Genomic DNA, 143464 nt, shown 5'->3' on the forward strand with positions numbered 1-143464 from the left:
GGGTGGAGTCGGAGTTGGTAGAAATGTACCAACTCCGACTCCGGCTTCAAAATAAATTTTGATTGACAAATTTTTAAAAATATAAATTCAAAATGTCAAAGAAGCTTCCCATGAAGTCAGCTGTAGTTGCGCATTTCACCATAACTCAAGATGGACAACATTTTGTGTGTCAGTGTATGACACAGGACCCAGATGAAGACCAATGCTGTGATGCCAAGATCAGCGCATATTCAGGCAGCAATAAAAATGCTCCTATGAGAGCTTCCAATTTTAAAAGACATTTACAGCCCTTTCCAGGGCTGTGGAGTTGGAAGCAATTTTGGGTGCAGTCAGAGTCGGACAGTAGAAAAATAGAAGAGTCGGAGTCGAAGGTTTGGCGTACCGACTCTACAGCCCTGGCACTGCCCCACCAACCTCAGCCAGCCCTCAGCCAGCCCCCACCTGTCTGCCTTATTTGCAACGAGTCCAGGGGATGGCCTTGACTGTCACATTCCTTAGTCTCAGTGTTGCCCTGTGTAGAACTCAGCAGGGAGGAGGGATGGGGAACAAAACTAGAATGAGCTGACTGACAGTCATTGGCTCTGGCTCTATCTACTGTCAGGCTCCCTGCCTTCCGCCTACAAGTCCCAATGAGTACCAGCCACCACTAGATGTAACACGTTCCCAAGGCTGTGCATCCACTCACCACTTTGAATGCACTGCAGCTTCCAAAGGCTCTTCAGAAGTAGGCTCCTTTAATTTTATTCTATTTTTAATAAGATTTCTTACCTGCCCTATACCATGATATCCCAGGACAGGTTACACCAATATAATCATACAAAAGTAAAAAGATGTTTAAAAAGATTTCGCAGTGATATAAACAATTCCAAAGACAAGCAGCATAGTATAGATTAAACAAAACCGAACAGGTGGGTGCCACAAAAACGCCTCGTTTATTTCTTTTGATTCCGTTGAGAAACCACTTTGCATAAAATGTCTTGAATGTCAGAAATGTCTGTTTCACAGTAACAACATCAACAATACAAAGGGCCCAATATGTAAAAACAATTAAAAACAACTCCACGCAGAAAAACAATTCAATATAGAAAAAGAACAACCATTTCAGATGTATAAACCATTTCCTAAACTCTCAGATGCCAGGGTGAAGAGTTGCATCTTCAGCATACAACAGAAGCTGTATAATAAAGATGTCAGATGTACTGTGGGGGTGGGGAGCTCCACAGTTTAGGGGTGCATGTAAAGTATATTGCAGAAATCCAACCTTGATGTGACTAAGGGTGCATAATCCCCAAACCTTTTGCGCCAGGCCAGGGTCCTGGTGTTATATTGGACAGAGATGGCCATCTGTCCAGCCCCATTGGCCTCCACCTGTGGAGTTATACCAGCGTCACTGTGCCAGTGCTGAGCCCCTCCTTCTTCGTACCATACCGGTGTGTGTGTGTATGTGTGAGGAAGTGGGGGGAAGTGTCACACGCAAGATCCCCAGCAGCCAATGGAAAGCCCTGAAACAGGGCATTCCAGGGAAGGACTGAGCCAGCTTGAGGTCTGTTGTATCCCTTGATGGCATCAGGCCCAATCCAGACCTGATCTGCAGGGCTGCATTGGTGGCCTCCACCAGGCAGCAGCCAGGGTCTGGATTGCACCTTAAGGCCTGTGTTACCATAGGCAGGTCCAAGCCAACCAAAGTAGACCCACCATTGGCCTTGACACCACTAAAGTGTTATTTCTGAAGTGTCTGGTTGCCTCACTGAGGTGGTGAAGTTATGTCTAGAGTGTACCCCCTTCAGGCAGCAGGTGGGAAACTTGCATAACTGAATGCTCTTCCATACAAACAATAAATCCCCAGCCTTAGAAATCTAGCATGTCAGGCGAAGATTAGACGGAAAGAGAGCCATTTGGTGTACTAGTTAAGAGTCTTTGGCTAGGACTTGGGAGACCAGTGTTCAAATCCCCATTCAGCCATGAAGCCTTGGGCCAGTCACAGTCTCTCAGCCTAACCTACCTCACAGGGCTGTTGTGAGGAGAAAATGAAAAGGAAGAACCCTGTATGCCACCTTGAGCTCCTTGAAGGAAAGGTGGGATATAAACATAATAATACGATGTTTTCCCCTAAAAGTTGATTCTGGTGGACATGGTTGAGCAAATAATTATGGACAAAGGTGGAGAGGGAAATATTGTTCTCTCTCCAGCACAGAAGTAGCACTTGGGATGACGCAAGACTGTATACACACCAACCATTTAAAGAGCTTCATTCCCCCCACCCAAAGAATCTGGGGAACTATAGTTTACCCCTCACAGAGCTACAATTCCAGCATCCTTCAACTGCAGTTCTCAGCATTCGGGGTGGGCGGGAAGGAATGTGCAATAAATGTATGGTGTGTAGACAGCCGCGAGGAAACTGATGAAAGGCTGCTTCAGAGCAGACAAAAGCCCATCATACTGTACTGTTTAGGCCATCAGAATTTTCTCCTATGCAAATTGCCCTGAGCACATTTTGAATAGGGAAATTTCCCAATTCAAATTTTTCAAAACCTCATCACTGCCAGAAAAGAAGAGAGCTCATAGTCGTTACACACACGCACCCCCCCAACAACACATAATACAAATCTATCTTTATTTATGTGTTTATTTTAAAAGCACCCCTTTTCACTTTCACAACTTTGTGCATCGCAGCAGTTTACCAGTTAGGGAACGGGGAGACTTTTTCGTTGTTCCCATTTCTAGGACAGTCAGAAATCCATACCGATCGACTGCAAATTTGGGGGAAGGGCTTAGCTCAGCGGCAGAGCATCTGGGTCCCAGGTTCAATCCCCAGCGGCATCTCCAGGTTAAGACTGGAAGAGTCTCCCTGCCTGAAACCCCGGGGAGCTGCTGCCAGTCAGTGTAGACAACACTGAACATGATCTGACTGGGTATGGAGCAGCTTCCTATGTTCCCCGGAAACCTGCCAAATGTCCCTTCTGCCCGACACCCCCCCCTTCCACAATCTTTGCGTGTGCGCGTTGGTAAACCAGAGCAGAGGGTTACATAACCACCGAGGCGGGGGTGCTAGAAGGGAAGAGTCGCCCCGCGTCATCGAGGGCTCCTTCCTGTCCCGCCCACCTGGGAAATGGCAAGGGGGGCCATGTGAGCCTCTTTGTGTTTGCAAGAGATTTGTGTTTGCAGAGATGCCGGACGAGGAAGCGGCTCGCGCCAAGGGAGCCCCATGTTAAAGGTGCGCCGTCGGGGGTGGTGGGGAGGAGGGGGAAGATCGGTAGGGGGAGAAGGATTGGAAGAAAGTGCAACATCCCCCCCTTTCCAGTTTCCCCAATGGGTCCCAGCTAGGGTGACCCCATTGCAAGTAAAGCGCCTCTCTCCACCCCTTCCCTTCCTCTATTCAACAGGAGCAAAGCAGAACTTATGTTCAGGCGTTTGCAAATCCGTAGCCAAACCGTCATCCAAACAACACCCTGCTTCTCTCTCTTTCTCTCCCCCCCCTTCTGTTTGGGATCTAGTTTTTTAACTTCTCTCCAAAGAGCCATTTTGAGGGGAGATTTCTGAGGCTGGGAGGGATTCTGGCTGGAGGTTAATGGGGGAGGAGGGGTGGTTTCCAGCTTTCCAGATTTTAATCCTTTCATCCCCGTGAGTCGCTGTTGTCAAAGATATTCTTGGTGTCCCCCCCCTTTCCTCTTCCCCTCCTCCTTCAGTTTCCATCTCCTGCAGTAGAAAAAGCTTGCCACCTTTGATTTTTTTCTTCTTCTTTTAAATCTGCCTGCCTGCCTGCGGTTTTTAGCAGCTGCCTGACATGCGGAAGTTTTGCAGGTGAAGCAAAATGGAGAATTGGGCTGTGTGTACACAGCCTGCATTTAAAGCGGGTTATGTTCCCCAGAGAATCATGGGACCTGTAGATTGTGAAGGGTGCTGGGAGCTGTAGCTCTGTGAGGGGTGAACTATAGTTCCCAGGATTCTTTTTTTTAAGGAGAGGGAGAGGAAATGTGCTTTAAATGTTTGGCATGTTCACAGCTGTCATGTGGAAAAAGCTTCTGCCAGCTTCCTTTCTACAGGTCTTTCCAGAACGCTTGTTACTATTGTCATTATTGCACATTTGTGGTGATGACGTGCTCCTGAGGGTTTCAGGGTGGTTATACACAAATCCGTTTTTAATACATTTTGTGTCTGCCAAAGTTTTGGGGCAGACATACTGTTTCGTTTCCAACTCGTGCACATCCTGTAGCTTCTTCCAGAAATCCTGTAACTTTTCATACTGCAAATGTTCCAGGTTGTGTGCAGGGCTGTGGAGTCGGAGTCGGAAGCAATTTTGGGTGGAGTTGGAGTCGGTAGAAATGTACCGACTCTGACTCCGGCTTCAAAATAAATTTAGATTGACAAATTTTTTAAAATATAAATTCAAAATGTCAAAGAAGCTTCCCATGAAGTCAGCTGTAGTTGAGCATTTCACCATAACTCAAGATGGAAAACATTTTGTGTGTCATTGTATGACACAGGACCCAGATGAAGACCAATGCTGTGATGCCAAGATCAGCGCATATTCAGGCAACGATAAAAATGCTCCTATGAGAGCTTCCAATTTAAAAAGACATTTACAGCCCTTTCCAGGGCTGTGGAGTTGGAAGCAGTTTTGGGTGGAGTCGGAGTCGGACAGTAGAAAAATAGAGGAGTCGGAGTCGAAGGTTTGGTGTACCGACTCTACAGCCCTGGTTATGTGTGTGGGTTTTGTCCTGCTTTTGTTGCGCAAGGGGGCTCCTCCAGATGGCAGTCATGCAACAACACTGTGGAAACATTGCAAAACCACTAATAAAGCAGAAGGATGTGTAGACGGTCCTGGATAAATCCACCACTATTGCACTGTTCTTGCGTCAGTGACCTGTTGCAGAACACGCCTGCAAAAAACCACCAGTTTGAAGGGGCCCCACAACTGTGGTGGAGGTTAAAAGCACAAGAGGAGGCTGGCCAGGAGAACATTGGCAAGCTTAATCCCTTCACATGTTCTGTAGGAGCACTGAATGGGACTTGAGGCTAAGACAAGGGAGCCAGTCAGGAGGCTAGCTTGCCTTAAGCAGGGTCTCTGAACTTCTCAGGGAGCTGGCCTGGAACTTCTCTCTAGGGCTTCTCTTCAGTTTTACTTGAATTCATAATTGTGGTTAAAGAACATAAAACCCTGCTGGATCAAGCCACAGGTGCATCAAGCTCAGCACCTTGTTCTCACAGTGGCCAACCACTTTTCCCTGAGGGAAGCCCGACAATGGGGCCTGAGCGCAAGAGCTCTTTCCTCACTTGTGACTCCCAGCGACTGAGCCTGTGGACACACCATACATTTAAACCACATAACTTTCCCCCCACAAGAATCCTGGGAACTGTAGTTTGTTAAGAGTGCTGGGAGATGTAGCTCTGTGAAGGGTAAACGACACTTCCCAGAATTCTTTGGGTGAAGCGATGTACTTTAAATATGTTTTAAATGTACGGCGTGTACACAGCCTAGTATTCAGAGGCATACTGTTGCCAACAGTGGATAGAAAATAAAATTACCATATTGTTTAAGTATACTGCTTGGCTCCTCTACTTACTTATCTATTATTTATCTTTTGTGTTATTTATAACTTAGGACCTCAGGAACTGCTTTATACCGTGTCAGATCATTGGTCCATCTACCTCAGTCTACACAGACTAGCAGCATCACTCCAGGGTTCTTAGGGAGATTTCTCTCCCAGCCCTGCCTGGGGATGCCGGGGATTGAACTTGGGACCTTCTGCATGCAAGGCAGATGTTCTCCCACTGAGCTACGGCCCTTCAGGGAAGATAACGATGATTAGATTTCTTAACCTGTCCCTTCACCATGAAGTGAAGGTCCCAATGTGAGTTACAGCAGTTTAAAACACAACCTTAAAAGCAACATACAATCACACAAGAGGTTGTTGTTATGTGCCTTCAAGTCGATTACGACTTATGGCGACCCTATGAATCAGCAACCTCCAATAGCATCTGTCATGAACCATCCTGTTCAGATCTTGTAAGTTCAGGTCTGTGGCTTCATTTATGGAATCAGTTCATCTCTTGTTTCGCCTTCCTTTTTTCTACTCCCTTCTGTTTTTCCCAGCATTATTGTCTTTTCTAGTGAATCCTGTCTTCTCATGATGTGTCCAAAGTATGATAACCTCAGTTTCATCATTTTAGCTTCCAGTGACAGTTCTGGTTTAATTTGTTCTAACACCCAATTATTTGTCTTTTTCGCGGTCCATGGTATGCACAAAGCTCTCCTCCAGCACCATATTTCAAATGAGTTGATTTTTCTCTTATCCGCCTTTTTCACTGTCCAACTTTCACATCCATACACGGAGATCGGGAATACCATGGTCTGAATGATCCTGACTTTGGTGTTGAGCAATATATCTTTGCATTTGAGGATCTTTTCTAGTTCTCTCACAGCTGCCCTCCCCAGTCCTAGCCGCCTTCTGATTTCTTGTTGTCTCCATTTTGGTTAATAATCGTGGCAAGATATTGATAATCCTTGACAAGTTCAGTGTCCTCATTGTCAACTGTAAAGTTACATAAATCTTCTGTTGTCATTACTTTAGTCTTTTTGACGGACACAATAGGGTGGATCCTAAAAAATATTTCAGGTGTGAAAGGCCAAGGTAAAGAGATGTGTCCTCAGCTTAAGATGAAAACTGCATGATGGAGGTGCTGTCTGCTGTGACAGTGATATGGCAGTGTACAACAGTGTAAACAAAATATTAATATTTCCATATCCACCCTCCCACAAGATAAAATTATATTTTTGGCAGGGTTAATATACAAAATGACATAACCTACTGGGATTAGTTATCTAGGGTTGCCAACTTTTACTCTTTACCGGTGCTGCTCTTGTGCTGTTGACAGCAGCTTGAAAGGCAGAATGTGGAGCTGAATCTTTTTCTGACACAAAGATTGAAAGTGATGGTGACTTATTTTTAATGCCTGTATAATGGTTCTTTATACTTTGTAATAAGCATTCTGATGATGATGATGTTATTATTATTATGTTATTATTTTATTCGATTCAATTTATATCCTGCTCTTCCTCCCAAAAAAGTCCAGGGTGGCATTCAACACTATATAAATAATTTATTATAATATATGAAGGCCTGATTGCACATCACATGAAGCCAAACCGTGGCTTAGCGCGGACGCATGACTGTGCAAGCTTCTGGAGAGATCACAGCTTCTTGGCTCTCCTCAGTAGTCCTGCTGTTGCGTTGCACTAAGCCATGGTTTGGCTTGGTATGTTGTTTGAACTCAAGCTCCTGATTTAGCTTTCTCGGACAAGCCATGAACCGTAAACCATGGAACAGACCTTCATTGCATCTCGTGGTTTGTCTTTAGAGAGGAAGAATCCATAGTGCTAGAAAATGCAGTCGTCCCTCACCCATCGCATAGCTGAACTGTGGAATTTGCTCCCACAAAATGTACCAACAACCATTTTCCTAATTCAAGCTTTCGTTCTCAATGCTTCTGGAGCAATTTGTGGTTTTTTTCAAAAAAAACTCTTCACCATTTTAGTGTGAATTGCTAATAAACACATTTTTGAATGCAGTTTTGACTAATGTACACTTTTTTTAAAAAGCAATTTCTTCTAAGGTAATGCATTTTTGTAATGTAGACCAATCGGTTGGTTGGAGAATTGCATTTCAAACTTTGAATTAAGTGCAAATTTTGGAGGATGGCCGTGTTTCAGTTCTCATATCATTTCGGGAAGTGTGAATTGGATAGACTCAGCTTTAAATGTGAACTGAATTGAATTGCTCCCCACCCCTAGATGGCCACCAGCTTGGATGGCTTTTGAAAAGGATTAGACAAATTCATGGACGAGGATAAGGCTATGAGTGGCTACTAGCCGTGATGGCGAAGTTCTGTCTTGGCCACATTCACACCATACATTTATTCCACTTTAAAACCGTCTTGGCTTTCCCCAAAGCATCCTGGGAAGGGGTTGTGAAGGGTGCTAAGAGTTGTGAGGAGACATGTATTGCCCTCACATAGCTGCAATTCCCTGAGTGGTTTAACTGTCAGTTCCTCTTCCCAGAGACCTCTGGCAGAGCATCTGCTTTGCATGCAGAAGATCCCTGGTTTAATCCCTGGCATCTCCAGGTAGGGCTGGGAATGTCTGAAATCCTGGAAAGACACTGCCTGTCAGTGTAGGCAGTGTAGTAGATCAATGGTCTGACTCAGTATAAGGCACCTTCCTTTCTTCCACTTTCCTTTCTTCCAATATTCACCACTGTCTTTCTTGGTCTTCTCTTCTCACGGGGCCTGAAATGTGTGGGCCTCTTCTTGCATGCCCTAATTTAATCTCTGTTTATTTTGGATTCTCACTAGTAGGTATAAGCATTTTAATTCATGTTTATTTTTGGACCAAATGTAGAACTTTTTCCTCCTGCTGGGAGGAAGGGTGGGATATAAATTTAATTTATAATAATAACAACAACTAATCTGATTATTTTCTAATGTGCATGGTATGAATGATCCTTTGTAAAACATAAAATAACTCTGTCCATAGAAAATTAGCATGTCAGGGACTACCTTGTGTTAGTTTTCTGTGCATGGGTAATGCGCTTTGTATTGAGGAGCATTCAATTACGTGCAGTCTAGAATCATAGAACAGTAGTGTTGGAAGGGGCCTATAAGGCCATCAAGTCCAACCTCCTGATCAATACAGGAATCCAAATCAAATCATTTGATGGTCTATGGCACCAGCCAGGCACAGGCTGGCCACATTGGTGAAAGCTAGGCCTAAATATATATGAAAGATGCAAAACACTGGACCGTCTTTTCACCCCTATAACAGGCAGTGGAATGGCATGTTCTAGTCCAGGTGTGGGGAACCTTTGGCCTTCCAGATGTTGCTGAAGTACATCTCCCATCAGCCCCAGTAATCATGGTCAGTGGCCAGGAATGATGGGAGTTGTAGCTCAGCACAATCTGGAGGGCCAGAGATTCCCCAAATCCAGTTCTAGACTCTCTCCCTTTTGCATTGATGTGGGAACAGCCAACATGCAGCCACCTCAGGTAGGGGGAAAGATAATCATGAAGACATAAGTTGGGGTTGTTAATTCCCCTTGTACTTCTGGAACTCCCTGTAAGGCCATAGCTCAGTGGTTGAACATCCCTATGCACAAGGTCCCAGGTTGAATCTCTCCAAGTAGGGCCAGGAATATCTTCTGCCTGAAACCCTGGAGAGCTGCTGCCAGTCGGTGTATACAATACTGAGTTAGATGGACCAACAGTCTGACTCTATATTTAATTTTATTTATTCTACCCTTCCTCCCAAAGGACCCCAGGGGGGGCAAACGCACAATAAAACGATTAAATCATCTAAAAACAATTCCAATACAGAAGCAGGCTGGGGAAGGTCTCCACTTTAAAAGGCTTGTTGGAGAGGAAGCTCCTCAGTAGGTGCCGTCAAAGTGACCGGCAGCGCCTGTCCAATATGTAATAGAAGGCAACTTTATAAGGCAGGTTCTTGTGTAAGGTTGTGGAGTCCTCTGCGTTTATCCCCATGTAGTTTTAAACTCTGCAGGAAAATTGCTGAGTTACTACACCTCCCTTCACTTTCTAAGTGGAAGGGAGGTCATTTTCACATCCTGCCTGTCGATTACTTATGCGGAAGGAAATTGTTTTCTTCTTCCAGGGGCTGGTGACCTTTGAGGAGGTGGCCGTGTATTTCACTGAGGAGGAGTGGGCCTTGCTGAATCTGGACCAGAGAGCTCTGTACAAGGAGGTCATGCTGGAGATTCACGAGATGGTGACCTCTCTCGGTAAGGGATATCTTCATCAACAGATGTGAAGGATACGAACATAAGAAGAGCCTGGCTGATGGACCGGGCCAGTGGGCCGTCTAGTCCAGCATCCTGTTCTCACAGTGGCCTATTAAATGCCCCAATGGGAAGCCCCAAGATAGGACCTGAGTGCAAGAGCGCTCTCCTTGTGATCCTCAGGAACAGGTATCAGGGGCACATACCATCTCCGACAGTGGAGGTAGATCATAGGTATTGTGGCCTGTCGCCATTGGTAGGGGTTATTAATTTATCTAAACCCTTTTGAAAGCCATCCATAGTTTAACCATGTGCAGTGTGAAAACGTCCTCTCTGTTGTATGTCCTGAATCTTCTAAATGGGTTCTCCTGTGGCTCATTCTTTCAAATATCAGAGTGATGCTTCCTGAGGTGGGATGAAGACATGCTGGCTTGGAATCCCTGAATGTTCTTCCAGTCAAAACCCCGTCAGAAATGAGCAGTTTGTAGCAGCAGTTGAGCTCATCTTTTGACGCCAGAAGGACCCAGGCTCAATCCTCTGCATGTCCTCTTAAACCAGGGGTGGGGAACACTTTTCCAGCCTGGGGGGGCACATTCCCTTCTGAGCCACCTTTGGGGGGGGCACATTCCAGTGGTGGGCAGGGCCCTGGGCAAAAAATGGGCAGAGCAAGAAATGTAATTTTTTCCTTTGTACGGTGGGCTAGTTTCTACGCACACTCACACACCCTTCTCTGTTCTCCATCCAGGGAAGCAAGAGGCATTATCAGAGTTGGAGGCCACATTCCAGCCAGGCAGAAATACTTGGAGTGCGAAGCCTGCCCAGTGAGGGGTGCAGCCTGGGATGTGTTCCGAGGGCCAGATAGAGAGACCTCGAGGGCCGCACTAGGCCCCCAGGCCTGAGGTACCCCACCCCCCAAGAGTTAAATGGATCTTGTTCATCATGGCTGGGAAAGGGATCCCTGAGTGAGACTCTGCGAAGCTGCTGCCTGTCAGAGTAGACAGTGCTAGGTTGGATGGACCAACGTTCTGAGTCGGGATAAGATAGCTTCCTATGTTTTTGTTTCAAGAAGGACATCTGAATTCCAGACCTGATCTCATCTCCTGGCTAGAAGAAGACAGAAAAGACCTCTTTGCCCAGGGCTCCATGGAAGAGGAAGGATCCGCAGGTAGGTGTTCCTCTGTGACCACATCTGCATGTTGTTAGGAGATCCCTGTTCCCCTCACAGAGCTACAGTTCCCAGAGTAGTTCAGCAATTGATCCATCTTCGCAAGGAACTCTGGTAATTATAGCTCTGTGAAGGGAATAGGGGTAGGTCTCCTAACAACTCTCAGCACCATTAATAAACTATCGTTCCCTGGATGCTTTGGGGAAGCAGTGATTAGTTAAAGTGATATGAGTGTTTTAAATATAAGGTGCAGATGTGGCCTCTGTCTTGGAATGGAGGCCGAGTTTCAGAACCGGAGATGCCCCCCACTGTTTTTTGTTTCTGTCATCCAGAAAAGACAGATCTTGCTGGGTTTTTTGGGTTCTTCTGGACCTTTTTATCTCTTCCAGCTCCATGTCATCCTGGATACCTTCTGTAGTTGAAACACCTCAAATATTTACTTATTTATTTGATTAATTTATATACTGCTTCATATTTCAACCTGAAATCTCGTAAGTTATTTAAAAATCCCAGCGAAAAGGAATCAATATAAGAAGTATAATACAAACTGCACATTCAAAACCAAATACAGCCACTAATACTAATAACATTAATTTCATATTTTAAGTAAATAAATATGCTGCCCTGGGCTCCTTCTGGGAGGAAGGGCGGGATATAAATTTAATAAAGGAAATAAATAATAAATAATAAAATAATCTCTAACAATAATAGTCATAATTCCCAATTTTGCAATTCATAGACAAATATCGCCAGCAGAAGTCATAATTCTGCATTTTATGCTACATAATTAAATCAATTCTCTAGCAATAATTGTCAATTCCGTGTTATGCCACATAATTAAATATCTCTAAACAGTGTACGTTGAAGTAAAACAACTAAAAACTACAAAAACAAATGGTACACCAAACGCGAAAATATGTCAAGGTGCATCAAAATGTCATGCATTTACACTATATTGTAAAAAAATTGTAAATATTAAAATTAAATGTAATAATTTAAAAGATGTATATAAATATCAAAAATCATTTGTATTTGGGGTAAATATTTTATATAAATATAAGAATGCTCTTTTCCCTGTAAGAGCTTGTGATGGAAGCGGAAGGCCAGAAGGTGTCTTCCTGTCTGCCGGCTGGGACTTGTGGGTACTTGGTCTTGATGCACCTTCCGTCAGTCCATCGAGTAGTTCCCTTTTTTAAAGTTGTCTCCTGTTTGTAGTGTTTCTATCTTTTCATGAAACAGAGCTGAGGTTTTAGGATTCTTTCCTTCTCTTTCTGTCTCTCTGGGTCCCATAGGTGGCAGATCTCTGAAAAAGATCAAGGTGGAGAGCTTTCCGGATGAAGGGCCGGTGGTCAAGGAAGAGTATGAGACTCTACCGGGAAGATGCCAAGAGAACGTTTCTTTCCCAAGCGAAGCCAGTGAGGAGGGTGAGTACCAATTAACGGGGGACGTTAGGAGCATTCAAGGGAGTACATTCTTCATCATAAGGATGAAATTGATGCTCTTGGAGGTCACTGATTCATAGGGTCGCCATAAGTCATAATCGACTTGAAGGCACATAACAAGAACAACAAAGGATGAAAGTAGGATGGTGGTCAGAAATTATGGTGAACTCCTTCAGGAGTAAGGGCAGGGTTCGAATTTAATAAACAATAAATGAAGGGAGCAGAAACTCAGGCCCAGGGGCCAAAAGTGGCCCTCCAGGCCTCTCTTGTCTGCCCCTTGGGACTTTCCCTAGGCCACAGCATTCACTGGCCCTGCTTTGAATCCCAAATGTTTTTGCCTGGCTAGAATGTGCCCTTGAACTCTGATAATTCCTTTTGCTTTTCTGGATGGAGGGTGGAGAGTGGTGCGTTTAGGAACTAGCCTGCTGTACAGAACTAACATTTGCATTCATTTCTCAGCCCACTTTTCCCTCTGGCCCCACCCACCACTGGCATGTGCCCCCCCCCCCGGGATGGTTACCCAGAAGGGAAAGTTGGTCTTTGAGCTGAAAAAGGTTCCACTAGGGCATGTGGCTGGGAAGAGGGTGTGGCCTGGCCCGTGTCTCAACGGCCAGGGAGAGAGGTCTAGAGATTCCCCACCCATGTCCTAAAATATTACTATATCCATTTCATTTTAGCTGTTAGAAGGCATCAAATACACCACTTTTCAACTCTTGTTTCATACATGTTGTAAAGGGGGGAAACGGGGATTTTTCAAACAGTTTCTTTTTCTGTCTCCCTAATCTGATGTACCATTTTCTATTAGGCCATTCTTGTATTGTAGGAATTAAGGGTGTCTGCCATTTTGAGGTTATTAACATTCATGCAGCTATTAATAAATCCCCTACTAAAATATGCTGTTCAGATTGTACAGCATCTGTCTCTCACAGTGGCCAACCAGATGTCCTGAGCCCAACAGCACTAATCTCCTCATTCATGATTCCCAGCAACTGGAATTCTTAGGCATATACTGCCTCCTACAGTGGTGGTAGAATGGTGGCTAGTAGCCACTTGTAGCCTTATCCTCCATGAGTTTTAAAACCACTCACGTCGGTGGCCATCACTGCATCTTGTGGGAGCAAATTCTGTAGTTCAAGTTTTGTCTGTCTTGAATCTCCCAACTTCCAGCTTCATAGCATTATCAGAGAGAGGAAAAAACCTCTCTGTCCACTTTCTCCACAGCATGCATACTCTTGTGCATCTCTATTGTGACTCCCCTTACTCATCTTTTTTCTGAACTAAAAAGCCACAAATTTTGTCACCTTTCCTCATAGGGGAGTTGCTCCATCCCCTTGATCATTTTGGTTGTCCTTTTCTGAGCCACTTTCATCTCTGCAGTATCCTTTTTGAGGTGAGGTGACCAGAACTGCACACAGTATTCGAAGCGCGGTTGCACCATAGACTTGTATAATGGCATTATGATAATTGGCAGTTTTATTTTTGGTACCTTTCCTAAGGATCCCTAGCATGGAATTTGCCTTTTTCACAGCTGGCGCACGCTGGGTCAACATCTTCATTAAGCTATCCATTGCGACCCCAAAGGTCTTGTACCTGGTCAGATTTGTATAACAGCATTTTCCTTTCTTTCAATAAAAGTGCACCTGCTTAGCCGCACAGCTGACCACGGTTTTGCCGAAGGGATGTCTCTCACAAGCAGCGGCAGGAAAGGGCGAGGCGTCTCCTGGAGGCACCAGGAGATTTTGGACCTTTTGGACATTTGGGGGGAGCCAAAGATTCAGGAGCAGCTGCGTGCCAGTCACCGCAACATCGAGGCCTTCGAGATCATTGCCCGCAAAATGAGCTGCCGCGGCCACGGGCGCAATGCGGTGGAGTGCCGCTCTAAAACGAAGTGCATGAGGCTGGAGTACCAGCGCGTGGTGAACCACAACTCCAGGACCGGGAGACACACGGCGACCTGCCCCTACTATGCAAAGCTACACAGCATACTCCACAACGGGGATGCGACCGTCAGGCCGAAGCGCATTCCTAGGAACATCAAGAAAAAAATAAGGGACCCGACGCCACTTGCCAAGGATGCTGTTCCAAAGCACATGGAGGAACTTTATACCCCAGATGTGCAAACCGTAAATGTGGAGGACTACATGGTGAAACAAGTCATTGTTGCTGGTGGGCATACTAGGGACAATAAGACATGGGAAGCTGCTTTATACTGAATCGGATCCGTTGGTCCATCTAGCTCAGTATTGTCTGCACTGATTGGCAGCATCTCTTTCAGGGTTTCTGGCCGGGCACATTCCCAACCCTACCTGGAGATGCCCTTGGGGGTTGAACCTGGGACCTTCTACCTCTGAGCTATGGCCCTTCCTTTAACATAAAGGGAGCTGCCTTATACGGATTCAGACGCTTGAGGGAGGGGGAGGGCTGTAGCTCAGGGGCAGAGCATCTGCCTTGCGTGCAGAAGGTCCCAGGTTCAGTCCCTGGCAGCATCTGCAGGTATGGCTGGGAGAGACCCTCTGCCTGAAACCCTGGAGAACTGCTGCCAGTCAGTGGAGATAATACTGAGCTAGATGGACCGATGGCAACTTCCTATGTTCCCGTATCCGTCTACCCTGACTGTCAGTGGGTCTTCAAAGAGGACATTCCTAGCCCTAACTGGAGATGCCGAGGATTGAACCGGGGACCTTCTGAATGCAGTAGATGCTCAGGCACTATGCTGCAGCCTTCTTTTTGGGAGATAGCACGCGGGTTCCTTTTGTAGAGATACAGGAACTTTTATGTCAGGTTGATGGAACCTTCAACCCCCCCAAAATTGCATCATCCTTGTATGATGGGAAAATCCAGCCACTCCCAAAGAAGCAGCGCCGCTTCTGGGGCTGATGGGAGCTAGAGCCCACCAGTATGCAGGCCTCAACCTTGTATTTTAATGGCTTGCCTCGTAGGCATGGGGTAACTTTTTTTTTTGGAACCGTTAACTTTTTAAAATTGAGTTTTTTGCTACACAGTGCGTAGTTGCAGACCCAGCTGCAAGCTTCTTTACAGGACCGCAATAATAAAACAATTAAAAAAGCCAAACCACCACCACCACCTTACTGTGCTGCACATCCAAAGAGAGGTCGGCTTGATGCGGAAAGAGGGTGTACGTGCGCTGCTGCAACGGTGTGCATTCAATTTGGAATTGGGTTAAGACCACAAGTAGTTTGAAAGGAAGTGCTGTAAGCAAATTTTTATTGATGGGAATGGCTCTACAAGAATCTCATGGCATGTGGTGGTGTTATTAACTGGGTTTATTACCTGCCCTTCAGCCTTAAGGTACCAGGACAGGTCCCAACAATTTAAAATGCAACATTAAAAGCAGTTTAAAACAAATTACAATCACAAAAATAGGCCGGGTCCTGAAAATAGACACCTCAAGTGTCAAAGGCCAGGGTTAAGAGGTGTGTCTTCAGTATTTGATGGAAACTGTATAGAGAAGGTGGCAGACGCAGCTCTGTTCAGTGTTGAGATCCCATGCTTTCTATGCAAAAGGTCCTAGGTTTGATCTGTGGCATCTCCAGTTGAAAAGATTGGGTCAAACAGTGATAGGCAGCCTGCAGCCCTCCAGATGCTGCTGGACTACAACTCCCATCGTTCCTGACCATTGGCCATGCTGGTTGGGGCTTATGGGAGTTGGAGTCCAACAGCATCAGGAAAGCCACATGCTTTAAGTGTATCGCTGACTTAAAGCAGTCATTCTTAAACTGGATGCAGCATAAGAAATACTCAGGTATTATATATTACTATATAATCCAGCTCCCCTGAGCCAAAGGCACCCATCCACAGATGAGGCTGCCTCCTCTGTCTCTGAATGCATTACTCTTCTGATCACCCTTTGTTCCAATCAGCCTCTGCTTGGAAGTGGGTAGTTCTTCTATCTTTCTGGATTGGGTGTGATTGGATCATTCAGTTACTCCCAAAGAAGGGGCACAGCAAAATTCCCTTTCTTCTGAGGGAGGCTGCTCATTTCTCTTTCAACAAGCCTTTTAAGTAGAGACCTTATTCCAGTTTGTGTCTGTGCTGGAATTGTTTTTAAAGATTTTTTTTTTAAGATGTTTTTAAGACGTTTTGTTTTTAAGGTACTTTGTTTTTGAGATGTTTTAAGATGTTTTCAGTGGTTTATCTCTTGTTTGCTGCCCTGGGCTCCTTCTGGGAGACAGGGTGGGAGAGAAATTTAATAGTAATAGAGCATCCACCTAAGTCACTGCTCTCTGATTGCATGCTCATGGATTGTCTGCTTGGAACGGTAACTCTTGCAGAGGAACACGGGCATGTGCCTCTGACAGCTGTTCATTTGTCTGCACATTCTAAGAAAAAACCTTTTGTGGATGCTCAGAGTGAATGCCTCCAATTTTGAGAACAGCATTCCTTAAGACAGGTGGCGAACCTTTGACCCTCCAGAGATTGGACTACAACTCCCATCCACCCCTACCAGCATAACTAGTGTTTGGAGATTATGGGAATTGTAGTCCAGCAATAACTGGAGATCTATAAACTTAATTTTACCTGATTTTTAGTAAAAACAACAACAAAACCCCATTATTTTCCCACAGGGGATGGCCACAGCAAAGAAAACGAGGTAGACGATAGCATTGAGATGTGCATTGTTGGAGATCGGTCAGGTGAGTGTCCGTAGTGTAAATAAACATCAGATGAGTAGCTGCTTGTACTTCGATCACAATCCGCATCTCAAAACGGATTGCTTTCCCTGTTTTTAGATGCAGCCTCCAGCGGCATTGGGGTGGAAATTGAAGCCGACCAAGCAGACACAGAGGTGGAGAGGGAACAAGGTATGGATTTTTGGATCATTACCTCAAGACTCGTATTATTTTTGCAGTGCGCTCTTTGTGGAGCTACCCTTGGGCCTGGTCTGAAAGTTCCAGCTGGTGCAAAATGCAACAACTAGACTGCTGATGGGGGCAGACTACCACCAGCGCATAACTTCAGAACTTTAAACGCTTACGCTGGCTGCCCATATGCTCGCAAATTCAAATTTCTTTTATTAATTTACAAAGCCCTTAACAACTTGGGTCCAGAATACAGCAAGGGTCACAGAGATCTTCTGATAGGATACTGTTGGTGGTCCCCAATGCCTTTGAGATTCCAGCTGGCGTTGACTAGGGATTGAGCCTTTAGTGTGGCAGGCTGTGCCTTGTGGAACTCCTTGCCAATAGAAATTTATCAAAAATCGTCCCTGCTTTCTTTTAGACATTTTTTAGAAACTATACTGGCCAGGCAGGCCTTCGGAATGTGAATTTTTTTACTATCCAGTTTTTATAATACTGTGTTTTCATTGTACATTGCCTTGATACTGGGCGGTTTATACATTTTTAAATATATAAATGAGATACTTTATTAGCTGCCTGATGCTTATTTCTCTGCCCGATCGCTGAGGTCCTTAAGGGAGTGGTTCAGACGCACAGCTCATATCTGCTAGGAGTTGTGGATTCAGTATTATTGTGGGTCCAATTCTGCAGAACTCTCCCCTAGCTGAGATCAGACAGGCCCTTCCTTGTTGAACTTCCGGCGCCTTGCAAGACTTTTTGTATAAAATTTTGTCCACCAGAACTAGTGCCTTGAATTCCTCTGGCGGCTAATCGACTCCAGTTACAGTTAACCCCAGCCTGCACAGTGTATGATCAGGAATGGAGATGTATCTCTTTAAGGAACAGAATAGTTTTCTTAAGGGTTTTGGGGTAAGGGTACAACAGGAGATCTCTGCTATCCTAAAAGAACCCATTGTATTCATGCCCCAGTTATGTTTGCTGTCCTTGTTTGAAGATTCCAATTGAAATATTAATTTCAAAGAACTACTTACGTCTCTCATAACTGCAGCACGCCTTGTCTATAGCCCAGAAATGGAAATCTTTAGAAGAACTAAATATAGGTGCATGGTATTAAAACGTTTGGAGGATAGCAATTGCAGGGGGGAAAATACTCATCAAATGAAACTGGCGAGGGGCATGTAGGCAAATAGTGATTTTTGTGCAATGTGGCAACATTTTATTTAATATAAAAATCCAACTAGTATACGAATATCCTCCATCGCCATTAAAAGTATAGAAATGTTCATAATGAATGTTTAGTAACAATGGCTGTGACTTATTTCTGTTTCAGTATTACTTGTAAGAGGCCTGCCAATTTTGTTTCCTTTTTGGCTGCCTCCACATGAAAATAAATATTGATTTTCAGATTGTTATTGTAAACAAGAATAATGAGATTACTAGACTCATATTTTATTCTAACATACCCATTAGACTTTACCTTTTATTTTAATCTTCTTTTGCCATTTGGAGCCTTTGTTTGATGATGTACATTTTTTTTCATATAAATAAAAACCTTTTGATAATAAAAATAAATAGGATTTTTGCCATTCGCTGCCCTATAAATAGGGATGGTGAAGAAATTCATTTAGTTTGCATTTAAAGGTGCACCTGTTTAATTTGCACTTCCTAGAATGATACAGTTTAGGTCAGGGCTAGGAAACATGTGGCAGCCATCCTTTGAAATGCACGCCTTTCCAAATTGTACAATGCAGTCCTCCAACTAAGTCATGTGTACAAAAAAAGCACATACTAGGGTAAAGTGTGCCTAAAAATAATATATTTGTGAAAATAACATACAAAATGCATTATATTACAGAAAATGGCTTTGCAAGAATGTTTATATTAGGGAAAATGTGTTTAATAGGAGAAATTAACACTAAAATGCTGATGAATTTTCATGAGGATTTTTTTAAAAAATCACAAATTGCTGTAGTAATGTATTTATTTATTACATTTATACATTCGTGATAGAAACCCAAGGCGGCTTACATATGGTTCCCAGGCAGTCTCCCATCCAGGCACTGACCACACCTGACCCTGCTTCAGCAGGGAGCTGGCCTCATGTGCCTTCAGACCATAGCCTGGTACTAATGTAGAGAATTGGTTAGAAAAATCAGGAACTGAGAGAACCAAAATTGACAGATCCTTCCATCCCTACCTGGAAGGCCTTATGATGGAATGATAAAACATTAAACGGGTCTGGTTTCCTCTGTTGCCATTCTAGATACGGCACTTCCTAACCGCCCGGCTCCTCCTCTGTCTCCTGATACGAGTCTGGCAACGCTGAGGACTAAGAAGAAAAGAAGAGGCGAAAGCGACATGATCGAACGCCTTATGAAGCATTCCTCGATGGAGAACGCGAGGCTCTTGGCCGCGATGGAGAAGGATAGCAGAGTTTTTTCAGAGTACGTGCAACTCATGAAGGAGGAAGATGCACAGATTAGAGAGGAGAGGAAGGCCTTTCTGTGTTCTATTGACAATCTGGGCACCATTCTGCAGAGTCTGGTCGCTGGCCTAAATAAAATTGGGGAGGCGCTGGTCAAGCAAGAACAGAGCACGGTTGGTGGGCTTGCAGATGGCGGTCCTAACCTCAACTCGCCCTCGGGTCAGGTGTCGCCAGTGCTTTGCAACAGAGAAAACGCCCCATCGCAGAGCAGCCATTTGCCAGGCTCGCTAGAGCGGGGGTCTCCGGAAACATCAACCCCCGCAAAAGATTCGGTGTACATTCCAGACTGCCAAGGGTAGTAGTGCGTGCAAACCCAGGGGTGGGTAACCCTTTTCAGCCTGTGAAGGTGGCATGCCTCCCGGGGCCTGCTTGCCAGTGGTGGGTGGGGCTAATGCCAAAGTGGGTGGAGCCCATGCAGGAAAGTGGGCTGGTGTCACCTCCTCCTCACTCACGCACCTATTCATACGCATCCATTCAGAACCTCACATGTGCATTAGAGCTTTTTAAAAGCTGGTTTAGGAGGTGCGGGGAGATCGCCCCACACAGAGGAGGAAGGGTGATCCTCTTCTCCAGCTGCAATCTTCACGATGAACCCCCACATCCCCATAGCAATGAGGCTTGAACCCATTGGAGCAAAGTAGGTGGGTTTTTTTCAAGCCCAATTGCTGCATGGGGGAGCTGTTTTTGCCAGGGTGGGGGTTGCAGTGTACTGGTGAAACATTAGCACAGCCCCAGTTGCAGGCCCCGGGACGATGGCTTCACTATGCATGGAGCCAATGGGAGGCTTTTTCAAAGTCTAGCTGCCACTCAGGGTGGGGAGACCAGGCAGGTGGCTCCTACATCTTGCCTAGACCAGTAAGCAACTCCCTACCTTGAGTTTGCGCTTTACCCAAGGCATAGACTTGCATTACTATAAACATGTTGTGGGGGGGAGGGGGGCGAGCCTTGTTGAATGTTCTCAGTGTCTAGCACAGGCGTGGCTAACTCTCAGTTCAGGGGCCTGATACGGCCTTCACACACCCCGAGCAATTGTTTCTAGATCCCACTCATTTTGGCAGTGGCACACAATTTTTTTTAAAAAAATACTGTATTGGTCTGAATATAGGCCACCCCCTAAAATAAGGGGTGGTATTCAGCACTAGTCCTACTCAGAGTTGACCCATTGAGGTCAATGGGCATGGCTAACTTGCATTTGTAAATTTCAGTGGCTTGTATTCAACGTAGCACTAAGGAGATCATTTTGAGAATGCAGGTGTTTCTGCTTGCCTGACAGAAGGATCTCCCCTTCTCCTCCCCACATGAGCTGTTCTGGGGCAGATTTGGGGAGGGTGTGGGGGGCGAGTGGAGGAGGAGAGCCCTGTTGCGCTAGTGGGAGTCCTTGTGCTGGTTTCTGCCCATGCAACAGATTAGTTGAATACCCCCCCAGTGGGTCTATTCAGAATAGGAGTTAATTGACTACATCCTAATATCTCTTTGAAAGGAATATTTTCACTGGGCCACCAGCATCACCTGTTGAGAAGATCGGGTGACCCTTTTACAAAAACTACTGAAGTTCAGGGCAGTTCCCAAGGTCTCTTCTTAAATTACGGCTTCTCTACCGGTAAGAGTGCAATTAGAGGCTGCACTCAGGTTTTATAGAAGCCAGATTTTTTTGGGGGGGGGGAATGCAGCCTCTATTCAGACCAGTACGGTAGACACAGTGCTGGGAGATCACCTTCCTTCTCAGTGGATCTGCTGAGGGGTGAGTAGGCTGTGTATATGTATGCATGCATGTAAGGAAGGCTGCAGTGGCCACATCCATTTTTGCCATGTGTGCTGTTGGTATGTGGCCCCCCAGAAGGTTCCCCAGGGCTGAATGTGGCCCTTGAGACAAAAGCAGTTAGCCTTCCCTGATCCTAGTGCATGTTCTTGACTGGTTTTTTTTAAAAAAAATAACCTAATTAGCTCAACTGCATTAAAATATCTCCGACTGAAATAATCCGGAGCAAAAGGATTTCTTTTTGAGAAATAGATATATAAATATATATATATATATATATTATGCCTTTTTTAACAACTCTAACTTTAGTGCACACCTGAACCCATTTATATTCTGTGTTTTGTGAAACAAAAGCATAGGTTACTTGATTTATAAATAAAACGCACCTTTTTCCCCTCTGTGGTTTTCAAAAAAATAAAGTTTTTCTAAAAAAACCCCCCACAAAAACTCTTTTTGTCTCAGCTATCCTGCCTTGCACATTCATTGGTAGGTATTTAATTAATTACAATTATACCTTGCCTTTTTTTCATCAAGGAACCCAAGACTGTATACATGTGGTTCCGAGGTGGTCTCCCATCCAGGCACTGCCCAGACCTAGACCTGCTTAGCTTCAGCAAGGTGTTGGCCTCATGTGCCTTCAGACTACACTCTAGGATCTTTGGTATGCTTCACCCCCCCATCACAAAATCCCTCCCCAGCTGTCACACTTGTGCCTCCTGTCCCATTATTATTAACAGTGATAATAATTTAATTTGTTACACATGCTGAGGTGGGTTACAACCATATAAAATATAACATTAAAAATAGGTGAAAACAAATTACAATCACAAAAAGCAGGTAGGTCCTAAAAATATACATCTCAAGTGTCAAAGGCCAGGGCAAAGACTGAAAAAACACTGATAAAAGAGGGGAATCGTTATTTATCTATAAGATTTCCTATCTGCCTTTCACCATAAGGTCTCAAGGTGGGTTGCAACAATATGATGTTACAAAAAACAAAGTAGTTCTGTTGGTGCAGGTGTGGGGAACCTTTGGCATCCTGGATGTTGCTGAACTTTCTCTTTCAACAAGCCTTTTAAGTAGAGACCTTATCCTAGCCTGGAATTACTTTTTAAAGCAGCTTTTTAAAATATGTTTTGTTTTATTATGTTTTAAAGTCTTTTGTTTTTAAGATGTTTTAGAGTGCTTTTAGTGTTTTTGTTTGCCGCCCTGGGTTCCTTCAGGGAGGAAGGGTGGGATATAAATTTAATAAATAAATTACAACTCCCATCATCCCTGGCCATTGGCCATGTGTGCTGGGGCTCATGGGAGTTCCAATTCAGCAACATTTGGAGGGTCAAACGTTTCCCACTCCTTTCGTGGAAGAACATCTTGCTGAGCAATGGAGCTTTTTCTCCCTCCCACAAATCTGCTCTGAAGGTTGGGGGGGGGGGGCTCATAAGAGATTTAGGGGATGCCTGAGGAGAGGGAGGGAAAGTTCTGTTCAGCAGCCAGGAGCCCTTGAGCTACTTTTGTTGGATATGTCCAAATAAAAGTTAACAATTACTATTTTTAAAAAGTAAACCTGTTTCAACCAGAACAGAACAATATAAATTTAGCCAAAGGGGTGGGTCCCACAGAACAGAATTCATTAACTGTCAAAAGGGCAAATTACATCTTCAGCATACAGCAGCAGCTGTTCAACACACAAAGACTAGCATATCGCGGGGGAAACTAGGCTAGTATCCTTGGCATGCTAGTTTTCTACATAAAGGATTTTTTTTTAATGCACAGAGAAGCATTTGTTCATGTCACATGCATATACTGTCTGCAGTCTGAACTCCTTGCAGTCCAGAAACAGGCTTACTACCTTATCTTTTTGTCTGAAAGCAGTGGAGGCCGGTTCATTAGGGCAAATGGGGCTCTGCCCCACCAATCTCAATCTGCCCTTAGCCAGCCCCCCCACCTGCCTTCTTACTTACAACCAGTCTTCCTCCAGTCACCCTCCTCCTCAGCTTCAGTGTTGCCCCTTGTTGAAGTTGGCAGAGACGATGGGGAGCAAATTCTGTATTGTTTGGCTCTGCCTGCCATTGGCTGTAGTTCCACCTACTGTGGGGCTATATGACTTCCGCTCCACCAGTCCCAATGGGCAGCAGCCATCGCTGTCTAAAAGTGACCAAAATGCACAGAGAAATGTTAACATTAATATGTTGTTTAGACAAAGGTGTTGGGATGCGTGCATGGTTCTTTGCACAGTACAAGCGGGACTGGTCCCTGCTCCCACAGGATTGTACAGTCTAAAATCCGACATGGGAAACTGAGGAAGGGAAGGCAGGAGTATGGTGTCAGACACAAAAGTGGACTGGGCCTCCTGAATCTTTGATAATTGGGCAGAAGAGGAAATTTCAGCAAATGTAGCTTATTATCTGGCTATTTATTGTTGTTTGTGCCTTCAAGTCGATTACGACTTATGGCGACCATATGAATCAGTGACCTCCAAGAGCATCTGTCATGAACCACCCTGTTCAGATCTTGTAAGTTCAGGTCTGTGGCTTCCTTTATGGAATTAATCCATCTCATGTTTGGCCTTCCTCTTTTTCTACTCCCTTCTGTTTTTCCCAGCATTATTATCTTTTCTAGTGAATCATGTCTTCTCATCATGTGTCCAAAGTATGATGACCTCAGTTGCATCTTTTTAGTTTAATTTGTTCTAACACCCAGTTATTTGTCTTTTTTGCAGACCATGATATGCGCAAAGCTCTCCAACACCACATTTCAAATGAGTTGATTTTTCTCTTGTCTGCTTTTTTCATGGTCCAACTTTCACATCCATACATAGAGATCGGGAATACCATGGTATGAATGATGCTGACTTTAGTGTTCAGTGATACATCTTTGCATTCGAGGACCTTTCCTAGTTCTCTCATAGCTGCCCTCCCCAGTCCTAGCTGCCTTCTAATTTCTTGTCTCCATAAGAAAACCCTTTTGGATCAGGGCAGTGGCCCATCTCGTCCAGCATCCTAGTCTCACAGTGATCAACCAGATGCCCCCAAAGGACACTCACAAGCAGGAGAGGAGCGCAACAACGCTCCCCAATTGCAACTCCCAGCAACTAGTATACAGACGCATACTGCCTCTTGACAATGGAGGCAGAACATAGCCTTTGTGGCTAGTAATAGCTCTACCTTCCATGAATTTGTCTAACCCCCTTTTAAAGCCATCTGAGTTGGTGACCAACATGACATTGTATGGGAGTGAGTTCTGTAGATTAATCATGCGCTCTGCAAAGTACTTCCATTTGTCTGTCCTGAATCTTCCAACATTCAGCACTCACTGGATGGTCTTGGCTTTAGTATTATGAGGGAGCAAGGAAAACCTCTACCCACATTTGCCACATCATGCATAATTTTATACACCCCTATCATGCCCCTCCCTTACTGGCTTTTCCCCTAAACTAAAAAAACCCAAATGTTGTAACCCAGGGGCCCTCATATGCTCAACTCCTCTCTGTCTGGGCCCTCTTGAGACAGCTGAAAATTATGAGACCCACCACTCACAAAGCAGTGCGAAGCAGTCACAAAATGGTGGCAGACGAAGGCAAAATTTGACATAAACAGCTGGCAATTACAGGTACCTATAGAGATTTTATCTAGCTTTGGAAATTTGCACATGCTTTCCCACATCATTTTCCTTGTGGCAGAGAGTTCCATAGCTTAGCTGTTCCCAAGCTAAGTATAGCCCCGTGCTCTGGAATTATTGTGATGCGGCCTTTTCACCAGTGGGCCTCACTCCGCCTAACGGTAGCACCTTGGAGGAAGGCAGAGCTGGCTAACAGCATGGCTGTCATAAAGCATTCAGCACAGTTGTTAACTGATGTGCATTGGTCTCAGTGGGTCCACTGTAGGGGTGGGGAGCCTTGTTCTGACTGAGGACCACATTCCCTTTCGGGCAACTTTCCAGGAACCATATGCCAGTGGTGGGCAGAGCGGGATGGAAAAGTGGCCAGAGCTTTGAATATAAACTGTATCATTGTACAGTAGTTTCCACAAATACACTTGCACACCTCTCTCTATCAGAGTTAACAGAGTTCAAGGACACATGCCGACCAGGCAAAAACACTCAGGGAATGAAGCATAAGGTGTCTCCTAACTACTCTCAGCACCCGTCACAAACAATACTTCCCAGGATGCTTTGGGGCAGTGGTTCCCAAATGCCCCCCCCCGGAGACCACTTTAAAAACACTGAGGGTCTTGGCAGACTATTTAATGATTTTTTTCTGCCTGTTGTAGAAATTGTAATGCACTGTGCTTGATGCGGTGTTTTTTAATTGTATTTTTATTGCTTCTGTTATATCTTAAATGGTATTTTATTGTGTTGCAATGTGAATTCCATAGAATTCACATTGTAAGTGCTCTTCACAGACACCCTGTGGGCCATCTGAATGACACTCAGGGACCACAGTTAGGAAACGCCTGCTTTGGGGGAAGCCATGACTGTTTAAAGTGGCACAACAGTGGAATAAACGTATGGTGTGAATGTGGCCTAGGTCTTAGTTGGATATCACACTTTAAGTCAGGGCTAGGAAACCTGTGGCCCTTCAGAAAAGGTTGAACTCCAACTCCCATCAGCCCAACCAGCATGACCAATGCCCAGGGATGATGGGAGCTGGAGTCCAACACTATCTGAAGGGCCACAGGATCCCTATCCTTGTTTTAGTGAAACGAAAAAGGAACTGAAATTATTGTCTCCTACCTTGATGGCCTTAATACGATGGACAATCCAACAACTGATCACATCAGTAGGGCCAGAGGCCATCCATCACGTGACCACCCACCTGATGTCTAAAGTACCACAGCTCAAGACATATATTTTCCCTACCCCAGGTATTTATATATATTGGATAATATTCAGAATTTCTCAGCAGTGTATGTAAAATGTTTTGTAAAAAACCCCAAAGAATGATTTGAATTCATCCTAGAAACAGTAAACTATCTTAAAATGCCTGCTAAAATGGGAAAGTCTGTCATAGTGTCACAGAATCATAGAGTAGGAAGGGGCCTCTAAGACCATCGAGTCCATCCCCCTGCTCAGTGCAGGAATCCAACTACAAGCCTCTCAGAGAGGTGGCTGTCCAGCTGCCTCTTGACAGCCTCCAGTGTTTGAGAGCCTGAACTTCAGCAGGGAAGCGGCCTGCCTAATCTTAATCGTATAATTGGGAGGGAGTTCCACTGAATCGGGCCCACAACAACACTGAACATACAGTCTCTGGTGGTTACGAACCATGCATCGGAAACATGGGGAACCACCAAGAGAGACTCCCCCAAAGATCTCAGTGATCAGGCAGAGATATAAGGATCAGGCGGTCCTTAAGGTATCCTGGTCCCAAGTTGTTAAGGGCCTTGTAAATTAACACAAGAACCTTGAACTTGGCCCTATAATGTATGGGCAACCGGTGCAAGCGTTTTAAGCATCGGAGTTATGTGCTGGCAGAAGTCTGTCCCCATCACTGAAACTGTTGCCGGCACCCTTGACATGGTTAGCTGTGAGGATATGCAACTATATTTAAAATGTTTTTAGCTGTTCTTAATTCTTTCCAATGTTTATTTACGTTAGGTTTAATTTTATTGTTTTGCTGTCTTCTTGTTTGCCAGCCTGGAATTCCTTTAGGAGAAAGGGCAGGACACAAATGAAAATGTAAAACTTTGTACGGTTATCATTGGACAAGATAATATTTCACACGTTTGCACAGTGTAATGCTTAGATATCAGGAAAGTAGCTCAAACCAGTTAATGCATTTAAAATGTTGACATTCTTAAATTCATTAAAACTAATCCAAATTGAGGGGGGAAAGTTAAAAGCATTGCTAAACATTAAAAATAGCACTTAAAACTATTTTAAAAAACAGCAGAGATCAGGAACATTTTTCTTAAAAAAAGGTAATAAAGGAAAAACATGTTTATTTGTTCGCCCCTTGAAGGCTCTACAAATGTCATCAGATAAAGTGGTTGCACCACTACAGATAAGTCCCTGCTCCTCACATTCAGGCTGTGATGGTACTTGTATCTGTATCCGGACTTCATTTGATGTGCAAGGGCGACAAGCTACACCTCTAAAAGGCAGCAGTTCCACAGGGCCATAGCTCAGAGGAAGCGCACATGCTTTCCATGCAGAAGGTCTCAGGTTCAATCCCCAGCATCTCCAAGTAGAGCTGGGAGAGAGTTCCTGCCTCAAACCCTGGAGAGCCACTGCCAGTCAGTGTCGACAGTACTGAGCTAGATGGGCCAATGTTGGATTCAGTGTAACACAACTTCTTATCTTCCTCTTACATAAAACATTTGTATCATTGGGCTCCCACCCTCTGGAGTCTTCCACCAGTAAAGAGGGGCAATCTCCCGCAAAGCTTTCCCAACAGTTCAAACATTTTCTAAAGACTCTCCACTGGCTATCTATAGAGGTGTATTCAGAATTGAGCTGCAAAAGGAAACATTTCTAGCCAGCGTGAGCACATCTATTGCTCCTCTCTTGAATGGATAATCTGATGTCTATAAAGATGATCGCTCTGGTTGAAGCTCTTTCCGCACACCAGACATTTAGACAGTTTTCCCCGTGTGAACTGATTGATGGAATGGAAGATTTGAGCTCACACAGAAACTCTTTTCACATTGATACTCTTCCTCCCCTGTATAAATTATTTGATGGTTAACAAGGTACGTTTTGTGAGACAAGCTCTTGTCACAGTCTGAGCAACTGTACAGTTCCTCTCCTGCGTGTATTCCTTGATGCAAAGTTAGGGCATCGCTTTGACTGAATCTCTTTCCACACATTGAACATTTATATAGCTTTTCCAATGAGTGGATTCTTTGATAGGAAGTAAGATTTGTGCTCTGGCAGAATTTTTCTTCGAAGGCTGAGCATGTATAGAGTTTCTCTCCACTGTGAATTCTTTGGTGCACAGTAAAGAGCCTACTCCACCTAAAGCTCTTTCCACACTCTAAGCATTTATATGGTTTCTCCCCTGTGTGAATTCTTTGATGTGCAATAAGGGACTTATCCCAGCTGAAGCTCTTTCCACATTCTGGGCATTGATACGGCTTCTCGCCTGTGTGGTTTCTTTGATGACATGCAAGACTTGCACTCTGGCGGAAACTCCTTCCACATACTGTGCATTTATATGGTTTCTCCTCTGCATGAATTCTTTGATGAGAAGTAAGGGAGTCACACCGACTAAAGCTCTTTCCACACTCTAAGCATTTATATGGTTTCTCCCCTGTGTGAATTCTTTGATGGGAAGTAAGACTTGCACTGTGGCTGAATCTTTTCCCACAGACGGAGCATGTATATGGTTTCTCTCCAGTGTGAATTCTTTGATGTGAAGCAAGGTTGTCATGCCGATTGAAGCTCTTTCCACACTGGGTACACTTATATGGTTTCTCTCCCGTGTGAGTTCTCTGATGTAGATTAAATGCTGACTGGCAACTAAAGGCTTTCCCACACTCGGTACAATTTATCCTTTTCTTTCCTTTGTGAGCTGCATGTTGGATTAGGATATCCCTATATGGACCAGCCATGCATTTCTCCTCCTGTGTCTGTGTTTGCTTCTCCTCTTGCTTCTTTACTCCATCTTGAGTTCCCAAGTTCTCTCCACCACCCTGATCCTTGGTGCTTTCCAATACCATTTCCGACGGTTCCTGCTCATTCTCACTCTCCCACACATAACCTGCTGGAATAAAAAGACAAACACAATAAACCTCTGATCAGGAAATAAACCAAACTGATTGCTACAGAAAGCATAAAAACACAACAATCACCATTTGTTATCCTTCTATGCACCTTCCGAAGAGTGATTGGGGAGGAAACTGAGGGGGGTACCTGGTTTACCTCTGTTTGAACAATGTTCTGCTCACCTCTTCTCCCAATCATCCTCTGCTGAGGACGGGCAATTCTGACACCCTTCTAGCATTGGATAAGATTGCATGATTCAATCACTCCTAAAGTACGGGAGACAATAAAACTACCCTGCCATCAGAGGAACCTGCCTGGTTAGTCTCTGTGTAAGTCAATGTTCTGGGCTCATTTCCTTTGAGCATCAATTCACACAGAACAGCAACTCACACACAGCAAAGGCTCCTCGGGCTGATCATTTTGGGGTAGCCTCCTGGTGTTCAGAGTAAATTGTGAAGTAAATATATACAGTCATAAGTACCAATAAATAAAAGGCCTCAGTTGGGAAAACTTGGAGATCTGCTGTTAAGAATAAGAACACTGACCTAGAGGGACCAATCTGATTCCTAATTGCCAGCACCCCCACCAAAGAGGATATCAGAAAACAAGGCCGTTCGAAGTAGCCAGTGCTGGGTTTGAAGGAACACACAGTCTCACTCGGTGTAAGGCAGTTCCTTATAAACCAAGGATGAGGAACATCTGTGGTCCTCCAGATGGACTCCAGCTCTCATCAGCCCCAGCCAGCACGTCCAATGGGTCTGGGATGATGGATGTTGTAGTTCCTCAACTTCTGGAGGGCAACAGGTTTCTCATCCTTTTAGCAAACCAATGGTGTTACTCTCTGTTGTGCCTCAGCATACAGAAAGAAGCCGCAATCTGAGAGAGCTTCCAGTGAAGCTGAATGGAAGAAGATTCAGGACCAAAAAGAGGAAAGGCTTCCTCTATATAGTTTGTTACCATAAAATGCAGCGACAGCCGGCAACTTGGATGGCTTTAAAAGGCATTGGGACAAATTCATGGAGGACAAGGCTGTCACTGGTTACTAGTCATGATGAATGCATACTTCTTCAAGTGTCAGAGGCAGCTTGTCTCTGGTACCAGGATATGATCTCAAGGCATATATATAATTTATTTATATATATATATAAATAAATTAGATTTATATCCCACCCTTTCTCCCAGTAGGAGCCCAGGGCAGCACCACCTTGCTGAAGCTAAGGAGATCTGGGTCCAGTCAGTGCCTGGATGCGAGACCATCTGGGAACTACATGTATACTGCCTTGGCTTTCTTGATGAAGAAAAGGCAGGATATAAATGTACGAACATCAGCAAACAAACATCAGTTGCTGGGGATCGCAAGCAGGAGTGGGCTGTTGTACTCATGTCCTGCTGGTGGGCTTCCACAGGCATCTGGTTAGCCATTGTGAGAACAGAATGCTGGATTAAACAGGCCTTTAGTCTAATCCAGCAGGGCTCTTCTGTATGTTTTTATGACAAAAATGCCCATGAGACCATCCTACCCCATCCTTAAGATCAGGCTGCATACCTGAGGACTGGAAAGTGGCCAATGTAACACCATTTTTTTAAAAAAGGGACCTGGGGGGATATCCAGAAAATTATGAGGTGGTATCTCCACGTCCATTCATGGTTAAAGACAGAATTACAGGGGATATCAAAGAACAAGTCTCGCTGAAGCAGATCCAGCATGGCTTCAGCGAGGGTAAGTCCTGTCTCTTAGAGGAGGATGTTATTTGCCCCGGCAAATTACACTACCAACAGGAGTTCATACTTTCAGCATCTCCATATTAAAGAAAAAGGGATACTTACCCAGAGTGGTCACCATCCCAAGAATCTCAAGCATCACCTCTCTGTACAGAGCCCTCTGGCCTGGCTTCATCAGAGCCCATTCCTCTTCGGTGAAATACACGGCCACCTCCTCAAAGGTCACCGGTCCCTGGAAGAGTTATTTATTTATTTATTAGGTTTCTATCCCACCCTTCCAGTAGGAGCCCAGGGCGGCAAAGATGAAAATAAATTTCCTTCCCTCACAAATAATTCACAGGCAGAGTGTAAAAAATGATTTCTCTTCCACTGACAATTGGAAGGGAAGCGTGGACCACTGGGTTCAGGATTCAAAGCTTGATGGGCAAACTCTAGAGGACAATGCAGCCCTTCTCAGAGGAAACTCCAGAGATAAAGAGGAAAGAGACAAAGTCCTCCAGCAGGCGTGGGGAAATGGATCCAGCTGGTGGGCCGAATCCTGACCTTCCCACAACCCCAGCAGGCCATTTTCAAAGTGCTGCATTTGACCTTTACAGCCCTATATGGCTCAGGACCCCAACATCTCAAGGACCGCCTCTTCCTATATGAACCAGCCCAGACTTTGTGGTCCTCATCACAGGCCCTTTTCTGGGTGCCATACCTGACGGAGATAGAGAGGATGGCCTTTTCAGTGGTGGCTCCCCATATGTGCAATGCTCTCTCCAGGGAGATGCACCTGGCACCATCCTTGTCAGTCACCCAGACCTTTGGTAATTAAGTGGCCTCCTACAGTGGTGTTCACCTTTTAATGGGGTAGGTAGAACTAGTTGTCATTAATATTCTACTGGATGAGCATTTTATGTATTTTGCATTTTTCATTGTTTTCCATTTTTCTGGTTTTAAATGGCTTTTATTTGCTTATTTTATGTTGTCAAGTCGCTTTGAGACTTTTTCTTTTGTATAAAGTGACTGATAAATGTAAACTACAACAATATTTTACGGGTGTTGGATCACCTGACATCATCAAGATATCAGTAGTGTTTTCCTTTGCCTGCGTGGTTTGAAATCAAACCATGTGGGGGAAAGGTACAAGGTACAGGGCTTTACAGGCACTGTCAGTCAGCAGTACCTGTAAACCCCACTTTTGGTAGGGAGCCACATCTTTACCTGCCACTTACCTGATGTCATATATGACATCAGGTGAAGGGCAGGTGACTGTGACTTGGGGAAAACAGCCTCGTGGGCCTAATTTGGCCTGGGGCAGGAAGTTCCCCACAGTTGTCCTCTAGGCTCTGTAACGACGAAGGAGCGACCTGGTTGATTGGCCAAGCACAACAAGGGAAGGCGTTCCTACACCTTTAATACTTGTGCTGAAGAGAGGGTTTCAGCAGGTGAATTAAAGGTGCAGTAGCCCCTTTCCTGTTTTGCACCTGGTCCTTCTATCCCCAGCATATCTCCCTGCTGGATCTCCCATCAGGCTATAGCAGAGGAAGAAAAGGGAAGCAGGGCCACTCCATCCGTGCCAAACAGAAGAAGCTGCCTTATACCAAGCCAGACCGTTGGTCCATCTGGCTCTACACTAGGGTTGCCAGGTCCATGGCCTGAGACTGATCCTGTATCTTTAGGAGAAGAGAAAGTCAGCCAAGTGCAGGTGTTCTTGCAACCCTGTAATGGGAAAAACCACAAGGTGGAATTCTCCCTTCCCCCTGCACAACTTTTAAAGATACTGAAGACCTCTTGGTTGCCAGGCCCAGCCTCCAAGAGGTCTTCTGTATCTTTAAAAGTTGTAGAGAGGGGAGGGAGAATTCCACCTTGAGGTTTTTCCCGTTACAGAGTTGCAAGAACACCTGCACTTGGCTCACTTTCTCTTCTCCTAAAGATACAGGATCAGTCTCAGGCCAAGAACCTGGCAACCCTACTCTACACTGTCTGGCAGCAGCTCTCCAAAGTTTCAAGTGGAAGACATTCCCAGCCATGCCTGAGTATGCCAGGGATTGAACCTGGGACCTACTACATGCCATATAGGTGCTCTACCACTGAGCCATGGCCTTTCAGATGAGAGACTGGCACATTTTGGCTCCTTCTCTTTTAACTGTTTCCATCCCAGCCAGTTTATTAAAAAGCTTGTAACAAAGATCTGGTCCCTGAGTTTATTTCCTCCTCCCTCCCAATCCAGCTTCCTTTCATGCCCATTGTCCTTTTGCGGGTTGCCGCTCAGATTTATTTGGCAACTTGTGCTTTCAAATCTGCTGGAGAGGCCCTGACAATAATTTTATCAATGGTTGTGACTCTCTGCGGTGACTCACAGCAGGGCCTTCTCAGCAGTGGAACTCCCTCCTACCAGGAGATACATCTGTCACCCTCACTGATGTCATTTCAACATCTGCTGAAGACACCATTTGGCCTTTTGGAGACTGATGAGCTGGTTTGTCTGTTCAACGTGAATTGTACGCTGCTGATTTTCTGTGGAAGATTGATGAGTTTGGATAATTGTATGGTTTTAATATTGATGTTGTATTTTATGCACTTCTTGGATGAACACCCTAGGAATTTAGTTGAAAGGCAGTTGAAAACTGTAGAGTTGTACCCAACAAAGCCATCTCATTAGCGCAAGGACTTGACTTCCACCTGCACAGTGGGACCCTTCCTCTCCTTGCGCTCACATCCCAATCTGTTCTGGGGGTCCCCCAACCATCCAGAGCATATTTGGGAGGCATACACAAGGGAGAGGAACTCCCATTGAGCAGGCAGGATTCCTTGTGCTAAGTGGACAACTTCACTTGCTACAGCCCATAATATATATATTTTGAAGTTTGAAGGCAGAGGCTGCCTTGTTTTCACTGATCTGTAAACCTCTCTAGAATCCTTTTTTAGCTGAGGTACAAATAAATCAAATGAATAAATAGTCTCTCTTTTATACCTGAGCTGGCTCCACTGCAACTGGCTCCATCTCAATGCAAAGGGGAGAGGTCTTGGAGAATGTCACAGATCTCATTCCACTTCCTGCGAGGGATGAAAAGGCAGCCCAACAAGTTGCAACTTTTTCACCTCACCTTAAAAAGGATATTATAGAGCTGGAAAAAGTTCAGAAAATGGCTATCAAACTTCTTCTGCCCCTTTTTAAGCTCTTACTGGGAAAGAGAAAGGTGTTTCCTCCCGGAAGGTATCCAGGTTGGTTTATACACTTGGAACACTGTATACAGTTCTGGTCGCCTCACCCTAAAAAAGTTATAGTAGAGCTGGAAAGTGTTCAGAAAAAGGGCAACCCAAATGATGAAGGGGATGGAACAACTCCCCTATGAGGAGAGGTGGCAGCATTTGGGGCTTTTAAGTTTATGGGGCAGGGGGAAGCATATGAGGAGAAATGGTAGGGTGTATAAAATTATGCATGGTGTGGAGAAAACGGACAGTTTTTTTTCTCCCTCTCTCATAATACTAGAACTTGGGGCCATCCAATGAAGCTGAATGTCACAAGATTCAGGACAGACAAAAGAAAGTCCTTCTTCACACAGCATGTAGGTAAACTGTGGAATTCGCTCCCACAAGACGCAGTGAATGGCCACCAACTAGGATGGCTTTAAAAGATAAATTCATGACCATATTAGATAGATTCATGACCATAAGGCTATCAATGGCTATGCTACACCTCCACTGTCGGAGACTGTGTGCCTCTGGGCACCAGTTTCTGGGAATCACAGGTGGGGGGAGCGTTGTTGTGCTCCGATCCTGCTTGCATCTGGCTGGCCACTACAAAAACAGTGGCAACTCAAACCCAGTGCTGCATTCCTGAACTCAAAATTAACAGCACATGTTCAGTCCTGGACAAAGGTCGCAAAGGAAATGAAGGTGACCGCAGGTGAGAAACTTTACCAAGCTGATGTTTGCCACCCCAAGGAAAGATGTATAAGGAAAAGTGGAGGTAAATAAGATACACAGACACACTTTAAAAGAGAGGTGCCAGTAGCCAATAGCACAGATGTTATATCTCCGCCCTCTCCCCATACCTCGGAGACTTGAGTCTTGTTCACACACAGCTATAAGCTGTCTCCACACATGTGTGGAATGTGTGAAAAAGAGTGTACGCTTGTTGATTTGCACAGCTCAGTGACTGTGTACACAGGCACACCAAGACAGTACATTTGTTGAACATTACATGCGAATAACATTAGGGCGTACAACTCAGCTATGTGGTATTCTTACATACCACATATTCTATGAGGTGTGCTCACATGTTACATTCAACAAGAGTACACTCTGTGTACACAAATAGATGAGCCGTACAAATCATAGCAAGCGCACACTCTTCCTCACAAATGCTTGAACGTGTGCAGGGACAGCTTGAACCTGTCTCCAGGGGGAATCTCATAAGTAAGGGTCGCTACCTTTTTATGCAACTGTGCCCCTCTGCCTTTACAATTCAGCTAGGGCAAAGAAGCGCTTTGGAAGCTTTTCCTCACTGTTTCATCTCCATACCAGAAAAACCTTTGCCTGCTAAAATGCCAGGAAACTGTTAAAGGCACAGCAGCCAACTCAGTTTTTTTCTCTTTTAAAAAATGGCTGCAACCCTAATTATGTGAGGGATGGAAACTGTGGAGAGAGGGGCCATGAATGTATTTAAATAATAACTATTATTAGTATAATTATTACCACAGTAAGGCTCAACCATGAATAATATAAATAAAAGATGGAAACCCAGAAGTTCCATCCAGACTTCCTCACCCCACCCCACCCCTCAGAGCATGGAGATGTTATGGGAACCTGCCTCCAAATTAGCTCCCTCCTCTCAGTCCTGTAAATGGACTAGGCTTGCCAACTTTTTTTCTGGCCTTGTTCCTGTGCCTTTCATTTTCATCACAAAGGTGCCATGGGAGACTTTTCTCCATTTCCATTTCTGAAAAAGCTTTGCCTGCAATATTTCTGCCTTTCAGGAATCTTTTGAAAGCACAGCAGCAAGAAAACAAAAAGGAGGGGGAGAGAGAAGTAGCAGCACAGGAGCAGAAAAAAACGTAGCAACCCTTAATTATGGAGTAGAAGGAAATAATTAGATTGCTCGCGTCTTAGCCTTGCGGGAATTGAGATGCAATCTAAAGAGGGTTCCTCACCCCTGCCCCTCAGCACCCCCCGTTAAAAATAGCTTCTGGGATATACAGATTAAATCGCTACACAAAAGGAGAGAAAGAGAAACAAGCGGAGAGCTTTAAAAGGATTTTTGAGCATGCTCTTTCCATCGCCTGATCCCGGCGATCGCCAAAGGAATAAACTCATCACGAACCAAACACTGAAGCCAAAAAGCAACGGGAGATGGGAGAACTGATGGCCCATAACCTGCAGGGGGATAGACCTACCAGGATCCCTCCGTGCACGGAAATTTTAGAGGGGAGAGAAATTACCGGAGCTCCTTCTACTGCTTCCATCCCGCCCACCCCACCCCCCACGGAGCGCCTTTCTCTTGCCTTCCCCTGAATGCATCCGACACCAGCATCTCTGCAAGCGCAAAAAAGAAAACTCACATGGATCACTTTGCATTTGCCTTTCAAGCAAGCGGAAAAGGAAAAGGCATTCCTTCTTTTTTTTTTCTTTCGCAACCTTTCCTTCTGCTCTAGGAATGTCGGCTCAGTCGCTGTTGTTGCCGTTAACCATTAAAGAGCACCTTCCTACAGAGAGCAGGGGAGCTGGCCTGTTTCTGGAGTGTAAAAACTTCAGCTTGTAGGGAGGCACAATAGCGGAAGGGTCCACCATGAAAAGAAAGAAGGAAAGAAGCAAATCCTTGCATATGGAAAACTAGTCTGTCAGGGAGAAGACTAGGACAGAACCTTTCTCCATGAACTTTAGTTCATATTTATACACACACACACATATAACGGCAGCTGTGGAAAAGCTGGATTCTGTGTGAAGGCTCATTAGGAAAGGGACTAAAAATAAAGCTGCCAATATCATAATGCCGTTGTAGAAATCTAGGATGTGGCTGCATTTGGAACACTGTGCGCAGTTCTGGTCACCTCATCTCAACAAGGATAATGTAGAGCGAGAAAAGGGTCAGAAAAGAGCAGCCACAACTATTGAGGGGATGGAGCGACCTTGCCATTTGGAAAGGTTGCAGCGTTGGATTTTTTTAGTTTAGAGAAAAGGGGGAGGGGCATGATAGAGGTGTATAAAATTATGCCTGGTGTGGGAAAAGTGGGGAGAGAGGATTTTCCTCCCTCATAATCCTAGAACCCAAAGGGGTTATCCAATGAAGGTGAAGGTTGGAAGATTCAGGACAGACAAAAAGAAAAACTTCTCACAGCACATAGTTAAACTCTGGCATTCGCTCCCACAAGGTTCAGTGATAGCCGCCAACGTATATAGCTTTAGAAGAGGATCAGACAAGTTAATAGATGATAAGGCCATCAATGGCTCCTAGCCACGATGACATGTGTTCTGTCGCCTGCTGAGCCAGGCCAGTAATCCATTGGCCTGGTATTTTCTCTGCAGCTACCCCTTGCTGCAGGCAAGGCCCATGCTCCCCCCATCCCAAAACCACAGTGGCTTGCCTTCAATCCACTTTCCATGCCTCCTTACCAGAAAGCATAGATTCAGATGACCTATTGTCTGCAGCAAGCAGCGAGACAAGCTGTTGCATCTGGTCCACTCAGGGCTCCTGCAGACATCCCCTTGACTGGGCATTCGTGATGATTTGTACTCATGATAGTATCGGGGCTTACTGAGCATGTGCAGCTTTCTGAGCATGTGAAGCTTTGCATTTTAAACTCAGTGAAAATCATAGCGCCATCATAGCTATAGGCAAGGGGCAGGTATACGCAATCCCGCCTTCCAACACTGCTTGCACCTGCAAATGTTTCAGGGCGGACACACTGCTTCGTATCAGTGCATGTTCCTGCTGAAATCTTGTAACTTTTTATAATCGCAAATGTTTCGGTTTACAGTATTTTTTTTGTCCCACGTTTGTTGCGCTACAGTGCAACAAGGGTCCTTCCAGGCAGGAATAATGCAGAAATATTGAGGAAGTGTTGCAAAACAACTAATAAAGTGGAACGATGTACGGATGTTCCAGGATAAACCCACCATTAATGCATTATCATTGTGTCAATGACATATTGCAGAATATGCACACACACACAAGCAGTCTGGAGGTGCCCTCACCGTTGGCAGATTGCTGTGGGACCAGCTCTGGAATCCAAGGAAGAAGTTGGGCCAGGCGAGATGGAGGGAAGAAGAGCCAGAGGATTTAAATGTGCTGTCTTTTCCCTGACATAGCAGAGAGGCCGGAAGATGGCAATCAAGCAGGCTGAGAGTGAATGTCTGAGCCTGGAAACAGCGGGAGCAGGAGCAAGAGGGAACATGAAATCAATTTTTTGAGTGCTTCTCCTGCTCCCTGGACCCTTACTCTGAGGCCCTTGTCTAGGTCCCCCTTCTGAGGGAGGCTCAGAGGCTGATGACAGGGGAGAGGGCCTTTTTAGTTGTGGCCCCATCTGTGGAATGCTCTCCCCAGAAGTTGCCGTTGCTGACATCTTTTCAGCATCAGGCCTTATCTTTTTTCCTCAGGCTAATAGACTAACAGTGCCATCCAATACAGATCTACTCAGAACTAAGCTCAACTAGTTTCAATGGGAATTGCTCACAGGTAAGTGTGTATTGGATTGTGGCCTAAAATGATATTGTTTGTTTTTAGTGTGTTGCCCAAGTTTTCTGTTGTTTTTTTGTTCTGTTTTATGGAAATATATATTTATTTGTGTTTTTTAAACAGTGTCGTAAGTTGCTTGAAGACCTTTGAGTAACAGGTAGCTAACAAATCTGCCAACTACAATGCCTGGATCAATTGCCACCCTCTGACATGTTGTGGCCAGAAGCTACCTGGGAGGTCACCGCAGGCTAGAGATGGGGGAGTAACTCAATTCAGTTCAAATTTAAAACGGAATTGATCAAATTTTCCCTTTCCGAAACAACATGAGAACTGAAACACAGCCATCCTTTGAAATTCACACTTATCTGGATTTCACGATGAATCCAACTGAGCAATGTTTGCAAATTTGCATACATTAGGGGAAAGTGTGCATAAAAATGAATATATTAGTGAAAATCACATGCCAAAATGCAGTCTTATCACAAGAAATTGCATGCAAAAATGTGTACATTAGTCAAAACTGAAATTCTCACTAAAATGCCGGAGAATTTTCATGAGGATTTTTGCAAATTGCTGCAGAAATGTGGAGAACCAAATTCAAGATTGGAAAAAACTAGAAACTGAGAAAACTGCAATTGATAGATCTTTCCACTCCTACTGCAGGCATCTTTGCTCCTCCCTTTGCCACAAACCCACTAATTCAACAAACACCTCTTCTGTGTTCATGTTGCTGATGTGTCTCCTCTTCCCTTCCTCAGTGGAAGTGCCATTTTTATCTCTTTTGCTGGGGCTGATCTGCTTGCCTTCCCCTGTTTGCATTCTCCAAGGCGCCCTGGGCTTACTGTAGCTCAGTAACACACACTTTGAAACAGCTCTTCAGTTAGAACCATGAGGACTGGAATCTTACTTTATCTTTAAGGGAAGAGACCACAGTTCAGGGACAAAGCATGTGCTTTGCATGCAGACGGTCTCAGGTTCGATCCGAAACATCTCTAAGTAGGGCTAGAAAAAGTCTCCTGCTCTGAAACGCTCAGCCAGTCAGCATAGACAATACTGGCCAATAGGCTGACTTCCTGATAAGGCAGCCTTTCCCAACCTTTGAGTCCTTAGATGTTGCTGGACTACATTTCCCATAATTCCTGACCACTGCCCATGCTGGCTGGGGCTGATGGGAGTTGTAGTTCAGCAACATCTGGGGACCCAAAGGTTGGGAAAGGCTGTAAGGCATCTTCCTGTGTTGCTATGTAATTTGTTTCAAACTGTTTTTAATGATGCGTTTTACATTGTTGTGACCTGCCCTGGACCTTCTGGGGTAATAATAAGAAGAAATGGTTATATGCTAGTCCTACTCAGAGTAGACCTGTTGAAGCTAATGGACATGACTAGTTAAGGTTCAATAATTTCAGTGGGTCTACTATGAGTATGACTTTTTAAAATATGTTTTTAAATCTTTTAAAAAAATGTTTTTAAAGTTGTTTTGTTTTAATGTATTTCAAGGTCTGTTTTTATGATGCTTTAAAGTGTTTTTAGCCCTTTTGTTTGCCGCCCTGGGCTCTTGCTGGGAGGAAGGGCAGGATATAAATCAAATAATAAATAAATAAATAAAACTCACACATATGAAGAAAAAGCAGGATTTTTTTTAAAAAAATTGGTTTTTCTTGGTCTTTTATATCCACTGTCATATTAGTCACCAAGGATGGCAAATTGAGGACGCTCTTGAGGACTAAGAACCTAGGAAGCGCCCCCTGCTGGATCAGACCAAATGCCCATTGAGTCCAGCATCCTGTACTCATAGTGGAACCCCCCCCCCCAACATTCCACTGCCGGTCAGGGTAGAAAAAACTGAGCCAGATGGCCCGATGCAGGATAAGGTAGTTTCCTGTGTTCCTACAGGTACTTCCCACTGCCAGAGACACTACCTGCCATGGGCTGTACACTGGGTACACACCAAACTTTGAAAGCAATCCCTGCCCCTCCCCAATGGGAACTGTAGCCTACCCCACACAGACCTACAATTCCTAGCATCCTTAACAAATTAGTTTGCAGGATTCTTTTGGGGAAGTCGTGCGCTTTATTGTCTGTATGAAGCCTCAGTTACAAGGTAGAGATTGCAAACTGAATGAGTGTCTGCAAGGGTCTATCGATCATAGAATAGTAGAGTTGGAAGGGGCCTAACAAGGCCATCAAGTCGAACCCCGACAGACATCATATATCATGTGCTTTAAAGATATGGTGGGTACACAGTCACAGTATTGGGTACAATCACAGTACTCACACAGGGGAGTTCTGCTCCAGTGGGCTCGGCTCGGCATGCTCCTACAAATAAATGCCTCCTTTGACTGGCTGTCCAAGGTTGCAGGCTGAGAGAAGTCTTTCCCAGCCCTTCAACCAGCGGCCCTTTTTTTCTGGAAGCCAGGGATGAGGAACATCGGTGGCCCTTCAGATGTTCTCCGGCTCCAACTCCCATCAGCCTCAGTCAGCAGGGCCAATGGTCAGGGATGATGGGAGTTGTAGTCCATCAACATCTGGAAGGCTGCAGATTCCCTAGCCTTGTTGCCCCACATCAGGTGGATGCTCTTGAATGAAAGACGCATCACTGTGCATAAAAAACTAGCATCTCAGGAAGAAGGCAAGAGCAGAAACATTCTCCCTAATATCTAATAGCTATATATAGGGAAGGGCCATAGCTCAGTGGCTGAGCATCCGCTTTGCATGCAGAACTTCCCAGGTTCAATTCCCAATGGCATCTGCAGGTGGGACTGGGAGAGCTTCCTGCCTGAAACTCTGAGTGCCTGTCAGTGTAGAGGATGTCAGAGTAGAGGATACTGAGCTAGATAGACCAATGGTCTGACTCAGGATAAGTCCGCTTCCTATGTTTCTCTATACAGGGAATGGAAAATTCATCGATGAACCCCCCCCCCCCCCCATGGCAGTCTGCAGTGATACAGCCCTGGAAGTAACTGGTCAGATGTTTATGTAGGTGTTGTTTCTGTGTTAGATTCTTGATGGCTCAGAAGCATGACTCTTTGACTGGGTCCTCAACAGTTTGTTTAAAAATGTATACAGCTTCAAGTTCATAATCATGTTTATTGAACAAATTTTTAGACTGTGACATTTACGATGCCAAAAAAAGACTCAAAGCGGTTCATGAATGTAAATGCGAAGAGACCCAAATCTATGAAAGCAAATCCAAACCAAGCAAAAAAGACCGAGCTTTGTGAAAAATTACAACAGCTACTAAACGGAAAGATGTCCCCATACTTGTAGTGCAAGTTGTTTCCGACTCTTAGGGTGACATCTTGCGACGTTTACTAGGCAGAGACCGTATATATGGGGTGGGATTGCCAGTTCTGTCCCCGGCCTTTATTTACCCCCCAGCATATGCTGGGTACTCATTTTATGTTTAAAAAGCAGATTAGAATAACTGAATATTTAAAACATTTTTTAAAAAACTAGACAAAAATATTCAATTGCACCTTACATCAGGTGTGGGGAATCTTTGGCCCTCCAGATGTTGCTGAACTACAGCACTCATCAGCCCCAGCAAATATGGCCAATAGCCATGGATGATAGGAGGTATAGTTCAGTAACATCTGGAGGGTCAAAGGTTCCTTACACCTGCCTTAGATCCTTGGAAAGAAGTTACTGGAGCTGGATCCCATCTGCTGCTCGTCAGGGGTTAGGGGCTACAGAAAGAACTATATTTCTAAAAAGGTAAGGGCGTTGTCTGAACCTTCTCTTCCACTAAGTTTTTGTGTGGTTTAGGTCCTTTCTTCTAGAAATCCTTTCATGATTGAAGAGGGCTGCAATTTGCCCCAAAGGTTTGTCAGTAGTTCATACCTTTATACAGTTGTCTCCCAATGTGCTTTTACAAAGATGTACTGAAAAGTGAACTACAAACGCTAAGCTTTCCTGTCAGTGTAAGCATATATAGTGCTCCTCTTTCCTATGGGTACTCTGATGTCTTATAAGATAACGGCTCTCAATGAAGCCCTTTCCACACTCAAAACATTTATATGGTTTCTCTCCTCTGTGTATCTTATTATGTGAAACAAGGTAATTGCAGAACCTGAAGCTCTTCCCACACTCTGAGCATTTATATGGCTTCTCCCGTGTGAATCCTTCTATGAGAAGTAAGGGATCCGCTCTGGGAAAAGCTCTTCCCACACTCTGAGCATTTATATGGCTTTTATCCTGTGTGAATTCTCTGATGTGAAGTAAGGGTTCCATTGTCATAAAAGCTCTTTCCACACTCCACACATTTATATGGTTTTTCCCCTGTGTGTTTTCTTTGGTGCAAAGTAAGGCTTCTATTATAAAGAAAGGTCTTTCCACAGTCTGGGCATTTATATGGTTTCTCCCCAGTATGAATTATTTGATTTGAAATGAGAGTTCTGTTGCAACTAAAGCTTTTACCACACTCTAAACACTTATATGGTGTCTCTGCTGTGTGAATTCTTTGATGCAAAATAAGGGCATCACGCTGACGGAAGCTATTTCCACACTCCAAGCATTTATATGGTTTTTCCCCTGTGTGAATTCTTTGATGCAAAGTAAGAGAGTAATGCCGACTAAAGCTCTTTCCACAGTTAAGGCATTTATAAAGTTTCTCCCCTGTGTGCATTCTTTGATGCAAAGTAAAGCTTGTTCTCCTAATGAACCTCTTCCCACACTCCAAGCAATCGTATGGTTTTTCTCCTGTGTGAATTCTTTGATGCAAAGTAAGGGTATCACGCCACCTGAAGCTCTTTCCACATTCCAAGCATGTATATGGTGTCTCTCCTGTGTGAATTCTTTGATGTGAAGTAAGGTGTGGTCTGTGAGAAAAGCTCTTTCCACACTCCGAACATTGATAAGGTTTTTCCCCAGTGTGTATTCTCTGATGTAAAGTAAGGTGCGGTCTCTGACCAAACCTCTTTCCACACTGCAAGCATTTATGTGGTTTCTCTCCTGTGCGGATCCTTTGATGTGCAGTAAAGGAGTTACGCTGACTGAAGATCTTTCCACATTCCAAGCACTTGTATAGTGTGTCTCCTATATGAATTCTTTCATAGGAAGCAAGGCTTTCACTCCAGTTGAAACTTGAATGTGAACTTCCCAGAGGCATCAGGCTTGGCACTGTTGAAAATGAAGTAGTAAATTAGATGGATCTGAAGTGTGATTAAGAAAGGCAGTACTTATGCTCTAAAGGATTTGATCCTTTCATGAAACATCTGCCTCTCAACAGCTATTAACCATGATTGGTAACAGTAGAACTTGAATCGCATAGAACAGTGGTTCCCAACCTGGGGGCCAGGACCCCCAGGGGGCCCACGAAGTAATCCAGAGGGGGCCGTGAACAGTAAAGAAATGAATTATTTATCAATTTTTTTAAAAAAAGTCTTCACTCCCTCGACACTGCTTCCCACTGGCGCTGCAGATGACACCTCCCCCTTGCTCCAAACGAGAGGGGAGGCCTTTTGCTGAAGCGCCAGAGCGTCTTTCAGGCGCACTAAGGGCAGGCATCTGCCTATAAAATACATGGCAGATGCCAAAGGAGGCTGAGGGTGGAGCTACCAAGAAGAAGAGGGGATTACTATCACTGATTCCCATCTCCTTGCACTGCCGCTACTGGCAATACCCTTGCTTAGAGTGAGAGGAGAGGGCTTTTTGTGAAGCAAAACGAAGCAAGCCTGCAAAGAAAGGCTGCTTTCCCCCTTCCTTCTTGGCAGCCAGCCTGCCTCCCTGGGGGGAGGGGGTCACAATTTCTTTTCAGCTTATAAAGGGGGTCCCGTGCTCATAAAGGTTGGGAACCACTGGCATAGAATATACAGAGTTTGGGTGGCTCATGGAATGAGACCATCAGTGAGCTTTTTTAATTTATGAAGAATGGAGGGAGTGGACTAAGCTAATTAACTAACTAAGTAATAAAACACTTAATTTACATTTGAGGCCACATTTGCACCATACATTTAAGGCACTCTGGTAGCACTTTAACAGTCATGGCTTTCCTCAAAAGTTCATGGGAACTGTAGTTTAAGGGTGCGAAATAGGAAGCTCCCTATTCCCCTCACAGAGCTACAATTTGCAGAGTGTTTTAACCATAATTCCCTCTTCTCAGGGACCTCTGGAACTGTAGCTCTGTGAGAGGAATAGGGGTCCCTCCCTAACAGCTCTCAGCACCTAAACAGACTACAGTCCCCAGGATCCTTTGGGGGGAGCCATGACTGTTTAAAGGAGTATAAGAGTGCTTTAAATGTATGGTGTGGATGTGGCCTAATACTTAGGTCTTCTAGGAGGAAACTTTAAAGTTTTAGTTTACTATTGTTCTCCTGAAGGTTGCCAACTGTATGCAGTATAATTGCCTCCTCTACAATCTGATGAGGGCTGGTATTATACAGGTGTTACTCCTTATATAAAGAGTGGGGAGTCTCAGGGCTAAGGACCAAATGTGGCCCCCCAGGCCTCTCTGTCTGACCCTCGGAATTGTCCCTAGGCCACATCCCTCACTGGTCTTGCTTCATACCCCAAACGTTTTTGCCTGGCTGGAGCTGAACTCTGATAATGCTTCTTGCATGCCTGGATGGAGGACAAAGACACACGTGTGTGTGTGTTTGTAAACTAGCCTACTATGCAAAGTTAAAGTTTACATTTCTTGCTCCACCCACTTTTGCTTCTGGCTCTGCCCTCCACTGGCATGTGGCCCTCGAAAGGTTGCCCAGAAGGGAATGCGGCCCTCAGGCTGGAAGAAAAGTTCTCCAGCCCTACCCCATAGTTTGAAAACATGTAACATATTGTTCTATGCACCCTCCTAATTTCACTCTGAAGATTAATGTATTCCCAAACTCTTCCTCCTCATTTTTCTGTGACGTCTCAGGAGTTGCTACTCACTCTCAGCACCCATGTCCACCGGGAAGAAGATATTCTCATGGTATCTTCCTGGTAGGGTCTCATGCTCTTTTCCTGACACAGGGATGTCTTGTTGAAATTCTTCCACCTTGGTCTCTCTTGCAATCCCACCATCTTTGCAGAGCGGGAGGAGAAACAAAACACAGCTTAGTGGCAATACAAACAGAGACAGGGCTAGGTTCAGTTTCTCATTTAGAGGATCTCAGAAAACAGAGGGCATCTGCAGAATGTCACTATTTCCAAGTGGATTTCAATCACATACTTGCACATTCAGGTTGGACGATGATAGGAGATTGGGAGGTCTTTTGCAACAAACCCGCTTCCCCAACAGATCAGACTTTTGGTGATAAGCAAAGTGACGAGAAAAATACATTGGGAAGTGTGGCGTGACACTTGCTTTGATGCAACGTCATCTAACCTCCCCACAAACAGAGTGGAATGGATGCTTATTAAACAGCCAACAATCTCCCTGCAACCAAATCAGGATGAATGCTCTGGGTTTGGAAGCACCCAGAGACAGGGAAACATCTGACTGAGCTACGAATTTGGCAGAAATCTCAAGTCTGCCATGAACTCAGTAGGAAATGCATTATGTAAACCTTGTCCTCCCCGCCCCCCATTTAGTACTCATTAGTCACTCTCATTCCCTATTGGGAAGGCAATATTTGTTTGGGACCCCCTCAATAGGATCTCGTGTTCTGACTCTGGGATTCCCTGGTGAAATTGCTCCTTGGTCTTTTTCGCAGACCACTCATCTTTGGGCAAGAGAGAATCCTGAAAAACTCAGTCCTCTTTCAAACAGTAAAAAACATTACAGACAAAAGGAAGGGAAACAACTGCAGGGCAGGCAGAAGCAAGCATTGGAGGTGGGATCAAGCACCCGAATCTTACGCACAAAGAAGCCCACTTCTTGCTTCTGTCCATTCTCTTTTGGGGAAAGGGAAATCTGAGGCATCTGCTCCTCAGAAGTATCAAGGGGATGTCTTGGCCATCAAAGATAATGATGGCCAAGGGATCCGAAAGGAAAGATAGTATCCATTCCATACCATGCATTTAAAGCACATGACTTCCCCCAAAGAATCCTGGGGCCTGTGGTTTTCCCCACACAGAGCTACAAATGCCCAGCACCCTTATACCACAGTTCCCATGATTCTTTGGGAGCACTCATGTGCTTTAATTGTGCATTGGATGTGCTTTAAATGTATGGTGTGGACTGTCCCTCAGTCTTTTCGGAGTGAAGGAAAACAGAGATCTACAACACAGCCTCAATTCCAAGGCTGTGTATACACCACACATTTAAAGGCCATGGCCCCCTCCCCAAATAATCCTGGGAACTGTAGTTTACCCCTCGCAGAGCTACAGTTCCCAGCACCCTCAACAAACTACAGTTCCCAGGATTCTCTGAGGAAAGTCATGGGCTTTAGACGTGCTTTAAATATATGGTGTGCACACAGGAAGACACAGAAGGAGTTTTGTGATATATGTAAGCATCTGCCTGCTGATATCTCTCCATCCATACAGTCCCCAACAAAGGCATCTTTTCTGTTTACTTCCAGACAGAAGATGAAATCAGGTCTGGAACTCAAATGTTACAATAAATCTTTACTACTGGGAATGCTGAGGACTCCACCTCGGATATTCTGCCCACAAGGGTGCAGTCAACCACCAGGCTGCAGACAAATTGCTGCCCTGGGCTCCTGCTGGGAAAAAGGGCAGGATATCAATCAATCAGTTCTGGCATTTTTGATTGCACGATCGGTGACCAGCTGGGTATATAAGGAACAAGGCTATCTTTTAGAAAACAAACATCCTGAGAACAACACTGTATTCATTCTCCCTGTCTGTTGGCAAGGAAATGCTCTCCCAGCATCTCCCTTGGAGGGTCTCCTGCTCTTTTTCTGGCACAGGGATTTCCTGCAGGAAATGTTCCACCTTGATCTCTCTCACGGCCGAGCCACCTTTGCAGGAACGGAGGAGAAGGGAAACGCAGCTTAGGTACAGGTCTGGAAGGTCCCAGGTTCAATCCCTGGCACCTCCCATTCAGAGGATCTCAGAAAACAAAAGGGGCCCCTCTAGACTGGTGTGGGTTTTTTTTTGTGGGTGGATTCTACAAGAAGTTATGGACACAATAACAGTGCATTAGTGATGGATTTAGGGCACTTCTAGACTGTTGCTATTTTCAGGTAGGATTCAACTGCATACCAGCAAATTCAGGTTGCGCAATTATAGTTGACTGGGAGGCAACAAACCTGTTTCCCCAAAAGACTGGACTTTTTGCCACAAGGAAAGTGGCAGGAAAAAGGACTGGAAAGGATGGGATGACACTTGCTTTGATGCAAAGTCATCTAACCTCCCTGCAAACAAATCAGAAGGAATGCTCAATAAATAGGGCATTTGGAAGCGCCCTTATACTGGACCATCCACACATCATTCTGCTTTATTTATGGTTCTGTGATGTTTCCTCAGTGTTACCTCATTATTGTCATCTGGAGGAGCACTCTATTATTATTATTATTAATATTAATAATTAACATTTATTACCCACCCTTCGTCCAAAGGTTTCAGGGTGGGTTACAATTATTTTAAAATAAAGCATTAAAAACAATTGAAAACAACCTAAAATCACAAAATAAGGTGGGTCCTAAAAATATACCTCAGGTCAGAATAAAGAGGTGCCTGTTCAGCATTCGCCTAAATCTGTACAATGAAGTTGCCAGACACAGCTCAGTGAGAAGGGAGTTCAGCAACATAGGGGCCACCACAGATAATGCCCTCTCCTGGGCCACCACCACCCCAATTACCGAGGGTGGTAGAACTACCAAAAAGGCCCCCTCTGCTGATCTCAACATACAAGAAGGTCTGTAGGGAAGGGGGCGGTCTCTCAGATGTTTGAGGCCTAAGTCGTTTAGAGCCTTAAATGCTAGTGTGCGCTGGCAACCAATGCAGCTGTTTTAAAACAGGGGTTATATGAGATCTAAAGGGAACCCCAGTCAGTAATCTGGCTGCTGCATTTTGGGCCAACTGAAGTTCCTGAGTCGTCTTCAAGGGCAGCCCCACGTACAACGCATTGCAATAATCCAATCCGGAAGTTTCAAGACATGGAGTACTGTGGCCAAGCCATCTCCATCCAAAAGGGACTGAAGCTGGCGAATCAGCCAGAGCTGGACAAAGGCACTCCTAGCCACTGAGGCCACCTGAGCTTCCAGTGACAGTGTTGGATCCAGGAGTACCCACAAGCTACGGACCTGCTCCTTCAAGAGGAGTGCAACCTCATCCAGGACAGATCATCTCCCCACCTCGTGGACGTGAGAACTCTGGGCACATAACACCTCTGTCTTTTCAGGATTCAGCCTCAATGTATTGGCCCGTATCCAGCCCATCAATGCCTCCAAGCCCCAGTCCAGCCCCTCAACTGCCCCTCCCAATTCAGATGGAACAGATAGGTAGAGTTGGGTGTCATCTGCATGTTGATGAGACATTACTCCATATCTGCTGATGACAGCTCCCAGTGGCTTCATGTAGATGTTAAACAGCATGGGGGACAAGATAGAACCTGGTGGTACACCACAGGACAATTCCCATAGTGCTGAGCAATAGCCTCCCATAACTACTTTTTGGAAGCAGCTCTGGGGATATGAGCGGAACCACTGAAGCATGGTGACCCCAACCCCACCTCCTCAAGACATTCCAGAAGGATATCATGGTCAACAGTATCAAAAGCCTCGGAGAGATCAAGGAGGAAGAGCAGGGTCACACTCCCCCTATTTTTCTCCCAACAGATGTCGTCAACCAGGGCAACCAAGACAGTTTCAGTGTCATGGCCAGGCCTGAAGCCAGACTGGAATGGATCCAAGTAATGTTTCCTCCAAGCATGCTTGAAGTTGGACCACCACCACCTTCCCAAGCATCTCACCCCAAAAGGGGATATTTGTCACCTGGTGATAGTTGTTTCACGCTTCTGGGTCCAGGAAGGTCTTCTTGAGGAGGGGACGTACCACCGCCTCCTTCAAGGCAGATGATACCTCCCCCTCCTCCAGCGAAGCATTAATCACTCCCTGGACCCACCCAGTCAACCCCCTTATGACCAAGATCTAAGAAGCCAAGATGGGCAAAGATCATCGCAACGAAAGCAGGGCAAAAATAAAACCCAGAACATTGATTGTATAAAACATTACAGGATTTCGGCATGGGACACGCGCTGATTGGAAGCACCCCAAAACTTTCCCAGGAGCAAACAGTTTTGAAAGTGAGATCACGTATAACCACCCCGATGCAATCATGAGCACAAATAATCATGAATGGCCAATGAAAAGGACATCTGGAGGAGCTCAGACACATGGAAGGCCTTTGCCTCAGACCTGGAAGTCTCCAGATAAAGGCCCCATCTGCACTATACATTTAAAGCAGTATTACACCACTTCAAACAATCACAGCTTTCTCATCAAAGAATCCTGGGAACTGTCAGGGTGCTGAGAGTTGTCAGGAGACCCTCTATTCCTCTCAAAGAGCTACGATTCCCAGAGTGGTTTAACAATCAATCGTTCTTCCTAAAGAATTCTGGGAATTGTAGCTCTGTGAGGGGAACAGGAGTCTCCCTACAACTCTCAGCACCCTTCGCAAACTACAGTTCCCAGGATTCTTTGACGGAAAGCCAGGACGATTTAAAAGTGGTATAATACTGCTCTTAAATGTATAGCGCATATGGGGACAAAATTACCACAAGCTCAGTTGGAGACATTCCCACCCACCCCCACAGCATTTGCCGCTCAATCTCCTCACCTGCGTCGGTTGGGCCGGAAATACTCTCTTCACATCTTCCTGGCAGAGTCTCCTGCTCCTTTTCTGCCACAGGGATGTCCTGTGGAAAACGTTTCACCTTGATCGCTTTGGCAGTCCCACTATCTTTGGGCGACAGAAAGAGAGATAATCCCAGAGATAATCTCAGTCCTTTAAAAAATAGGGGGGAAAGGAAAACACTGCTAAGCTAACAGCAGCGCCACTGAGGTGTCAACACCAGCCACCACAAAGAAGACCACTTCAGCCCTCTGCTCCCTCCCTTCCATTCTCTTGATAAAAGGAAATCTGAGGCATTGGCTCCTGGAAAGGTATCAAGAGAATGACATGAAGCCAGAAGCATGACATGAGGCAGGAGTCGTCAGCATAGCACCTGTGGGCACAGAGCCACCCTTGAGTTCTTCCCCCTGGTGCCCACAAGGCCCCTGAGCCTCCCTCTGCCCCCCTTCACTGCCTCCTTAGTCATGAGGTGGTAAGGGTGTTCACGCTTTCTCCTCTGAAGAAAGGAGGAAGTTGGAAGCATGACACTCTTTCCCCACTTCCTCTTTCAGCTCTATGTGCTTTCCAAGGCTCAGATGAATTCGACTGAATCTGACTTTTACCCAGATCCCTTGGAAAAGTGATGTGTGGTGCATGGTTTCTCTTTCTGTCTCTCTGTGGAAGGGGGGGGGCTGATCCAAGGGAGAGAGGACAGAAGTGACCAGAGGGGGTGACGCCCAGAGCACTTGCCCCCACAATCGAAATGAGCCTATAAAAGTTGGTCACCCCTACAGAGAGGGGAAGAGAAATGTGGGATGCACTTCCAATTCTACAACACAGCCTCAGTTCCAAAACACAGAGGGGGGCTTCTCTATCTATCTAGCCACTTACCTGCTGCTGTCTCCTCTTGCATGGGGCCCTCAACAAAGATGGCTTTTCTGTCTTCTTCCAGCCAGTAGAAGAGGTCAAGCCTGGAACTTGGAAGTCCTTCTTCAAACAGAAACACATGAAACGATCTTACACTGAGTCAGACTTGGTTATTTTAGCCAAGCACTGTCTGTCTATTTATTTATTTATTAGATTTATATCCTGCCCTTCCTCCCAGTAGGAGCCCAGGGCGGCAAACAAAAGCACTAAAAGCACTTTAAAACATCATATAAACAGTCTTTAAAATATCTTAAAACAACCATTAAAAACATATTAAAACAAAACATCTTTAAAACATTTTTAAAAAGCTTTAAAGACATTTTTTTAAGGTTTAAAAATATATTAAAAAACAATTCCACTACAGACGCTGTGATTGGTAGCGGCTTTTCAGAGTTGCGGGCCGGGGGCGGAGATCCCTTTTCCAAACAGGCTACGCAAGAATTTTTGCAACTGGAGATGCTGAGGATGTAGTCTGGGGCTTCCAGCCCAGGAAGAGTGCCCACAGCCATTTATTTTGGGCACTTTCCAGCTGCAAGAATGTTCAGGGGATTCCAAAGCAACTTGAGTCCTGATATTCAGAGGACTGAGACCTACTGTGGGCCCAGGTGGAACTGACAGGCCAATCAGAAGCACAGTAAAGGGAGAGAAGTGAAACACAGCCTAGTGGTGAGGCAGATGTAAGGCCCTGCAGGTGGGGGGGGGATTTGTTTTGTTTTGTGTATTCTGCAACACATCATTGTTTCCGAAACAGAAACACACAAAACTACCTTACACTGAGTCTGAACGCTGGTCCATCTAGCCCAGTCATGATGCAGTAATGGTGCGACAGTGGTGGATTTATACTGGACTGTCCTCCACATCTTTCCGCTATATTAGTTGTTCTGTGGTGCTTTTGCAGGACTGTTGCATTATTGCCCCTCTGGAGGGGCATTTTTGCCCTACAGCAAAATAAAAGTGGGGCAAAATAAAACCAAACCCCTGGGACATTTGTGGGATAAAAAGCTGCCAGATTTCAGCAGGAAGCTGTGAGTCATAAGAGCCTGGCTGCTGGATCAAGCCAGTGGCCCATCCTGGTCCAGTGTCCTGTACTCCCAGTGGCCAGTCAGATGCCCCAGTGGGAAGCCCGCAATGCCTGAGCACAACAGCATTCTCCCCACTCGTGGTTTCCAGCAACTGGCATTCGGATGCATACTGCCTCCGACAGCGAAGGGAGGCGTACACAAATTGGAAGTGGAGCAACATGTCTGCTTTGAAACTTTTGCCGGCACAAAAAGTATTGAAAGTGGGATCGCATATGACCCCTCCAATACCATCACGAAGCCCAAAAGCGTCATGAGTGCACATTAAAAAAAGACTTCCAGAGAGGCCCACAAAAGATCCTGTTTCTATCCTCTCTTTAAGAGGATCTCACAAAAGAGAATGTGGGAAAGGCTTTTATCCCCGCTGGAAGCCCTTCGTTCAAATCTCATAATGCCAGGAAGTCAGTTCCCCTCCACTGGTGCCCTGATGCCCCTTGCTCTCCTCCGAAGAATTGACTGAGAGGGCCAATGAGCTCATGCTGGCCACTTCTTGATAATCATGAAGTGGTCCGCCAAGGCTCTCTGCAATTTTCAGGTAGTCCGTGTGGGGGAAAAAAAGTTTGGGAGCCCCTGGTCGATCATATCAGGGCTGTAGACCGTAATGAGCCAGATAAACTGGTGGTCTGACTCGGCATCAGGCGGCTTCCTAGGGTCCAAACTCGGGTGGCCCCAGCCAGCATGGCCAAAGGTCAGGGATGAAGGGAGTTGGGCGTCCCACAACATCTGAAGGGCTGCAGGTTCCCTATCCTTGTTCTAATGGCTCTACAAGAGCAGGCATCGCACGGGGCTCGTTCTTCAATATCCCCTCTTGTTAATCACCAAAGGATGCTTCTTCGGTATACTCTCATACGGTCCCAAACACCGGAAGGGAATGGTGTGAGAAAGAGGTGGACTGAAGCCCACCTTGGTTGCAATGGGAGAAACGCAGCTGGAACACGCTGGATCTCCAAGCCCTAGAGGTCTACCAGGAGGAACTCGCAGAGGATCATAGTGAGGCCACATTCACACTACATATTTATTTCACTATTATTCCACTTTAACAGCCACTGCTTTCCCCAAAGAATCCTGGGAAGTGTAGTTTGTGAAGGCTGCTGAGAGCTGTTAAGAGATTCCTATTCCCCTGACAGAGCTCCAGCGGCCAGAGTGGTTTAACACAGCCCCTCTTCGCAGACAGTTCTGGGGGTCGGAGCTCTGTGAGGGGAATAACCATCTCCTAACATCTCTCAGCACCCTTCTTTGAGGCAAGCTGTGATGGTTTAAAGTGGAATAATAGCAGAATAAATGTATGGTGTGAATGTAGCCTCAGTTGCCTTTATACCAAGTCAGACCGGTTGCGCATCTAACTCAGTATTGTCGATGCTGATTGGCGCTGCTTCAGGCAGCGAGGCTGCAATCCAACATGCGCTTACTTGGGAGTAAGCCCCATTGAACCCAATGGACATGTCTTGGATCGCAGCCGAAGTCTTTCCCAGCCTAGTCTGGAGATGGTGGGGATTGAACCTGGCGCCTTCCGCATGCAAAGCAAGCGCTCTGCCACTAAGCTGCGGCTCTTCCCCAAAAGGTGTCCTTTCTACGAAATCAGACCCATTGAGTCCACACAGGAAGTTCCAGCATCTTCAGGGCTAGGAGAAACTCCCTGTCCGAAGCCCGGGAGAGCCACTGCCAGTCAGTGCAGACAAGACTGAGCTAGATGGACCAGCCACTTGACTCTGTATCAGGCAGCTCCCTATCTAGCTCTGTCTAACCTTGTTTACACTAGCTGGCACCGGCTCTCCTGGGGTTCAGGCAGAGGACAGTCTCGGCTCTATCTGGAGGCGCCAGAGACGGACCCTGCGCCTTTCTGTCATGCCAGGCCGAGCCACAGCCCCTCCCCAAAGGGCAAGGAACACGGGAATGGCTAAGTCAGAGTCATTATGCCGAGTCGGATCATGGGTCCGCCTAACGCAGCACTGCCTGCTCTGACTGGCAGTGGCTCTTTGGGGTTTAAAGCGAGAGAGATTCCCAACCCTACCTGGAGACGCCAGGGATCGAACCTGGAGCTTTCTGCACGCCGAGGCAGGTGCTCTGCCGCTGACTTGCGGCCCTTCCCCTCTGCTGGATCGCATCTCTGCTCGCCGGCCCGACTTGCGCCCTTTTACGTCGCCGCTCCCTCCAGGCAGCAGCTCCGAGCTTCTTTGCCAGACCAATATAAATTCACATGGCCCCTTTTCATTTCCCAGGTGGGCGGGACGGGAAAGAGCGCTCGCTCTTTGCCTTCTCTTTCTCTCCCTCCCTATTCCAAAGTCTGCTTTTTCTTCTGCTCTAGGAATGTTACGGCCCTTGTAGTTTTTAACCATTAAAGCACCCGGTGCTGGAAAAACCTTTCACCCGCAGGGAGAGCAGGTGAAGCGGGAAGGGTAGTTTTCTGCAAGGAATGGCTTCAGGTTGCAAAGGGGGGGGGGAGTGCTGACTGTTCCTCCTTAACCACCACCACCTTGTTCTTCGAGCTCCTTTTGGTAAAAACTGATATATATCTTGATAAAAGCACGCAAGCGCCAGGAAAAAATAGCTGCAAAGGGCAGCAAAGAGGGGCCACTGTTCCACACAGGTGAGCGTAATCACAAAAACCCCCACAACGATTGTCCCTTTACCCTGGCCTTTGACACCTGAGACATGCATTTTTAGGACCCACCCTATTTTGGAATTTTAGGTTGTTTTAAAATTGTTTTTAATGCAGTATTTTAAAATTGTTGTAACCCACCCTGGGACCTTTGGGTGAAGGGTGAATAATAAATGCTGCTGCTGCTGCTGCTGCTGCTGCTGCTAATATTTGTTAAATTTATATACTATCTTTTCCTCCAAGCAGTAGTGTAGTGGCAAATTCAGAAGTGCAGGGTCCCTTCACAATAGTCACAGCCATGCCACCCCTTTTTTTGCTGCTAGATGGAGAATGAGGTCCTTGTTAATGCCTTCTCTCACAATAACAGATGTCCCTATGAGCCAATAAAAAGGAAAGGGGAGTGTGTTAGCTAGTGAAAAGAGTCTTTTCAGTGGCTGACACCTCCTTTCACTCTGATTGCCTCTAGTCAGCAGGCAGGGACAAGGAAGCATGTTAGAAGACTCTTCTCAGTGACTAACACACTCCCCTTTCATTCTGATTGGCTCATAAGATGCTGGAGACATAGGGATCCTGCAGAGACCTGCTCCCAAAAACGTAAGGGGTCTAAGATGTCCTGAGGCCCCAGTCTCACTACACCCCTGCCTCTAAGGAGCTCAAGGTAATGTACATGCTTCTCCTTTCCCCATGTTATCCTCACAATAACCCTGTGAGGAAGGTCAGGCTGAGAGGTGGTGACTGGCCGAGGACCACTCAGTGAGCTTCATGGCTGTTTAATCCAGGCCTCTCCTAGGCCATAGTCCGACACTAACCATTACACCGCTCCAATACTTTTATATTATTGTTGTTGTTTCCCTTACCCACCCTTCACCGGAAGGGCCCAGGGTGGGCCACAACAATATAAAATAAATATTAAAAACAGTTTAAAACAAATTACAGTTGCAACTATAGAAGGTCCTAACGTGTGTGTGTTTTTTGGGGGGAAAGAAACAGGCTAGCACAAGAAAGGAGTACGCCTTTGGCCCTTCAGATGTTGGACTCCGCCTCCCACCAGCCTTAGTCAGCAAGGGCAGTGGTCAGGAATGATGGCAGTTGGAGTCCAGCAATAGCTGGAGGGCCACAGATGTCCCCTATCTCTGGGTTAGAATGCTGCTTCTTTACATGCTAGAGAGATTTCCCCTCCTACAGTCATTGGATCATAGTTGAGCTGGAAGGGGCCTATAAGGCCATTGAATTCAACTCCCTGCTCAATGCAGGAATCCAAATTAAAGCATACCTAACAGGTATGCGCCTCCATGGCGCAGAGTGGTAAGCGGTGGTAACGCAGCCGAAGCTCTGCTCATGGCCAGAGTTCGATTCCAACAGAAGGAGGAAGTCAAATCTCCGGTAAAAGGGGTCGAGGTCCACTCAGCCTTCCATCCATCCCTGGTCGGTAAAATGATTACCCGGCATATGCTGGGGGGTAAAGAAAGGCCGGGGAAGGAACTGGCAATCCCACCCCATATATATGGTCTGCCTTGTAAACGTTGCAAGACCTAAGAGTCGGAAACGACTCGCACTATAAGTGTGGGGACACCTTTACCTTTAACAGGTAAACTACTCTCACCTGCTGCAGCTGCCACTGTTATTGTTGTTATTTGTGGGAGCTTAGCCATCATCTAGGTCACTAAAAGCAGGATCATGTTCTAGACGAGCATAGTTAAGCTATGGGAACTTGCTCCCAGAAGAGGCATTGGTGGGCACTAACCAGAAAACATGAAAATAATTTTCAATACAAAATTCCTAAAACGTTCATCCAACACAATAAGAAGGACAAGTCCTGTCCCACCCTTGCCAAAAGATGAGCACCATCGTAGAGGCCAGCTTAGTACCAAAGACCTGGGTAAATAAAAAATTCTTAGCCTAGAACCTAAAAACTGAGAAATGATAGCACGTTTCCCTGGGGAGAACATTCCACAGATCGGAGGGGGCCACCACTGAAAAGGCCCATTCTTACATGACCACCCTCTGCATCTCCCTCAGGTGAGGCACATGGAGAAGGGCCTCTGATGAAGACAGCAGGGTCCAGCCTGGCTCATATGGGGAGAGATGGTCCTGAACGTATTGGGCTTGGCAAGTCAAAAGCACTTTGAAGTAAGCTAAACTGATTACCAAAGCAGCCCACGTATTTCAGACACTGTGAGAGGAGGAGATAGTCAGCCTCCACACTTTAAGATCCTCCATGGCACAGAGTGGTAAGCGGCGGTAACGCAGCCGAAGCTCTGGCCATGGCTGGAGTTCGATTCCAACAGGAGGAGAAGTCAAACGGTAAAAAGGGGTTGAGGTCCACTCAGCCTTCCATCCATCTGTGGTCGGTAAAATGAGTACCCGGCCTATGCTGGGGGGTAAAGAAAGGCCAGGGAAGGAATTGGCAATCCCACCCCATATATACGGTGTGCCTAGTAAACGTCACAAGACGTCACCCTAAGAGTTGGAAACGACTCGCACTACAAGTGCGGGGACACCTTTACCTTTTTACCCCAACAACTTAACTGCCCTCCAGATGTTGTTGGACTACAACTCCCATCTCTGACCTTTGGCCATGCTGGCTGTGACCGATGAGAACTGCATTCTGGAATATAAGGCCTCAGGCAGTATCCTGGACCCACAGTGCTCAGGACTTTATCTATCAACACCAGAGCCTTGAACCTGGCACAGTAGAAAAAGACTCTGTAAATCATATAAGAAAAAATTCATAGGGACATAACTTCATAGGAAGTTACCTTATAGCGAGTCATACCATTGGTCCATCTAGTTCAGGTTTGCCTACACTGAACCTTGGTATCCCCTCAAGCGGCCTAATATAAATGGGCAACAGTTTGGCAAAGACGCTGTGAGGGAAAAGGCTTCATAGTTTCACTGTGGTGTGGACTTGTTCTATTGCGGTGACATTTTGGAACAACATTTTCACAGTTGTAACTGCTCAGAAGTTTATGCCGGATCCCATATTAAGCACTACAATGTGTTTGGGGAAGCCAATAAGTGTTCTTCACAAACATGACACCTGAATGAAGCTTGTGTGGACCACTGGTGGTCCACGGACCACAGTTTGGGAACCCTTGATCTGGTCATTTGATGTTATGTCCTCTTCTCCCAGGCATTTTAGCATGTGTTTTAAATTGCTTTTTATTTATTTATTTATTTATTTCATTAAACTTATAGACCGCCCCATAGCCGAAGCTCTCTGGGCGGTTCACAAGACAAGAAATAGCAAAGTACAAGACATGTATCAATATAAAACATATAAAAAGTTAAAAATTATTAAAAATTAAAACAATGTCAGCGTATACTAAACATAATTAATTAAAAAGCCTGGGTGAAAAGAAAAGTTTTAAAAATGTGTATATTTGTTTTAATGTTTTTAATTGTAAACCGCCCAGAGAGCTTCGGCTATGGGGCGGTATATAAATGCAATTTAATAATAATAACAACAACAACAACAACAAACAACAACAAACAACAACAATAATAAAAACATTTTTTCCAGGATCTCATGATCTGTTGGTGAGCGGCTGGTATTAGCTCACAGTAGAAATCTTCCAATGAACTCTTGGTATAAGAAACTACATTTCATAGCTTTATCTGAAAAGCTAACTAGGCAGCGTTCCTCACATAGGGTTGGAGAGCAACGCAAAAAGCCTATTTTACCATCTGGCAGTGTTTTAAATTTTTTAATAGGAACTCAGGAAGGTCTCTGCTGCCATCTCATGGTCAAATCTAGAAAGACAAAAGTCAATGCAATGCATTGTTGATCTTCCTTTTTCAACCTAAAATCTCAGGGTGAGTTACAATAGAGATGAACATTTAAAACAAAATAAAAGCAACCAAGCAAACATATACAACAATTAGATACCAATCAGCAATCAGGCTCAGTTCAAGGTGCTAGTTTGGGCCTACAAAGCTCTATATAGCTTGGGACCAGGATACCTAAAATATCCATCTCATATACTTAGTGGATCACTGGACTTTGTAGGTGAAGGCCTCTCGCATAATACCAGAACTGGGCCTTTAGTGCTGTGGCATTTACCTCTTTGGAATTCCCTCCCATGAAATATTGGAGGTGACTGACCAGAATGAGACATTGGAGTGGATAGTTTGATGAAAATGTCGACCCAGCATAGGCAGCTGTGAAACAGACAAATTCCATGCTAGGGATCGTTAGGAAAGGAACTGAAAATAAAACTGCTGATCACATGCTGCTATACAAATCTATGGTGTGACCACATTTCAAAAAATATATTGGAAAAGGTTCAGAAAAGGCAACCAAAATGATCAAGGGGATGAAGTAAGCCTCCTACCCCCCAGTGAAGGAAGGCTGCAGCATTTGAGGCTTTTGGATGATGATGATGGACTGCTTTCAAGTCGATTCCGACTTATGGCAACTCAATGAATGAGGCTTTTATGGTAAGTGGTATTCAGAGGGGATTCATATATTTATTGTTTGATTTATATCCCGCCCTTCCTCCCAGCAGGAGCCCAGGGCGGCAAGCAAAAGCACTAAAATACATTAAAACAAAACATCTTTAAAAACATTTTTTATAAAAAGCTTTCAAGAATTTTTTTAAAGGTTAAAAACATTGGTGTGTTTTTTAAAGTTTTTAATATGTTTCATTCCAACACAATTCCAACACAGAAGTAGACTGGGATAAGGTCTTAACTTAAAAGGCTTGTTGAAAGAGGAAGGTCTTCAATAGGTGCCGAAAAGATAACAGAGATGGCGCCTGTCTAATATTTAAGGGGAGGAAGTTCCACAGGGTAGGTGCTACTACACTAAAGGTCCGTTTCCTATGTTGTGCAGAACGGACTTCCTGATAAGATGGTATCTGCAGGACGCCCTCCCCTGCAGAGCGCAGTGATCAACTGGGTATATAAGGGATAAGACGGTCTTTCAGGTATTCTGGTCCCAAGCTGTATAGGGCTTTGTACACCAAAACTAGAACCTTGAACTTGGCCCAGTAGCAAATGGGCAGCCAGTGCAATTCTTTCAGCAGTGGGGTGACATGTTGGCGATACCCTGCCCCAGTGAGCAGTCTCACGGCCGCATTTTGCACCAGCTGCAACTTCTGGACCAATCTCAAGGGCAGCCCCACATAGAGCGCATTACAGTAATCTAGCCTGGAGATTACCAGTGCGTGGACAACAGTGGTCAGGCTATCCCAGTCCAGAAACAGCTGCAGCTATCTTACCAGCTGAAGGTGGTAAAAGGCACTCCTAGCCACTGAGGTCACCTGGGCCTCTAGTGACAATGATGGATCCAGGAACACTCCCAGACTATGAACCTGCTCTTTCAGAGGGAGTACGACCCCATCCAAAGCAGGCAACTGACCAATTATCCAAACTTGGGAACCACCAACCCACAGTGCCTCCATCTTGCTAAGATTCAGACTCAGTTTATTGGCCTTCATCCAGCCCACCACCGAGTCCACACAGTAGTCAAGAGCTTGCACAGCCTCTCCCGATTCAGATGTTACAGAGAAATAGAGCTGGGTATCATCATACTGTTAACATCTCACCCCAAATCTCCTGATGACCACTCCCAAGGGCTTCATATAGATGTTAAACAGCATGGGGGACAAGATGGTACCCTGCAGCACCCCACAGCACAACTGCCAGGGGGCCAAAAGACAGTCACTCAATGCTATTCTCTGAGAACGACCTTGGAGATAGGATCGGAGCCACTGTAAAACAGTGCCTCCAATACCCATCTCACCAAGTTGGCCCAGAAGCATACCATGGCCAATAGTATCAAAAGCTGCTGAGAGATCAAGTAAGAATAACGGGGCGCATTCCCCCTGTCCTTCTCCCGATAAAGATCATTCATCAGGGTGACCAAGGCCGATTCAGTCTCATAACCAGGCCTGAACCCAGACTGGTATACGTCAAGATAATCTGTTTCATCCAAGAGTACTTGCAATTGCTGCGCCACAACCCTCTCAATCACCTTCCCTAAGAAGGGGTATTTGTGACTGGTCGGTAGTTGTCACAAACCAATGGGTCCAGGGTGGGCTTTCTCAGGAGTGGTCAGATCACTGCCTCTTTCAAGGTGGCTGGAACCACTGCCACTCCCGAAATGATACGTTGACCACACCCTGGACCCACTTGGTCAAACCCCCTCGGCAAGCTTTAATAAGCCAAGAAGGGCAAGGGTCGAGACAACACGTTGCTGGTCGCATCAATGCAAGCACCTTGTCTATGTCATCAGGCCGCATCAACTGAAACCTTTCCCAAGAAGTTGCAGCAGACGTTGCACTGGACACCTCATTGGGGATTATAGTAGATGTGGATGGGGCATCAAGACTGCTATGGAGGCGAGCAACTTTACCCTCAAAGTGCTTTGCAAACAATTCACAGTGGGCCTCCAAAGGGTCTAAAACTCCAATTCCTGGAGCTGATGTCCACAGACCCCTGACAATACGGAAAAGCTCTACGGGACAGCTAGTTGAGGATGCGATAGAGGCAGAGAAGTGGGCCTTCTTCGCCACTCTCATAACCACAATAGGCACGGTTATGATGTTTTTCTTGTGCCCAATCAACCTCACAACACGTCTTTCACCACTTGTGCTCTGGCCGTCATCCAGCCTGTTTCATTGCCCGTAGCTCACTGCTATACCAAGGTGCAAACCAGGCTCCACAATGCCGGAGAGGGTGCTCGGGGACAACTGTGTCAAGAACCAGACACACCTCACTGTTCCACAGTGTGACGAGGGCTTCAACAAGGTCACCTGCTCTATCTACTAGGAACTCCCCCAGGGCATTCAGGAATCTTGCGGACTCCATTAGTCTCTGGGACCAGACCATCTTAATCTGTCCACCACCACCCCTGCAGGCTGCAGGGAAGGATCAGAGTCATAAGTCTAAAAGCTTACTAACAGAGAGTAAGGCAATGGTGGACAAATAGCATTCACCTTTCCTCTCTGTATTCCTCTTGTATTGCATTCACCTTTCCTCTCTGAGCAGAATCCAATAAGGAATTCTGCTGCCACCTGGTGGACAAATCATGCCATTGCGTATACATTGCCATGTCAAACAAATCCTCATCGCGACCACCTTCCATCTGGAAACCTATGTCCTCACTGTGGGAGGCTGTTTGGATCCAGAATTGGCCTCCACAGTCACTTATGGACTCAGTGTTAAAGACCTTATCTTGGAAGACAATCTTACTCGGCGACGAGTGATCGCCAATGTATGAATGAATGCAGCTCTGAGCAGAATCCAATAAAGAATTCTGCTGCCATCTGGTGGACAAATCCTGCCATTGCATACATGTTCCATCTCAGCAGAATCCAATCAGCAGAAACCACCAATGAATACCGCTTGCCATGAAAACCCTAATCATAGGGTCGCCATAAGTTGGAATCGACTTGAAGGCAGTCCATTTCCATTTCAAAAGGGAGCAAGAGGCGACATAACAGAAGTGCATAAAATGATGCACAGCATCATGTGGATAAAGAAAAAAAATTCTCCCCCTCTAGAACACTAGAACTTGTTGACATTTAATGAAGCTGAATGTTGGAAGATTCAGAACAGACAAAAAAAGATGACTTTATGGCTTTAAATGCTTAGACAAATACATGGAAGATAAGGCTATCAATAGCTACTAGCCATGATGGCTATGCTCTGCCTCCACATGGGAGGCATTATGCTGGAAATTGAAAGAGAGGAGAGTGCTCTTGTGCTTAGATCCTGCTTGCTCGCATCCCTTAGGCATGTGGTTGGCCACTGTGAGAACAGGATCATGGATTGGATGGGCCATTCATCTGATCCAGCAGGCTCTTCTGTTCTTACACATTTTTCTGTTATTTTCACGAATATATGAGTTACTTATGCGCTTTAGTATGTGCATTTTTGTAAATATTAATTGGCTGGACAACTGCATTTCAAATTTAATGTAAGTGCAAATGTCAAAGGATAGCACTGTTTCAGTTCGTGTACTGTTTCAAAAAGTTCAGTTTAGGTAATTTTGCCGTTAAATTTGAACTGAATTGAATTTGTCTGCCATCTCTCCTGGTATCTGCTACTGGCATCAGAGGCGTACTGAGGAGGGAATAGCAAACGTTTCATGTGAAAGTATCTAGTATGACTTTTCTTCTTAATTTCTCATTTCCTGCATAAAATATTTTGTAGTTGCCTGACTGAAAATGTCCCATTCCCATCCATTTTAATTCTCTAAGTACTGTAATGTTGATACGTTCCATTTCTAACTTTCCCTGGTTCATGCTTTTCACATTCCATGTTCCTATTGTGTTTGTCGTACAGCTCCAGAATCTCCTTTCGCATCTGTGCACATCAGCCTCTGGGGTTCCTTTTGGCTTTGACCCAGTTGCATCATTAGTCACAGCGCTACTTGTACTTGTCTGTTGTTCTTCCCCAGTCGCTCAGTTAGTGCCATCTGACCTGGGGGTCTCATCTTCCAGCACTATCTCCTGTTGCATTTTGGATAGTCTATTCATAGGGTTTTCATGGAAAGAGGTATTCAGAGGTGGTTTACCATTGCCTTTCTCTTCAGTCTGGATGCATCTTAGTACCTGGCACTCAGGATGGGAAAATGGGAAGTCCTGTACCCAACCCATTCATCTCAGTTTTCTAGCAAAGGTTTTTAGCTTGGGAAGGAATTAATAACAAGAGTTGCAGACGTTCCTGCAAGAATAATTACTACTGTGGTTGCAAAAACCATGAAGGGAATGGCAGCATGAGCAAGATGCGGGGAGGGAAGAGATGGGATCCAGGATTTCAAAGCTGGGATTCCCAAGACAGGATTACATCTTTGGGGTACTTCCAGATGACCTGTTTGTTGAACGTTCATCCTGATTTGTTTGCAGGGAGATTAGACAACACTGACGATTCAACGAGCATTCATTCTGTTCTGTCTGAGGGGAGGCTAGATGATGTGGTGTCAAAGCAAGTGTTAGTTATTCCAGTTTCCTGTGCATTTCCCCATCATTTTCCTTATCACAAGAAGTCAGGTATTTTGGGGAAGTGGGTTTGTTGCAACATGCTCTACCTGCAAATTCCACAAATTGAACCTGGAACCTTCTGCATGTAAGATGGACGCACTGACACTGAGCTGCAGCCATTTGTTTTCAGGGAAACCAGTGACAGTGCTTCTGTCAAAGAAACCCTGCATATCACAAAGAATTAGGTCACATGGGGCACTGGTCACATATGCCTGGCCTCACTATCCCTCTATATATGAACAGCGAGCATGTCAAACAATCCCATGGCCATGCACCGCAAGAGAACATCCATGCTGAGGAAGCAGGTGTCATCAGGGACACTTAGCTGACATCTCTGTTGAGCAACCTTTCATAAGCCCCTGAGATAGGCTTAGTGTGGAAGAACGTAGCTCTGCCGCCTGCAGAATCTGTTACTGAGTTGCCCTCCTAAAGTGTTCCTTGTGATGTTCCTGTATTAATGTATATATGGTAAGTGCTGTTTGTATAGAAGATATGTGGTAAGTGGAATGAAAGAGGAGGGGGGAGTAAATGAGCAGTAGAATGCTGGATGATTGGCTGAGTGTTCGGATGGCTGAGAGTATAAATGGAAGGATGACAGTTGAATCTGGGTGGACATGAGTGGGTTGTTTTGGTGGAGTTTGGAGGTGGGTGTGAGTTGGTGTATGTCAGGAGAGTGTGGAGAAAGAGGGAGGTGGAGTTCGGATTAGTAATAAGTCAAATATCACAGTAATAGATGAAACCATGAGCTTGTAGATCATAATCAAAGTTATCTTGTTATTAATGTTATTTAATAAATACTATTTTGGTTTACCGAAGGCCTGATCCTTGGCTGGGGTTTCACAGACCAGAAGGGAGGGTAAGGTAATAACCAAGGCTGAAGGGAAACAGTAACAAATGGTGGCAGCGGTGAAGAGGAGAAGATAACATTATAAGTATCCAGAGCAACCTCGAGTTATGAGTTATCAGCATTGATACAAGGGGGGTGGGAACAGCATAGGCACGCAGTCACGAATGTAACCAGATAGAGAGACTCAGGCAAGGTCTCTGGGAACATTGGTTGTAGAACGTGACTGGTGGTGCTGCCTAGCAGGGGGATCTATTGAGATCTGTGCTAGAGCGGAGAGAGAAACCATAAAAAAGGACAGTCCGGACTGGTGGAGTCCCTGGTGGTGCCTAGTGAAAGGCAGTAGCCACGAGCAGGTAGGAATCTGACAGGGAGAGCCAGGGAAGGGCATCACAGGTGTTGGCTGTAGCGGTGGGATACAAACAACAGAGAATCCAGATTCGAATACTAGAGAATCCCTAAAAGTGGTGTGGCAAACAGAAATAACAAATAAAGATTACTTGTGAGAGTGACTGGCAAAAAGTGTGTGGAAAAGAGTGAGTGAACTCCAACACCATGGCTGAATATATAAAAATGAAAAGAGAGGAGCTGGTGGAGAAGTGCATAACATTAAATTTACCTCACGAGGGTAAAGGGGTAGATGAATTGTGGGTAGCACTGATAGCTTTTACAACTGTCCAGCAAAAACAACCTGTCAGGGAAGAGACCCCAGAAGGGTATTCAAGCAATCCCGCTTATATAGAGTATTTGAGAGAGAAGTTAAGATGGGAACGTGAGTTGGAAACTGAGAGATTGAGGAGGAAGGCTGAGGAAAAAGACAAGCAGAGGGTCTTTGAAACGGAAGAGAAGGAAAAACAACGGGAGTTGGAAATTGAGAGAATGAGAATGGGGTTTGAGGAGAGGGAGAAGCAACGAGCATTGGATGCTGAATTACAGGTGGAAAAGTTAAAATTTGAAAGAGAGAAGTTTCATTCTGATGAAACAAGAAAGGACAGAAATGAAACTAAAATAAAGGTGACACCGAAAGATTTTGCAGTGTTTGAGCCTGGACAAGATCCACAAATTTACCTCAGCACTTTTGAAAAAGCGGCTCAAATGTGGGGGCTACCAGAGGATAAATATATGCAATATTTATCGAACTTGATCAAGGGGGAGTTGGCAGAGGTATACCAATATTTCCCCTCAGACAAGCCCGTCACATATACCGAGTTTAAAGAGGCAGTATACAAAAGGTTCAGACTGGGACCTGACTATTTTAGAAAGTTATTCTGAAACTGTCAGATCCAAGCAGGGAGGTCTTTTGTTGAACTGGGAGCAAAGTTGATGGATATATTTGGAAAGTGGATGAGTAGTGCCAAAGCTCAGTCAGTGGAAGAGGTGAAAAGCCTCATGATACTGGATCAATTATTCCATCAGTTACCACCAGAAATAAGGCTCCTTGTCAAAGACCGTTCCCCTACATCGGTGCAGGAGGCCGCAGAGATGGCGGATCACTTTGCCTCCAATAGAACTGGCTGGGTGGGGAAAACATCAAGAGAGTTTAAACCCAGACCATATAATGGCGGCAAAAAGGATGTGGTGCCACAGCGAGTGAGACCAGTAAAATCTGAAGGGCACAGGACACCCCAGAGTGGATCTGTGTACCCTAAAATGGAGGAGAAATTATGCTATAAATGTGGTAGACCGGGGCACCTACGTTTTCAATGTGAGGTTGCCAACCCCATTAGTAATCCTGCTCAGACAAGGGCAGTAAAAACAGAACCAAAAGATCTAACAACGAAAAAGGTTCAGTTCTGCCAGATAAACTGGACAGAAGTAACAGACCTTGATTCAAGTCTGAGAGAGGAAGTGAGTGTACAAGGGGCAAATTATTGGGCATTGCTTGATACTGGTGCCGCTCAGACGTTACTGAGGCCAGATTTAATAAAATCTGAGGAAATATTACCTCAGGAAACGGTGACTATCCAAGGAGTGAGGGGTAAACCAGAAAGCTTACCCATGGCCCTAGTGAAAATGGAGTGGAGAGGCAGAGAGGGAAAATATCGCCCCGGTGCGCCCTCTCCTTTGCAGAGCTCAATTGGCTCCTTGGTTTACCTCGGAGCTAAGAATGATGAAGCAAGAAAGGAGACGGCTTGAGTGCAAATGGAGGCAAACTCCCGACGGTTGTAATTACACACTTGTGAAGGCCTCTACCAAACGCTATGTGAAGGCGGTGAGGGCAGCAAAGAAGCAGTACTTTGCTGCCTCCATTCAGTCATCTTGTAACCGCCCAGCGGAACTTTATAAAGTTGTCCGGGGACTTTTACATTCTGGTCCTCCGGATGCAATACCACCATCACTAGCCCGCTGTAATGAGTTCGCAAGGCACTTCCAAGATAAGATCACGAACATCCGCCGGGACCTTGACTCCAATATTGTAGCAGTTGAACCTAATGAGGTGTCCAGAACACAGTCCTGTCTGGTTTTATTGGATGAGTTTCAGTTGGTACAGCTCGAGGATGTGGACAAGGTGCTTGGACAGGTGCGGGCGACCACTTCTGCTCTGGATCCTTGCCCCTCGTGGCTAATAAAAGCTAGCAGGAATGGAACAGCCGGTTGGGCCAAGGAGGTGATTAATGCCTCTTTACGAGAGGGAGTGGTCCCACCCTGCCTGAAACAGACAGTGGTGAGACCGCTTCTTAAAAAACCCTCCTTGGACCCTGATAATTTCAACAACTATAGACCGGTAGCAAATGTTCCATTTCTGGGCAAGGTTCTAGAGCGCGTGGTCGCTCACCAACTCCAGGCTCTCTTGGATGAAACTGATTATCTAGATCCATTTCAATCGGGCTTTCGGCCGGGGTTTGGCACAGAAACGGCCTTGGTCACCCTGTATGATGACCTCTGTCGGGAGAAAGACAGAGGGAGTGTAACTCTGTTGATTCTCCTTGATCTCTCGGCGGCTTTTGATACCATCGACCATGGTCTGGGATGACTCACGGATTTAGGAATTGGAGGCACTGCTTGGCAGTGGCTGCGCTCCTATCTTGGGGGTCGCCTCCAGAAGGTGATGCTTGGGGAGCATTACTCGAGTCCCTGGGTACTCCAATATGGGGTCCCGCAGGGTTCAGTTCTGTCCCCCATGCTCTTTAATATCTATATGAAGCCGCTGGGTGAGGTCATCAGGAGTTTTAGAGTGCGTTTTCAGCAATATGTTGATGATACGCAACTCTACTTCTCCTTTTCATCTTCTTCAGGTGAGGCTGTTAATGTACTGAACTGCTGCCTGGCCGCGATAATGGACTGGATGAGAGCTAATAAACTGAAACTCAATCCTGACAAGACTGAGATGATGTTGGTGGGGGGGCACTCTGCCCAGATGGTTGATGTCAGACCTGCCCTGGATGGGGTTACACTCCCCCTAAAGGAGCAGGTCCGTAGTTTGGGGGTCTTATTAGATCCGCTCCTGTCACTTGAGGCTCAGGTAGCCTCAGTGGCATGGAATGTGTTCTACCAGCTTCGGCTGGTAGCCCAACTACGACCCTATCTGGACAGGGAGAACCTCGCCTCAGTTATCCATGCTCTGGTAACCTCTAGATTGGTTTACTGTAATGCACTCTACGTAGGGTTACCTTTGAAGACGATTCGGAAACTTCAGCTAGTGCAGAATGCCGCGGCCAGAGTTCTTACTTGGACGAAGAAATTCAACCATATAACACCTATTCTGGCCCAACTGTACTGGCTACCAATATGTTTCCGGGCCAGATTCAAAGTGTTGGTTCTTACCTATAAAGCCCTTAACGGCATCGGACTGCAATACCTGATGGAACACCTCTCTCGCTATGTACCTACCCGTTCACTGCGCTCGTTGTCTAAGGCCCTTCTCTGGGTCACAACTCATAGGGAGGCCCGGAGAACAGCAACTAGATCTAGGGCCTTTTCAGTGGTGGCCCCCGAATTATGGAATGCCCTCCCAGATGAGATACGCCTGGCGCCTTCTTTGTTATCTTTTCGGTGCCAGGTAAAAACCTACCTCTTTGCCCAGGCATTTCAAGCTAAATTTTAATTTTAAATTTAACATGTAATAGTAATTTTATTTTAATTTGTATTTTAATTTTGTTTTTAAATATGTTTTATAATTGTATGCTGTAATCCACACTTGTTCTTATTTTAAATGTGGTTTTATCTTGTTGTTCACCGCCCTGAGAGCTTGTTGCTATAGGGCAGTTTAAAAGTGTAATTAAATAAATAAAAGAAAAATAAATATTAATGCCCAACAACAAGAGCCAGTGATACTGGGAAGAGATGTAATGGGGGCACAAGGAAAAATATATGTGGTAACCAGACAACAACTTGGCAGAGAAACAGAAGCCATGTTAAAAGGGGCTGAAGGAAACAGGGTGCAACCTGTTTTCGAGCCTACGGTCACCATAGCAACCCCTGGAAAGCCTGCTGAAACAAACAACTTGTATCAAATGGTCTCTAGTGAAGAGGCAGAGCAGTTCAGGGAAGAACTGAATAGGGATACAAGTTTGAAGCAAATAAAGGAGCAAGCCCTGACACAAAAGATTCCCTTTACTGACAAGCTGAGGAATCAAATTGTGTGTGAGAATGGGATTTTATATAGACTGTGGATGCCTGCTGAGAGAAAGGATGAATGTGAACCAGTGAAGCAATTGATAGTACCTAGCAAATACAGAACCAGATTGCTAGAGGTAAGAACATAAGAAGAGCCTGCTGGATCAGGCCAGTGGCCCATCTAGTCCAGCATCCTGTTCTCACAGTGGCCAACCAGGTGCCTGGGGGAAGCCCGCAAGCAGGACCCGAGTGCCAGAACACTCTCCCCTCCTGAGGCTTCCGGCAACTAGTTTTCAGAAGCATGCTGCCTCTGACTAGGGTGGCAGAGCACAGCCATCATGGCTAGTAGCCATTGATAGCCCTGTCCTCCATGAATTTGTCTAATCTTCTTTTAAAGCCATCCAAGCTGGTGGCCATTACTGCATCTTGTGGGAGCAAATTCCATAGTTTAACTATGCGCTGAGTAAAGAAGTACTTCCTTTTGTCTGTCCTGAATCTTCCAACATTCAGCTTCTTTGAATGTCCACGAGTTCTAGTATTATGAGAGAGGGAGAAGAACTTTTCTCTATCCACTTTCTCAATGCCATGCATAATTTTATACACTTCTATCATGTCTTCATATCATGTCTGCCACCCTAGTCAGAGGCAGCATGCTTCTGAAAACCAGTTACCGGAAGCCTCAGGAGGGGAGAGTGTTCTTGCACTCGGGTCCTGCTTGCGGGCTTCCCCCAGGCACCTGGTTGGCCACTGTGAGAACAGGATGCTGGACTAGATGGGCCACTGGCCTGATCCAGCAGGCTCTTCTTATGTTCTTATGTCTCCTCTGACCCGCCTTTTCTCTAAACTAAAAAGCCCCAAATGCTGCAACCTTTCCTCATAAGGGAGTCGCTCCATCCCCTTGATCATTCTGGTTGCCCTCTTCTGAACCTTTTCCAACTCTATAATATCCTTTTTGAGATGAGGCGACCAGAACTGTACACAGTATTCCAAATGCGGCCGCACCATAGATTTATACAACGGCATTATGATATCGGCTGTTTTATTTTCAATACCTTTCCTAATTATCCCTAGCATGGAATTTGCCTTTTTCGCAGCTGCCGCACACTGGGTCGACATTTTCATTGTGCTGTCCACTACAACCCCGAGGTCTCTCTCCTGGTTGGTCACCGCCAGTTCAGACCCCATGAGCGTATATGTGAAATTCAGATTTTTTGCTCCAATATGCATAATTTTACACTTGTTTATATTGAATTGCATTTGCCATTTTTCCGCCCATTCACTCAGTTTGGAGAGGTCTTTTTGGAGCTCTTCGCAATCCCTTTTTGTTTTAACAACCCTGAACAATTTAGTGTCGTCAGCAAACTTGGCCACTTCACTGCTCACTCCTAATTCTAGGTCATTAATGAACAAGTTGAAAAGTACAGGTCCCAATACCGATCCTTGAGGGACTCCACTTTCTACAGCCCTCCATTGGGAGAACTGTCCGTTTATTCCTACTCTCTGCTTTCTGCTTCTTAACCAATTCCTTATCCACAAGAGGACCTCTCCTCTTATTCCATGACTGCTAAGCTTCCTCAGAAGCCTTTGGTGAGGTACCTTGTCAAACGCTTTTTGAAAGTCTAAGTACACTATGTCCACTGGATCACCTCTATCTATATGCTTGTTGACACTCTCAAAGAATTCTAATAGGTTACTGAGACAGGACTTTCCCTTGCAGAAGCCATGCTGGCTCTGCTTCAGCAAGGCTTGTTCTTCTATGTGCTTAGTTAATCTAGCTTTAATAATACTTTCTACCAGTTTTCCAGGGACAGAAGTTAAGCTAACTGGCCTGTAATTTCCGGGATCCCCTCTGGATCCCTTTTTGAAGATTGGCGTTACATTTGCCACTTTCCAGTCCTCAGGCATGGAGGAGGACCCAAGGGACAAGTTACATATTTTAGTTAGCAGATCAGCAATTTCACCTTTGAGTTCTTTGAGAACTCTCGGGTGGATGCCTTCCGGCCCGGTGATTTGTCAGTTTTTATATTGTCCATTAAGCTTAGAACTTCCTCTCTCGTTACCACTATTTGTCTCAGTTCCTCAGAATCCCTTCCTGCAAATGTTAGTTCAGGTTCAGGGATCTGCCCTATATCTTCCACTGTGAAGACAGATGCAAAGAATTCATTCAGCTTCTCTGCAATCTCCTTATCGTTCTTTAGTACACCTTTGATTCCCTTATCATCCAAGGGTCCAATCGCCTCCCTAGATGGTCTCCTGCTTTGAATGTATTTATAGAATTTTTTGTTGTTGGTTTTTATGTTCTTAGCAATGTGCTCCTCAAATTCTTTTTTAGCATCCCTTATTGTCTTCCTGCATTTCTTTTGCCAGAGTTTGTGTTCTTTTTTATTTTCTTCATTCGGACAAGACTTCCATTTTCTGAAGGAAGACTTTTTGCCTCTAAGAGCTTCCTTGACTTTGCTCGTTAACCATGCTGGCATCTTCTTGGCCCTGGCGGTACCTTTTCTGATCCGCGGTATGCACTCCAGTTGAGCTTCTAATATAGTGTTTTTAAACAACTTCCAAGCATTTTCAAGTGATGTGACCCTCTGGACTTTGTTTTTCAGCTTTCTTTTTACCAATCCCCTCATTTTTGTGAAGTTTCCTCTTTTGAAGTCAAATGTGACCGTGTTGGATTTTCTTGGCAATTGGCCATTTACATGTATGTTGAATTTAATAGCACTGTGGTCACTGCTCCCAATCGGTTCAACAACACTTACATCTCGCACCAGGTCCTGGTCCCCACTGAGGATTAAGTCCAGGGTTGCCGTCCCTCTGGTCGGTTCCATGACCAACTGGTCTAGGGAATAGTCATTTAGAATATCTAGAAACTTTGCTTCTTTGTCATGACTGGAACACATATGCAGCCAGTCTATGTCCGGGTAGTTGAAGTCACCCATTACTACCACATTTCCTAGTTTGGATGCTTCCTCAATTTCATATCTCATCTCAAGGTCTCCCTGAGCATTTTGATCAGGGGGACGATAGATCGTTCCAAGTATTAAGTCCCTCCTGGGGCATGGTATCACCACCCACAACGATTCTGTGGAGGAGTCTGCCTCTTTTGGGGTTTCGAGCTTGCTGGATTCAATGCCTTCTTTCACGTATAGAGCGACTCCGCCACCAATACGTCCTTCCCTGTCCTTCCGATATAGTTTATATCCAGGGATAACCGTATCCCACTGGTTTTCTCCATTCCACCAGGTCTCCGTTATGCTCACTATATCAATGTTCTCCTCTAAGACCAAGCACTCCAGTTCTCCCATCTTGGTTCGGAGGCTCCTAGCATTAGCGTACAGGCACTTGTAAGCAGTGTCTCTCTTCAAGTGTCTTTGGCACTTGTGGTTAGGCCTGTGGTAATTTTGCTCTTCTGAATTTATATCCTGTGCCCCTGCTCTCACAATGCCTACTTCTAGGCCTACCCCTTTTAAAATTTCATCATTTCTTTGGTTTTTATCCCAGGGGGGAGGTTTATTTCGAACCGGACCTTTCTCAGCTCCTGTCGGGTTTCCCCCCTCAGTCAGTTTAAAAGCTGCTCTGCTACCTTTTTAATTTTAAGTGCCAGCAGTCTGGTTCCATTCTGGTTCAAGTGGAGCCCGTCCCTTTTGTACAGGCCCGGCTTGTCCCAAAATGTTCCCCAGTGCCTAACAAATCCAAACCCTTCCACCCGACACCATCGTCTCATCCACGCATTGAGACTGCGAAGCTGGGCCTGTCTGGCTGGTCCTGCGCGTGGAACCGGTAGCATTTCAGAGAAAGCCACCTTGGAGGTCCTGGCTTTCAGCATCCTACCTAGCAACCTAAATTTTGCTTCCAGGACCTCACGGCTGCATTTCCCCATATCGTTGGTGCCAACGTGCACCACAACCACTGACTCCTTCCCAGCACTGTCTACCAAACTATCTAAACGACGGGCGATATCCGCAACCTTCGCACCAGGCAGGCAAAACACCTTGCGGTCTACACGCCCATCACACACCCCACTGTCTATGTTCCTAATGATCGAATCACCCATTACAAGGATCCCTCCACCCCCTGGAGATATATCCTCGGCACGAGAGGATAGCTGCTCATCCCCCAAGGAATGGGTCCCTTCTAAGGGATCGTTTCCCTCTTCCTCAGCTGGATGCTCTCCTTCCCCGAGACCATCATTCTCCATGATAGCAGGAGAGCTATCATCGCTGGAGTGGGACACAGCTATAACGTCCCTGAAGGCCTCCTCCACACACCTCTCTGCCTCTCTCAGCTTTTCCAGGTCTGCCACCTTGGCCTCAAGGAAATGAAGTCGTTCCCGGAGAGCCAGGAGCTCATTGCACCGAGAGCACACCCACGACTGCTGTCCAACAGGCAGATAGTCGTACATGCTGCAGGCTGTGCAAAACACTGGAAAGCCCCCACACCCCTGCTGGCTTCTTACCTGCATAGTTTTGTTTAAGGTTTATTACGTCAGTGGGTTGGAGACTGCGGTTTAGTTGAGGTCAGGGAACAGATGGGCAGAGTGGGGGGCCCTGGCCTCCTCGCCCTGCTGCCGAACTCGCTCTGCTGCTTAACTCGCCTTGACGCTTGGTCAGCTGGGGCCTTGACGCTTGGTCAGCTGGGGCTCCCTCTAGCTCGTGCAGCAGGCTCCCTCGCTAGGGTGGTCTGGGTAGGGGCTAGGGTAGCCCACGATGTCCCATGTGCAGGACATCTGGGAATAAAAAAGACCAAGAGGAGATTGGCTGCACACTATTATTGGCCAAATATCTCCAAAGATGTAAAACAACATTGTCTATCTTGTGGTATATGCCAAAAGGTGAGAAAAAGTGGAGTAAAGACTAAGGCACCCTTAAAGCCCCTTCCTATAATTGGACAACCCTTTTATAGAGCGGGAGTAGATTTGGTGGGCCCTTTTTCCAAACCCACAAGGCATGGCAAGAAATATCTATTGGTGGTGGTGGATTTTGCCACCAGGTACCCAGACACGGAAGCATTAAGATCCGTAGAAGCCCCTGTAGTGGCAGAGGCTTTGTTAAAAATCTTTATGAGGCTGGGTTTCCCTCATGAAGTGCTGACGGATCAAGGCAGTGTATTCATGGGAGAAGTGATGCAATGTATGTGGAAGTGTTGTGGTCTAAAACATCTAAAGACCACCACTTACCATCCAGCCACTAACGGATTGACTGAGAGATTTAATGGGGTTCTGAAGGGCATGATAAGAAGTTATGTTCAAGATCACCCACAAGACTGGGATGAATGTTTGGGGTGCTTCTTATTTGCGTACAGAGAAGTCCCTCAGGAGTCAACAGGCTTCTCACCCTTTGAACTGATGTTCACTAGAAAAGTGAGGGGACCTTTGGAACTGTTAAAAAATTCATGGGAAGGAACCCTGGGAGAGTACAAAACATCTGTAGTTGATTTTGTATTAGACTTCCACAGCAAATTAACATCGATGATGGAAGCTGTACAAAAGAATTTGAGTCAAGCTCAGGAGAAGCAAAGTTACTGGTATGACAGAACAGCCAGGGAACGTGTGTATGATGTGGGAGATATGGTTATGGCATTCATACCCAGGAAACATGATAAATTACAGGCTAACTGGGAGGGACCATATACCATAAGAGAAACGCTTGACACAGTGACGTATGTAATTACCACAGACCAATTAAACAAAAACAAAGTGGTTCATGTAAATATGTTGAAACCTTACCATACCAGGGATGCAAAGGTGTTGCAAGTTACCTTATTCCCTGAGGGAAGTGGGCCTGGACTTCCAGATTTGGTACAGGAAAGCAAAGACAAAGGAGGGGTAGGTCAAGTGGAATGGTCGGAGGAGGTGAAAGAAGAAGTAAAGGAAAAGATTCTGAGAGTTTTGAAAAACTATGGAGATCTCTTTAGTAATAAACCTGGCCGAACCAGTATAGCCAGACATTCCATTGATACTGGAAATCATGCCCCAATCAGAACTGTTCCGTACCGTGTGAATGGGAAAGTTTTGAGTGAAATTAAAAAGGAGGTCGAAGATATGCTGGAACTAGGAGTGATCAGGGAATCCATCAGTCCCTGGGCCTCAAGTATTGTCCTGGTTCCGAAAAAAGATGGAACTACAAGATTTTGTATTGATTATTGTTTAATCAATAAAATTACTGTCCCAGATGCGTATCCTATGCCTAGGTGGACGCAGTGTTAGAGTTATTGGGGGCAGCAACCATTATCTCTATGATAGACCTCTGTAAAGGATTTTGGCAGATGGAACTAGACGAACAATCCAGAGCCAAAACTGCCTTCAGTACACCAGATGGGTTATATGAGTTTGTGACTTTACCCATGGGACTAAGGAACTCACCAAGTTCGTTTCAGAGGCTAATCAATACTGTGTTGCGAGGCATGTCAGAGTTTGCAGTGGCCTATATCGATGACATGGCCATTTTTAGCAAGTCGGTGCCTGAGCATGTCCAGCACGACGGCAGTATTAGAGGCATTAAGAAAAGCAGGGCTAACAATAAAAGCTAAGAAATGCCAGTTTGGATTGAATGAGGTCATCTATTTAGGACATAAGGTGGGGAGTGGGAAAATCACCCCCTTATGGAGCAAGGTGGAGGCAATACAATCGTGGCCTATCCCCTTAACTAAAAAACAGGTTAGGGCATTTCTAGGTGTGGCTGGTTTTTATAGAAAGTTTGTGAAAGATTTTGGGAAAATCGCAACCCCCTTGCATGAGTTGACAAAGAAAAAGTGTTCTGAGCGTGTGGTATGGACGGATGAATGTCAGAAGGCTTTTGAGCTGCTGAAGCAAGCCTTGTGCCAAGGACCTATATTAATAGCACCAGATTATGAGCAACCATTCATCGTGGCTACCGATGCGTCGGACCTCGTGCTGGGAGTCGTCTTGCTGCAGGAGAGAGGAGGCACCAGACATCCGGTGGCGTATCTTAGTCGCAAGCTAACATCGAGGGAGAAGAATTATTCGTCGGTCCAAAAGGAGTGCCTAGCGGTCGTGTGGGGACTGAGCAAGTTGCGCCCATACGTGTGGGGACGAAAATTTACGGTGACGACGGATCATCAGGCCTTGTTATGGTTACAGACTATGAAAAACCATAACACTATGCTGCAGAGGTGGTCCTGGGCTCTACAAAACTATCAGGTGGACTTCAAGTTCATCAAAGGCAAGGACAATGTATTGGCCGATGGACTTTCAAGGCAAGTGGCTGGGACTGCAGTGACGTGACGCAGACGTAGGAACAAAAAAGACATTTTCCCCATAAAGACTTGGTTTTATTGTTAACGCGGCGTATGAATCCTAGAGCAGGAATAATACTCTGCCATTATTTTTAAGGAGGGGGAATGTGATGTTCCTGTATTAATGTATATATAGTAAGTGCTGTTTGTATAGAAGGTATGTGGTAAGTGGAATGAAAGAGCAGGGGGGAGTAAATGAGCAGTAGAATGCTGGATGATTGGCTGAGTGTTTGGATGGCTGAGAGTATAAATGGAAGGATGACAGTTGAATCTGGGGGGACGTGAGTGGGTTGTTTGAGAGGTGTTTGGTGGACGTTAGTGGGTTGTTTTGGTGGAGTTTGGAGGTGGGTGTGAGTTGGTGTATGTCAGGAGAGTGTGGAGAAAGAGGGAGGTCGAGTTCGGATTAGTAATAAGTCAAATATCACAGTAATAGATGAAACCATAAGCTTGTAGATCATTATCAAAGTTATCTTGTTATTAATGTTATTTAATAAATACTATTTTGGTTTACCGAAGGCCTGATCCTTGGCTGGGGTTTCACAGACCAGAAGGGAGGGTAAGGTAATGACCAAGGCTGAAGGGAAACAGTAACAAATGGTGGCAGCGGTGAAGAGGAGAAGATAACATTATAAATATCCAGAGCAACCCCGAGTTATGAGTTATCGGCATTGATACAAGGGGGTTGGGAACAGCATAGGCACGCAGTCACGAATGTAACCGGATAGAGAGACTCAGGCAAGGTCTCTGGGAACATTGGTTGTAGAACGTGACTGGTGGTGCTGCCTAGCAGGGGGATCTATTGAGATCTGTGCTACAGCGGAGAGAGAAACCATAAAAAAGGACAGACCGGACTGGTGGAGTCCCTGGTGGTGCCTAGTGAAAGGCAGTAGCCACGAGCAGGTAGGAACCTGACAGGGAGAGCCAGGGAAGGGCGTCACAACCCCTCTTCCCCTCATAAGAACTACGGTTCCCAGAGTTCTCTGGGAAGAAGTACTGACTGTGAAACCACTCTGACAAGTTGTAGCTCTGTGAGGATAATAGGAGTCTCAACAGATCTCAGCACTCTTCACAAACTACACTTCCCAGGATTCTTTGGGGGAAGCCAGGACTGATGAAAGTGCAGTAATAATGGAGTAAATCTATATGGTGCGAATGTGTTCCACACTCTCAAGTGCTTTTGCCTAGTTGGAATGCTTCCCTGAACTATGTTAATGCTTGTTGTTTAACTGGACAGAGAGATGGGGTGGGACAGAAACAAAGATCTGTACAAATATCAGAGTCACATTAGTCGCTCCCCTTCTTTTTGTCTCTAGCTGGCTCTGCCCACCACTGACATGTGGTCAGTGGAAGGTTTCCCACAAGGGAATGTAGCCATTTTAGCTGAATAATGGCCCTCACACCAGTTTTGTAAAATGCATAGGATTGCACTATAAATATCTTTACAGGCTGTATCAATAATAAACATCTTGATTTCTTCATATCATGTCTCGATATGTATCTGATTTCACACTATGGTTGTAAATTACTATTTCCTCTACATTTTAAGTGTGCACTTCTTGCTTGGGGTGGTCATGGTTCCCCTCTGTTGTGTTCACCCTGAGGGGCAGATTAGGCTGAGAGACAGTGAGTAGTCCATGGTCACCCAGTAAACGTTGTAGTTGATTTCCATTTTTTAAAATTAATTAAATCAATTTATATGCAGGCAAAGCCTGTGAAGTAATGCAGATCCACACAATACATTTAAAGTGCATGGCTTCTCCAAAGAATTCTGGGAAATGTAGTGTCTCCCTCACAGTTATAGGGCCCACCACCCTTAATGAACTACAGTTCCCATGATTCTGTAGTGGGATTTATGTGCTTCAAATGTGTGTTGAACATGCTTTAAATGAATGGTGTGGTATGCTGTGCATTCATTAGTTAATTAAAAAGAATAATTTAAAAGGATAATTTTGAAATGGGAAGGGCTGTACCTCAGTGGTAGGGCACATGCTTTGCATGCAAAGGTCCAAAATTCAATCTCTGGAAAAGACTATTGCCTAGAATCCTGGAGAGCTAATGCTAGTCTGTGTCATCAGTACTGATCTAGATGGTACCAAATGGCCTGTGTCAGAATAAGGCAGATTATTTTGTTCCTAAAACAGGAAAGAGACCCAAGGGCCACAGTGACTCCAAAATTTATTTACGTATTTCATTTGTAACATTTATATACCACTTGATTGTAAAAAAAAACTCAAAGCAGTTTACAGAAGGAATTAAATCAATAAAATTATTGGCAAAACAGTTAAAGACAGGTATTTAAAAACATTCAAAATAATAAAAACAACAATGGGTTAAAAACAGATAAAAAAAGTAAGAGCTTCTACATGCCTGGCTAGGTTTGCCTAAAGAAAATGTTTTTAGCAGGTGCTGAAAAGAGTACAATGAGTGCACCTATCTAATGTCAATAGGCAGGGAGTTCCAAAGCACTGGTGCGGCCACACTAAACAATCGATTTCTTACAAGAGCAGAACAAGTACTGTGTGGCACCCGTAACATGGAAAGCACACCTTGAACTTGGCCTGATAGCAAATGGGCAACTAGTGCAGATTTCAGAGCATAGGTATTATGTGCTGACTGGGTCTCACTCATGTCAGCAATCATGCCATAGCATTCTGCACTAACTGCAGCCTCCAGGTCAGGTTGTTCTGCATGGGGATTTCTGTGACCTTGGCTGACTGGCTGCCAGGATTCTTTTAGTTTTGGTTTCTGGTTAGGAACCTTGTCTGGTTGTGGGATGCTGGTTTTTTTGCCTCACTCATAGGAATCTTGTTGTGGTTGGTATGGTATTGCATTTAGGGAACCATAATGGTTTTTGGTTTTTCTATTTGCATTTTATTTACCTCTGACCTCACTCCCTACCTCCATAGAAGCAGCAACAGTGGTTCCATGTGCTCAGCTCAACCCCCTTAACCCCACTGATGATGCACCTTGTTGGTTGCATGACGGTTTGTTTCTTCCACAACAGTGGTAAAAGAAAATTCACATACGGGGAAGTATGACTCCAACGGCTGTTGTTCCCAATCTACTGCCTGTGAAGGTAGACCAAACCATGTGTGTTTTCGCTCTATCAATTGCTCATTGGAATTGGGTTAGCTATCAAAGCCCACAGGGCAGGCAGGAAAGGGGAGAGAATCTTCTGTTACTCATTTCCCAAACCTCTCTCTGCAGTGAAGGGTCAAGTCTGTAAAGACGTTTGGAGCAGGCACATTAAAAGGCAGGCGCAGGACATTCAAGGCAGTGGGTTGCCAACCCTGCTTTGATATGGATATCTTTGCAAAGAATCGCTAGACAAGCGTTACCAACAAACAGCACAATCCTAACCATATCTACTCAGCAAAAAGTCCTATTGAGTTCTATGGGGCTTACTAAAAGTGTGTTTAGAATTGCAGCCTTCAAGGTCATCCATCTTTACTCTTGAGTGCTTTCATTTAACATCTCCACAACACAAGGCTCCTTTCTTCCTACAATGGCCTTCTGGTGACTGGCTTCGCCTGTGGGCACTTAAACCCTTCTTGCCAGAAGCAGGTAGGCTAGATTAAATGTTCCCTATCCAGGCTCTCTAAGAAGGTGAGAAGGTATTCTCCCATCACTTTGTCTGGACATGAGAATACCCTGTTTTAGCTAAGATTTCTATCTTAATTTCCAGTTGGACAATTTTTTTTATTTGAATTGTATGCTCCAAGCAACTGTGGTTGATGCTTAATGTACCATGGTTAATGACATCACTAGCCCCCCCCCCCAACATCACTGGGACCCAGGGTTTGGGATGCTCCTGACCTCAGTGGCGGACTGGCCAGGGTGTTAGCTTGCCCGATGGCAAGTGGGCCCTGTGGGCCCCTGATGAAGTGGGCCCCCTTAAACATTAGACAATATGTTAAAAATGTTAATAACCTTTTAGTAGCTTGAAAATATAATAGAAGTTCCAATATTATTACTGTATGCAACTAAAATTTACGTTGTATTACTATTTTAATAAAAAATTTTAATAAAATCATTTTTCAAGGATACTTTATATTTAAGAGTATAATAAATAACTCTGAAAAAATAATTCTGATTCGGGTTATGTGAGGCCGACGCATACATTATATAGGCTCGGATCTTTACTATTGCGACTGCGCAATGAAGCTTAGCTGGGAATCCCAGCCTGGGGTCGTGACGTGCAGCCGGAGTCAACTTTGTATTGAGCTATTGCATACATTGCAAAGACAGCAAATATTTTTCATTGCGTCTGCCTCAGTTTGAGTGTGCTTTGTCAGCTCTTCACCTCGTGCTTGCTGTGTTTTATGTGTTTTATAAAAGGTATGTATTTAATATTTTTTATAAACTGTAGCCCTATGCCCTTTAATTTAAATATAATGTATTTTCTTTCATTGTAAAAAATTAGTATAAAAATACTAGGTAGTAAATATATTTAAGCTGCAGTCTCAAATAATATATACGCATAATGCAAGTTCAATAAATAATGATACCTTTTATTTACTCTACAGTTAAAATTTCTGTGATTGTTAAAATTGTTGTTAATAATAGATGCATCTATAACATATTTCCATTGATGTGTTCTTGCAGTGAGTTCCATTATGTATTTCTAGTTGAAATACATAATGGACCTCGCTACCGTACTGTAGAAATTTTCTACAATACGCTACAACAGTTTACAAACAAAATGCAGAATACAGCAACACAATAATAATAACAACTTATTATTATCGGAAGAGGTGACACTGTCGGATCCAAGATGGCCGTGAGAAAGTGAGTACAGTGAAAACCGCTGTTCCGTAGCTCAAAGTAAATTTACAAAGGAAAGGATAACAGGATAAGAGTTACTATATCTGTCACCGGTATCATTTTTATATCTTTTTATTTTACTACTCTGTTATTATCCTCAAAATTACCCGATACATGAAAGCCGAGAGAAACTTGGCAGAAGTAGAATGCTCCGACCGTAATATAAACAAACAAGATAAGGAGACCTTGTACTTTGAAAGCTACGACAAATAGATAATAGTAACCGAAAACAAGTAGAATTATTAAAGTTTTTAACATTTTAAATGCACCAGAGTCGGACTAATTAAAAGACGACAATCCTTGCACCTGACTGGGTTAAATCATATACCCAACAATATGGTCCTCACCAGACAGAAATGCAAAGACTTAGGCATTATACCGGGTAATGAGGATGTGCAAATGATTCCTGGAGGAAAGCAAGCTAAAATCACTTACTACTACCAGCCGAATGAGAATGTAACCAAGACAAAAGATAAGGCAGAGTCGCAAGAAAATTCGATTCATGAAAATTTAGCCACTGATTGGGATGTAAATAACTTACCAATATGGCTTCCAAGCAATGAAGAGAACAACAGCTTTTTGAATTTAGCACAAGAAATCGAGGTAGCAGAGGGACAGGGAGCTTCCCAGGAATTGTCGTGGTATATGAATGAGACTACGTCAGTAGTAGACGAAGAGGGCTCAGTGCCACCATTGGAATCCTCAGGCTGCTATGAGGAGTCTAAAATCAGCCCGCAACTTATTGCAACGTATACAGAGAAGACAAAAGAATCTGAACTATTCAACTTACAAGCAGCAACAATAAAGGATGATTGGTGTCAGATGGTGTCTCAATCACTCACACAAATCGCCAAATTTGTGGCTGAAGCAAATTCGTTGCTAACAACGCTAACAGAATTCATTGTAAAAAGGGAGCTCCATACTGATACAGAGACAAAGACTGTAAACACAGGCACGCAGGGCTCCCAGACAACCCAAAGGATAGACCTCCATCTAGTGGCTAAAAAAGAGAAGAGCTCCAAGCTTCCAACCCAAACTGTAAAAAAGAGTAAAAATGTCAAATCTACCAGGGGTCATCGTAGATGTCACATGAAATTTGAAAGACTCTTCAAGCTATTGGAAACATCAAAAGAGCCAACTGAAAAGAGGAAGAGAAAAAGAAAGACAAGACAAAGACCAAAGTGCTTCCTGATGTGGAAAACTCCCAATCAAGCCCAAAAGAGAGCATACAAGGATCATTATTCATGGAAAATAAGTCAGAAAATCTTAACCTTAAACTGCAAATACAAGATGCTCACGAGCAGATAGTAATGGATATGGACAATACTAAACCTTCTCACCCAAATCAAAAAGATAGGCCGTGGGAGTTAACCTTAAGTGAACAAAAGTTGGCAATAATAAATTTTCCAAAACCAAAAGGATATCTAATGCAAAAAGAAAGAAAGAAACATCCGATAAAGATTGTGAATGAATCATGTCCTGGACTTATACAGATGAAAGATATCATAAACATCAAATACCTTTTTTATAATTATATTAATGCGAGAGCTGTAGTAACATTCTCGACGAAAGACAAAACAAGTCTATCGCAAGAGAGAATTGCTAGTAGCACAAAATATACACATTGTTAGAATTTTTGAAAATTTAGCCCCCCCGCAAAGATTAACGGCATCTTCTTTTAATATTAACAAATCTCCATCTTTATTTAAAGAAGAAGCGCGAGAGGCGAATTTGACCATGCCGGATATAAAAGAGAAGATAAATAAAGTGGCAAACCAATTTTTACCGGAAGAACTAATTTTACTAGATACCTTTGCCACTTTGTCTCTCGAGGCAAAGGCAGAAATTTGGACCAAACTTGAAAACCTAATGACAGCACTAAAGGAAATGGAACATAACGATGAAAACCAGAACATAGACACCTCTAGAAACAAGAAAAGCATAAATCAAGGGATACCCGAGCTGACTAGGAATAAGCAGGACAACAAAAGTGAGAAAGATACCCCTCAAATCCCAACAGGGGATAGAGAATTCAAATTACAACTGCCTAAGCCAATTATATCGAGGCGGAACAACACTCTGAGACCAAGGGAAAACGTAAGCTTGGAGTCAACTCCCCCCTATCAAAGTAGCAAATGACACAATAGAAACTCAAAATTCTCCACACTAAAGATTGTATCGTGGAACATTGCCAGTTGGTTTAATAAAGCTACTGACATACCGTACATGAAATTTTTGGAGCAATTTGACATATTACTCCTACAAGAAACTTGGACAACGGATGAGATGGGCCTCGATGGCTACTCGGCATACCAACTAGAAGCCACCCCTAGCTATAGGGGAGGCCACCCAAAAGGTGGTCTATGTACATTTATATCAACGGCAATTAATGTTCCCATTATTAGCTGTGAACCTTTATCAGGATTGGCTACTGCTGCAATTATAAAACTCCCGTGGCACCCTGTGATATTACTTAATGCATACTTTCCACCAAGCAGAGATAAAAAATCGGGCACTAATAAAATTGTTAAGATAGAGGGATATATAACTAAGCTAACTCTACGCCATCCAGATGCATTATTAATAATAGCTGGAGATTTTAATGCCAGAGTGGGCCCATTGGATGAAGCTCTGTTCACTAAATATCAAATGGCAGCCCCCTCCTTGGATGGTCCAACTCTCATGCCTACAAGACAAGCAAAAGATAGAGGCACTAATTATATAGGTCTCTGTCTAATGCAGATGATATTTAAATGAAATCTAATCCTTCTGAATGGACGTACTTTGGGAGATATAGAAGGAGAGTATACATATCTCTCATCTAGAGGCGCGTCCACAATAGATTTAGGCATTGTCTCCCAAGAACTTTATCATCTAATTAGGAGGTATGCGATCATAGATCGGCCTGAAAGTGACCATTCACCTGTAAATATAGTGCTGAAGTGCGGAGAAGGTCAGATATATACTGACCTGCAAACATTTCCTATTTCCGATTGCGAAATTCGACCGGGTAGACTTAAATGGATATCTAAATTAGAAAAGGAGGCCACAGATAGATTAAATGCCCCTGATAGTATGGCTCTAAAGGAACTTATGCTTTCAAATAATCAATCGATTGACCCCTACTATCAATTTCAACAGCTAATAAAGAAGCTTCAGGTGATCTTGATGCCAAGTACAAAAAATAAACAGAAAAATCGGACACAAAATTCCAAATCATGGTTTGACCGTGATTGTGTAGAGAAAAAAAAAATCTAATTGCTACTTTTAAAGCATATAAGCAAAATAGGTCCCAAGAGCTACTGCAGGCATATTGTGAAGCTAGGAGGCAGTACAAACAGATAGTTATCAGAAAAAAGAAACTAGGGCTGAAAGAAATATGGCATCTCCTTACTTATGCTTCCAAGTTAAAAAATTCATCTTTGTTTTGGAAATTAATAGCGAATAATTGGCCAAAAACTTACACCAACCTGGATTGTTACATCTCTCCACAAGCATGGGAAAACCACTTTGCAAACCTATATAGGAACGATTTAGATTGCCATCTTCAATATAATGGAATTAAGATGAATGTACCTGAATGGGAACCCATCACCGTAAATGAAATCTTAGAACTGATATCTAATTTGAAATCAAATAAAGCTCCTGGACCAGATAACATCCCTGCAGAAATTTTTAAAACTAACGTGGTATGGTGGGCTCCAGTACTTGCGACCCTTTTTTCTCATATAGACCATACTATGGAAATACCTAGTGATTGGGGTATGGCCATAATTGTACCAATATATAAAAAAGGCTCACTCTTTGATCCAGCCAATTTTAGACCTATAAGTCTATTAAATATTAGCAAATTATATGCTGCCCATCTATATAGCAAATTAACTACATGGACTGAAACCGAACATATTTTGGCACAAGAACAAGCAGGATTTCGGGCGAGCCGTTCAACTATTGACCATGCTCTGGTCCTACAACATCTGGCAGAGAAATATACTGAAAAAACTAAGAGCTCTCTATACACTGCCTTTATCGATTTAAAGACAGCTTTCGACTCAATATCCAGAGCCAAACTATGGGAAAAACTAGGCAATACTAATATTGATACTCATTTGCTGCTATTAATACGAGGGCTTTATGAGAATACTTATCTATGGGTCAGATGTAACAACAAAGGTCACCTAACAAACCCTATACCCACATATAAAGGAGTAAAACAAGGCTGTATATTGGCGCCGCTTTTATTTAACATCTGTATAAATGCAGTAGTTAGCAGTTTAGCAGCAGTTCCCTCACATCCCCCAAGACTAGCGGAAACACCAAGGCATATATTATTATATGCAGACGATTTAGTACTATTATCGAGAACTCCCATTGGCATAAAGCGCTTGCTATCTGCTTTGGTGGGATACTGCTCAAAAGAGCATCTTATAATAAATCATGACAAAACAAAAGTTATGATTTTTACAAAAAATAAAAGAAGGTCGAACCATCTTTGGCGCTTGAATGGCCATTTAATAGAACAAGTAGTAGCCTTCAAGTACTTGGGGATAACTTTCCAATCATCTAATTCCTGGCAATTACACATGAAAATGGCAATCTTAAATGCGAAAAGAACATCGAAAGCTTTGTTATCCTTCTTTCATAATAAAGGGGGACAGGTTATACCTGCAGCTATCAAAGTGTTTGTGGCAAAAGTAATACCGCAGTTGACCTATGGTACACAAGCTAATACTTGCTTGAAATTTACATCACTTGAGGCAGTGCAAAACTCTTTTCTTAGGTCTATTTTAGCAGTTCCCCCCTGTGTCCCAAATTTCATTCTAAGATTAGAAACAGGATTACCATCTATAAAATCCCGTATTTGGTGTCATAGAATTACCTTTTGGTTGAAATTAATATTTAACCCGGTAGGATTGGCTCCCCACACTTTAAGTGATAGTTTCCAATCTACATGGAAAAAGATGGTATCAGACAAAATATTAACCTTAGGCTTCTCTATCTCAATGATTTTAGCTATGGGCTATATAAAGGCCAAGGTAAACATCCTACAGCGGTTCAGAGATATTGACTACCAACAACATCTGATGTTAGTTAGGAAGCATAGATATAATATCAAACCCTTGGCTCCTATGGCATATCTATCTAATCTCACGTTACCTAAATAGCACAGAGCATTCACATTGGCAAGATTCAATATCTTACCATCGGCGCTGTTAGAGGGCAGATTTAAAAAAGTTCCATATAATGAAAGAAAATGCCCATGTGGTAACGATGAAGTAGAAACAGTCATGCACGTTCTATTATATTGCCCCTTCTATTGTGTCCTTAGAGACCAGTTAATTACTCCCATCTTAAACTCATTTCCCAGTAAAAGTGATATATGCTATGTGGACCTCCTATTGTCTGACCAATCTATCGCAATAACGGAGAAAATTGCCAAATTTTGTGCCACAGCCATTCAACGTAGGAAAATTTTGGTATCTTGAACGTGATAACAACTTTTTAACTCGATTTGAATTGTTTTTAAATAGCCCATGTTGATGTAAATATTTATATGTTGGAATATTTTGATATTTTTGGTCTATGACCGCAATAAACCTACTTGACTTGACTTATTATTATCAAATGCAAACGTACAAATAGCTAACCTATGGCAAATGTTGGATTCAACATTTAATTGTAGATGTTCATTTTTCCAAATGTGGAGTATTTTTAATTAAGTTTTAATTTCAGGAATATTACCCCTACCAGCATGGAAAAGAAAAAGCATAATAAATCTGGATCACTGAAACGCAAAGAGCGACAAGAAGCAGAAAGGCAGGAATCAGCCAAGCGATGCAGGTCTATTACAGATTTTATAATACCACAACCACCATCTACATCAATGTACAGTTCCGCAACAAATAATCAAGAAGCAAGAAACAATACTCATGGTGATGATGCAATGACTTGTGAGTTACAAGAACAGGAAAGAGCTGTTTTGAATGTAGAGACAAATACAATAGCATCCTTTACTCACCAACCCAGGCCCAGTACTTCTTCTGGCTTCATGGTTCCGGTATCTGTACTACCTGTAGTTGCAACATCTGAACACATAGCTTCAACTAGTTACAGGGAATCAGATATACCTTCAGGCATAAATGACTTGGTTTCTGAAGCACATCCTATAAACGAACCTACACAAGAAAATGAAAGATCAACTGCAGGAATCTTCCAATATCCATCACAAGCAAATCTGAAACAGTTTTTTGCTGAACATCCATTTCAGCCACTTGATGATCTGCCATATGATGCTCATTTGTATGAGAGGAAAATTAACATTTGCAGGAACGGATTCTGAGGAACTGAGACAAATAGTGGTAACAAGAGAGGAAGTTCTAAGCTTAATGGACAATATAAAAACTGACAAATCACCGGGCCCGGATGGCATCCACCCGAGAGTTCTCAAAGAACTCAAAGGTGAAATTGCTGATCTGCTAACTAAAATATGTAACTTGTCCCTTGGGTCCTCCTCCATGCCTGAGGACTGGAAAGTGGCAAATGTAACGCCAATCTTCAAAAAGGGATCCAGAGGGGATCCCGGAAATTACAGGCCAGTTAGCTTAACTTCTGTCTCTGGAAAACTGGTAGAAAGTATTATTAAAGCTAGATTAACTAAGCACATAGAAGAACAAGCCTTGCTGAAGCAGAGCCAGCATGGCTTCTGCAAGGGAAAGTCCTGTCTCAGTAACCTATTAGAATTCTTTGAGAGTGTCAACAAGCATATAGATAGAGGTGATCCAGTGGACATAGTGTACTTAGACTTTCAAAAAGCGTTTGACAAGGTACCTCACCAAAGGCTTCTGAGGAAGCTTAGCAGTCATGGAATAAGAGGAGAGGTCCTCTTGTGGATAAGGAATTGGTTAAGAAGCAGAAAGCAGAGAGTAGGAATAAACGGACAGTTCTCCCAATGGAGGGCTGTAGAAAGTGGAGTCCCTCAAGGATCGGTATTGGGACCTGTACTTTTCAACTTGTTCATTAATGACCTAGAATTAGGAGTGAGCAGTGAAGTGGCCAAGTTTGCTGATGACACTAAATTGTTCAGGGTTGTTAAAACAAAAAGGGATTGCGAAGAGCTCCAAAAAGACCTCTCCAAACTGAGTGAATGGGCGGAAAAATGGCAAATGCAATTCAATATAAACAAGTGTAAAATTATGCATATTGGAGCAAAAAATCTGAATTTCACATACACGCTTATGGGGTCTGAACTGGCAGTGACCGACCAGGAGAGAGACCTCGGGGTTGTAGTGGACAGCACGATGAAAATGTCGACCCAGTGTGCGGCAGCTGTGAAAAAGGCAAATTCCATGCTAGGGATAATTAGGAAAGGTATTGAAAATAAAACAGCCGATATCATAATGCCGTTGTATAAATCTATGGTGCGGCCGCATTTGGAATACTGTGTACAGTTCTGGTCACCTCATCTCAAAAAGGATATTATAGAGTTGGAAAAGGTTCAAAAGAGGGCAACCAGAATGATCAAGGGGATGGAGTGACTCCCTTATGAGGAAAGGTTGCAGCATTTGGGGCTTTTTAGTTTAGAGAAAAGGCGGGTCAGAGGAGACATGATAGAAGTGTATAAAATTATGCATGGCATTGAGAAAGTGGATAGAGAAAAGTTCTTCTCCCTCTCTCATAATACTAGAACTCGTGGACATTCAAAGAAGCTGAATGTTGGAAGATTCAGGACAGACAAAAGGAAGTACTTTTTTACTCAGCGCATAGTTAAACTATGGAATTTGCTCCCACAAGATGCAGTAATGGCCACCAGCTTGGATGGCTTTAAAAGAAGATTAGACAAATTCATGGAGGACAGGGCTATCAATGGCTACTAGCCATGATGGCTGTGCTCTGCCACCCTAGTCAGAGGCAGCATGCTTCTGAAAACCAGTTGCTGGAAGCCTCAGGAGGGGAGAGTGTTCTTGCACTCGGGTCCTGCTTGCGGGCTTCCCCCAGGCACCTGGTTGGCCACTGTGAGAACAGGATGCTGGACTAGATGGGCCACTGGCCTGATCCAGCAGGCTCTTCTTAAAATTATGAATGACTCAGTCCCAAGAAAATGGCTAACATATAACAAAGAAAATAGGTGCTTATATTGTTCATACTGCTTGGCCTTTGAGTCTCCCAACACTTGTAATCCATCACCTTTTGTACGTGGCTTTAGTGACTACAGGCGTATTAGCCAGAGCTTGGCTTTACACGAATCGACAACAACACACGTCAGAAACGTTCAGCAATTTATCAGTGTGGTTAATGATGGCACCTTATATATTTTTTTTGCATCTTCACTAATTAAAAAAGAGAATGGCTGTATGGATAGAAGTTGTTGGAAAACATCTAGGACAAGAAAAAATGAAACAATTAAAGCTAATTCGTGAGACAAGATGGTCAGGAAAATCCAATGCAGCAACAACTATATTTGGACGTTTTGATGCTGCCACTGTCAGTACTTTTGTAAATCTATTGACATGCTTATCAATGATACAAGATTCAGACAAGTTTGATGCAAAAACAAAACAAGAAGCAAATGTTTTACTTCAAAGTCTTCTAAAGTTTGAAACAATATTGACAGCATTTACTTACTTGTATATATTTGAAACTACAGCCCCGTTATCAAGTTATTTACAGACAAGTGGTTTAGATATGTTTACTGCATGGAGTTTAGTAGATTCAGCTACAACAAAGTTGAAGGAACAGACAAGAACATTTGATAACGTTCACAGCAAGGCACTGGAATTTGTAAATAAATGTAATGACAAGATTTCACAGTTGAATATGGATGAAAATCAAACATTGGAAATTGACCCTTTGGAAACAGCATTGCCAGTTAAGAGGCAGAGGAAGAAGAAAAGAATGGCAGATGAGCTTATAGAAGATGAAGGAAATTCCTCAGATTCTCTAGCTGATTTTCGAGTAAATGTGTTTAACCTAATAATGGACCGCATTGTCCAGTTACTAGATTCACGCTTTGTACAACACAAACAGTTGTATAAAGATTTATCCTGCTTGGACCCAGCAAAGTTTAAAACTATTGCAGAGAAGGGCCTTGAAGACGAAGCATTGGAAGGTATTATTAAGCTGTCTCCACAAATCAGCAAAGATCAAGTAATATTGGAATTGTTTTCTTTTGCTTCGAACTTTGATGTATTAAAGCTATCGCTTAATGATGGTGAGAATATGGATTTCAGTTGCAACAAGTGTAAAATTTGTAGCACTTGCCCATCGTGTGTACTAAAAATTCTGGCACCCAACAGACTTCATGACAAGGCATATGATAACCTTTATGAACTTTATAAAGTCATCTGCACACTATCAGTTACTCAAGTCCAATGTGAGAGGACATTTTCAAAGCTAAAGATCATAAAGACAAGGCTAAGAAATTCACTGTCTGAGGAGAACTTGGAATCATACATGTTGCTATCCAGTGAAAAGGAATTGTTAGATGAATTGGATGCAGAAGCAATTATTGACAGATTCGCACAATCATCTAGTGAATTCAAACGATTGCTCTTAATATAGTGGACTACATGAAATATGCTTTTGAACTACCTGTTAATGTGTAAAATGTTCAGTACAAGCAAACTATTTAAAAATATCCACCATTTATTTAAAATTAAAAAATAATTTAAAAATTCAATTATAACAATCTGTATTTACATTTAGTATCTACTGTATAGTGCCAGTAATATGTACAATATATGTACACTGTAATTACTAAAAATATACATTTATTTTGCAAAAAATTTAATTGTGTCTTTTTTGAAAATTTTATTTATTTCTTATAAAAATTAAATGATAGCCTTATAGTTGTTGGTGGGCCCCCTTTGTCTCCTGGCAACCAATATTTTTAGACCCAGTCCGCCACTGCCTGACCTGGCAACCCTGGTGAGGTTATTATGAGGCCTTCCCAGATGTTCCCATTGGCTGATGAGCTGTGATGTCACAAAAGCATATGGCAGTTGAGAGGATATAAAGGTGGTCCTTGGGGAAAGCCAGTGGGCACAGGGAAAAGGATTTTTCTTCCCCAGCTGAAGACAGCAGGCAACACCTGTGACATTCAGCATTGTCCAGTCTTCCTCCACTTCGAGATGAATTGGTGAATGGATGGAACGAGGCGATCATATGGCCATGGGATGCTATGGAGCAATAATGAGGCAAGTTTACTTGCTGAGCAGGATCATGGCTTGAAGGTGGCTGATATCCACAATCTGAAGGTGGCTGATGTTTAGCGATGGACCTAGAAGCTGGCAGATGTTGGTGGGTGGAAGAGAGTGCTCCTGGGCGGCCAAGGGTGCAGGCCCCAGAGGACCCAGCCAGGGGTGTAGCTGCCCAGGGTGTCAGGGGGTATTAGACTGCTTACTTTTTTTGGAGCAGGGTCCGTGTGTCTCCATAGTTCTACAAGGCAATCTGCATGAGAGTGTTAGGCACTGAGATGAACCTCAGACATGGTTTCTTGTCCTTTCCTGCTGATTGAAGCCAATCAGAGTGAAAGGCAGTAAGATAGCCACTGAGAAGATTCTTCTCAGTAGCTAACACATTCCCCTTTCATGTGGATTGTTCTTGGCAGCATCCCTGTACGTGCCCAAAAAAGGAATTATACCATCTGCGTACTTTCTTCACACGCAGCTTGCAGCCTTTCGGAGCGGTCTGCTGTTCAGAGATGCATTCGCATGAAGCGGAGGCACCAGGTGTTGCCTTTTTACGCAGCCTGCTAATATGGGGTGGATGGAATAACAAGGTCCTCTTTCAACAAGCCTTTTAAGTTGAGACCTTATTCCACTCTACTTCTGTGTTGGAATTGCTTTTTAATATATTGTTAAACCTTTCCGTTTTGTAAATCGTCCTTAAACCTTTTTTTAAAAGATGTTATTAAAGCTTTTTTTAGAGGAAGGCAATGGTAAACTACCTCTGAGTAACGCTTACCATGAAAACCCTATTCACAGGGTTGCCATAAATCGGAATCGACTTGAAGGCAGTCCATTTCCATACTTTTTTAAAAATGTTTTTAAAGATGTTTTGTTTTAATGTATTTGAAAGTCTATTTTTATAATGTTTTAAAGTGTTGTTGCTTTTTTTGGCCACCCTGGGCTCCTGCTGGGGGGAAGGGCGGGATATAAATCAAATAGTAAATAAATAGATAAAATATGACAATAAATAAATAAACAAACCTCTCCACTTGGGCACCCTTAGGAGCAAATTGAGGGGGGAAATTCTATACGACTATAAGCAAAGACACTTGTAGGCTCCCTGGACTGTGAAACTTATTCTGCGCAATGAAGCTACTTTCGAAAAATATCTCTGCTAAGAGCTGTATATTGTGGCTCTTTTGCCTGCGCACTGCCCTGTTGTACACTTTGGGCCTTTTGTGAGAGTGAGAGGAGGTCCCATCCTGCCACCCTCAGAAAAGGGTCTGGGGCAGGAGGAGCTGTGAGAGTTAGCAGCCAGGCCCAGCAGAGGTTGCAGGCACTTTTCATCCCGCCAGGCAGGCGAGCTCCCACTTCTTGCTGCTAGGAATTTGTTGGCCTTTTTTTCTCGATATGAGCATCTGGCCCAGGCCGGATGCTGTTGCCCTGTGCTGGGATAACTTGATAAAGGCCGAGGGCCACTGACACAGCACCGCAGAGCTGCCTCCAAGGGAGTTGTGATCCCGGACTTCATCCTCTCCCCAACAGACCCAAGGCTGGGTCTCTTGTCTTCGTGGTTGCACAGGGCTGGCAGAACGCTGGAGCCTCGACTGGGCAGTTGAGCGCAGCAGGAGGATGCACAGAATAAAAACGTTGACATGCAGAACTGTTTACCATGACATCACATGACAATGCATCACCTCCAACGCCAGGCCCCCTCATTATGCCAAAAAAAGTTGAAAGACCAGCTGTGTGTATATCTAGGAAGTTTATTATGCAGGAAAGGAAAGACACATACAGTCAATTGAGCGAAATAGCTGGCATTGAAGCAAACATAAGTAGAGGAATTATTGGCATAGAAGTGCTTTGCATTTTCCTTGTATCAGAGGGAGAGATGTAAACCGTGGCGGGTATACAGGAAAGAGGAGTGTGTTTACTACTAAGAAGAGTCTTCTCAGAGGCTGCCTGGCCTCCTTGCACTACACCGAGATGCAATCAGCAAGAAAGGGGAAGCATGCTAGAAGACACTTCCCAGTGGCTAAGACATTTTCCTATCGTTCTTACACCCTTTCTTTGACTATAGCCTCTTCACGCATGTTTCTTCAGCTGCTGCCCTCCACCTTTCTTGTCACCTAGCAGTAATAGGAGACTGTTTTCATGCATGGTTTTTGTGGTAGGGTGCAAAGGTGGAGAAGAGCATACGTCATATGTTCCGGACCAATTTGCTGATAGTGGGTGTGGTCTCTGGCAGATCTGGGAAAACCAAAAGAAATCACATTATTACTGTTGTCTTTCGGCATTGTTGCAACAATACGATATTTTAATATACTGTAGGGATGGCCCACGACAACTAAGGCTGGGAAGGGGGCTTATCCCTTGACACTTTCACGTTATCTTCGTTATTCTCTCACATGGCGATCAGAACAACAGACATCCCTTGGAGGCAATCATCGTGAAAGTGGAGTGTGTTTTCCACTGAGAAGAGTTGTCTCAGTGGCTGACTGGCCGCCTTGCACTACAATGAGATCCAATCAGCAAGAAAGGGGAAGCATGGTTGAAGACTCTTCACAGTGGCTAAGACATTTTCCTATCATTCTTTCATCCTTAGCCTCTTCAAACATGTCTCTGAACCCCAAAATCTGCTCGTGCCCAGGACAAATCATACAATGCAGGAAAGGGAAGGGTGTCCTCTTGGAGATGCCAGTGCGTCCAACCTGACCCAGAGCTTCTGCTGGGCACTGGGCACGGAGGAGTGCATCTATGAAAAAACAAAGCAGACAAAAATGTGCAGGAAAACATAAAGAACTGGGGGTGCCCACCCCAAACTCTGCTCTGGGCCCAGCCAAATCATACATCCCAGGAAAGGGCAGGGTGTCCTCTATGAGATGCCACTGCGTCCCGCCTGGGCCAGAGCTCATGTTGGTCGCAGCACACGTAGGAGGGTATCTATGCAAAACCAAAGCAGACAAAAACATACAGGGAAAACTAAGTAACTGGGGATCCCAAACCCCAAAATCTGCTCTGGGCCAGGACAAATCATATACCCCAGAAAAGGGGAGGGTGTCCGCTATGAGAAGCCTGTGCAGTCCTGGCCCAGAGCAGATTTTGGGCTGTGCACCCACATTTATTATTATTTTCTGGTTGTTTTTGTCTATTTTGATGTTGCATAGATGCTCCCTTGGGTGCCCTGTGCCCAGCAGAAGCTCTGGGCCAGCTGGAACACAATGGCATCTCGTAGAGCAAACCTTCCTCTTTCCTGGGGTATATGATTTGTCCTGGGCCAGAGCAGATTTTGGGGTGGGCACCCCCAGTTAGTTATTTTTTATGATGTTATGACATCATTATGTATTTATGATAATATCAGAGCCTGAGGATTTTGATTGCATAAATGTATTGTTATTCTTGACAGGGAGAGTCCTCCGATCACAGGGATATATCATACAGGGAACCCCACCATATATTTTGGGGTCCAGACACATGTTCAGTTTTGCTTGAAGCTGCTGTAGGTGTCAACTTTTCTTCTTTTTTAGTGTTTTGAACTTTACAGCAAATAAGGAACTGGGAACTAGGAACCAACTGCAGCGTCGTAACTGAAAGGTGGCATCAACCAAAGCAGGCTTTTTTCTCCACCCCCCATCCCATCCCATCCCATCCCGGGTAAGCGAGGGGGCTGTGGATGGCATGTTGCTTCCATTGCAACTCCCACCCTGCCTGGCCGGGGATTTCTTTTGGCTCACGCCCGTTTGCTCACTTACCCTCCGCTAGTTCCCTCGCTCGTCCTCCATTACAGGAACTGAAACTTGAACCAAATTCAAATTTCCCGCTCTTACTAAGGAGGAATAGGCTCAGTGAGATCTAGGCCAGAGAACTCTATGTAAGGAGGTCATGCAGGAGATTCATGAGATGGCAACCTCGCTGGACAAAGATTCTTTTGCCCTTAATCAATAGCTATGGAAGGTATGAATTCTGCTTGGTGGTGTTACCAATGAGGTCATTAGAAGGGTGCTGATGGACTTACCCTGCGCATAAGAACATAAGAAGAGACCAGCTGGATATAACCAAAGGCTTGTGTAGTCCGGGATTCTGTTTTCACAGTGGCCAGCCAGGTGCCCATGGGAAGCCCATAAGCAGAACATGAGTGCAACAGCACTCTCCCCGCTTGTTTTCCCCATACTGCCTCTGATAATGGTAGCCATCTTAGGAAACGGACGCATCTGCCGTGAGTTATTTATCTTGATTCTGTTTTTTGTTGTCAGGCAGGTCTCTTGTTGGGATGCAGGTGGCGGGAGCTAAGGATACTGAATTAAGGTGGGTAGACCCAGGAGTAGCTATCAAGGAGGGGAAGGGGCAAGGCAGCAGGTAGTTGGGGCTGTGTGGGCACACCAGGAGGAGTACTGGATTGGCTCCCCCAGTGTGCCCACAGAGCCCTGACTTCCCCATCGCCTTGCCTCTCTCGCTTACAGTAGGTGGCAGCGATGTCATTGCCAGGAGGGCTGATGGCCGGCACCCCTCCCAGTTGGCTACTCCTGGGTAGGCCAGTAGATTTTCACTGTTTAAGGCAGTCATATCTATATGTATTTTGCTTGAAAGAGGACATCTGAATTTTAAACCTAACCTCATCTCCTGCCTGGAAGGAGATGGAGAAGACCTCTTTGTCCAGGGTTTTGCAAAAGAGGAGAAATATGCTCAGAAGTATGATCGGACTGCTCTGTGTTCAGGACTAAATTGTAGAATAAGAGGTGTTTCCCCATCAACATTAGCTAGCACAGGAGTTCCCAAACTTTCCTATCCCCAGGGCTCACTTGAGACACCTAAATATTACTGAGGCCCACCAATCACAAAATGCTGGTGCAGGGGCAGAGTTAGTCAGAAAATGTTGGCAGAAGGAAGTAAACAATGGCATAATCTGCTGGCAATTAGTGACATTTTCTACCAATCCATTTGTGAAAATTGCTGGTTTCTTTGCAATTGCATTTACCTTGGGCAAGGAGCTCCATAGCTTAGCTTTCCTCAAGCTGACATTTGTTATGAATATGGTGCGATAGCCCTCCCATTCTAGACTCCTTCTGGGAGGACGGGCAGGATGTAAATGCAATTATAAATGATAATAAGATTGGCAGATACTAGAGACTGGGCTTTTTCCGTGCAGGCCCTTCACTTGTAGAATACTTGGGTATCCTTCTCAATCTATGTATGTGGCTGGCTTTGTTTCAGTTTTTTAACAGGCATTGAAGATCCAGTTGTTTCAAATTGCTCTTATTTGAGATGCTGGATTATTGATTTTTGTTTTCTGCTGCTTTGAACTGTGTTATTAATAGCTTAGTTAATCTTAGGGACTTCTTAATTGGGATTTTTCAAATTCGCTTAAGTACTGTTTGAAATTATGGTATTTTATTGAAACAATGTTTAATACCTTTTATGTTTATGTGAGACCACTTGGGAGGGTGCTTTACCTTAAAAGGCAGCGTAAATGTTTAAAAATAAAATAAAACTCGCAATCAGGTTATTAATTAATTTCCCCTTGGCACACAGTTTGTAAATGACTGCTAACAACCTTTCTATCTAACCAGAATTCCAACTTCCGTAACTGAAGCAGGCCTCATTGATATCTCTCTCGCTCGGGTGTGTCTCTTCTCTCCCTCTTTTAAAGGTGCTTTAAAACAAAAGAAATTGTCAGTATCATTTTAAAGTACTGGAATTCCCTGTAGTAACAAATTCAGTTTTATTTGCTGCTCAGATGTTTCTTTTCTTCCTTGTTGCTTGTAGAGAATCAGGTCTCACTACCTATCAAGTAATAGTTTCCTCAGCCTCACTTTGTATGACCCTAGTTAAGGTATTTGTGTTTCTTTAATTTTTATGTTTAGGGTCTATGGAACTCCCTACCACAATAACTCAAGAGTTCTCAATATGACCCTTTTCCACTGCCACCATTCCCATAGAAGGTCTTTAAAACCTCCGAGTAGCTTCATAGAAGAGGGTTAGGCATGAGATGGACACCCTGGAAATAGGTTGAAGTACAGGGATTTTATGTGCATAAGGGAATACTGATTGGGGTCTTAAAGGTGCTTGATGACAGTTTCTAAAGACTCAGGAGATACTGCTGCTGACCCCTGCTTCTAAGTGTCTTTTCCCTTAGGGACAAATTCCCTAAATTTCCACCCCAGCCAAATTCACCGACAACCTGGTCCAGCTGCTGGGAACAACCTTCCTTTAACTCCAGATCTCCTCTAGTTGAACTTCTGGTGGCTTGGACTCTTGAGTTGGTCTGAACAACCCACCTGTAACCTTCCTGTGGTAAGCCTCTCAGCCTCAAACAGCCATGGCTTCCGATCTTCATCAGCCAAAGATTGTTAGCACATTGGGGACAAATAGCTTAATGTTCAGGCCTCTGCTCGCCACTTTTGGGTCAGCTGTCTCTGGCCTCTACCTAACAACTCCCTCATCAACTGCCTTTGCCAATTGCCTTTCCCATTTAACTGCCCATCCTTCAGTTTCTGGAGCAACCAGCCAATCAGAACCTATTGTATCCCAGACCAATCAAAATGAATTTCCACGATCCAGGCCCTGTCTACAAATATTAAAAATGATTGTTCGGACAGAAGGTGAGGTTCAGGATAGTCTTCTTACAGTAGGGCCCTGCTTATACAGCGGGTTCCGTTCTGGACCCCCGCTGTAAAGCGGCAAACACCATAATGTGGAACCCCATTGACTTTAATGTGCTGCGTTGCGCAAAAACGTTGCAAAATGGCGCAAAAGAGAAAAAAAATAGCTTTTAAATTAAAAACGAAAGCCGCCGCATCAGCAGAACGCCTTGAAGCGGAACGCGGTAAAGCGGGGCCCTACTGTATTCCCTTCCTGGCACACCTGCTTCGCAAATCTGACCCACTATGCATTTCAAATTATCCAGTAGAGCTGCCACCATTTCCTACACCCCTTTTTCCCAGACAGGAAGACTCTCAGGGCCCCAATTTAGTACTCAGAATTCTGGGATCCTAGGGACAGCACACCCTGCACTTCCCAGCCAGAGCTGCCTTTAACTTACTGTAAGGCCCAAAGCCAGCACGCTCCCTCTATCGCTGGCAACAATCTGAAGAGTCACCTTTTCTTTAGCACCTGAAAATCCTTTTACTCAGTAGCGGGGAACCCAAGTGTCCTAGGCACATGGGATGTCTGAATATCCTGAGAGTTTGGCCACCAGACCCACAGAGACCAGATGTCCAATTATAAAATGATCGTCAAGAACAACAGAGAAAGGAAAAGGAGCAAATTGCTCAAAGCCGAATCTTGAAACAAAAGAAGCTCTTTAGCTCTAGTATCAAGTCGCTACTTACCTCCAGAATATTGGGCCTCTCAGGTGTAAAGCTGTTTGACCTGTCAACTGCAGGCTTTTTCCTTATGGTGGATGGGGAACAAAGGCTGGTTATCACAGCCCACCTTTTAAGGATATTTCCTCCCATATGGGTTTGAGGGGCACTGGCCTCCCTTGGATGAATTAAAGCTCAACTCATGTAGTGCATGTAACAGGGGTCTAACATTATGGGATGAAGGGAGAGAGGGGTTGTGAGATGCCCTCTGGGCAGAGGAAAGGGCCATATTCCTGTCAGACAGGATCCATTTTAGGTTTGTAAATTCTAGCTGTGCATAAGCACTGGGCTGCCCACCTTAAACGGAGGAACAAGAGAGCAAATTTTTGTCACAATCATCTCGCACCATCTCTTTTCACAGCCTATTACCTAGCAGCTACTGCTGAAATAGCTGTGTACAAGGCCTTGAGCTTTCGCAGTTAAACTCTGATATCAACAGATGTCCCAAAAATATGTTTTCAAAGTACAAATCATAATATATTCACAGGATTTCATCACCCTTCTTTTTCATTCCATCAGGAGACGGGGGTCAAGACTGAGGGAGAGCCATCAGAAGTATCACTGGAAAAAGCTGAGGAGCAGATGCAGGAACAGAAATGAGGAGTCAAGATGGAGCAAAGAGACAAGAGGGGAGACAAACACAGCCCCCAGGATATGAATCCAGAAACCTCTCAGGATGCTGCATATAAAATTCAACAGGAAACTGAATTGAAGTACGAATGCTTGGAATGTGAAAAGAGATTTCAGTACAGCTCAGATCTTACGTCACATCAAAGATTGCATACAGGAGGGAAACCTTATAAATGCTTAGAGTGTGGAAAGAGCTTCAGTAGAAGTGGCCACCTTACTTCGCATCACAGAACTCACACAGGGGACAAACCTTATAAATGCTTGGAGTGTGGAAACAGCTTCAGTGAGAGTAGCAACCTTACTTCGCATCACAGAACTCACACAGGAGACAAACCTTATAAATGCTTGAAGTGTGGAAAGAGCTTCACGCGGAGTAGCAACCTTACTTCGCATCACAGAACACATACAGGGGACAAACCTTATAAATGCTTAGAGTGTGGAAAGAGCTTCAGTGAGAGTAGCAGCCTTACTAAGCATCAAAGAACTCACACAGGGGACAAACCTTATAAATGCTTAGAGTGTGGAAAGAGCTTCAGTGAGAGTAGCAGCCTTAATAAGCATCAAAGAACTCACACAGGGGACAAACCTTATAAATGCTTGGAGTGTGGAAAGAGCTTCAGTAGGAGTGGCCACCTTACTTCGCATCACAGAACGCACACAGGAGACAAACCTTATAAATGCTTGGAGTGTGGAAAGAGCTTCAGTGAGAGTAGCAACCTTACTGAGCATCAAAGAACTCACACAGGGGACAAACCTTATAAATGCTTGGAGTGTGGAAAGAGCTTCAGTAGGAGTGGCCACCTTACTTCGCATCACAGAACGCACACAGGAGACAAACCTTATAAATGCTTGGAGTGTGGAAAGAGCTTCAGTCAGAGTAGCAGCCTTACTTCGCATCACAGTACACACACAGGGGACAAACCTTATAAATGCTTGGAGTGTGGAAAGAGCTTCAGTGAGAGTAGCAGCCTTACTAAGCATCAAAGAACTCACACAGGGGACAAACCTTATAAATGCTTGGAGTGTGGAAAGAGCTTCAGTGAGAGTAGCAGCCTTACTAAGCATCAAAGAACTCACACAGGGGACAAACCTTACAAATGCTTGGAGTGTGGAAAGAGCTTCAGTGAGAGTAGCAGCCTTACTAAGCATCAAAGAACTCACACAGGGGACAAACCTTATAAATGCTTGGAGTGTGGAAAGAGCTTCAGTGAGAGTAGCAGCCTTACTAAGCATCAAAGAACTCACACAGGGGACAAACCTTACAAATGCTTGGAGTGTGGAAAGAGCTTCAGTGAGAGTAGCAGCCTTACTTCGCATCACAGAACACACACGGGACAAACCTTATAAATGCTTGGAGTGTGGAAAGAGCTTCAGTGAGAGTAGCAGCCTTACTAAACATCAAAGAACTCACACAGGGGACAAACCTTATAAATGCTTGGAGTGTGGAAAGAGCTTCAGTGAGAGTAGCAACCTTACTTCGCATCAAAGAACTCACACAGGGGACAAACCTTATAAATGCTTGGAGTGTGGAAAGCGCTTCAGTGAGAGTAGCAACCTTACTAAGCATTAAAGAACTCACACAGGAGACAAACCTTATAAATGCTTGGAGTGTGGAAAGAGCTTCAGTGAGAGTAGCAGCCTTACTAATCATCAAAGAACTCACACAGGGGACAAACCTTATAAATGCTTGGAGTGTGGAAAGCGCTTCAGTGAGAGTAGCAGCCTTACTTCACATCACAGGACTCACTCAGGGGACAAACCTTATAAATGCTTGGAGTGTGGAAAGAGCTTCAGTAAGAGTGGCAACCTTACTTCGCATCACAGAATGCACACAGGAGACAAACCTTATAAATGCTTGGAGTGTGGAAAGAGCTTCATGCAGAGAAGCAGCCTTACTTCACATCACAGGATTCACACAGGAGACAAACCTTATAAATGCTTGGAGTGTGGAAATAGCTTCAGTAAGAGTATCCACCTTACTTCGCATCGCAGAACTCACACAGCGGACAAACCTTATAAATGCTTAGAGTGTGGAAAGAGCTTCAGTGAGAGTAGCAGCCTTACTAAGCATCAAAGAACTCACACAGGGGACAAACCTTATAAATGCTTGGAGTGTGGAAAGAGCTTCAGTAGGAGTGGCCACCTTACTTCGCATCACAGAACGCACACAGGAGACAAACCTTATAAATGCTTGGAGTGTGGAAAGAGCTTCAGTGAGAGTAGCAGCCTTACTTCGCATCACAGGACTCACACAGGGGACAAACCTTATAAATGCTTGGAGTGTGGAAAGAGCTTCAGTGAGAGTAGCCACCTTACTTCTCATCAAACAACTCATACTGGGATCAAACCTCATAAATGCTTGGAGTGTGGAAAGTGTTTCAGTCAAACAGGCAACCTTTCTATACATCAAAGAATTCACACGGGTCAAACCTTATAAATGCTTGGAGTGTGGAAAAAGCTTCAGTGTCAGTAGCAACCTTACTTTGCATCACAGAACTCACAGAGGGGAAAAACGTTATGAATGCCTGGAGTGTGGAAAGACCTTCAGTCAGAGTGGCAGCCTTACTTCACATCACAGGAGTCACACAGGGGACAAACCTTATAAATGCTTAAGGGACATCAAATAATCCATACAAGGGAAGAGTCATATATATGATTTGAATTGGGAACTGTTTACTGCTTCTTTGCTAAACTCCAGGTTTTCCTACTTGCGTTTTGCTTGTTCTGGGGCCTTTGCAGCCCAGTTTGTTGCCTTCTCTTCCAGGCATCTCTTCTCTTCTTGCTTTGAAGCTCTCCCTTCTTCAGGTTTGAGGCTCTTTGTGGCCATTGTCCTCTAAGCCGGTCCTTGGGGCTGGAGCTTTCGCTCATATTTGAACAGGTTTGTTTTTCTCCGTTTTATTTACATACATTTCTTGTTTTAATATTTTTTCTTATTCTCAGGTGAGGTTTAAATTTCAAAATTTTATTCTTCCAACCTTTTCCCTTCATCTCTGTTCTTCTGGATCCTAGGACCCTACATTCAACTGGTTCCTTTGAATCCCTGCTGGCATAGGAAGTTATCATATTCTTTCTTGTCTTTTTTTCTTAATATTTAGGATAAATGACTGTATAGCTGTAATGTAGCAGAGTTTTAACTAGTTTGGACTGGTGGAAGGGGTATAGGAAAGTAGAGTTACATAATAGTTAAAATTGTTACTAGTCTTGGATGCCATCATTATTGTTTATAACAACTGAATTGCACATTGTTCTTCTGAATAAAGTTAAGTTTACATATCCATATTCTGTTTTGTTTTTCAAGTAATAATTATTTTCATATACTGATCCTTATTTCTCCCTTCCTCAAGTTACAGTAATGTGCTGGGGATTTCTCTTCGATATTATCATACCTCTGTCTTTCATAACCAGGTACCGTTCTCTGGTATTTAAAGGAAATCTTTCCAAACCAAATACAGTAGGACCCCACTCATACGGCGGGTTACATTCCAGGCCCCGGCCGAAAAGCAAAAACCGCTGGAAAGTGGGGCCCTACATTATTCCAGCTGACAGCAATCAGCTGTAGCGCAGGGAGCTCCAGCTGCTGTGCTCCAACTGACAGCGATCAGTCTTTCAGATCACTCCTCTTCACTGAGGAAAGGACTCCAAGAGGACAGGAGCTGAACTATATCACTGCTCCAGGCGAGGGAATCTTCAGATATCTTCAAGTTCTTTCTGTTGGGATAGCCTGCCTCTGGACAAAAGCACAAAACGTGGTCGAGCTACTGTCACAGCCAGGATGTGAGGAGTAGGGCCTAGTCAGCCTTGGTACCACAATTTTACGACTCTAATTCTAGAACCTGCAGCCCTACAGATATTTCTGGTCTCCCGACTCCCGGCAGCCCCTGTCGGTATGGCCAGTGGTCAGGGATGATGGAAGGGATATTCCAGGTACATCTGGAGGGACACAGGGCTCTACCTTTGCTGGAACTGATGCATATGTACAGCTTAAATTGGGACTTAAACTTGGTTTACAACTGGTAAAAAAATGTTCTGGATATTTTATAGCTCTTTTAAGCTCTTGCAATAGTTTGGGGGTTGAAGCAGCATATTGTTTCTGTGTTTTCATGGAGTCTGGGCTGATTATGTAGTACCTGCTTTTAGTCTCTTATGCCTGAATGCTGTTTGAAAACATGTGTAGCATAACAGTTTAGGAGATGTATTCATTTTCCAGGCTGTGTTAATTCGTAGGGCGGTCCCTATTTCTGTAAGTGCTTTTCTGCACCTTCCTTCATGCACACATGAGCGCTTTCATTTCATGCCTCCACAATCTGTCTCGCTGTTTCCTGTTCTGACTAGTGGCTGGTGGAATATATTTTGTGCTGTGTGTTTTTGTCCCCTCCCTTCAGTTTCTACTTCCACCACCCACCCTCAGTTCTTGAAACCTGAAGTCCATGGCGCACACGCGTGCATGTATTTGTTTACCTGTACACGTACAACGTTTTAGATATACCAGATTCACACAAAAGAGCACTCAAATGTTTTTTAAAAAGACAAACAAACGTGTGTCCTGCTCTCAGCCAGGAAACCTTATATCCGTTGCCGGCATGCACACAGGTATTTGTTGACCTATTCCCATGTGCCTTTTTAAAAAGGCACATTTTTCAAATGCATGTTTTTTTGACGTACCAGATTTGAACAAATCAGCATTCAAAACATTTTTAAACTATATGTGTCACTCCAAGCCAGGCAAAGATTTGGAGTCACTTGCATACAAGGCTGCTGCTTCCTTTCCTGCTTCCTGTACCTGCAAGGGCACTTTTTATTTTTAATACAGCTGTTTTGTGCAAGAGCAGTTCTCCACAAAAGAGCTATTTAAAAGATTAAGAAACATTAGCACAAATGTGCCTTCCACAACAACTGGTGGAAGCAGGCAGGGTGCATCCTTTCCTTTGGGTTGATGGAAACAGAATGGAATTAGGGGATGTGGCAATAGATGGCACCCAGCGAAATGCCATCATGTTTGCCGAGTAACCTACAAGCACATTCCCTGCATAATAGGTTAACGTGCGATTTTCCATGGGGTTTCTTCCCCTATCAAATTATTTGCGTCTTGGCAGAATCTTTATTAAACGGGGGGGGGGGTGTACTCGGAGGAGGAGGAGATTGTGTTGATGCCACAAACACAAAATAGACACAAGTGGCTTCAAATCCACACTGGCATGGGGAAGTCCCCAGTTCAAGTGTAAATCTTAAAAAATATGCATTAAAGTCACCCACAAAGTCAGATGTGCAAAGCAAGGTAGCCAAAACATTTTCAAAATAAAACCAGCAGTTTACCTTATACACACATTCCCGTATTAAAAGTCTAAAAACTACAGAAGTGCAGGGTATATTAATGATAGTCACAGCCATGGCCCCCTTGCCTTTTTTTGCTGCTGGGTTGAGAATGAGATGCTTTTTAATACTTTCTCCAACAACAACAGACGTTCCTCGGAGCCAATAAGCATGAAAGAGGATGTTAGCTGCTTAGAAGAGTCTTCTCAGTGGCAGAATTAACTCCTTTCACCTTGGCTCCAATAGCAGGAAAGTACAGGGAGCATGCTAGAAGATGTATCTCAGTGGCAAACACACACCCCTTTCATTCTGATTGGCTCCCACTCACAGGGTGGTTGTTAGCATTAAAGTTGGGGGAAAGACACATGCACATTTCCTTGTGTTCCTTTGAGGAAAGATGGGGCTATAAATCCAACATGCAATTTTGCTGGGTGATTCTCAGCCTAACCCACCTCACTACATACATTCATAAGGCTTGCTTAAATTTCCAGTTTCCGAAATTCATTTTGATGAGAATGAGATGCTTTTTAATACCTTCTCCAACAACAACAGATGTTCTTAGGAGTCAATATGCGTGAAAGAGGATAATGTTAGCTGCTTAGAAGAGACTTCTCACTGGCAGAATTAACTCCTTTCACTTGGCTCCAATAGCAGGAAAGTACAGGGAGCGTGCCAGAAGACTTACCTCACTGGCAAACACACTCCCTGTACTTTTCTGCAGTTCTCAGATTAAATCTCAATGTGAACCTGCCCACTGTGTGCCCTTCTCCCTTCCCTTTCCTCCTCAAACATTCCTCTTCCCTTGTGGTCCCAACCCTTTCAAAGAAAGCAGATGTGTGCCAACATTGCAACCTCCTCTTGTAAAATGAGAGCCAGTGTGGTGTAGTGGTGAAGGTGTTGGACTACGGTTCGAATCCCCACCAAGCCACGAAGCTCACTGGGTGACCTTGGGCCAGTCACTGCCTCTCAGCAGTCCATTTCCTTTTTTTCTTGTAAAATAAAAATACAAAGTTTTGGTTCATTTTAATTTTGGCGGGTAAATTTGCTTATTATGTATGCCTCAGCAAAGGATGTTTTCTGGTTTACCATGTAAATTGTAGACAGATTATATGAATAGTATCACAACCTTGGATCTTCCACAAAACGTACTGAGAAATAATTCTATTTTTTTTCTTATTCTGTTGGCTTCTCTACTTTAATGTTTTCACAGACAAAAAAGTATGTGTGCGGGGGGAGGTTTGAAGACATTATTTCCTGCCATTTGCAAAGAAAAAAGCATGTCAAATGAAGTTTTCAATTCTGCACCAGGATTTTCTACTCACATAGGAAGCTGCTTTATACTGAGTCAGATTATTGGTCCATCTGGCCCAGTACTGTCTACACTGACTGGCAGCAGCTCTAGAGTTTCAGGCAGGAGTCTTTTGCAGAAGGTCTCTCAGGTTCAGTCCCGGATGGCACCTTTCCTCCCTGGAGATTCCGTTGGGGACTGAACCTGAGGGACCTTCTGCATGCAAGGCGAATGCCGCAGCGGCCCTTTCCCTGCACTCACAACTTACTCAACTGTGCGGAGATTTGAATGAAGGTTGGAGAAATTATTGTGACAATTTTGGTCGTGAACGAATGAATATGGTAGCAGAAAAAATCAGGTGGGCTTCTTCTTTAAGACAAATGGAGAGGGAGAGAGATGAGGCATTAGTCCAGGCTGAGATGGCTCGTAAGCAGTTGAAAAAGAAAGAGGTGTGTTTCATGGGACATGGGGGTGGCAAGTTCACACACGCAGGTTCCCAAGAGCACATGTCGTAACAACTATTAGATGGATCCACAGTTGGCTCCAGAATCGTACTCAAAGAGTGCTTATCAATGGTTTCTTCTCAAACTGGGCAGAAGTAATGAGTGGGGTACCACACGGCTCGGTCCTGGGGCCAGTGCTCTTTACCATTTTTATTAATGACTTGGATGAGGAGGTACAGAGCATGCTTATCAAATTTGTAGATGATACAAAGTTGGGGGGCATAGCTAATACCATGGAAGACAGAAACAAAATTCAAAAGGACCTTGATAGCCTGGAGCATTGGGCTGAAACAACAGAATGAAATTCAACAGGGATCAATACAAAGTTCTACACCTAGGAAAAAGAAACCAAATGCACAATTATAAGATGGGGGATACTTGGCTCAGCAGTATGACATGTGAGAAGGATCTTGGAATTGTCGTTAATCACAAGCTGAATATGAGCCAACAGTGTGATGTGGCTGCAAAAAAGGCAAATGCTATATTAGGCTGCATTAACAGAAGTATAGTTTCCAAATCGCGTGAAGTACTATTTCCCCTCTATTCAGCACTGGTTAGGCCTCATCTTGAATACTGCGTCCAGTTCTGGTCTCTGCAATTCAAGAAGGATGCAGACAAACTGGAACAGGTTCAGAGGTGGGCAACAAGGATGATCAGGGGACTGGAAACCAAGCCCTATGAGGAGAGACTGAAAGAACTGGGCATGTTTAGCCTGGAGAAGAGAAGACTGAGGGGAGATACGATAGCACTCTTCAAGTACATGAAAGGTTGTCACATAGAGGAGGGCTGGGATCTCTTCTCGATCGTCCCAGAGTTCAGGACACGGAATAATGGGCTCAAGTTGCAGGAAGCCAGATTTCAGCTGGACATCAGGAAAAGCTTCCTAACTGTTCGAGCCATATGACAATGGAACCAATTACACAGAGAGGTAGTGGGCTCTCCGACACTGGAGGCATTCAAGAGGCAGCTGGACAGCCATCTGTCGGGAATGCTTTGATTTTGATTCCTGCATTGTGCAGGGGGTTGGACTCGATGGCCTTGTAGGCCTCTTCCAACTCTGCTATTCTATGATTCTATGGATATTTCATGTGGAGATGCCACGGACCACCTGAATGAAGCTTGTGGACCAGTTTGGGGATCTCTGTGTTAAAGCACTTTCACTTTGTGAGGGGAATTTGTTAGGTCCCTTCAAGTCGATTTCGACTTATGGCGACCCTATGAATCAGCGACCTCCAACAGCATCTGTTGTGAACCACCCTGTTCAGATCTTGTAAGTTCAGGTCTCTGGCTGTGAAGGGAATAGAGGTATCCTAACTCTCAGTACCCTTCACAAACGACAGCTCCCAGGATTCTTTCGTGGAAGCAATGACTATTGAAAGTGTATAGTACATTTAAATGTATTGTGCAGATGTGGCCTAAATGGAGAGAAGGGGTGTTGTAGAAATGTCTGATTTTTGTGTAGCTAGGGAGGGTTAGAGCTTATTAGTTCCACTTTCTTTTATCTCTGGCCGTGCCCATCACTGGCATGTGGTCCCTGGAAGGATGCTGACAGAGGAATGTGGTCCTTGGGCATACAAATGTCCCCTACCCTGCTTATGGTGCACTCCTCCCTGGTATCAATTCAGAAGGGTAGGCTATAAATCATCATTTTAATATTAAGCAAACCAATAAATCACTGCTGAGGTGTACCCACAATTGTGAGACCTGAAGAGATTATGATGAGGCCTCCCTAGCTGTTGCCATTGGCTGTGTACTTCCTGTGATGTCACAAAAGGAGATGGCCACTGAGTGGATATAAAGGTGGGCCATGGGGACTCAGGGAAAAGCCTTTTTCTCTCCCCCAGCCAAACACAGCAGGCAATGGCTGAGACATTCAACATTGCCAGGTCTTCTTTCACTTGGAGGAGGCAAACTGGCGAATGGATCCGGCTGTAGGATACTACAGAGCAATAATGAGGCAAGTTTACTTGCTGAGCGGGATCGTGGCTTGAAGGTGGCTGATATCCACAATCTGAAGCTGGCTGATGTTTAGCGATGGACCTAGCAGAAGCTGGCAGATGTTGGTGGGTGGAAGCCAGTGGATTTCGCATTTGGAAGCTGGTGGATGCCGCAAGGCTGAGGCTGGCGGATGTTTGTGGAGGAAGCTGGTTGAAATTCACCTTCGGAAGCCCATCGACAGAAGAGGTGGATATTTGTGGGTTGAAGCCGGGGCACGAATGTGAATGGATGGGGGGTGTGAGAGAAGGGCGGATGCTGCTGGCGTTCTTCATGGATGTCGGCTGGCCGTCTGTCTGTGTATAGGGTTGCCAGATCTCCGGTTTTCTGCCAGAGTCTCCGGCAAAAGAGGGCCATGTCCAGCCTCCACCTATAGTTTGTTTGAAGAGGGTTGATCTCCGGCTTTTCAGTGTCTCCCTCAGGCACGCATGCATGATTGACACACACATGCGTGACGGGTGTGGCTGGCTGCCTTCCTGCCATTTGTCATTGAGGGAGGGACCACTGGAGAGATAGGAGGTGAGCAAAGTGTAGTCGCCACCCCTGCAGGCCCTGCCTCTTGGTCGGAGGAGGCGGTTAGAGGCCGGCCCGGCTTGTCGGTAGCTAGGCCCTTGCTCAGGAGTCGTCGCGGAGAGTGGAATCGGTTCCGGGGGAAACAGGCCTCTTGGTGTGGTAGGCCCTCGCGCAGAGAGAGAGAGAGAGAGAGAGAGATTGATTTTGACTGAAATAGCTGATAGATCACTTTAAATTGTCCTTTACTTTGGAAGACTCCTTGATATCACCATTGTACTGCTTTTTTGGGAAAAAGACCTATTAAATACAGACTATTCATGTGCATACTTTCATTGGTCTGCTTGAATTCTGGATGGAGAATGTTTACTCAGGCAGAAACATGATATTTAGCTTAAAACCTTCAACCTTGTAAAGTTCTAAGTGCCTCATTATGGAACGGGACAAGAGCAGAAGATTGCTGTATTTGCTCTTTTCTAATTTTAAGATGTATGATGATGATTTTGAATTCCATACCTACCCTTCACCATAAGGCCCTAAGGTGTGTTATAACAATCTAAAAATACAATATTAATATCCGTTAAAACAATTTGCAATAAGAATAATACTGTGATTATTTATGTATATATAAAAGTTATAGTTAGTTCTATAACCCACAGTATATATATATATATATTATACACACACAAACATATATATCAGCAGTGTCAAAGACAGGTGTGTAGTTTTCCAAGGTCTCAGGGAGTCTTAGACCCCTTACTTTTTTGGCAGCAGGGTCCCAGCATGGTCCCTCTGTCTCCAGCATCATACTAGCCAATCAGAGTAAAAAGAGATGAGTCAGCCACTGAGAAGACTCTTCTCAGTAGCTAACTCTCTTCTTTTTCCTCATCTGTTGGTGTGGGATAACACATTAACAAGGACCTCATTCTCAACCAAGCAGCAAAAAAAAAAGAGGAGGAGGAGGGCTGTGACAAACATAAACATAAAGGGACCCTGTATATCTGAATTTGCCACTACACTACTGGTCAAAGAACAGGATAAAGAGGTGCTTTTTCAGCATATAGTGGAAGCTATACAATGATCACGCTAGACGAACCTCTCAGGGGAGGAAATCCCACAATTTAGGGGCTGCCTTAGAGACAACCCTTCCCCAGACTGCCATTCCCCACACTCAAGAGGGTCCTCACTGCTGATCTTAACACCCCAAAGTGAAGGAGGTGGTCTTTCAGATATTTGGAGCCTAAGTCATTTAAGGCTTTATACTCAATGTGAGCACAGAAACAAACTGGCAACTGGTGTAGTTGTTTTAAAATGGGTTATATATGCTCTAAATGGATCCCTAGCCAGTAACCTGGCCAATGCATTATGGATCAGTTGAAGTTTCTAAGTTGTCCTCAAGGGCAATTCATTCAATAATGTTTTTGAGGCTGCTGTTGTAATGCTGGGAAACCTAAAACTTTAGGATGAGCAGTGTATTTCTGGGTGTCTGCTAAGGATGCCGGAGAATTCAGATGAAAACCAAAATGGAAAAAGAAATTGTTGGTGTCTGCTTATTTGTCCCATATCTGGAATGGAAATCAATCCAGCAAATATGATTGATATTTGCTGTTATTGCTTTTAGTCCACAAACTATATGCAATTTAATATGCCCCCCACATTTGCATTGTGTTTCTTTTTCATTCAGATCAATGGAGTGGAATAACGCAGTGATGATGTAATTTACATAATTCATGCAATTAATTACATAAATTAGGTAAGACATAATTTTGCCACAAGTAACAGTGAAGCTAATGATGTAGTTTTTGGCAGAAGATAAACTGCAGCTGAATGGCAACAGTGCTGCATGCACAGTGTGGAATGCAAAACAATGTCTTCTTACACCCCTATCTAAGAAACAATATGCTCTCCTTTCTTTCTTTTTAGTGCTGAACATATACTATTGCCTGTGTCCATAGTGCATTTGTTTTACTTACAAAATATCTATTTTGTGCATTTATGCTGCAGTCCAACACACACCTGGGAGAAAGTCCTAGTTAACTCAATGGGACGTACTTTTCAGTAGACATATATAGGGGAGAGAGAGAGAGAGAGAGAGAGAGAGAGAGAGAGAACTATCTATGATAATATACCTTTTCTGATGATGTTGACATTCATCCCTCTCCTTTTCTTTCACTTCTAATTAGTTTACCAAAAGCAGAATCAGGCAGGGGAGAACCTCAGGGAGATGGGCTGAAGAAGCCCAGGGAGATGGGCTGAGGAACCCCAGGGAGAGGGCTGCATAACCTCAGAGGGGGGGGCAGAGAGAGCAATGGGCTGCATAACCTCAGAGAGAGGTTGTGGCTGTGGGCTGAACAATTCTCAGCGCTGATGTGCCTGTCCCTCCACCTTTATCTTGCTGTAGATAGCCAAGAGGAGGTCCAGAACATCCAAGAAGCACGCACAGCAGGATCTTGGTAGGCATGCCTTTATGGAATCATATGGCTTCCTTTATGGAATCAATCCATGTCTTGTTTGGCCTTCCTATTTTTCTACTCCCTGCTATTTTCCCAAGCATTATAAAAGATTATTCTTATTTTGTATAATCTTTTATAAGACGTTTCATCTTGATGCAATTAAAAACCATTCAATTGCTTCAGCAGGCAAAAAAGTCATTAAGTGGTCTGCCAAGACCCTCAGTAATGTTCAAGTAGTGGTGGTGGTGAGTTTGCAAATCCCTGGTCTATCGCCTTGCTGTCTGGCTGTGAGCTTACAGGATGCATTTGACTGGCCAGGGTTGAATGCTGGGTTTGAAGAACATAAGGACAGCCCTGCTGGATCAGCCAAAGGCCCATTTAGTCCAGCATCTTGTTTGCACAGTGACCACCTAGATGCCTGTGGGAAGCCCACAAGCAGGACCCGAGTGCAGCAGCGCTGTCCCCACTTGTGATTCCCAGCAAATGGTACAGAGAGCCATATAGCTTGTGATATGAAGGGCCTTTACTCTGATCCAACAGGGCTCCTCCAGCAGCATTGTGGCATACTTGTGTGCAGGGCTGGATTTCCCACTAGGCCCCTGCATTAGTGCCTATGAAACTTGTACAGGTCTACAAGAAAGTTTGGGTTCTACAAAATAAGTTAATTAATGCAAATTATTGTGTGATGTAGCAGTTTAATAGTGAATTAAATGTGTGGTGTGAATGTGGCCTGAGTTTTAGCAAGTGGAGGAAAGCTGAATGACGCAGAGGAAGCCAAGGTTCTGATGGAACGCCTCTCCCGATATGAACCTACCCGTACACTGCGCTCCACATCGAAGGCCCTCCTCCAGGTGCCTACTCAGAGGGAAGCTCGGAGGATGACAACAAGAAAAAGGGTCTTCTAAGTGGTGGGCCCCAAATTATGGAACGATCTTCCTGATGAGGTACGCCTGGCGCCAACACTACTATCTTTTCGGCGCCAGGTTAAAACCTTCCTCTTCTTCCAGGCATTTTTGCATTTCTGCATTTTAGTATGTGTTTTAAAATGTTTTAATCTTGAAATTTTTCTCTGTTATGTTTTAAATTGTTTAATTATGTGTTTTAATTGTATGCTGAAGTTTTAGTTTGCTGTGAACTGCCCAGGTAGCTTCGGCTATGGGGCGGTATATAAAGGTTGGTTGATTTAGTCCCTACTTCCAGATAACATCTTTTGCCGTTCTCTTAAAATTTCCTCTTCCTCTGCGGTGCCCAAGATGGCAAGAACCCTCCATGGGCCAGAAAAAACTAAGACACTTCTTTTCTGAAGGCATCAGAACTACACCTCCCAAGAAATGTCCCTAATGTCCTAGTAAGAGTTCTACCCAGAAGTTGAAGGGTTACGCTGGCCCTTTGGTATGTGTTGCTGTGGTTGAATTCGGGTAATAAATGTTACACTGTAGTACTGCTCTGGCACCCATAACATGTTAAGCACACTTTGAACTTGGCTTGTTAGCAAATCAGCAACCAATGCAGATTTCAATGCAATACCATACCAACCACAACAAGATTCCTATAAGTCAGACAACTCAGCATCCCACAACTACTCAGGATTCATAACCAAAAACCAAAACTAAAAAAATCCTGGCAACCTGTCAGTTAATGTAGAATGCTGCAGCACGGTTTCTGACATGAGTGAGATCCTATCAGCACATGATACCTCTGCTCTGAAATCTTGTTGTGGTTGGTATGGTATTGCATTTAGGAAAGCATCACTGTATTGTTTTTTCATTTTCTGTTTGCATTTCATGTACCTTTGACCCTCCTCCCTTACATCCATAGAAACAACAACAGTGGTTCCATGTGGTCAGCTCAACCCCCTAAAACCCATTGATGATGTGCCTTGTTTGTTGCAGGGGAACCGGCTCCGGGGCTAAGAAGGAGCCGGCCCTGGCCGGCCTCCACTCCTGCTGAGGCTGGCAGGCCGCTCGGACGCTGTCTCCTAGCAACCGCTATGTATGTATGTATATCCAGAACTGCCCTCCCGTTTGAAAAGCATGAAGAGGCCTGTATTCATGTGTGTTTGATATACACACTGGGCTCCAGATTAGAGCAAATCGCTAACTGATTGTGGAAACCATTAAGCAACATTTTAAAACCAGAGAGAGAGGTGTCTAAGCAACAAGACAGACTTCTTTCTGCTTTCTCAGAGAAGGGTGTCCCTCTGCCTATAGTGTTCCAACCTGAAATTGTGACTTGATGCTGAAGACGCATATTCCTTTGTAACCAGTAAAATTTGAGGCACTTTTGACTGTTAAGTTGTTCCCTCCAGTGTAATTATCATCCCTGTGATAATGGTGGCACTAATTTTCAAATTATAGACTAATAAAACCTTTTAATTTGTTAGGTTTCATCGAGGTCAGTTTTATATGTTCCTTATGGTAGTAAGAGTGCAATGGCAATTTATTTTTAGATGTTATAATTACTTTGGGTAGTTATAAATGTACATAAATAGGTATTATTGCTCTTGTTAATAATAATAATAATAATTTATTATCATTATTAATTGCATTAGAGAGCCCTGTTAGTCAAAGAATCAATATAGATTTATTGGAATCGGAGATTACAGATCCCATGTTATGAAGTCTGTTTCCACACTTTTTAGCCTTCCTGAGTAGCAGCAATAGTGTGTCCTTGTTCTTGCTCCATTATCCTGTTGTCAACAACACATCCTGTGAGAATCTGCAGTCATTACCACATGGCTGAGCAGAGATGTGAACTGAGTCTTCCCAGCTAAATTCCAACATACTAACCACTACACCACCTTTTCACAGTTCACTGTCACCTGATCCTAATAAATTACTATTAGCTGCTCTTGGGGTTTGGGATGAACTGCATTTCAGCATTTACTATTACAACTCTGCATCCTAGTCCTAAATACAGTCACAACAACATTACGACCTTCATTCATCAATTTCCCACCTCCATGACCAAAGGATGGGCAGGGACGGGCAGCTTGCAATGCAGAACAGGAGTGCTGTTTGCAAAGGAATCATAACTCAGCAGTGGAGCACATGCTTTGTCACAGGAAAGTGTCCCAAGTTCAATTGCAGGCCTCTTTGGTAGCAGGACCTTTGCCTGAGATCTTGGCCAACGGCTACAAGTTAGGATCATAGAATCAAAGAATTGTAGAGTTGGAAGGGGCCTATAAGGCCATCAAGTCCAACCCCCTGCTTAATGCAAGAATCCAAATTAAAACATACCCAACAGATGGCTGTCCAGCTGCCTCTTGAAGGCCTCGAGTGTTGAAGAGCCCACCACCTTCCTAGGTCATTGGTTCCATCGTCATACTGCTCTAACAGTTAGGAAGTTTTTCCTGATGTTCAGCCGAAATCTGACTTCCTGTAAGTTGAGCCCATAATTCCTTGTCCTGCACTCTGGGACAATCAAGAAGAGATCCTGGCCATCCTCTGTCTTGGCAACCTTTCATGTACTTGAAGGGTACATTATATCTCTCCTCAGTCTTCTCTTCTTAAGGCTAAACATGCCCAGTTCTTTCAGTCTCTCCTCATAGGACTTTGTTTCCTGTCTCCTGATTATCCGTTACCCTCCTCTGAACCCATTCTAGTTTGCTGTATCTTTCTTAAAGTGTGGTGTCAAGAACTGGACGCAGTACTCAAGATGAAGCCTAACCAGTGCTGAATAAAGGAGAACTAGTACTTCACTCACTTTGTTAATGCAGCCTAAAATAGCATTTGCTTTTTTTGCAGCCACATCACACTGTTGGCTCATATTCAGTTTGTGATCAACAACAATCCCAAGATCCTTCTTGCATGTAGTATTGCTGAGCCAAGTATCCCCCATCTTAATAACTGCATTTGGTTTCTTTTTCCTAGGTGTAGAACTTTGCACTTATCCCTGTTAAATTTAATTCTGCTGTTTTTAGCCCAATGCTCCAGCCTATTAAGATCCCTTTGAATTTTGTTTCTGTCTTCCAGGTAATTAGGTATTTCTCCTAATTTTGCATCATCTACAAGTTTGATAAGCATTCCCTGCCCCTCCTCATCCAAGTCATTAATAAAAATTTTGAAGAGCACTGGGTCCAAGCCCAAGCCCTATAGTAGCCCGCTAGTTACCCTCCCCCCCAGGTTGAGAAGAAACCAATGATTAGCACTCTGAATATGATTGTGTAGCCAACTGTGGATTCACCCAATAGCTGTTCCATCCAGTCCACATTCAGCTAGTTTACTAATCAGAATATCATGTGGCATTTTGTCAAAAGCTTTGCTAAAGTTGAAATATATTGTGTCCACAGCATTCCCACAGTCTATCAGGGAGGTTTGTTGTTGTTGTTATGTGCCTTCAAGTCGATTATAACTTATGGCGACCCTATGAATCAGTGACCTCCAAGAGCGTCTGTCATGAACCACCCTGTTCAGATCTTTCAAGTTCAGGTGTGTGGCTTCCTTTATGGAATCAATCCATCTCTTGTTTGGCCTTCCTCTTTTTCTATTCCCTTCTGTTTTTCGCAGCATTATTGTCTTTTCTAGGGAATCAGGTCTTCTCATGATGTGTCCAAAGTATGATAACCTCAGTTTCATCATTTTAGCTTCTAGTGACAGTTCTGGTTTAATTTGTTCTGACACCCAATTATTTGTCTGTTTTGCCTAGAATGCCCTCCCTTGTCCTTAACATGGCTGCAACCATATCTACTCAGAAGTAAGTCCTATTGAGTTCTATGGGGCTTAGTTCCTTAATAAGCATGTTTACAGTTGCTGCCTTCAGGGGCATCTATCTGTGCTCCCATCTAACATCTCTGCAACACTAAGCTCCTTTCTTCCAATAATGGCCTGGCTTGAGGGCACGTAAACCCTTCTTGCCAGAAGCAAGTAAGCTAGATTAAATGTTCCCTAAAGGTGTTGAACTGTGACCTGGCAGACCAGGGTTTGAATCCCCACACAGCCATGAAGCTCACTGGGTGACCTTGGGCCAGTCACTGCCTCTCAGACTCAGAGGAAGGCAACAGTAAACCACCTCTGTCTGAATACTGCTTACCATGAAGACCCTATCTGGGATCAACTTGAAGGCAGTCCATTTCCATTTTGCATCACTCTAAGCTTCTGAGAAAGAATGACCTTGTCACTTCAGATGGACCTAGGAACACCCTATGTTAGGTAAGATTTCTATTTTAATCTACAGAGAATGTTTTTTGAATGGTATGCTCCAAGCAACTGTGGTTGATACAATGTATCATGTTTAATGATATCACTAGGGCCCGCCCCATGACATCACTAGGGCCCGCCCCCATTTTCTCAGGTTCTTGGATGGTTCCGACCTGGCAACCCTACTCAGCAGTGATTTATTGGTTTGCTTAATATTAAAATGATGATTTATAGTCTACCCTTCTGAATTGATACCAGGAAGGAGTGCACCATAAGCAGGGTAGGGGACATTTGTATGCCCAAGGACCACATTCCTCTGTCAGCATCCTTCCAGGGACCACATGCCAGTGATGGGCATGGCCAGAGATAAAAGAAAGTGGAACTAATAAGCTCTAACCCTCCCTAGCTACACAAAAATCAGACATTTCTACAACACCCCTTCTCTCCATTTAGGCCACATCTGCACAATACATTTAAATGTACTGTACACTTTCAATAGTCATTGCTTCCACGAAAGAATCCTGGGAGCTGTCGTTTGTGAAGGGTACTGAGAGTTAGGAGACCCCAATTCCCTTCACAGCCAGAGACCTGAACTTACAAGATCTGAACAGGGTGGTTCACAACAGATGCTGTTGGAGGTCGCTGATTCATAGGGTCGCCATAAGTCGAAATCGACTTGAAGGGACCTAACAAATTCCCCTCTCAAAACTGCAATTCTGAAAGTGGTTTAACACAGAGGTCCCCAAACTGGTGCACAAGCTTCATTCAGGTGGTCCGTGGCATCTCCACATGAAATATCCATAGAATCATAGAATAGTAGAGTTGGAAGAGGCCTACAAGGCCATCAAGTCCAACCCCCTGCACAATGCAGGAATCAAAATTAAAGCATTCCCGACAGATGGCTGTCCAGCTGCCTCTTGAATGCCTCCAGTGTCGGAGAGCCCACTACCTCTGTGGGTAATTGGTTCCACTGTCATATGGCTCGAACAGTTAGGAAGCTTTTCCTGATGTCCAGCTGAAATCTGGCTTCCTGCAACTTGAGCCCATTATTCCGTGTCCTGAACTCTGGGACAATCGAGAAGAGATCCCAGCCCTCCTCTATGTGACAACCTTTCATGTACTTGAAGAGTGCTATCATATCTCCCCTCAGTCTTCTCTTCTCCAGGCTAAACATGCCCAGTTCTTTCAGTCTCTCCTCATAGGGCTTGGTTTCCAGTCCCCTGATCATCCTTGTTGCCCTCCTCTGAACCTGTTCCAGTTTGTCTGCATCCTTCTTGAAGTGCGGAGACCAGAACTGGACACAGTATTCAAGATGAGGCCTAACCAGTGCTGAATAGAGGGGAACTAGTACTTCACGCGATTTGGAAACTATACTTCTATTAATGCAGCCTAATATAGCATTTGCCTTTTTTGCAGCCACATCACAGTTGGCTCATATTCAGCTTGTGATCAACGACAATTCCAAGATCCTTCTCACATGTCATACTGCTGAGCCAAGTATCCCCCATCTTATAACTGTGCATTTGGTTTCTTTTTCTTAAGTGTAGAACTTTGCATTGATCCCTGTTGAATTTCATTCTGTTGTTTCAGCCCACTGCTCCAGGCTATCAAGGTCCTTTTGAATTTTGTTTCTGTCTTCCATGGTATTAGCTATGCCCCCCAACTTTGTATCATCTACAAATTTGATAAGCATGCTCTGTACCTCCTCATCCAAGTTGTTAATAAAAATGTTAAAGAGCACTGGCCCCAGGACCGAGCCCTGTGGTACCCCACTCGTTACTTCTGCCCAGTTTGAGAAGAAACCATTGATAAGCACTCTTTGAGTACGATTCTGGAGCCAACTGTGGATCCAATAGTTGTTACGACATGTGCTCTTGGGAACCTGCGTGTGTGAACTTGCCACCCCCATGTCCCATGAAACACACCTCTTTCTTTTTCAACTGCTTACGAGCCATCTCAGCCTGGACTAATGCCTCATCTCTCTCCCTCTCCATTTGTCTTAAAGAAGAAGCCCACCTGATTTTTTCTGCTACCATATTCATTCGTCCACGACCAAAATTGTCACAATAATTTCTCCTTCATTCAAATCTCCGCACAGTTGAGTAAGTTGTGAGTGCAGGGAAAGGGCCGCTGCGGCATTTGCCTTGCATGCAGAAGGTCCCTCAGGTTCAGTCCCCAACGGAATCTCCAGGGAGGAAAGGTGCCATCCGGGACTGAACCTGAGAGACCTTCTGCAAAAGACTCCTGCCTGAAACTCTAGAGCTGCTACCAGTCAGTGTAGACAGTACTGGGCCAGATGGACCAATAATCTGACTCAAGGCAGCTTCCTATGTGAGTAGAAAATCCTGGTGGAGAATTGAAAACTTCATTTGACGTGCTTTTTTCTTTGCAAATGGCAGGAAAGGATGTCTTCAAACCTCCCCCTGCACACATACTTTTTTGTCTGTGAAGATATTAAAGTAGAGAAGCCAACAGAATCAGAAAAAAAATAGAATTATTTCTCAGTACGTTTTGTGGAAGATCCAAGGCTGTGATACTATTCATATAATCTGTCTACAATTTACATGGTAAACCAGAAAACATCCTTTGGAGCTGAGCCCTACATAATAAGCAGATTTACCTGCCAAAATTAAAATGAACCAAAACTTTGTATTTTTATTTTACAAGAAAAAAAGGAAATGGACTGCTGAGAGGCAGTGACTGGCCCAAGGTCACCCAGTGAGCTTCGTGACTGGGTGGGGATTCGAACCGTAGTCCAACACCTTCACCACTACACCACACTGGCTCTCATTTTACAAGAGGGAGTTGCAATGTTGGCACACATCTGCTTTCTTTGAAAGGGTTGGGACCACAAGGGAAGAGGAATGTTTGAGGAGGAAAGGGAAGGGAGAAGGGCACACAGTGGGCAGGTTCACATTGAGATTTAATCTGAGAACTGCAGAAAAGTACAGGGAGTGTGTTTGCCAGTGAGGTAAGTCTTCTAGCACGCTCCCTGTACTTTCCTGCTATTGGAGCCAAGTGAAAGGAGTTAATTCTGCCAGTGAGAAGTCTCTCCTAAGGAGCTAACATTATCCTCTTTCATGCATATTGACTCCTAAGAACGTCTGTTGTTGTTGGAGAAGGTATTAAAAAGCATCTCATTCTCATCAAAATGAATTTCGGAAACTGGAAATTTAAGCAAGCCTTATGAATGTATGTAGTGAGGTGGGTTAGGCTGAGAATCACCCAGCAAAATTGCATGTTGGATTTATAGCCCCATCTTTCCTCAAAGGAACACAAGGAAATGTGCATGTGTCTTTCCCCCAACTTTAATGCTAACAACCACCCTGTGAGTGGGAGCCAATCAGAATGAAAGGGGTGTGTGTTTGCCACTGAGATACATCTTCTAGCATGCTCCCTGTACTTTCCTGCTATTGGAGCCAAGGTGAAAGGAGTTAATTCTGCCACTGAGAAGACTCTTCTAAGCAGCTAACATCCTCTTTCATGCTTATTGGCTCCGAGGAACGTCTGTTGTTGTTGGAGAAAGTATTAAAAAGCATCTCATTCTCAACCCAGCAGCAAAAAAAGGCAAGGGGGCCATGGCTGTGACTATCATTAATTTACCCTGCACTTCTGTAGTTTTTAGACTTTAATATGGGAATGTGTGTATAAGGTAAACTGCTGGTTTTATTTTGAAAATGTTTTGGCTACCTTGCTTTGCACATCTGACTTTGTGGGTGAATTTAATGCATATTTTTTAAGATTTACACTTGAACTGGTGACTTATTTTATTTATTTATTTATTTATTTGGTTGCATTTATATACCACCCTTAGCAAATAGCTCTCAGGGCGGTAAACAGCATAGGGTAAAATACATACATAGCAATAATAAAATCACAAAAACATATATGACCCAAGAACAAATACAGTTAAACTGAAAATAAAAATAAAGACTTAGTATACAAGATTAAAAAGCTAAAAAGATTAGAATGATTAAAATGCCTGGGAGCATAAAAATGTCTTTACCTGGCGCCGAAAAGATAATAGTGTAGGCGCCAGGCGTACCTCTTCGGGGAGGCTATTCCACAACTCGGGGGCCACCACAGAAAAGGCCCTAGATCTGGTAACCACCCTCCGGGCTTCACAATGAGTTGGTACCCGGAGGAGGGCCTTCGATGACGAACGAAGCGAACGGGTAGGTTCATAGTTGGAGAGGCGTTCCACCAGGTATTGCGGTCCCACGCCATGTAAGACTTTATAGGTCATAACCAACACCTTGAATCTCGCCTGGAAGCAAATAGGTAGCCAGTGCAGGCGAGCCAGAACAGGAGTTATATGCGAAGACCGACTGGTCCTCGTCAATAATCTAGCTGCCGCATTCTGCACTAGCTGAAGCTTCCCCATGCCAGTGTGGATTTGAAGCCGCTTGTGTCTATTTTGTGTGTGTGGCATCAACACAATCTCCTCCGAGTACACCCCCCCCCGCTTAATAAAGATTCTGCCAAGACGCAAATAATTTGATAGGGGAAGAAACCCCATGGAAAATCGCACGTTAACCTATTATGCAGGGAATGTGCTTGTAGGTTACTCGGCAAACATGATGGCACTTCGCTGGGTGCCATCTATTGCCACATCCCCTAATTCCATTCTGTTTCCATCAACCCAAAGGAAAGGATGCACCCTGCCTGCTTCCACCAGTTGTTGTGGAAGGCACATTTGTGGTAATGTTTCTTAATCTTTTAAATAGCTCTTTTGTGGAGAACTGCTCTTGCACAAAACAGCTGTATTAAAAATAAAAAGTGCCCTTGCAGGTACAGGAAGCAGGAAAGGAAGCAGCAGCCTTGTATGCAAGTGACTCCAAATCTTTGCCTGGCTTGGAGTGACACATATAGTTTAAAAATGTTTTGAATGCTGTTTTGTTCAAATCTGGTACGTCAAAAAAACATGCATTTGAAAAATGTGCCTTTTTAAAAAGGCACATGGGAATAAGTCAACAAATACCTGTGTGCATGCCGGCAACGGATATAAGGTTTCCTGGCTGAGAGCAGGACACACGTTTGTTTGTCTTTTTAAAAAACATTTGAGTGCTCTTTTGTGTGAATCTGGTATATCTAAAACGTTGTATGTGTACAGGTAAACAAATACGTGCACGCGTGTGCGCCATGGACTTCAGGTTTCAAGAACTGAGGGTGGGTGGTGGAAGTAGAAACTGAAGGGAGGGGACAAAAACACACAGCACAAAATATATTCTACCAGCCACTAGTCAGAACAGGAAACAGCGAGACAGATTGTGGAGGCATGAAATGAAAGCGCTCATGTGTGCATGAAGGAAGGTGCAGAAAAGCACTTACAGAAATAGGGACCGCCCTACGAATTAACACAGCCTGGAAAATGAATACATCTCCTAAACTGTTATGCTACACATGTTTTCAAACAGCATTCAGGCATAAGAGACTAAAAGCAGGTACTACATAATCAGCCCAGACTCCATGAAAACACAGAAACAATATGCTGCTTCAACCCCCAAACTATTGCAAGAGCTTAAAAGAGCTATAAAATATCCAGAACATTTTTTTACCAGTTGTAAACCAAGTTTAAGTCCCAATTTAAGCTGTACATATGCATCAGTTCCAGCAAAGGTAGAGCCCTGTGTCCCTCCAGATGTACCTGGAATATCCCTTCCATCATCCCTGACCACTGGCCATACCGACAGGGGCTGCCGGGAGTCGGGAGACCAGAAATATCTGTAGGGCTGCAGGTTCCAGAATTAGAGTCGTAAAATTGTGGTACCAAGGCTGACTAGGCCCTACTCCTCACATCCTGGCTGTGACAGTAGCTCGACCACGTTTTGTGCTTTTGTCCAGAGGCAGGCTATCCCAACAGAAAGAACTTGAAGATATCTGAAGATTCCCTCGCCTGGAGCAGTGATATAGTTCAGCTCCTGTCCTCTTGGAGTCCTTTCCTCAGTGAAGAGGAGTGATCTGAAAGACTGATCGCTGTCAGTTGGAGCACAGCAGCTGGAGCTCCCTGCGCTACAGCTGATTGCTGACAGCTGGAATAATGTAGGGCCCCACTTTCCAGCGGTTTTTGCTTTTCGGCCGGGGCCTGGAATGTAACCCGCCGTATGAGTGGGGTCCTACTGTATTTGGTTTGGAAAGATTTCCTTTAAATACCAGAGAACGGTACCTGGTTATGAAAGACAGAGGTATGATAATATCGAAGAGAAATCCCCAGCACATTACTGTATCTTGAGGAAGGGAGAAATAAGGATCAGTATATGAAAATAATTATTACTTGAAAAACAAAACAGAATATGGATATGTAAACTTAACTTTATTCAGAAGAACAATGTGCAATTCAGTTGTTATAAACAATAATGATGGCATCCAAGACTAGTAACAATTTTAACTATTATGTAACTCTACTTTCATATACCCCTTCCACCAGTCCAAACTAGTTAAAACTCTGCTACATTACAGCTATACAGTCATTTATCCTAAATATTAAGAAAAAAAGACAAGAAAGAATATGATAACTTCCTATGCCAGCAAGGATTCAAAGGAACCAGTTGAATGTAGGGTCCTAGGATCCAGAAGAACAGAGATGAAGGGAAAAGGTTGGAAGAATAAAATATTGAAATTTAAACCTCACCTGAGAATAAGAAAAAATATTAAAACAAGAAATGTATGTAAATAAAACGGAGAAAAACAAACCTGTTCAAATATGAGCGAAAGCTCCAGCCCCAAGGACCGGCTTAGAGGACAATGGCCACAAAGAGCCTCAAACCTGAAGAAGGGAGAGCTTCAAAGCAAGAAGAGAAGAGATGCCTGGAAGAGAAGACAACAAACAAAGTTGGGCTGCAAAGGCCCCAGAACAAGCAAAACGCAAGTAGGAAAACCTGGAGTTTAGCAAAGAAGCAGTAAACAGTTCCCAATTCAAATCATTTATATGACTCTTCCCTTGTATGGATTATTTGATGTCCCTTAAGCATTTATAAGGTTTGTCCCCTGTGTGACTCCTGTGATGTGAAGTAAGGCTGCCACTCTGACTGAAGGTCTTTCCACACTTCAGGCATTCATAACGCTTTTCCCCTCTGTGAGTTCTGTGATGCAAAGTAAGGTTGCTACTGACACTGAAGCTTTTTCCACACTCCAAGCATTTATAAGGTTTGTCCCGTGTGAGTCCTTTGATGTATAGAAAGGTTGCCTCTTTGACTGAAACACTTTCCACACTCCAAGCATTTATGAGGTTTGATCCCAGTATGAGTTGTTTGATGAGAAGTAAGGTGGCTACTCTGACTGAAGCTCTTTCCACACTCCAAGCATTTATAAGGTTTGTCTCCTGTGTGAGTCCTGTGATGTGAAGTAAGGTTGCCACTCCTACTGAAGCTCTTTCCACACTCCAAGCATTTATAAGGTTTGTCTCCTGTGTGCGTTCTGTGATGCGAAGTAAGGTTGCCACTCCTACTGAAGCTCTTTCCACACTCCAAGCATTTATAAGGTTTGTCCCCTGTGTGTGTTCTGTGATGCGAAGTAAGGTGGCCACTCCTACTGAAGCTCTTTCCACACGCCAAGCATTTATAAGGTTTGTCCCCTGTGTGTGTTCTGTGATGCGAAGTAAGGTGGCCACTCCTACTGAAGCTCTTTCCACACTCCAAGCATTTATAAGGTTTGTTCCCTGTGTGAGTTCTTTGATGCTTAGTAAGGCTGCTACTCTCACTGAAGCTCTTTCCACACTCCAAGCATTTATAAGGTTTGTCCCCTGTGTGTGTTCTGTGATGCGAAGTAAGGTGGCCACTCCTACTGAAGCTCTTTCCACACTCCAAGCATTTATAAGGTTTGTCCCCTGTGTGTGTTCTGTGATGCGAAGTAAGGCTGCTACTCTCACTGAAGCTCTTTCCACACTCCAAGCATTTATAAGGTTTCTCCCCTGTGTGTGTTCGGTGATGCGAAGTAAGGTTGCTACTCTGACTGAAGCTCTTTCCACACTCTAAGCATTTGTAAGGTTTGTCCCCTGTGTGAGTTCTGTGATGCTTAGTAAGGTTGCTACTCTCACTGAAGCTCTTTCCACACTCTAAGCATTTGTAAGGTTTGTCCCCTGTGTGAGTTCTGTGATGCGAAGTAAGGCTGCTACTCTGACTGAAGCTCTTTCCATACTCTAAGCATATATAAGGTTTCCCTCCTGAATGCAATCTTTGATGTGAGGTAAGATCTGAGCTGTACTGAAATCTCTTTTCACATTCCAAGCATTCGTACTTCAATTCAGTTTCCTGTTGAATTTTATATGCAGCATCCTGAGAGGTTTCTGGATTCATATCCTGGGGGCTGTGTTTGTCTCCCCTCTTGTCTCTTTGCTCCATCTTGACTCCTCATTTCTGTTCCTGCATCTGCTCCTCAGTTTTTTCCAGTGATACTTCTGATGGCTCTCCCTCAGTCTTGACCCCCGTCTCCTGATGGAATGAAAAAGAAGGGTGATGAAATCCTGTGAATATATTATGATTTGTACTTTGAAAACATATTTTTGGGACATCTGTTGATATCAGAGTTTAACTGCGAAAGCTCAAGGCCTTGTACACAGCTATTTCAGCAGTAGCTGCTAGGTAATAGGCTGTGAAAAGAGATGGTGCGAGATGATTGTGACAAAAATTTGCTCTCTTGTTCCTCCGTTTAAGGTGGGCAGCCCAGTGCTTATGCACAGCTGGAATTTACAAACCTAAAATGGATCCTGTCTGACAGGAATATGGCCCTTTCCTCTGCCCAGAGGGCATCTCACAACCCCTCTCTCCCTTCATCCCATAATGTTAGACCCCTGTTACATGCACTACATGAGTTGAGCTTTAATTCATCCAAGGGAGGCCAGTGCCCCTCAAACCTATATGGGAGGAAATATCCTTAAAAGGTGGGCTGTGATAACCAGCCTTTGTTCCCCATCCACCATAAGGAAAAAGCCTGCAGTTGACCGGTCAAACAGCTTTACACCTGAGAGGCCCAATATTATGGAGGTAAGTAGCGACTTGATAATAGAGCGAAAGAGCTTCTTTTGTTTCAAGATTCGGCTTTGAGCAATTTGCTCCTTTTCCTTTCTCTGTTGTTCTTGACGATCATTTTATAATTGGACATCTGGTCTCTGTGGGTCTGGTGGCCAAACTCTCAGGATATTCAGACATCCCATGTGCCTTGGACACTTGGGTTCCCCACTACTGAGTAAAAGGATTTTCAGGTGCTAAAGAAAAGGTGACTCTTCAGATTGTTGCCAGCGATAGAGGGAGCGTGCTGGCTTTGGGCCTTACAGTAAGTTAAAGGCAGCTCTGGCTGGGAAGTGCAGGGTGTGCTGTCCCTAGGATCCCAGAATTCTGAGTACTAAATTGGGGCCCTGAGAGTCTTCCTGTCTGGGAAAAAGGGGTGTAGGAAATGGTGGCAGCTCTACTGGATAATTTGAAATGCATAGTGGGTCAGATTTGCGAAGCAGGTGTGCCAGGAAGGGAATACAGTAGGGCCCCGCTTTACCGCGTTCCGCTCCAAGGCGTTCTGCTGATGCGGCGGCTTTCGTTTTTAATTTAAAAGCTATTTTTTTTCTCTTTTGCGCCGTTTTGCAACGTTTTTGCGCAATGCAGCCCATTAAAGTCAATGGGGTTCCACTTTATGGTGTTTGCCGCTTTACAGCGGGGGTCCAGAACGGAACCCGCTGTATAAGCAGGGCCCTACTGTAAGAAGACTATCCTGAACCTCACCTTCTTTTTTTTTTTCAATTAATTTTTATTCAAATTTTCAAAACCAAAACAATACAAAAAGAACAAAACACAAATCAATAACTAATACAATAATATATATATATATATATATATATATATATATATATATATATATTGACTTCCGATTTGTCATAGTTCAGCTATAAATCTATAATATATAACAAACCTATCTCTTAATAGATTATAAAATCACCTTCCTCCAGCGGTTATCTTAGTTGGTTTCAAATCTCATTAACATCATATCATTTTAATCTTCCACAAAAAGTCAAAGAGAAGTTTCCAATCCTTGAGATATATGTCAATCAATTTTTTTTTCTAACTAAACATGTCAAATAATCCAACTCATCAAGTCTACTAAGTCCAGTAATTTCAAATCGCTCTTCTGTCATTATCCTTATTGGGTCCATCTTCCATCTTCCATCTTTACGCACCCAAAAATCTTGCTGTCATAGTCATATAATAAAAGTCTGATAGGAATTTCCTCCATCACAGATATTTTCTTGCCATCAATTCCGAACGTATCACTGAAGTATTGTTGCAAAGCCGCATCTCTGTTCCTCTTTTCCACATGATACACTAGTACATCTCTTGAAGATTTTTCCATTGATACAAAACAGGGATTAATTCTGTTAACTTTCTCCATTTCAAGTTCCATCAAATCCTTCCAGTCCAGGAATTTTTTTGAACCGATAATATCTTTATCTCCAATCTCTTCAATTCCTTCAGGGACAGCGCTGAGTTCCAAACTGTAATATTTGTCTCCAGGATCCGTCACAGCCAGGAAATCCAAATCTTTTTTCATGTCCATATTTAATCCAATCTCCATAGTTTGAACCTTGCCTTTAATTTCTCTTTCATCCTTTTTTGGTTTTCCAGATCTATCTTTATTCTCCTTTCTCATAGAATCCTGAATTTCTTTCAGCTCCTGTCTCATTTCGTGAAATTCAATTCTCCACGCTTGTCTATTATTTCTCAGTTCTTGTTTTATTGAGTTAATCCCATTCATTATTTTCTGAAACATGTCTAAAGATAAAGTCCCTTCTTGTACATCCATGATCTTCTTAATTGTCATTCTTAAAGCCAAAGGAACAAAACTCCTTCAATTTTCAATGTCCCAAGCAAAGAGCAGCTTATTTCTTTAACCAGTTACAAAGGAGTTAATCTTTCCAACCAACTGGCGTCACACGCTAGACAGCCCTTATCTCTTATATGCCCAGAAGTGCAAAAACAGCTTTAGTTCACAGCGTCCAAATAACTAGTAGCAGAGAGAATGAGCAGATTCGTCAAAAAAAAAAGTAGATCAGGAAAAATAGTCCCAGACATATATTACACAAAAGTCTTATAAATCAAAAAGATTTTTCTTTTCTCTTCCAATCAGAAATCCCTCATCCGTGTAATCTTTAAAATGCTATTTTCTATGTCAGCTTTTTGCAATAAAAGAAAGATAGGCTATTTTTATTTTCTTCCCTCTTAGTTCCGTGAGTAAAAAAGGAAAGTCTTAACTCACCTAGGTTATCTTAATTGCTGTTACTTTGACAAATCTCTTTAGCTGTATAGATAAGAAAGTTATAAGAGTAGACAGGAGGATGCTTGCCTGTTAATCCGTTATTCTTTAAAGAAAAAAAAACGGGTCACTTATTCAGCTGAGCTAGCATATAAATCCTCGCTCCGTCTGAGCTGCTGGAAGACTTTCTTTCACAGACAATTCTGACGAATTCCAGACTCCAACAATCACAACAAAGCTGTGTGGGAAATCTCACGTTTCTTCCTTATCCGGAAGAAATTATCCCCAGTCAGAAAAGACCCTTCTGACTGAATTTAAAACTGAAAAAGTTTCATCCAAGACGGGAGCCCGTCTCAGAGCTGCACAGGCGGAGGGATCCTCCTGGGAAGTCCCTGAACCTCACCTTCTGTCCGAACAATCATTTTTAATATTTGTAGACAGGGCCTGGATCGTGGAAATTCATTTTGATTGGTCTGGGATACAATAGGTTCTGATTGGCTGGTTGCTCCAGAAACTGAAGGATGGGCAGTTAAATGGGAAAGGCAATTGGCAAAGGCAGTTGATGAGGGAGTTGTTAGGTAGAGGCCAGAGACAGCTGACCCAAAAGTGGAGAACAGAGGCCTGAACATTAAGCTATTTGTCCCCAATGTGCTAACAATCTTTGGCTGATGAAGATCGGAAGCCATGGCTGTTTGAGGCTGAGAGGCTTACCACAGGAAGGTTACAGGTGGGTTGTTCTGACCAACTCAAGAGTCCAAGCCACCAGAAGTTCAACTAGAGGAGATCTGGAGTTAAAGGAAGGTTGTTCCCAGCAGCTGGACCAGGTTGTCGGTGAATTTGGCTGGGGTGGAAATTTAGGGAATTTGTCCCTAAGGGAAAAGACACTTAGAAGCAGGGGTCAGCAGCAGTATCTCCTGAGTCTTTAGAAACTGTCATCAAGCACCTTTAAGACCCCAATCAGTATTCCCTTATGCACATAAAATCCCTGTACTTCAACCTATTTCCAGGGTGTCCATCTCATGCCTAACCCTCTTCTATGAAGCTACTCGGAGGTTTTAAAGACCTTCTATGGGAATGGTGGCAGTGGAAAAGGGTCATATTGAGAACTCTTGAGTTATTGTGGTAGGGAGTTCCATAGACCCTAAACATAAAAATTAAAGAAACACAAATACCTTAACTAGGGTCATACAAAGTGAGGCTGAGGAAACTATTACTTGATAGGTAGTGAGACCTGATTCTCTACAAGCAACAAGGAAGAAAAGAAACATCTGAGCAGCAAATAAAACTGAATTTGTTACTACAGGGAATTCCAGTACTTTAAAATGATACTGACAATTTCTTTTGTTTTAAAGCACCTTTAAAAGAGGGAGAGAAGAGACACACCCGAGCGAGAGAGATATCAATGAGACCTGCTTTAGTTACGGAAGTTGGAATTCTGGTTAGATAGAAAGGTTGTTAGCAGTCATTTACAAACTGTGTGCCAAGGGGAAATTAATTAATAACCTGATTGCGAGTTTTATTTTATTTTTAAACATTTACGCTGCCTTTTAAGGTAAAGCACCCTCCCAAGTGGTCTCACATAAACATAAAAGGTATTAAACATTGTTTCAATAAAATACCATAATTTCAAACAGTACTTAAGCGAATTTGAAAAATCCCAATTAAGAAGTCCCTAAGATTAACTAAGCTATTAATAACACAGTTCAAAGCAGCAGAAAACAAAAATCAATAATCCAGCATCTCAAATAAGAGCAATTTGAAACAACTGGATCTTCAATGCCTGTTAAAAAACTGAAACAAAGCCAGCCACATACATAGATTGAGAAGGATACCCAAGTATTCTACAAGTGAAGGGCCTGCACGGAAAAAGCCCAATCTCTAGTATCTGCCAATCTTATTATCATTTATAATTGCATTTACATCCTGCCCGTCCTCCCAGAAGGAGTCTAGAATGGGAGGGCTATCGCACCATATTCATAACAAATGTCAGCTTGAGGAAAGCTAAGCTATGGAGCTCCTTGCCCAAGGTAAATGCAATTGCAAAGAAACCAGCAATTTTCACAAATGGATTGGTAGAAAATGTCACTAATTGCCAGCAGATTATGCCATTGTTTACTTCCTTCTGCCAACATTTTCTGACTAACTCTGCCCCTGCACCAGCATTTTGTGATTGGTGGGCCTCAGTAATATTTAGGTGTCTCAAGTGAGCCCTGGGGATAGGAAAGTTTGGGAACCCCTGTGCTAGCTAATGTTGATGGGGAAACACCTCTTATTCTACAATTTAGTCCTGAACACAGAGCAGTCCGATCATACTTCTGAGCATATTTCTCCTCTTTTGCAAAACCCTGGACAAAGAGGTCTTCTCCATCTCCTTCCAGGCAGGAGATGAGGTTAGGTTTAAAATTCAGATGTCCTCTTTCAAGCAAAATACATATAGATATGACTCTGCCTTAAACAGTGAAAATCTACTGGCCTACCCAGGAGTAGCCAGCTGGGAGGGGTGCCGGCCATCAGCCCTCCTGGCAATGACATTGGTGCCACCTACCGTAAGCGAGAGAGGCAAGGCGATGGGGAAGTCAGGGCTCTGTGGGCACACTGGGGGAGCCAATCCAGTACTCCTCCTGGTGTGCCCACACAGCCCCAACTACCTGCTGCCTTGCCCCTTCCCCCCCTTGATAGCTACTCCTGTGTCTACCCACCTTAATTCAGTATCCTTGATTTATTGTATTTATTTTATTTATTGTATTTATACACTGTGCTTGTTTTATCTTTTATGTACACCGCCCAGAGAGCCTTCAGGCTTAGGGCGGTATATAAATTAAAATAAATAAATAAATCCTTAGCTCCCGCCACCTGCATCCCAACAAGAGACCTGCCTGACAACAAAAAACAGAATCAAGATAAATAACTCAGGGCAGATGCGTCCGTTTCCTAAGATGGCTACCATTATGAGAGGCAGTATGGGGAAAACAAGCAGGGAGAGTGCTGTTGCACTCATGTTCTGCTTATGGGCTTCCCATGGGCACCTGGCTGGCCACTGTGAAAACAGAATCCCGGACTACACAAGCCTTTGGTTATATCCAGCTGGTCTCTTCTTATGTTCTTATGCGCAGGGTAAGTCCATCAGCACCCTTCTAATGACCTCATTGGTAACACCACCAAGAATTCATACCTTCCATAGCTATTGATTAAGGGCAAAAGAATCTTTGTCCAGCGAGGTTGCCATCTCATGAATCTCCTGCATGACCTCCTTGCATAGAGTTCTCTGGCCTGGATCTCACTGAGCCTATTCCTCCTTAGTAAAATGCAAGGACATCTCAAAGGTCACAAGTGCCTGGAAGAAGAAAATAATTGCTTTCCTCATAAACTCTCCCAGGCAGGGCATGGACATCATCTGCCCTCCTCTCACACTCTGAAGAGAGACGGGGCAAACAGAATATTTCCCTTCAATGTTCAAATATAATCTAAAGTCCAGATGGCATCTACATGGGAGGTCTTAAAACAACCCAGATGTGTCATTGCTGATCTTCTAACAAAAATATGTACTTTCTCCCAGAGACCTGCTACCATATGGGCTGGCAAATGTATTACAATTTAAAAGTAAAAGAACACAGCAGGTATCCTGGAAATCAGAGGCCTCTAAGCTTAGTATCTGTTTCGGGAAAAGTAGTGGAAAATATTCTTAAAGACAGAATTACCAAACATGGAGCAGAGCTTAGCAATCGTGGGATACGAGGGAATATCAGTAAGTGTTTAAAGATCAGGAAGGAGAGAGCAGGAATAAATGAATAGTTCTCCCAATGGAGGGATATAAGCGGGGGCCCCAATCACCAGTATTAGGACCTGACCTCTTAAACTTGTTCCTAAAGGATACAGCTTTGGGGTGAGAGGTGAGGTAACCAAGTTTACTGTGGATATCAAATTGTTCAGGGGAGTTAAAACAAATAGGGATTGTGAAGAACTCCAAAAGGAAGTCTCCGAACAGACTTGGGGCCTGTCCAAACTCACCTGGATAATCCTCATTTTCCCTAATCGCCATGTGATTGGGTAGTCCACACTTCGCCTGTTTATTCTCTGTTTTCGCTGTTTTCAAATGTAAAAAAAAAGGCTGGTTTTGCAACCACACATCCAACACATTATTTCCGGGTTTTCCCAAAGTCCAACCTCTAACTCCGCCCCTAAGAGCCAATTGGTCCACAGATTATAATTTGTGTTCTCCCGCCCCCTCCCCCCCCCCCCCGCACCAACGCACACTAACGCAGGGGCTTGTACGCAAGAGCGGGAAATTTGAATTTGGTTCAAGTTTCAGTTCCTGTAATGGAGGACGAGCGAGGGAACTAGCGGAGGGTAAGCGAGCAAACGGGCGTGAGCCAAAAGAAATCCCCGGCCAGGCAGGGTGGGAGTTGCAATGGAAGCAACATGCCATCCACAGCCCCCTCGCTTACCCGGGATGGGAGGGGAGGGGAGGGGATGGGATGGGATGGGGGGTGGAGAAAAAAGCCTGCTTTGGTTGATGCCACCTTTCAGTTACGACGCTGCAGTTGGTTCCTAGTTCCCAGTTCCTTATTTGCTGTAAAGTTCAAAACACTAAAAAAGAAGAAAAGTTGACACCTACAGCAGCTTCAAGCAAAACTGAACATGTGTCTGGACCCCAAAATATATGGTGGGGTTCCCTGTATGATATATCCCTGTGATCGGAGGACTCTCCCTGTCAAGAATAACAATACATTTATGCAATCAAAACCCTCAGGCTCTGATATTATCATAAATACATAATGATGTCATAACATCATAAAAAATAACTAACTGGGGGTGCCCACCCCAAAATCTGCTCTGGCCCAGGACAAATCATATACCCCAGGAAAGAGGAAGGTTTGCTCTACGAGATGCCATTGTGTTCCAGCTGGCCCAGAGCTTCTGCTGGGCACAGGGCACCCAAGGGAGCATCTATGCAACATCAAAATAGACAAAAACAACCAGAAAATAATAATAAATGTGGGTGCACAGCCCAAAATCTGCTCTGGGCCAGGACTGCACAGGCTTCTCATAGCGGACACCCTCCCCTTTTCTGGGGTATATGATTTGTCCTGGCCCAGAGCAGATTTTGGGGTTTGGGATCCCCAGTTACTTAGCTTTCCCTGTATGTTTTTGTCTGCTTTGGTTTTGCATAGATACCCTCCTACGTGTGCTGCGACCAACATGAGCTCTGGCCCAGGCGGGACGCAGTGGCATCTCATAGAGGACACCCTGCCCTTTCCTGGGATGTATGATTTGGCTTGGCCCAGAGCAGAGTTTGGGGTGGGCACCCCCAGTTCTTTATGATTTCCTGCACATTTTTGTCTGCTTTGTTTTTTCATAGATGCACTCCTCCGTGCCCAGTGCCCAGCAGAAGCTCTGGGTCAGGTTGGACGCACTGGCATCTCCAAGAGGACACCCTCCCCTTTCCTGCGTTGTATGATTTGTCCTGGGCCAGAGCAGATTTTGGGGTTCAGAGACATGTTTGAAGAGGCTAAGGATGAAAGAATGATAGGAAAATGTCTTAGCCACTGTGAAGAGTCTTCAACCATGCTTCCCCTTTCTTGCTGATTGGATCTCATTGTAGTGCAAGGCGGCCAGTCAGCCACTGAGAAAACTCTTCTCAGTGGAAAACACACTCCACTTTCACGATGATTGCCTCCGAGGGATGTCTGTTGTTCTGATCGCCATGTGAGAGAATAACGAAGATAACGTGAAAGTGTCAAGGGATAAGCCCTCTTCCCAGCCTCAGTTGTCGTGGGCCATCCCTACAGTATATTAAAGTATCGTATTGTTGCAACAATGCCAAAAGACAACAGTAATAATGTGATTTCTTTTGGTTTTCCCAGATCTGCCAGAGACCACACCCACTATCAGCAAATTGGTCCGGAACATATGACGTACGCTCTTCTCCACCTTTGCACCCTACCACAAAAACCATGCATGAAAACAGTCTCCTATTTCTGCTAGGTGACAAGAAAGGTGGAGGGCAGCAGCTGAAGGAATATGCGTGAAGAGGCTATAGTCAAAGAAAGGGTGTAAGAACGATAGGAAAATGTCTTAGCCACTGGGAAGAGTCTTCTAGCATGCTTCCCCTTTCTTGCTGATTGCATCTCGGTGTAGTGCAAGGAGGCCAGGCAGCCTCTGAGAAGACTCTTCTTAGTAGTAAACACACTCCTCTTTCCTGTATACCCGCCACGGTTTACATCTCTCCCTCTGATACAAGGAAAATGCAAAGCACTTCTATGCCAATAATTCCTCTACTTATGTTTGCTTCAATTCCAGCTATTTCGCTCAATTGACTGTATGTGTCTTTCCTTTCCTGCATAATAAACTTCCTAGATATACACACAGCTGGTCTTTCAACTTTTTTTGGCATAATGAGGGGGCCTGGCGTTGGAGGTGATGCATTGTCATGTGATGTCATGGTAAACAGTTCTGCATGTCAACGTTTTTATTCTGTGCATCCTCCTGCTGCGCTCAACTGCCCAGTCGAGGCTCCAGCGTACTGCCAGCCCTGTGCAACCACGAAGACAAGAGACCCAGCCTTGGGTCTGTTGGGGAGAGGATGAAGTCCGGGATCACAACTCCCTTGGAGGCGGCTCTGCGGTGCTGTGTCAGTGGCCCTCGGCCTTTATCAAGTTATCCCAGCACAGGGCAACAGCATCCGGCCTGGCCAGATGCTCATGTTGAGAAAAAAAGGCCAACAAATTCCTAGCAGCAAGAAGTGGGAGCTCGCCTGCCTGGCGGGATGAAAAGTGCCTGCAACCTCTGCTGGGCCTGGCTGCTAACTCTCACAGCTCCTCCTGCCCCAGACCCTTTTCTGAGGGTGGCAGGATGGGACCTCCTCTCACTCTCACAAAAGGCCCAAAGTGTACAACAGGGCAGTGCGCAGGCAAAAGAGCCACAATATACAGCTCTTAGCAGAGATATTTTTCGAAAGTAGCTTCATTGCCCAGAATAAGTTTCACAGTCCAAGGAGCCTACAAGTATCTTTGCTTATAGTCGTATAGAATTTCCCCCCTCAATTTGCTCCTAAGGGTGCCCAAGTGGAGAGATTTGTTTATTTATTTATTGTCATATTTTATCTATTTATTTACTATTTGATTTATATCCTGCACTTCCCCCCAGCAGGAGCCCAGGGTGGCCAAAAAAAGCAACAACACTAAAACATTATAAAAACAGACTTTCAAATACATTAAAACAAAACATCTTTAAAAACATTTTAAAAAAAGTTTTGAAATGGAAATGGACTGCCTTCAAGTCGATTCCGATTTATGGCAACCCTGTGAATAGGGTTTTCATGGTAAGCGTTACTCAGAGGTAGTTTACCATTGCCTTCCTCTAAAAAAAGCTTTAATAACATCTTTTAAAAAAAGGTTTAAGGACGATTTACAAAACGGAAAGGTTTAACGATATATTAAAAAGCAATTCCAACACAGAAGTAGAGTGGAATAAGGTCTCAACTTAAAAGGCTTGCTGAAAGAGGACCTTGTTATTCCATCCACCCCATATTAGCAGGCTGCGTAAAAAGGCAACACCTGGTGCCTCCGCTTCATGCGAATGCATCTCTGAACAGCAGACCGCTCCGAAAGGCTGCAAGCTGCGTGTGAAGAAAGTACCCAGATGGTATAATTCCTTTTTTGGGCACGTACAGGGATGCTGCCAAGAACAATCCACATGAAAGGGGAATGTGTTAGCTACTGAGAAGAATCTTCTCAGTGGCTATCTTACTGCCTTTCACTCTGATTGGCTTCAATCAGCAGGAAAGGACAAGAAACCATGTCAGAGGTTCATCTCAATGCCTAACACTCTCATGCAGATTGCCTTGTAGAACTATGGAGACACACGGACCCTGCTCCAAAAAAAGTAAGCAGTCTAATACCCCCTGACACCCTGGGCAACTACACCCCTGGCTGGGTCCTCTGGGGCCTGCACCCTTGGCCGCCCAGGAGCACTCTCTCAGTGGGAGAGGGGCAAAGCACCTGGGCGATCAACCAAGATAACCCCCTTTCCAGAAAAGAAGCTGAGCAAAGCTGGCGGCCAGGGAAAGGGCACATCTCCCCAAAATGGCAACAGTGACAAAACCCCGCTGAAGGTTCCGAAGCAGAGCCTGCTGTGTGTGGCTGACTGGCGCCAGCATGTCTGGCAACAGGGAACTGGGTGGCCACAGCCCATCTCCTCCGATCCCTGGCACCTGGTTTTCCAGAAAGCTTCCCCGATGGTTTTTCACACAAAATAATGTTTTATTGCGTTGATGTTTACATGTTGTCATAGCAGATAACCAGTATTTTCCAATGTACTGTCATTGTACAGCCAAACTTTTGCATGGCTGAAATACAGACACTAGCACTCTTACTTTTCTTATAATGCCGCAAAGTCGCTGTTATATCCTTATTGGGGGTGGGGGCTATGAAGGCCATTTTTCTTTTTTGTCTGGTGGTATATCTGTTATTTATTTATTTATTTATTTATTTATTTATTTTCATTTATAGACCTCCCATAGCTAGTAGCTCTCTGGGCGGTGTACAAAACAGATTAAAATACAAAATTACAATAAAATCAATAACAAATATCAACACAATTGAAGACTAAAAACATTAAACCTAAAACATTAACATTAAAATGCCTGGGAGCATAGCCAGGTCTCCACCTGGCGCCTAAAAGAAAGTACCGTAGGCGCCAGGCGTATCTCTTCAGGTAAGCTGTTCCACAATTCGGGGGCCACTACAGAAAAGGCCCTAGATCTAGTAGCAATCCTCCAGGCGTCCTGATGTGATGGTACCCGGAGGAGGGCCTTAGATACTGAACGAAGTGAACGGGTAGGTTCATAACGGGACAGGCGTTCCACAAGGTATTGTGGTTCCACACCGTGTAAGGCTTTATAGGTCAAAACCAGCACCTTGAATCTGGCTCGGAAACAAATAGGTAGCCAGTGCAAACGGGCCAGGACAGGTGTTATATGCGCGGACCGATTGGTCCTCGTCAGTAGCCTGGCTGCCGCATTTTGCACTAGCTGAAGTTTCCGAACTGTCTTCAAGGGCAGCCCTACGTAGAGTGCATTACAGTAATCCAATCTAGAGGTTACCAGAGCGTGAACAACTGAAGCGTGATCGTCACTGTCCAGATAGGGGCGTAGTTGGGCTACTAAGCGAAGATGGTAAAACGCATTCTGTGCCACCGAGGCCACTTGAGCCTCAAGCGACAAGGAAGAGTCCAAAAGGACCCCCAAACTATGAACCTGTTCCTTCAAGGGGAGTGTAACCCCATCTAGAACAGGATGAACATCCACCATCTGGGCAGGGAAAGAGCTCACCAACAGTGTCTCAGTCTTGTCTGGATTGAGTTTCAGTTTATTAGCTCCCATCCAGTCCATTATCGCGGTCAGGCAACGGTTCAGCACATCAACAGCCTCACCTGAAGAAGGTGAAAAGGAGAGATAGAGCTGCGTGTCATCAGCGTACTGATGGCAACGCACTCCAAAACTCCTGATGACCGCACCCAGAGGCTGCATGTAGATGTTAAAGAGCATGGGGGACAGAACCGACCCCTGAGGGACTCCACAATGGAGAGTCCATGGTGTCGAGTGATGTTCCCCAAGCACTACCTTCTGGTGATGATCCGCGAAGTAGGAGCGGAACCACTGCCAAGCAGTGCCCCCGACACCCAACTCCGCGAGTCTCCCCAGAAGGATACCATGGTCGATGGTATCAAACGCTGCTGAGAGATCGAGGAGAATCAACAGAGTCACACTCCCCCTGTCCCTCTCCCGACAGAGGTCATCATACAGGGCGACCAAGGCTGTTTCAGTGCCAAAACCGGACCTAAAACCGGATTGAAACAGATCCAGATAATCGGTTTCATCCAAAAGCGCCTGGAGCTGTCCGGCGACCACCCGCTCCAAAACCTTGCCCAAAAACGGGACATTCGCCACCGGTCTATAGTTGTTCAGAACATCTGGGTCCAAAGAAGGTTTCTTTAACAGAGGTCTCACTACTGCCTTCTTGAGACTACCAGGGACTACTCCCTCTCTCAAGGAGGCATTTATCACCTCTTTGGCCCAGCCGGTGGTTTCAGCCCTGCCAGCCTTTACCAGCCAAGATGGGCAAGGATCAAGGGCAGACGTGGTCGCCCGCACCATTCCAAGCACCTTGTCCACTTCCTCGAGCTGCACCAACTGAAATTCATCCAATAATAAAGGACAAGACCGCGTTCTGGACACCTCAATGGATTCATCTGTCATAACATCAGAGTCTAAGTCCCGACGGATGCATGCAATCTTGTCCTGGAAGTGCTCCGCAAATTCGTTGCAGCGGGCTTCCGATGTTTCTTTAGTATCATGAGAACCAGAATGTAACAGCCCTCGTACTACCCTAAACAGCTCCGCTGGGCGGCAAAGAGATGATCTGATGGTGGCAGCAAAATAAGACTTTTTCGCCGCCCTAACCACTTTTGCGTACAACTTAGTGGAAGCACTTACCAAGGCATGACTACATCCGTCAGGAGTTCGCCTCCACCGGCACTCTAGCCTCCTTCTCTCTTGCTTCATCACTCTCAGCTCCGGGGTATACCATGGTGCTGTATGAGTTCTGCACCGAAGGGGGCGCGCGGGAGCGATCATGTCAATGGCCCGGGTCATCTCCGTGTTCCACAAGTCAACCAGGGCCTCGACAGGAGCGCCAGTGCTATCAGCCGGAAAAAATCCCAGAGCCGTCTGGAAAACTACAGGATCCATAAGCCTCTGGGAGCGGACCAACTTAATAGGTCCCCCACCTCTGCAGAGGGAAAGGGCTGTCGTGAGTCTAAAACTCAGCAAGCGGTGATCTGTCCATGACAACGGAGTAGACGAAAGATACCCCGCCCTCAGATCACCATCTCCATGACCAGTGGCGAAGATCAAATCAAGAGTATGTCCTGATACATGCGTCGGGCCAGTAACAATTTGAGACAGCCCCATGGTTGTCATGGAGGCCATGAAGTCCTGAGCTGCCCCGAACAAGACAGTCTCGGTATGAATGTTGAAATCCCCCAGTACCACAAGTCTAGGGGGACCCCAACAATACCTCCGAAACTATCTCTGTCAGCTCAGCTAGGGAAGCCGTTGGGCAGCAAGGTGGGCGGTACACCAACAGTATTCCCAGTCTGTCTCCTTGGCCCAGCACAAGATGAAGACACTCCAGACCATTCGCCATCAGGACAGGGTGCTTGGTGAGAGAGAAAGAACTCCTATAGACCACAGCAACCCCACCTCCCCGGCCCTCAGATCTACCACAGTGCTGCACCGAATACCCAGGTGGGCAAAGCTGGGAAAGAGCAACTCCTCCCTGCTCACTCACCCAGGTCTCGGTAATGCACGCAAGATCAGCGCCCTTCTCCATAATCAAATCATGGATAAGGGTTTTTTTATTAACGGCCAACCTGGCATTTAAAAGCAGCACCTGGAGATCCGAGAGCAGGCTGACAGTACAACCAACAGTCCTGTGGGTATGAGGAGAACCGGAACAGGGCACAGACACAACTTGTCTGGGACGAGTTCCCCTTACCTGGCACATTCTTCTCCCAGCACCGTACTTCCCATTACCCGTCACTACGTTAATTGGGGCCCCCGAAAGTCCACTTGCTAAACCCAAAGTATGTTCTCCCAGGCACATCTTAAATAAGTCTAAACACAACAAAACACTTAAAAACAGACACAAACACAAAAATACACACATGCATCCACTCAATCTCATTCACACAACAACCAACAAACAAACAACAAACTAAAATACAACCAAACAACAGCAATAACAACCAACATTAAAACCCTCCTCCATAGCAAGCCATGTCTACAGAAGATGTCGTCAACAGTACTGGAAAGTATCCTGTGCCGTGTTCTCCTCCTGCCGCCGCCGCCGCCAGCCAGGCCACGACGACAACCTGGCCTCTTCCTGCGGTGCTCTCACCACCGTCCGGCCAGGATGTCTCCAACAGAGCCCCACACTCAGCCGCTCTGTGCGGCGTTCTCCCATCGCTGCCACTCTGCGCCAGGCCACCCCGGGCCGCGCCCAAAGCCTAACCAGCCTTGTCAGTGCTCTCACCACCGACGAGTTGCTACGCGGCTCCTGGGCGTTCACTTGTTAACTACCAAAGGAGTAATTTAACTATGTCCATCTCTTTTTTTTCAGTGTTTCTGTTACTGTCTTTACTGCAATAATTGATGTAGCACATTTTTGTTAAGCATTAAGACTAAAACATTGTTGGAAAGAATGCCCGCTTTATTTCTTACATTCAGATTAAGACATTGTCTTCAAACAACCAATAAACATGTGCAGAAATCAATCCCATGTTTTGCTGCACCTATTGCAAATAAATGCAATTCAAAAACATCATTCCAGAAAGCAGAGCTTGGAAGTAACTCGTTATTTTTAACGAGTTACTTTTAATTCGTTACAATTTTAAATAACGAGTGGGTAATTCCATTACATTTGGCAAGTAACGGAACGAATTGTAATTTCCCTACTTTTCAGCTTCAACTTTAACGTTTCCACGTTAGGTTGGACGTTACTTGGGGGCGGGAACAAGGGGAAGTCAGTTCCTGGCTGTGATTGGTTAACACAAGACATGTGCCTCACACTGATTGGACCTCTGCGCAGACTATCTCTTCCCTCGTGATCTGTGTTAGGAGGCACGATAGAAGAGATGAATAGGCAGGGGGAGCCTGCTAGCGTCTGACTCTGAGAGGAAAAAATGGACGCCGGAGGAAAAAGCCAGGGCAAGGAAGGCAGAATGGCGAAGAGCTGTGGAGGTGAGTGACGATGATTTGTGTGTGTGTGTGCCCCGGTGTGTGTGTTTTCCGCTGGAGTCTCTGATTTTGGGGGGGGGGCTCCGGCTCTCTGGCTACCACCCCTTACTCTCTGGACTCTCCGCTTCAATTTAAAAAAAAAAGTTTCTAGGTGGTCTAATTCCCGAGATATACACCAAAACGTAAACCCCCCCTGCACAACTTTTTTTTAAACAGATCATGCTCTAGCTACAACTCCCATCAGCCCAATCCAGTGGCCATGCTGGCTGGGGCTGATGGGAGTTGTAGTTTAAAGTAACTTTTCAAAGCTCTGGCTGCAACCCCGCCCTTTCATGATTGTGAGTAAAGTGCAGACTTGTGTTTGTGTTGTAAATCTCTCTCCCTCCAACCCTATTTTTAAAGAAATTAGGCAGGGTTTATCACAGTTTTTATTATGTAGGAAACTAATACTCATTTTTTTAAAAAAATGAATGAAGTTTATTTATTTATTTTTATTATTTTATTTATATCCCACCCTTCCTCCCAGTAGGAGCCCAGGGCAGCAAACAAAAGCACTAAAAACACTTTAAAAATCATAAAAACAGACTTTAAAATATATTAAAACAAAACATCTTTAAAAACATTTTTAAAAGCTTTAAAAACATTTTTTTAAAGAAAAAATTTAAAAACATATTAAAAAGCAATTTCAACACAGATGCAGACTGGGATAAGCTCTCAACTTAAAGGACTTGTTAAAAGAACAAGTTCCTTATCACTTGAGGCTGCAGTTTTCCCTGGTTGAGTAAGCCCCATTGAATACATTGGGACTTGCTTCTGAGTAAACAAACATAGGATTGCACTATAAATATCTTTACAGGTTATATAAATAAACATATTTGATAGTCATGCTTATATAAATATTTTCATAGAATCATAGAATAGTAGAGTTGGAAGGGGCCTATAAGGCCATCAAGTCCAACCCCCTGCTCAATGCAGGAATCCAAATCAAAGCATTCCCGACAGATGGCTGTCCAGCTGCCTCTTGAATGCCTCCAGTGTCGGAGATCCCACTACCTCTCTAGTAATTAGTTCCATTGTTGTATGGCTCCAACAGTTAGGAAGCTTTTCCTGATGTCCAGTCGAAATCTGGCTTCTTGCAACTTGAGCCCATTATTCTGTGTCCTGCACTCTGGGATCATTGAGAAGACATCCCGGCCCTCCTCTGTGTGGCAACCTTTCAAATACTTGAACAGTGCTATCATATCTCCCCTCAGTCTTCTCTTCTCCAGGTTAAATATGCCCAGTTCCTTCAGTCTCTCCTCATAGGGCGTTGTTTCCAGTCCCCTGATCATCCTTGTTGCCCTCCTCTGAACCTGTTCCAGTTTGTCTGCATCCTTCTTGAAGTGCAGAGACCAGAACTGGACACAGCACTCAAGATGAGGCCTAACCAGTGCTGAATAGAGGGGAACTAATACTTCACATGATTTGGAAACTATACTTCTGTTAATGCAGCCTGATATAGCATTTGCCTTTTTTGCAGCCACATCACACTGTTGGCTCATATTCAGCTTGTGATCAACAACAATTCCAAGATCCTTCTTGCATGTCGTACTGCTGAGCCAAGTATCCCCCATCTTATAACTGTGCATTTGGTTTCTTTTTCTTAAGTGTAGAACTTTTACTTCCACCCAGTTTTGTCATGCTGTGTCCCTATAAGTATCCAATTGCATACTATGGTTGTACAATACTTCCTTTACATTTTAAGTATGCCTTGGGGTAGTCATGGTTCTCCATTGTTTTCATCCTGAGGGGCAGATAGGCTGAGAAATGGTGAGTAGCCCATGGTCACCCACTACACTTTATAGCTTATTTTCATTTTGAAAAATTAATTAGAACAATTTACATGCAGGCAAAATTTATTAAGCGGATTCACACAATATGTGTAAAGCACACCCAACTCGCATTTAAAGCGCATGACTTCCCCTAAAGAATTCTGGGAAGTGTCATTTCCCCCTCACAGTTATAGTTCTCACCACTCTTAACAAACTGCAGTTCCCATGATTCTGTGGTGGGATTCATGTGCTTCAAATGGGTGTTGAATGTGCTTTAAAGGAATGGTGTGGATCTGCCCTAGGTATGATGTTCATTCGAGAGTGAATTGAAAAGAACAATTTTAAAAGATACTTCTTACTCTTACTCATTTTTCAGACCTCTTTCTGAAGTAAAGGGTCAAATCTGTAAAAACATTTGGAGCAGCCACATTAAAAGATAAGGGCAGGGTATTCCAGGCAGGGGGTTGCCAACCCTGCTTGGATATGGATGTCTTTGCAGAAGAACCCTAGTCAAGGTTTACCAACAGCACAGTCCAAACTATATCTACTTAGAAGTCAGTCCTGTTGAGTTCTATGGGGCTTAATCCCTTAGTAAGTGTGTTTAGAATTGCAGCCTTCAGGAGCCTCCATCTTTACTCCCCAAAGCTCCCATCTAACATCTCCACAACACTAGGCTCCTTTGTCTCTGCTGTGGCCTTCTGGTGACTGCCCTAGCCTGAAGGCACTTAACCCTTCTTGCTGAAAGCAAGTAGGCTAGATTAAATGTTCCCTACCCAGGCTCATATATATAAAATATAAACAGCATTTTGTCAAAAGTATTTTTGTCTACATTTTATACCTCATCCTTGGTTTTCCAAGCTTGGCATGGAATGCTTCTCATACAGAATTAATTTGAAATGCTGCATATTTATTATCATAATCATCATATTCAAAATAAAAAATATATGTACCGCCTTCAAGTTGATTCCAACTTATGGTGACCCTATGA

At 44.4% G+C, this 143464-nt stretch overlaps 4 protein-coding genes, 1 long non-coding RNA gene and 1 pseudogene across 12 annotated transcripts; 2 read left to right on the forward strand and 4 right to left on the reverse strand.

The window, feature by feature from the left end:
- The first annotated feature begins 3080 nt into the window (after nt 1-3080).
- Nucleotides 3081-21850, forward strand: LOC133381247 (uncharacterized). Of its 3 annotated transcripts, none has more exons than XM_061620106.1 (8): nt 3081-3214; nt 9665-9791; nt 10855-10953; nt 12246-12377; nt 14031-14561; nt 16982-17050; nt 17147-17218; nt 19479-21850. In XM_061620106.1, the coding sequence occupies exons 1-8, from the start codon at nt 3206-3208 to the stop codon at nt 19997-19999; spliced, it is 1560 nt and encodes a 519-aa protein (XP_061476090.1). In that variant the 5' UTR covers nt 3081-3205; the 3' UTR covers nt 20000-21850. The 3 variants fall into 3 exon arrangements, with proteins under 3 accessions (XP_061476090.1, XP_061476091.1, XP_061476092.1); XM_061620107.1 differs by having other exon boundaries at nt 10858-10953; XM_061620108.1 differs by lacking the exon at nt 3081-3214 and adding an exon at nt 10534-10688 and having other exon boundaries at nt 9707-9791.
- Nucleotides 21851-27215: 5365 nt separating this feature from the next.
- Nucleotides 27216-36499, reverse strand: LOC133381253 (zinc finger protein 501-like). 3 transcript variants are annotated; one of them, XM_061620126.1, is made up of 4 exons: nt 36432-36499; nt 33842-33924; nt 30988-31114; nt 27216-29155 (listed from the first exon to the last, which is right to left on the reverse strand). In XM_061620126.1, the coding sequence occupies exons 2-4, from the start codon at nt 33914-33916 to the stop codon at nt 28029-28031; spliced, it is 1329 nt and encodes a 442-aa protein (XP_061476110.1). In that variant the 5' UTR covers nt 33917-33924; nt 36432-36499; the 3' UTR covers nt 27216-28028. The 3 variants fall into 3 exon arrangements, with proteins under 3 accessions (XP_061476110.1, XP_061476108.1, XP_061476109.1); XM_061620124.1 differs by having other exon boundaries at nt 27218-29158; XM_061620125.1 differs by lacking the exon at nt 36432-36499 and adding an exon at nt 36267-36339 and having other exon boundaries at nt 27218-29158.
- Nucleotides 36500-41656: 5157 nt separating this feature from the next.
- LOC133381242 (zinc finger protein 660-like) lies at nt 41657-54657 on the reverse strand. Of its 3 annotated transcripts, none has more exons than XM_061620077.1 (5): nt 54224-54657; nt 51098-51193; nt 50213-50380; nt 45416-45547; nt 41657-43663 (listed from the first exon to the last, which is right to left on the reverse strand). In XM_061620077.1, exons 1-5 carry the CDS (start codon nt 54546-54548, stop codon nt 42735-42737), a joined length of 1650 nt encoding a protein of 549 aa, XP_061476061.1. In that variant the 5' UTR covers nt 54549-54657; the 3' UTR covers nt 41657-42734. The 3 variants fall into 3 exon arrangements, with proteins under 3 accessions (XP_061476061.1, XP_061476060.1, XP_061476062.1); XM_061620076.1 differs by having other exon boundaries at nt 41658-43663; nt 51098-51196; nt 54224-54654; XM_061620078.1 differs by having other exon boundaries at nt 41659-43663; nt 50213-50335; nt 51098-51196; nt 54224-54653.
- A 26043-nt stretch (nt 54658-80700) lies between these two features.
- Nucleotides 80701-102670, forward strand: LOC133381217 (zinc finger protein 91-like; annotated as a pseudogene).
- LOC133381271 (uncharacterized) lies at nt 93212-95262 on the reverse strand. Its single transcript, XR_009761652.1, has 3 exons — nt 95196-95262; nt 94106-94198; nt 93212-93693 (listed from the first exon to the last, which is right to left on the reverse strand). It is a non-coding gene; the product is annotated as an uncharacterized LOC133381271 (long non-coding RNA).
- Nucleotides 102671-122937: 20267 nt separating the features above from the next.
- LOC133381259 (zinc finger protein 501-like) lies at nt 122938-132032 on the reverse strand. 2 transcript variants are annotated; one of them, XM_061620140.1, is made up of 3 exons: nt 131875-132032; nt 131039-131200; nt 122938-125060 (listed from the first exon to the last, which is right to left on the reverse strand). In XM_061620140.1, the coding sequence occupies exon 3, from the start codon at nt 124968-124970 to the stop codon at nt 123771-123773; it is 1200 nt and encodes a 399-aa protein (XP_061476124.1). In that variant the 5' UTR covers nt 124971-125060; nt 131039-131200; nt 131875-132032; the 3' UTR covers nt 122938-123770. The 2 variants fall into 2 exon arrangements, with proteins under 2 accessions (XP_061476124.1, XP_061476126.1); XM_061620142.1 differs by lacking the exon at nt 131039-131200.
- Nucleotides 132033-143464: the final 11432 nt, after the last annotated feature.

The sequence above is a fragment of the Rhineura floridana genome, chromosome 3 (assembly GCF_030035675.1).
Source record: "Rhineura floridana isolate rRhiFlo1 chromosome 3, rRhiFlo1.hap2, whole genome shotgun sequence".
NCBI classification, from domain to species: Eukaryota; Metazoa; Chordata; class Lepidosauria; order Squamata; family Rhineuridae; genus Rhineura; species Rhineura floridana.

Excerpts from the sequence above, each read along its gene's own strand:
- LOC133381247 (XM_061620106.1), top strand. Across the intron at positions 9,792-10,854 it reads CGAGATGGTGACCTCTCTCG|AAGGACATCTGAATTCCAGA; the intron begins GTAAGGGATATC and ends TTTTGTTTCAAG. Across the intron at positions 17,219-19,478 it reads AGAGGTGGAGAGGGAACAAG|ATACGGCACTTCCTAACCGC; the intron begins GTATGGATTTTT and ends TTGCCATTCTAG.
- LOC133381253 (XM_061620124.1), bottom strand. The coding sequence starts at position 33,916 with ATGAGATCTGTGACATTCTCCAAGACCTCTCCCCTTTGCATTGAGATG. Across the intron at positions 31,115-33,841 it reads TTGCAGTGGAGCCAGCTCAG|GGACCGGTGACCTTTGAGGA; the intron begins GTATAAAAGAGA and ends TAACTCTTCCAG. Across the intron at positions 29,159-30,987 it reads TGGGATGGTGACCACTCTGG|CAGGTTATGTGTGGGAGAGT; the intron begins GTAAGTATCCCT and ends TTTTTATTCCAG.
- LOC133381242 (XM_061620076.1), bottom strand. The coding sequence starts at position 54,548 with ATGGTTAAAAACTACAAGGGCCGTAACATTCCTAGAGCAGAAGAAAAA. Across the intron at positions 51,197-54,223 it reads TCGATCCCTGGCGTCTCCAG|AAGGACTTCCAAGTTCCAGG; the intron begins GTAGGGTTGGGA and ends TTCTGTTTGAAG. Across the intron at positions 50,381-51,097 it reads GCAAGAGGAGACAGCAGCAG|GACTGAGATTATCTCTGGGA; the intron begins GTAAGTGGCTAG and ends TATTTTTTAAAG.
- LOC133381259 (XM_061620142.1), bottom strand. The coding sequence starts at position 124,970 with ATGGAGCAAAGAGACAAGAGGGGAGACAAACACAGCCCCCAGGATATG.